The 144,179-nt window shown below is 40.1% G+C and overlaps 3 protein-coding genes across 12 annotated transcripts; all 3 read right to left on the bottom strand.

Moving 5' to 3' along the window:
- Positions 1-81,382: 81,382 nt before the first annotated feature.
- On the bottom strand, positions 81,383-92,372 carry c11h2orf42 (chromosome 11 C2orf42 homolog). Of its 4 annotated transcripts, none has more exons than XM_061733333.1 (9): positions 92,283-92,372; positions 90,899-92,020; positions 87,943-88,059; positions 87,703-87,813; positions 86,273-86,377; positions 85,387-85,494; positions 83,985-84,082; positions 82,144-82,300; positions 81,383-82,041 (listed from the first exon to the last, which is right to left on the bottom strand). In XM_061733333.1, exons 2-9 carry the CDS (start codon positions 91,971-91,973, stop codon positions 81,803-81,805), a joined length of 2,010 nt encoding a protein of 669 aa, XP_061589317.1. In that variant the 5' UTR covers positions 91,974-92,020; positions 92,283-92,372; the 3' UTR covers positions 81,383-81,802. The 4 variants fall into 4 exon arrangements, with proteins under 4 accessions (XP_061589317.1, XP_061589318.1, XP_061589319.1 ...); XM_061733334.1 differs by having other exon boundaries at positions 90,899-92,052; positions 92,283-92,358; XM_061733335.1 differs by lacking the exon at positions 87,703-87,813.
- A 1,899-nt stretch (positions 92,373-94,271) lies between these two features.
- LOC133455083 (cytotoxic granule associated RNA binding protein TIA1-like) lies at positions 94,272-117,620 on the bottom strand. 6 transcript variants are annotated; one of them, XM_061733922.1, is made up of 13 exons: positions 117,453-117,475; positions 107,681-107,777; positions 107,504-107,578; positions 107,314-107,412; positions 102,744-102,798; positions 102,078-102,165; positions 100,638-100,713; positions 100,426-100,531; positions 99,058-99,156; positions 98,901-98,985; positions 98,634-98,775; positions 98,396-98,544; positions 94,272-96,308 (listed from the first exon to the last, which is right to left on the bottom strand). In XM_061733922.1, exons 3-13 carry the CDS (start codon positions 107,549-107,551, stop codon positions 96,170-96,172), a joined length of 1,086 nt encoding a protein of 361 aa, XP_061589906.1. In that variant the 5' UTR covers positions 107,552-107,578; positions 107,681-107,777; positions 117,453-117,475; the 3' UTR covers positions 94,272-96,169. The 6 variants fall into 6 exon arrangements, with proteins under 6 accessions (XP_061589906.1, XP_061589904.1, XP_061589905.1 ...); XM_061733920.1 differs by lacking the exon at positions 107,504-107,578 and having other exon boundaries at positions 117,453-117,620; XM_061733921.1 differs by lacking the exon at positions 107,504-107,578 and having other exon boundaries at positions 98,396-98,541; positions 117,453-117,620.
- Positions 117,621-137,143: 19,523 nt separating this feature from the next.
- Positions 137,144-143,778, bottom strand: dtwd2 (DTW domain containing 2). Of its 2 annotated transcripts, XM_061733919.1 has the most exons (7): positions 143,670-143,778; positions 143,350-143,581; positions 143,084-143,174; positions 139,711-139,805; positions 139,380-139,578; positions 138,331-138,459; positions 137,144-137,766 (listed from the first exon to the last, which is right to left on the bottom strand). In XM_061733919.1, exons 2-7 carry the CDS (start codon positions 143,499-143,501, stop codon positions 137,587-137,589), a joined length of 846 nt encoding a protein of 281 aa, XP_061589903.1. In that variant the 5' UTR covers positions 143,502-143,581; positions 143,670-143,778; the 3' UTR covers positions 137,144-137,586. The 2 variants fall into 2 exon arrangements, with proteins under 2 accessions (XP_061589903.1, XP_061589902.1); XM_061733918.1 differs by having other exon boundaries at positions 143,350-143,769.
- Positions 143,779-144,179: the final 401 nt, after the last annotated feature.

Raw genomic sequence — 144,179 nt, 5'->3', positions numbered from 1 at the left:
TATGTTGTACTATTATACAAATTTATTGAAACACATGGCTCTTCAGTAGAGATTTCATATGGATCCAGACCGTTAATAATCATTATTTTCTCCATATACCGCTCCCTGGCTTCCTTGTTTAAGGTATCCCGGTAAATTCCAGTTCCTTTCCAGCAGTTTAACATCTTTTTTTTTGCGTTCCGTCTGTTCACTTGGTGAAACAGAAAAGCGTCCCGTGTTCTCTCATCAAAACAAATGCACGTGACGGGACAGGATCTTTCCGGCAGTACGCGCTGGGCTCATGGGAAACGTAGTGTTCTTTCTGGTAAAACACTACCGCTTTTGTCCAAAAGATGCCGCCAAACTCAGAAAAGCTGAAAGTTACGTTGTGCTGCTTTAAGTTCTGGTGTGTGCAAGGGGCCTTGAAGTGAAATTACGAATCACTTTGCCAATCCCAAGATTCGTCTTCCTCTGTCTGTTATTGCTCCGCGGTGAAGTTAAGGTTATGGTAGAAGACAGGGTAAGGCATGACATGACGCGCAATGCCAGCCAATCAGACACAGAGTAGACCAGGTCTTGGCATGGTCATCTTAGAAGGGTTCACCCAACTCGTCCACATGTGTTTTATCATCTTGGAGATGCCATTTTACCAGCTTCCTTTGGGTATTCTCTGGGTAGTGCTCATGAAGTATGGGATTCTGGGTCTGTTGCTACAGGACATTCAGTCGCCATGCAGATGGAGCAAGAGTTTGGTCTGTATTGCTATAGATAGATGCAGCAAAGCGTGAAGGAGTGGATGCTGCCTGGTTTTTAGTCAGTAAATGGCAGAAAGCCTTCTCCACATTGGGGTTGAGGTGAAGTTCTGGTAACTTGAGGTTTTTCATGAAGATGGAGTAGGACATCAACAGGCTGAACCAAGTGGCATCTTGTGGAGGTGAAAAAGTTGACCCAAAAGACGAGGCTCTTATTCTAGTGGTCGATCTATGTTCCTCACCTGTGGTCATGAACTGTGGGTCGTTAACTAGATCAGCTCTTGTTCTCATGTTAAGTTAAAGGATGAAATGGATGGCAGAAGCTAGAGAAACTATTTAGAGGCCATAAAACCAAAACAATGAGCTGAAGGATGCTAAAACAATATTAATATTAATGATAACAATAAAGGCCTCCAGGTTTGGTGCTCATTTAATCAGCGGTTACAGTGGTTTAATGTCTGCCCTTTGAATATTAGTCTAAATAATGTCTGGTGAGTAGTGTGCTGGATTTTAACACCATTAAAACTGTCTGCTGAATGGAAGTAATGGCTTTGTTTATTATATTTATGAAAATGTATGCATTTAGCAGTAACTGCATTGGAGATCATGTCTGCGGCAGCTGTTCTCTGTCTGTGACTCCGAGAAACAGACGTTTACATCACTTTTGTAAAATTTGTATCTTTCTGACGATGTTGGAGCTTCTGGTGCATATTTAGAGGTAAATATGCATTACATCATCTGTTTATTATATTTCAGCCCTCTTTATGATTCTTGATGTCACAATAAAACTGTATTTCTTGAATTTGCAGACTTTTATTTTATACAAACTTATTTCCATCACATGTTTCAAACCAGAGTGCACCCAAAAAACAACAATCCATCTTTCATCCTCTCCGACGCATCCGCTCACCCCCCTTTTCTTCCTCCCCCACCTCCTTCATCTTCACTCTCACCCTCATTCCTCTCTTACTGTATCTCCCCCAGCCACCACAGTCCCCTCTATAAATCCCGGGACAGCAGTGCTTTAATGGATAATTAATTGATGCCGCTGCAGCACTGTAATAAGACAATAAATTACGACACAGGCTGGGCTGCTGTGTCAGTGTGTGTTGCTAATGGCCCTTCAGAGTTGGGGCAGGAGGCTAATAAATTAGACAGGTATTAACTGCTGTGTGCTAAGTAGCCCTCCACCATGAGAGGAGAGGAGGGAGGAGAGAGAAATAGGGAGAGGGGGAACGAAGGAGGATGGAAGAAAGGGGTGTTATGATCACGTTGGGGTTTAAAAAGAGTAGTTGTCTATTTTGTAGAAACACGAGAAGAAGCATCAAAGCAGGTGCAGAACTCTATGAAATACACATGAATGTGATTTATTTAGCTTTTATGGTGTTTTGTATTTTTCTTATGAAGAGAACAAGGGTGGTTTACTCTGTTTCTTATTTCCTAAATGGAGGGGCGCATTCAAATATTTAAAAAAAACACAAAATCAAACAATTAAAATCAAAGATTCAACAATTTTTTCTTTATTGTGTGGAATCTCATCATATGACCCATATAAAAGCCGTAAACCTGTGCTCTGCACCTCCCTGGCAACTTATGCTTATTGTGAGTTATTTAGATCTTTCCTTGTCCCCCAAAGCCTCCACGATTTTCATCATTTTTTAACTCATCTTTCCACGGGTTGTCCATGTTGCTTTGGAAGCCGACGGGAACACGCCCAGCATATGTCAATCCAAGTTAGCTTTGCCTAGCATTTCCTTCAGCAAATACTTGTAAATAACTCCAGAGCTGTTGCCAAACGTTTACAGCAGAATATAGAGCACAACATTTACTGTCACGTTTGGCCGAGGCTGGGTACAAATGGCTGGTCACTTCACTAAGAGTGCTAACACAGATGTACAGTTGAGGAACTGATAACAGCTAGCCATTGGCTGAGCCGACTGTTATATCAGTCATATTACAAAAAATGTTTCGCTTTATATAAATTCTCTTGGTGTGGTACAACAACATTCACCCCCTCAGAGTTGTTATGGGTGTGACAAAAACCAAAGTGAGACCAAAGTGGTTCTTTGAACCAGGCTGGTTTATTTTTAATGTTTATTTCTGCTCTCCAACATTTTAACATGGGATTCAATAGACCCTTTTTGTGTTTGTAAACAATGATGACATAAACTGTATGTGTGCGCATTTAGTCAACAGAAGTTTGGCGGAGATAAACAGCTTGTCAAACTATGCAAGGGGATTATCAACTAAAGATCGCAAACGTTACCATAACAAGTTTACTTTTGGCAGAAGTTGTCCAACTTCTAGATCTCTGTTCTAGTAATGAGTGAGTTGAAGACGTTACCAAGTTTAAATATATATAGTGGCCAGATATATATACGTACCTATTTAACCGAGAAACCGAGCGTCTACAGCAGAGAGAAATTACGAGCCTGGATCTCACTGGATGCTTATAAACACGTTCTTTGTGGTCATGTACATAAACACAGATGACACACAACCAGGACTACTAGAGTCCAATGACGCCTCGACTGCAAAAATAAAACACAAAAGCATTTGTTTAGCCTAGCAAGCCACCAGCCAAATCTAATGCCAGCTTATCAGACCGTAGCTGCATTTGATTATTAGTCTGAATGTACATCATACAGACAATCTCTAATGTAAACAAGACAAAAATCAAAGAGTTTTTTATGATGTCCTCATTCCAGTCCATAGGTTTCATCGCCTGCAGCCACAGACGCCGCCAGTTGCTATGAAATGGTTGTGATCCTGTCGGAATCCTCTAAAACTTTAGTCCGCTGGTAGAATAGCGATCCGTACAACCGTATATGCAACAACCAGACATGTTGATACTGGGAACAGTTTGTTAAATTCCTGCTAACCAGTTACTATCTGGTCTTTCAGTGACAACTGCTGGAGAACAACAACACTTCTGTTGCCAAGATGCGCACGCAACATTATAAGACGTAGACTGAAAAAAGGTCAATGGAGACTGACTCACTTTTGGAGCCAGTTTCTAGCGGTCAGTTGAGGAACTGCAACAAATCTCAGTTCTTCATGAGCCTCAGTGTAGCATGAGGGCTACTAAGCACCAAGCATCTGACTTCCAGGTTCGGTCTGCTGCTTTTTCAGTGTATTTACTGTACAGTCTATGGTACGGAGTGGAGCACTACTCTAGACCAGCTTAGGGAGCACCGTTCCTAAAAACATAACCGTAACTTCCTCCACTCTCTATTCAGTCTGTGGCCAGGTAATCTCGGAAAGACAAGATTTATCTTGCTAAACTGTCAATAACACCAAAGTGCCAAAACGTGCGATTTCGTCTCAATCATTAGTTAATATGAGAAATGCTGTGCTAAAACACGCAGCTTCTAGTAACTGATGTAAGGTACATGAACCCCAACTGAGTTGTAGGCTTGTTCATTTCAACCATTCAACTATTTCTGGTTTAAATAGGGTTGGGTGAAGTCGGTCCAATATGTGTGCTGCAAAACTACTCTTAAGAGAGAGTATCTATCCCCCCCAGGGAATAAAGTACCTCCCTACCTTCAGGTTATTTAATGCACTGAGAAAACAAACATCTAGGATATGTTTTCTACATTTGAAAATGGACAAAGGTCTTTGCAAAAAGCATCTTGGCATTTTTTATTTAAAGATTTCTTTTACTTTCTTTTCTGCAAACATAAGGAAAAATTCCACTTTCAGATACAAATTTAATTGATAATTCAACAGGAGAATCTAATTGTGTGTTTGGACAATGGGCAGCTTTACTATTTTATGCTTATAATATGGAACCTATAGTCATCACATTTAGACACACTGGAACCTCGTATGTGTTTCAGCATCAAGTCTTAAGGATTGTGTCACTTCCCAAAGAGGAAAATCACAGCTTAGTAAACAAGGACAACATCTCCCGCTTGGAAATGTGGAATTTCAGCAGATAGTCTCTAATCCCATTTTAATGGTTGTCTGATTAAGGGGAGAAAAGGATTAGGATGTAAGCGTGCAATTGTGGTGAGATGCATACACACACATCCTCAAATATGAAGCACCATGAACTGCATGTGCCCAATAGTAGAAAAAAATAATAATAATAGATGCGAAACAAAGCCAAAAAGAAGAAAAAAAGTGCAGAGATTAGAAGTAAGCCAAGGAGAAGAAAAATGTCGCCTCACTCACGTCGTTCCAATTAAAAATGCTGCAAATCTCTCATCTCCCACTGTTAGGCCTAACGAGCATGGCGTAGTGGCAGTTATGTAGATAAAAACTCTTTCTGATTGATTCCAATGGCCCATTGAAATTTGTTTCACTCCACCTTATTGATCGCACCCTGCTGGTTGAAAACTGCTAATTAATAATGATAATAAAAGTGACACAGTTCATTAAAATCAAGCACACAAGGCTGAACTCTTCTGTTCCTCAGCGCTCTCCTTTTATCTGGCCTTTCCTCACATAAGCCTCCAGGTTCTTCTTTTCCATGTACAAGCTTTAACTTATTTAAAAAAAAAATCCACTTTTATCTTTTACTTCTGGTTCCGCTTTCCAGCTGACATCTGAAATGTCACATGCAATGGTATTAGTGGTGCGCTTGCTGTTATACTTGTTACCGTCTTTGTTAATTGAGTCTGATGCTGGCAGATAAGTGTCCTCCCCCACACACTCCCTCGTCCATAATGATAATGTGTTTGCTGTTTTCTGCCCACAGTCATTATTTTGATTGACATGCTCATCCTTTTATCTATTTACATGTTTGGGTTTCTTCACAACTGGCATTGCCTACATGCTAACTTGAAGTACTTGTTTTTTGTACTTGATGTGCAACATGTTTACAAGCTTTTTTTGTGCAAAATTGTGGCATTTTTCTGTCTTGGAAACATTTCATTGAAGTTGGGAAACCAACACATTAGGTTGTTTTTTTTTTTTTTTTTTTAAACAGACACAATCATCTCGGGTTGTACTAAACCCAAGTCACAGGTTCACAACGTCGTGGAAAGAATTTCAAGTTGCAGGAAAGCAGCGAAAGCGTTTCCATCTAGTCGTGTCAGCGTTTTTATCGAGGGATGGTGTGGTCTAGCTGGCATCATCGAGCAGGGATCTTCATCTGTCACTGGAGCGGTGTGCAGTATGAAGTAGCAGACTTGAGAATCAGTACCTCCATAATCTGTCCGAAAAAGGGTTGTGAGAAGCGGTGCTTGAAGTGGACGAGTTTTTGGTGAAGACAAGAACAGAGTCTTTGTTCGCAGGTCAATCTATGTTACTATTCTCACCTATAGTCATAAATGGACCCCTGGTAAGTCCCGCCCACCTTAGTTACTGTCGCCAACTCAGTCAGCGTTAAAACAGCCTCCAGAGAGGTTTTAGACAAATATTGGACACAAAAGGACCATATTTTCTTTGACAAGCATTCAGATGGGATGTGTCATGGAGAGGTATGTACAAAATCTAAACTTAGATACGGTTGCTCAGACGGTTAAATTGGAGGCGAGAGTTTGCACATCACAGTGCAGATCTGACCCAGATCTGAAGTTATGAATAGGGATGGGAATTGATACGAATTTTCCGATTCCGATTCCATTTTCGATTCTGCTTAACGATTCGATTCTTTATCGATTCTGTTATCGATTCTCATTTGGAAAAAAGGAGAACAAACAATTTTAGTATCAAATTTGTTTTATATCTTTCAACAAAAAAATATAAGTGAGGTCTTAAGACGCCCCCAGCCTTGGGCTCCTCGATGGTGCCAGGGGGAAATTAACTAAATACAACAAATTATTTTGTGGCAATTACACAAGAATGTCCAGTAACATGTTCAACAGCACAAACTTAGTCACTGCTGGTGACATTCATCTATTCTGGCCTGATACTCTTCCCTGCCTTGATGAAAGGAGCATCTAGCGGTAGATGCTCTTTAACTTCTCCATAGATGAGCTGACGAGCTGCAGCTGTGTCAGGAGCTCCGCTGTCCGCCGGAGAGCCCGGCACGTCCTCGTGTCCGAGAGCGCAGCTCTTCTAAAGCATGAATTATGGTTCTGCGTTAAATCGACGCAGAGCCTACGGCGTAGGGTACGCGGGGACACCCGCCGTACGGTGTGTGTCGCCCTACGCCGTAGGCTCTGCGTTGGTGTAACGCGGAACCATAAATCAGCCTTACCACACGCCGGCTGACTCCGCGCTCCCAGCGCACCAGCCGGCCGAGTCTTAACAGTTTTTCCCCCCTTTGTTGAAATGTCCACATTGCAAGTATTGTCGCCCTGTTGTCATCCTTTTTGGTAAAATGTAACCAAACTTTCGAGCGTTTATGCCGCTTTGTCCCCATGTTTTCCTGCTGGGCGCAAATGCGCACGTTGCACAACGTGCTTGGTGACGTCATTCGCGCCCACTGGAATCGATAAGGAAATCGTTTGCGAAAAAGGCAAACGATTCCAAGCAATTGAAACACTGGGAACCGGTTCACAACAAGAACCGGTTCTCGATTCCCATCCCTAGTTATGAAAAGATGATACTGCTAGCAACCAGACAACACCAGATCTGAAGTTATAACTTCTTTGCATCTGTAACTATCCTCACAACTGATCTATCAGTAAGATAGGAGGTATCTTACCGATAGGTCAGTTGTGAGCAGTGATTGAAATAAAGAGACTGTGAATACAAGTGCCTCAAATTAGGGTTGTTTGATTCTATTTTAGAGACAAGGTGAGGAGTTAAGTTATTAGGGAAAGACTAACAATGAGCGTCGCCAGCTGATGGGGTTCAGGCACCTGGTGGGGACACGTCTCCTGGATGCCTCCCCGGGGAGGCGTTTGGGGCACGGCCAACTGAGGGGAAGCCCCTGAGGCTGACCCTGAAGAGAGCACATCTCTCTGCTGGCCTGGGAACACCTTGATGTCCTCCCGGAGGATCTGGGGGAGGGAGCCAGGGAGAGGGAGGTCTGGGCCTCTGTTTAGGCTGGTGTCCCTACACCTTGAACCTGTTTCAGGTTTAGGCACACCAGGTGGACATATTAAAGTGGCGTACCGGTGTGTGTATGTAGCTATTCACCAAAACAGAAAATTACTTAGTAACTTTTATGACGTTATTGAACGTAAGGTCAGAAGCATCTTGGCTGAGTAAACTTTGTTCTCAGCCCCAAGAATAAGTTAATGATGTTTTGGAAAAACCAAGAACCAAACCGCTACCCTTACTTCCTCCCTCAGCCGACTTTACTGATCTACATACATTTACTGTATAATCTCCCCAATATTGAAGGTTTTCTTTTGATCACTGGTATCTACTCTGCATCAAGTTCCCCCCTGATTGGTACAGAACACTGCAAAATGGATAACATCCGACTGATGTGAAGGTGGATGAGGCCGTCTGAGGTGAGGTGGCAGCGCCAGTGAAGCACGGCGACGGTGGATGGTGACAAAGCTGTCTGACTGTGGCATAAGCAGCCCAGTTACTGCCCTGCTCTGCAGAGAAGTGGAGCGCTTAATATATTATCGCTGTTCACAACTGACACCTCCAAAGACGGACGACCCGGTGCAGAGCTTTTGCAGCCTGGGACCTGAAACATTCCACCATATTTTTCGCTGGCTGTCAGGTTGTCTAATAACACGGGGCAGAACTGAGGGACGGTGCAGGAGCTGAGGGTGGATGAAGTATCTAGCACTGATGTAATATGGCTTATAAATCTAATTTAATTACCCTGTGTGGGGACGGGCTGAAGAAGCCATGACTGGATTTATTGTGTCTTAACTTGGCATCTTAACGACTTTGTGCTTTTAATATCATTACACTGTAATTTATTCCTTTCTGTGCGTGCGTACTCACACTGTATGAGCCCAGCATCCCAACACCCACAGTGCAGTCATAATCTTTTTAAGCAGGCAGCTTTACAGATCATAGGACACCTGAGCAGTGACAGCTATTGATCCATAAACTCCCACTTTGACTCTCCCCGTGCCGTCCTTATTGCATGTCATCAAGGTGATACAGTTGATGGCGGCTTCATTTGGGACCTACACTTAGGTTTCAGTGTAAAGTGAGGTCTAAATGCAGTGGGAGACCATATCTGTTGATTTTTCATCCTTTTTGACAAGCTATCAATCCAAACAAGGTTCCCATGCAACCTTTTTCTCCTGAAACAGATAAGAACTGAGGCTATTATCAAGGTCATTTAAACATTGGTTTTGCAGTGCTCAAAGATGGGGCTGCTCAGTGCTTCATGTTTCAGCAAAATGTAAGTGTTCTAACTCAAATTATTTAAATAGTAATCTGCCACTTACGCCTACATTCTTGCAGTTGTAATCAGTTTTGTAAAATAACCCAAAGCATTATGGGTTGCCATAAATGGGGGAAAATGAGTGAGACATTGTGACTTGTTAAACCTGTGTTCTATGACAATAAAACAGAGATCTTCTCTATTTTCTCATCCGAGTTAACGTCATTCAGGAGCACCTTTGGTCACATGTGAAAACACAAAGGCTTTGATTCATGGATCCATTAACCGTCCTGTCGTAGCTCCTAGTTCTTTTCATTTGAATCTGAAATGTCTTCATGATTTAATGCAACATCCTCTATAAATCAACTTGTCGTTGGGGGGGTTAGTGCCCCAGGGAACCCAGGAGCTACATCGTCGGTATCCGCTAACGTTTGGATGAGATACTGGACAAAGTGTGACCTAAAAGCCCTTATGATGAAATTTAGTTTAGTTTAGTTTATTTCGGTCATGACATCACAAAAAAAGAATAAAAATAAGACAAACATCAAAATAGCTTTACAATAACAAAATTAAGAATAAAATAAAAATGACAACAAGGAAACGAATACACTGTTCAAAGAAAACATTACAAAAAAGTTTCCAATATACAAATAACATCTAGACCAAAAAAGGTGTAGGCTGAAGCAAAGCTTATTCATTGCCTACCCTCAAAAAGATTATTTAAAGTAATGAAATAAAAGCAAGAAGTAAGAGATAAGACTGCCAGTAAAACAAAATTCCTCAAGAAATAAGAAAGAAAAAAAAAGGTGCAGTCTACATGTTTCCTTCATCCTTAAATAATCAAATCAAATCACCAATTAAATGAATACCCAAATCAACATAGTAAGCATCACCGTTCATTAATTTGATATAGAGAAATCATCCTTCTTTTCAATGTTTTTTTTTAAATAAGGTAAAGGTTCTACATGATTTCAAATCCCTCTCCAACTTATTCCATACATCCACCGCTGCCACTGTAGCATCTCAGTTTGGTGTTGGTTCTGATTTTTGATTTCCTGTATATGCTCTCCCCTCTGAGGTTGTAATGGCTTTGTCTTAAATTAAACATGTTTTGGATACAATCTGGCAGCATGTTATTGTTGATTTTTTTAAATTAAGTCTCAGTTTGCTTAAAGTGAGTCAAATGTATGATGTGGACTACAACGTGCGGCATTGTGGGTTAGCATAACTTACAATGCGCATATAGCCTGATTTCCGGGCGATATGTCAGTGGAGTGAGGATGAGGTAAAAGCTCTAACACAAGTACACACGATATCTCACAAACACAATGGAGTTTGCAAACTAGCTAGCACGGGAACAGCACGTGCATTGACCGATATATGAGCAAGTTTTCTTCTTCGTTGTTTGTCTTGTCATTTCCTTCAGGAATTCTTGGTCCACTGCCTGAGTTGTACTCGTTTGGTTGTTTTTATATGGTATTTTTCTCCCATCATTGGTTCTTTAAGGTTGTTTTGACACCAGGGGAAAGAGTGAGGGGTACAGATTAGAGTTATTGTTCCTCCACACCAAACGAGGCCATTTGAGGTAGTGTCTTGTGAGAGGTCAAGCATTTGCTCTTAAGTCCGATTTGGGAATGACTCAGTGTAAGTAAATTAAAGCTAAGAAGTTCCCAGTCACTGGAGAGTTCGGAAACAGGTAGGTCTGGGAATTTCCGCTCAAAGATGTTGCCTCCCCAACCCAGACCCAACAGTAGAAAATGGAGGGATGGGAATAGTCCACTGCGATGGACCAATGAGCTATACAGGGTGTCCCCCTGCCTTTATTCCCAAGAGAGCTGGGATTGACATCAGCCGATCCCCCTGACCCTGAACCAGATTAGCGGGTGTCAATGGATGGATGGACGGACAGACGGATGAGCAGTAAATCAATCTATGTTGTATGTTATCATGCCGTCGTTATTGACGTCATTTGACACAGGATTCTGACTATATCCAGAAACTCAATTTATTTTATTAAATGAAACAATGGGCTTGAAGTGACATGTTTTATCAGTACAGTCTTGTGCACGTGCAAGATCACAACTTCCACTGAGCTGAGACTTACTAAAAGGATGTTTCTGTTCTCATTTTTATGATTAATTGTGCTCAAGCTCACACGTAATCGGTATTTAGGCAGGAAGGAGAAAGCTTTTCAAACACAATGAAGTAAATATATACAACAATCACTAAAGATAGCACAGATCATTTCCTTATCTACAGAAATACAAATATTCATGAAAGAAATTTCCCTTACTATATTTCAATTTTCCACTGAACATTGTCATATCCTCTTTCTTTCCTCCACCAGCATTTTACCTCCTTGTTTCTTTCATTACGGCTCATTTTTATCTCATTTCGTCTGTCTCCTCCCTTCTCCTACTGTTCTCTCATCCTTATTCTCCCACTGGTCATCCCACGCCCTTCAGTTCAGCCTGTCAGCTTAGATAAAAACGACAAAAGGTGGAAAAATAGAAAGAATTAAGAACAGATAGGGAAGAAGAGAAGGGAGAATGAAGGCAGCCTGGCTCCTCTCTTGGACCCTCCACCTCCCACCACATTTGAGAGAATATTTTCCAGAGGCCCCGCTCCACATTAGCTTAACTTGCTATTCAGCTCTACCCCCGAATTAATGCAATCTCCTAAATGCCTGCTGTACAGCCCCCGCTGACAGTGACATATTTGTTTTGCAGCTTTCTGCCATCTGAAGTCTGCCACCGTACTCAGATTTGATTAATGCTTCTCCTCTTGATGCCTGTAATATGGCTGCAACGGCAATAACAAACAGTCAAAAAGTCTTTCCTGCCTGCTGCTGGTTGGCAAGGTGTTGGGAAAAGTAATGAACCAAGAGCTTAATTCGGCTGTTGAGGATGACATTTGACAACAAACAAATCAGTCAAAGAACATTTGTTGCACGTTTTACTTACTGATCTGCTGTTGTCAGACTGCACCTGAAGCAAAATAACTTCAACATCAAGCTCGTTTGCTCATTTGCTTGTTAACTTCAATCATTACAGTGTTTGGACCACTGCTGGAACTAATATATACAGTACAAGTGTTTAAGATCTTAGAAATGCGTTGGTTATTTTTCACCCATGATTACTTCATATGGATTTTGCACAACGCTCTACAAAGTTAATACGAAGTGATAGAATTGATGGACAACATCAGTACATCCATCAATCTCTGCTTCTCGGAGTTTGAGTTTCCGTGGGAATGGTTAAGGCTGAAATATGCTTCTGCGTCACACCAACGCAGAGCACACGCCGCAGCCTTGACGCCGTGCTGAACCCTTCTGACTTCTCCGTCTCTTCATTTGGTTGCGGTGCAGTACCCCCCGCGGCCACTAGTTAGCGATCTTTTTCTGAATGGTTTATCCGACTTTTTCCGGTCACAGTAAATCAAAGAAATAAGGACAACTATTGTGCAAAAAACAAAAACAAAAAAATCACACATAAACGAAGAAAAGAGCCCTGGAAGTTCACGACTGATTCAAACCGGAAACCGGAAATGCTTCGCTTTCAAACGAACCAATCACAGCCCTCTCGGTCTGCGTGTGGACGGCGTCTCCTCGACGCGTAGTTACAATTTTCAGGAGGTGCACGTCAGAGACGGCGCAGGTGACGGCGTGTCCTCTGCGTCGATCCAAACCACACGCCGTAGGCACGGCGTCATTTTGACGCAGAAGCATAACTGAGCCTTTAGAGCGTAGAGAAGCCCGGATCCGGATTCCTTTCCCCGGCCGACTCTTCCAGGCTAAAACTGACCAAGACAGAGTGACATAATCTCTCCAGCGTGTCCTGGGTCTCTTCCCAGTTGGACAAAAACCCCTCCCCAAGGAGGTGACCAGGAGGCGTCTGAAGCAGATGCCCGAACCACCACAACAAGCTCGTCTCGATGCAGATCAGCCAGTAGAGGCGGTTTGGGAATGTTAACTGTGAGCCAAATTGTGGGTAGTGAACACAAGCTGCCAAAATCAGCTTTTATTCAAAAGGCACCTGTGCCGACCCACACCAATAGGACAAGGGGCTCAAAGTAGAGTTATTGCATCTCTACATCAAAAGGATCCAGTCGACGAGTGATTAAGGGTCAAAACACCAAGGCCTACCCATCCCCCAAACCCGACTCATACGGCCCAGCATGCAGGTGCTCGGCCCCTAGGAAGGCAAACCCCAGTCAGATGTTCTGGCTGAAACCCACAGGTAAAGGCGCGGCCTGTTGAAAGAGCGGCTCCATCTGACCTGCACCCCACGGATCTGCGGTGATCTTTGGAAACACCTCTAACTTACTCACAATTTACCTCCCAGCTTGAGTGTGTAGGTGGAGCTGTGCCATCCTCAACCCTGCATGCTCCTCAGAATTAGCACATGCAAATTGTCACATAGTGAAATGTGTAATATCTATGTGGAAAATGATCTACGTAATTTGTTCTTTTTGCCGGCAAGTCTGGACTGACTGTTGTAATAAATGTATAAGTGGAGGTTGAATGAGAAAAAGAGGTAGAGTACTAGATATTGTTACGACTGGCTTTTATTCTTATTTTGCACTGTATCAAAGATGATTGACTACAGTCAGCCATGCAGCTAAACTACAAAGAGTCAGGATGATGGAGGACACCATGAGGCTCATCTCATCTCCTCTCCACTACATCTTCTCCACTCTTTTCTTGTCTTTTCCCCTCATCTCCTCTCTTCTTCCCTCATTTCCCTTCATCTCCACTCGTCTCCCCTCATCTCCTCTCCACTTTTCTCTACTTTCTCCTCTCCCCACTGAGAAGAGGAAAGCAGACCTCCAGTGGAGGATTGTAGATGGGAGTATAGCTACGAACAGATACAGAGCACACCTGGATTGTGGGGGAGGCCTGTTTATTTTGTTCAGGGATTGAGATGCTGACACATTTCTTCATCCAGTGTCCCTGTCTTGTTGGTGTTTTTAATCTTTTGCAGTGATGGTTTCACTTTTTTGATGTGGGGTTTTCCTTTTATCTGTTTATTTTTGGTCCAAAGTACAGTGTTAAAGAGAAGAATGCTGTCACGCTTATTAATTTCTTGTGTGGTTTAGCTGAACTTTCAATCTGGCTGACCAGGAAGAACCGGTTTTCAGGTTCTGGTAGTGTTGATTGATTGAGCAGTTTTGAAGGGTCTTCTGAAGTCCCGTCTTCGAATGGACTACTCTTATTACAAAATGGTGCGCAGCCCGGAGGCTTTTGAGGATAGATGGTCTGTCTGAATGGTCTTGTGCTGTGTTGGGGGGGAGAACGACAACCTTTTACTTCAGTTTTGAGGGTTTTATTTTGAAGGGTTGATGACGTGATTTGTGTTGTGATTCTGTGAATTGGTCAATAAAGGGTTTGTTACAACCTGTCCTCTCTCCTCCACTCGTCTCCCCTCCACTCCTCTCATCTCCACTTCTCTCCATCCATCCATCCATCCATCCATCGTCCGCCGCTTATCCGTTCCCGGGTCGCGGGGGCAGCAGTCTCAACAGAGATGCCCAGACTTCCTTCAACTCAAACACTTCCTCCAGCTCTTCCGGGGGGAGTCTGAGGCGTTCCCAGGCCAGCCAAGAGACATAGTCTCTCCAGCGTGTCCTGGGTCTTCCCCGGTGTCTCCTCCCGGTGGGACATGCCTGGAACACCTCCCTAGGGAGGCGTCCAGGAGGATCTGATACAGATGCCCAAGCCACCTCAGCTGACTCCTCTCAATGTGAAGGAGCAGCGGCTCGACTCCGAGCTCCTCCCGGGTGACCGAACTCCTCACCCTATCTCTAGCCACCCTGCGGAGCAAACTCATTTCGGCCGCTTGTATCCGCGATCTTGTCCTTTCGGTCACTACCCAAAGTTCATGACCATAGGTGAGGGTAGGTGCGTAGATTGACCGGTAAATCGAGAGCCTTGCCTTTCGACTCAGCTCCTTCTTCACCACGACGGTCCGGTACATCGGCCGCATAACTGCGGACGCTGCACCGATCCGTCTGTCAATCTCCCACTCCTCTCCTTCTCAGTTAATCCTGAGACAAATAATGACGAGATGGAAATTGTGGGATTTGCACAGGTGCCTTTTATTTTCATTTTCTCCTGTTTATTCTAGTTCAGGGAGGTGTTTGACTGTATTTTATTCTATTTTGAATAGCTAAGTTTCATTAATTCAGGCAGATCTGTTCCGTTTGTTATTTTGCCATCCTGAAGTTTCAACTCCAGTTTCTGTCTGCGCTACTGACAAAAATAAAAACCTGTACTTTGTAAACTGTAAACATGCCTGTTTGGTTGCTCGAAACTTGGAGAACTTGGGGGTCATTTACATGTTATGTCTCAGTTGCTTAGACGACAGAAAGCAGGATGAGAGGCTGGAAAATGCAACCCCACCAGTTTTCTAGTTTTAAGCCTCTACCAGAGGTTTTATTTAACCTTTATTTTACCAGGAAAATCCCTTGAGACTGAATCTCTTTTACGAGGGAGACCTGGCCAAGAGGCTTAACTGGTGCAACAACAATAAAATCAATTTAACAACAACAACAACAACAAACAGTGCAAACAACATTACAATACCTTACATTAAAAATAGCAGGTGCACAGTTCAAATACTGTTGAAGGCCATGGAAGAGAGATAATCAAGCAAAGCACTTAAAAACAAAAAAAGAAAGGAAAAACAAAAGCTGACAGTAAAATGACATCCAGACTCAAAATATTGAAATTTTCTTCATTTCAAAGCTTTTAATACCATTTGTATGTCATTTCCACATAATCATCAATGGTGGATTCGATAAAACATACGCCTATCATGTGTGTATTGAGCTGAAGAGCAAAGATGGATCACATGAAACTGAATTTATGAGGCTCCCGTGTTTCTCAAGACCCTCAGGTCCTATTGAGATTTATGTGTTGTTGTTTTTTTTTAGTGTTCTTTGTTTTAGTCTCTTAACAGGCTGTTATCTCATTCTGGGAATACAAATATATCTTAGTTTTAAAGATTTTCCAACTTCTTATCTCTGATGGCATCATGAAAACAGCACGATGCACCCGTGATGCTGTCCTCTACCGTTGGCAGCAGGGTTGGGGTTACATGATTTACGTATTCGATTTACCACTTGTAAAAACAGAAATCCACTGGCACACCTATTGTGTTTTCTCGATTACTAAGACATATTTCTTGAAAGCTGCTATTGTTTTCCCTAAAGTGTGAACACAAAACCCAATTTTCAAGCTACATTCACAAAACCTCAGTCAATCAAAATTAAATACACTACTGAGCAATCACTAAACACTACATAAAAAATAGAAAACACAATGCTCAAGACATGAAGCTCGAGAAATACATGTATATAGTTTACTGTAGGCTAAACGCATGTTGCAAAACAAAAAACCTGTGCATTTAGCACTTGTACAAAAAGACCAAAAACTGAAACCTTGTCCATTTACATGTAGCTTTCCTTCTTTCTTTCTTTCTTTCTTTCTTTCTTTCTTTCTTTCTTTCTTTCTTTCTTTCTTTCTTTCTTTCTTTCTTTCTTTCTTTCTTTCTTTCTTTCGACGAAAGGAGGGCCCAAAAAGTCACCAAATTTTGCACGCAAGTCAGGCCTGGCAAAAAATTTGATATTTAATGGTTTGCATTAATGGGCGTGGCAAAATGGCTCAACAGCGCCCCCTAGAAAACTTTCTGCCTCAAGCCCCACGATACGGTTTGACGTACATGCACGAAAATCGGTACACGCCTGTATCATGACACAACTTAAAGAAAAGTCTCTTGGCGCCATGGCCGAAACCCAACAGGAAGTCGTCCATTTTGAATTAATTGTGTAATTTTGGCGACATTTATGCCATTCCTTCAGCAGTTAATGCGGCCTGAACCGTAACGTGCAACCAGGTGTGTTATACATCAAAATGTTCGTCTCCATCCTGCGACGACGCGCATTACTTTTCACTTTCAAAAGCGTTACCGTGGGGACCCTAGACGCCAAGAAGCGTGCATTCATCTGATTGGTCCATATTTGATAGTTCCCCAAAAGTCACCAAATTTTGCACGCAAGCCAGGCCTGGCGATAAATTGGATATTTCATGGTTTGCATTAATGTGCGTGGCCTAATGCCATAACTTTTGAATGGTTTGAGTATTGAGTCCTTGACCTTCATTGGCCTGAATTAGGCCCGCCTCTTCTTCTGATTAGTTGATATTTGATAGTTCCTATTTTCTGCCATAACTTTTGAATGATTTGACTTAAAGGAGCTTGAGGCTCCTTTTAAGAAATGAGACTCTCTAGCGCCACCCTTCACCACGACGGCCGTTGGGGGTACTGCAGCCAACAGTGAAGCCGGCACGGGAGAACGGGGAGAACGCACATGCAGCGTCATGTGACGTCACATCCGCAGCCCAGCGCGGGAAATTCGGGACCGAATTGCAGCACATTTTGCAGCACACAGCCTGTTCAAGGCAAAGGAGAGATACACTAAAGGGCTCATTCTTTTGGGTTTGGAACACTTCATCTGACATTATTACTAGAAAACTTAAAATGTATACGGATTTTTTTCATAAATCTTGCCACAATCCGGCCTCAAGCTCCTTTAAAGAGTCGTGGGTGGTGTCATCGGACTTAGTTTTGAGTCCTTGATCATAATTGGTGCAAATTGCACGCGCGAGGGCCCGTTCATCACTGCTTGCAGCTTTAATTACATGTTCTGTTTTCAAAATCTTCAGATTATGGTGGATCTACTGATTGGTTCGGTTCGGTTTTACCCTTTGTCCGGCCTCCCTCATGCTAATACTGTGGACAAGAACATGGTCAATCACAGTAGTTCTGATTTCATCACATATCACGAACTCTTCCTCTCAGATTTCTATCCATTGTAGGGCCTCACAAACCTCTGAACTTGCCTATATGTTCCCTCACATCTTTTGCCACAAGTGCAATCAATTTTCAGTTGTTGTGTTCAAGTGGTGACAAATGTGCTTTAATTGCGTTTGAATTTTGTTACCTGTGCTCACCATTATGCAGCACGGGTGCATCACAATGAAAATGTGTTGGCAAGTTGTGTCCTGACAGTTGAAAAGTGCTTATGCTTTTACCAAAACAGTGATTGATTCAGTCAGTGGGTTCAAGCAACTGAGCATTTGGGTTTGGTGTTTTAGCAACTGAGAAAAACTGTAAAAGAAAATATCATGATAAAAAGGTTTCCTACCATTAAATCAACTAAATGGTGCACCTTCTTTTTACGGCTTTACTCTCCCTGTTTCACGTTTACTCCTAAACTATGATTTAATTCTGGTTACATCACTTTTTTTGTAAAAATTTCCACTTTGAGGTCTTTGTGCTATTTTCACATCAATGGGGTCATATGGGTTCAGGAGCTCGGATTTCTTCGAGATGTCAGTTGGACAGTTGGAAAAAGCAGAAGAGTAATTTCAGAGAGCCAACTGATCTGAAGCAGCGGTTAGCTCTGTCTCTGTCAGCTGAAAGAATTTATTTTTTATGATTTTGTTTCAGCTGTTCACTGTTAATCTTTGCTTCATTTATTTAATTTGACAGTCTGGTCTGATGTGTTGTTTTGTCAGAAGCCAAACCTTGGACAAATCTACGTCTACTTGAAAAATATAATGGGATAAAATTGTCGCCTGGACAGCTGGATTCGGGAGATTACAGGTTTGCTTTGTTTCGAGAACATATGAAAACCGTGCCGTGATCTGCTCGTTTATGTGTAAGTCTAATAACTCATTGTTGTGTGTTATTAGATTGAGTTCAGTTTGTCCAGTTGGACAGAAAATAAGCTCTGCTTCTGCAATGCTTCTGCAACGACAGCGAGTTGATATCGAAGCTAAAGGCTGATACAAATCAAATACTTACTGTTCTGTCCTCAATGCGTCTGTTGCATGTATTGACAGGCAGCTAAACACTCGACTCCAAGCAAGACTCTGGGTTTTTCTCTTTCCACAGGTTTATTGCAGAAGCAAAGTGTGAAACTACAAAGAAAAATACATAACATAATTATGAATATAAAGTTGCCACTTAAGCATGAACATATGATGGCAAAATACAGACAAATGTATGAATACATACCGACGATGCAACTCAAACAAGCTGTAAGCTTTAGTCGCCAACACTCACTGGAACCTGACATGTGCTCTAGTTGTTACAGACTCTACTTCCTGGATAAAGTTTTCAACATTTGACAAAACATTTAGCTGCAATCTCAACATTAGCCAGTAGGAGGCAGTACTGCGACTTTTTAATGTATCATTCAAGGAAAACATAATCTTTTTAACTGAAACTGTAAATTATATGAACTAAACTGAACACTTACAGTAATAATCACTTGAAAGAATCACTTTTCACCTAAGCAGGATATGGATTTTGGGTTTGCGCTGACCTCTTTCTACCTTGATGTCTTTGAACTCTGTCATGGCAAGAACAAGCAGAAAAGGTGAATATTATACTATTTTTCCTCCCTCTTGGTTGTGAAGGAAGCCTTAAGTGTCTGGTATGAAACTCTGGCACTTATATAAAGAATCATTCATTTTGTCATAATCCAGTATTATTAATTCTTGAAAAAGTTTTAAGAAAATATTGAACCAGCACTTAATGTCTCCTGTAATATCCTTGTAACAGGAATCATTTAAAGCTTTTAAAGCCGACAAGGAGTCCAATTACATTAACTGTTCTTAAAAGGCGCTGCCCTTAATAATAACTGAAAAATCAGAGTGAACATCCCCCCAGTGAAAACAACGAAGTTCAACCACTCCCCGACTTGCCCCGCTGCCGTGCTCAGCGTGTGGCTAGCTCTCAAAACACACCATTTATGTCGGCGCAGAGGTCAGGGCTGGGCGAACAGAAACTGGCACTCCTCACCATCACTGGGCGGAGGAGGAAAAGCCAGAGGTTTCTGACTGACAGAACCCACACAGAGACGGGGGATCAGTCGGACCCGCCAGCCGCGGCCGCAGAGAGATGGAGGGGAAGAGCGACGACCGCCAGCAGAGAATTACGGGACTGTGAGCGGAAAATCCAAAAAGGTTACGTGCATTCCTGCACGACAGAAATAGAGCTGCCAAAACAGTGGAGGAAAAAGTCCATTACTTTAGTGAAAACACAATTGAAACTGTAAAAACAAGCCCTTCGCGAGCCAAAATAAGTTAAAAAGAAAACAGAAGTATTAGTGGAAGAATATGACCTTAGTTATGTCAAGTTAAAGAAAACCACTGTTTTTTTTTCATGAATAAAAATACAGTTCTGAGTATGAAATCATCTCTTAAATTGATGGATCTTAAAAAATTTAAAATTAGCACGTTGTCAGTATTTCGAATACGACCATATCACCTTAAATCCTTCTATGCATGTTCACGCGAGAATTAGATTGACAAAGGTGGACCAAAGCATAACGACAAAGATCACAGCTGGACATCTCTGTTCATTAAATACTAGACCTATTCCCTGCTAATGTGAAAAGGGACAGATTAGGCCTTCTTTCAGTCCCCTCTCCCGTCCTCTCGCCCCCAACGGTCGGAGGCAGCTGGCCAATCCTCCTGAGTCTGGTTCTGTCAGAGGTGCTTGCTTAGGATGGGGAATGTATGAAATAAAAGTCTATTGCAATCTATTGGTTTTCTGAACTAGTCAACTTTTGTTTTTGTTGTTTTTTTAAATTGGCTTGTATAAATTGAACTAATTTAAAAAGTATACTCCAAAAAATAGCTTATACTGTCTGCTTGTAAAACGACCACAGACACTCTTCCTCTTGGAGACGAGCACTGCCTGGAGAACATGACCGTGCAGGGATACTCCGCTCTCAATGACGCTGACAGAAAGAAAAAAAAGACTTTTCCCCAGAAGGAAGTGTTCAGCAGCAGTTTTGTTTTCTTTTTTTTAAGCCTTTGGTCTGATATTAAATTTCAATTCTTAATGATAATAATAATGCTGTAAATTCGTCAGGAAATGGGAGAAAGGATGATTTGGCCCCTTTAACCCTTCAAAGCTTGACGTATGAAATAATACAAAGAAAATCTTTTTTTTATTATTTGAAGTGCAAGTAATGGATTGAAATTAGTTTTAATTTCTAAATAATATTTTTATGTCATTATAAAGACTGGAGTAGGTTTTTATTTTGCATTTGTTTTGTAAAACCAAATGATGCTTCCGTCCCTAACCAACACCGACATATGAAGTAGCTTTAAAAGTGCAGGAGGGCCATGAAATGGAAATAATTAAAATATAAGTACCTCTAAAGTGTATAATGTACAGACTTGCACAGAGAGAAAGACAAGTAGATGGCCAGAAAGACAAAAAAGGGAACGTGGCCTGGCCAAAATAAGCTGTATGGGATGTGTTTTCTGTGGATGGGGATTTTTTTTGGCATGTGTGAGGCCATGAATGTGGTCTACTATGTGTGTGAATGCGTGTGTGTATGCTGCCAAGTGATTTATGGGCCCTGTCTTCCTTTGCCAGCAGTTTGTCTCTTCTAGCATGGAGGATGAATGGCCCACTGTCAGCCCTGCCTCAACCTCCTCTGCTCCCTCTCAAATTACCTTTCTTCTTCTACGTCCTCCCCTTCTCGTTACATCTGCACTATCTTATCTCCCCACATGCTCTTCCTCTGCGTGCACCTTGTCATCCTCACTTCCTTCCACCCCGTCCCGTCCTCTCCCGTGCTCACTTAGTTGATTTGATCCTCCTCTCCTTCGTTCGGTGACCCTGCATCTCCTCAGCTCCCTCCTCATCTGTCACGGCAAACAGCTGCCTCCTCCTCTGTGGATCTGGCATGTGATTTGACCAAATACTGACCTCTAAGCTGATCTCTGATTTCAGGGATTTGTTCGAGTCTGTATCTCCTTTTCGCATCCAATTCGATGCTTCAGAGGACAGATGTCGAGTTTCCTTTAAGCTGGCTGAGCTGAGAACAAAGTGACACCTATATATATTGATGAAACAACTAACACAGACACACAACTTCCTGAGGAGGATAAGTAATTATGAGATTTTTGTATTTGCGATGAGCCAAAACCAATTAATTGGCAGTTTGGCCCTTCGTAATACACAGAACAAGAAAGAACAAGGTGAGAAACGGTAGCTAAATTAAGAAGAGAAAGAAGATAATCTAAAATTTATAATAATACATTTTTATAATTTCTAAAAATATATAAAAGACATCATTTATGAAAATTATAATTTATAAATCAGATATCTGATGAAAAACGTATTTTCTGGTCCCAGAATCAAAGCATTGCTTTAATTGATTAGATGACAGTTTGCACCACATACAGTATATATTTTCATTGTACTGTGCAGCCCTAATGAGTACCAGAGGTTTTATTTTTTTTTAAAGATTCAGCAATCGGCTGAAGCTAGAAATGAAGCTAAGGTGGCATGCATTCTATTGAGTGTCCAGGAGGGGGCAACTTGCTGTTTTGAAGGGGCAACATCTGGCACACCAACGCGAGGGTGGCAAAACATCTAGTTCCTCGAATAACCACTAGCGGCTTTCTCAGAGAGCGAGTCAATTTCCGTTGACCTCTCCATTAAAATGTCCAACTGTACAGCAGAAATTAACATATTTAGAGCCTCGTTAAAAGACTAACTAAAAAAATAAAAATAACATTTTGGTTGCCATAGCTGGATCCATGGCAACTGTACATAATCAGGTAGGACACAAATTAAATAGCCCAAAACGGTATGAGTATTTTGAATATTGACAGGTTGTAATGCGTCCTCAATCTTGGATGCCTTCCTGTGGAGACTGTTTTAGGCATGTCCAACCAAGGGGATGCCCTGGGACAGAGCACGGACTCGCTGGAGGGTTTATATCTCTTCCCGGGATACAACTCAGTATTCCCTCAAACGGGAAAAGGAAAGTCTGAGAATTCTGGGTTAGGGTGTTGCCCATGCAACCCAAACTCTGTAGATGATGGACGGACGGACGGACGGACAGACGGACGGACGGACGGACGGACGGACAGTTAGCACTTTAGATAGTACCAAACATTTTCAGTAGACTAGACGTGTGAACTATGAATGAATAGCTAATAGAGCATAATGGCTTCTATTCTTAAGATAACATGGTTTTATTGTACCAGAAGACCCCTGTGACCAGGTCTGCTTAAGTGTGGGATGGTTTGGGGTCAAAGATGGCCGAAGCTGCCTTTTACCGTGGTGATGAAGGCCACCAACTGACTACGGTCTACAGCTGTTGTTTCAGTAGCAGCATCAGAAACCAGGATAGATGGGCAAGTTCGAGGAATCAGAAAGAATGCAACATCATGTTCGTTATCAACGCAGGTTAGCATGAGCTGACCTAAAAATAAAGAATATCAATGCTTGTTCATTCTGCTCATCTGCCCTGGATTGTCAGAGGTTGGGAAGACAAAAATGGGCTTCAAATGACAGATGACACCTACAGATGACATCTTGAAGGGTTTTCCAGTTCTTTTTATACAGTCCATGGTTCTCATGGGAATGTCAAAGTACTTAAAATGTATATTTCCTTTATTCTATTGGAAATAACTGAGTGATAATATTAAAGAAAGTGCAGATGAGGGTGAAATGATACCCAATGAGGTAACAGATAGTCATTCATCATGTTGTGTACCTTAAACAACATGAAGTCACTGCACATCATCAGCACCATAGCAGCTGTATGCCAAAGAATAATGTCTCCCAGTGTCATTAATTGTGCTGTCATTATCATAATTTAACATCCTGCTCTGCCCTCTCCATCTTTATCTCCGCATTCACAGTGCAGTCATTAATCAGACTGAGAGAAGAAGGAGGGAGGAAGGCGGCCAGGCAGACAAATTAAATCAAAAGATGACCTCTCTATCAATCCCATTTTCAACACATTAGAAAGGAAGCACTTTTTCTTCCACTCGTCTTCCTCCCTTTAGCGCTTCAGCCTTCCAGTGCTAATGGTAGATATACAGTGACATGGTAACGATGCCGCCACGGCTGCAGAGCACAGGCAGTATTGATCAGCAGCTGATTTATTGCAGGTTACGGCTGATTATTGGGCCATTAATCAGTCTGGGATTACCCTATCAATAAAAGTGCTTACGTTTGTTTGTAAAGTGCTTGCCAGGGCATAGAAGAGGGCAGTGTGTGACTAAGCTTCAGAACCATGGCACAAAAATGAGCTGTTTCAAGAGAGATAACCTTCACAGTATTCTCCCTGGACTCTCCTACTGGCCGCAGTAGTCCTGGTTTCAAATTAATTATGTAAAGTGGCACGTGAACTTTAAAAAGGAAGATGTAAAAATTATATTTTAACAAGATAAATGGGTATTTAAGCATCACATATATTCCAAAACTTCTTCTATAATGCCTGTCCTCCTCTGCAAGTTGGCAGTTGCTGTTTTATTAAAAACAGACTTTGGCTGCTTAAGAATTGATATCAATTAAAATGTCTGCAGCTCTTTTTCTTCATCCTCCATTATCGTGGCGGCGATCACATGATACAGGACTAGGGGTGGGCAAAAATATCGATATGGAAATATATCGCAATACTTTTCCAGCCGATTCAATATCGATATTCAAAATTTTTCCCATTATATCACCCAGTGCTCCTACCTAAGTGACAGTCCTGGGCATTGCCACTCTCTACCAACCCTGGGAGGGCCCTGCACTGAGCTCAGGTTTTATTTCACGTTTTATTTCATTTTATAATTTATTTTTTTTATAACACAATTGCCTGTCCTTAAAAAATAAAAATTAATGGACAGAAGTTTATTTATTTATGGATTTATATCTATACTGACTGATCACTGTGCCTGTCCTTGGTTTTAGTTCCATCTTTCTTGTGTTTATTATCATTTGCCACATATTTAAAGCAACCTCATACTAAATTTAATGTTAATTTCATATGATGTAAATAATATGAAAAACATATACAAATATGTTGTAACTTTAGCTTGTATAGTTATAATAAAACATTGTTTTGACTCAGTTTGTCCCATGAATTGTCACTATAATCTGATGAACGTGCAACTCGGATTTTAAGATCCATCACTATTATCTGATGTACATATATACAACTTGGATTTTAAGATGTGTAATGCATTTTTAAATTTTTTGGTGAACTATGTAGAATATAATAATCGGGATATCGCATAATCGCGATATCGCAATGTGTATCGTATCGTGGCTCAAGTATCGTGATGCGTATCGTATCGTGAGGTCCTTCCCAATACCCACCCCTATACAGGACAGGTGAACACTTGCGATCCGGGCGAGTAGCGAATCGCTGCAACTCCATCATCGCCTCCAAAGGTTCATGCTTTAGCCCACACTGCAACAACCGCATTTACAAGCTGAAATGAGGTTTGCAAGTCAAAATTTTACCATTTTTTAATTCATCAGAGTAGTTTCAATGCCAGCTGCAACCACAATAAATGTTTGCATTTGAAAATGAAAGCTTATTATTGTGGACACATAAAAGAAAAGCAGCAACTATTTGACAGCGTTATTGATTTAGTGAATTTTAGCCTCGTCAGCTTTGATGCAAAGAATTAGTCTGGTTTCTTTGGATTTCCAGGTGGGATTACCTTCAGATGCTGAAGAAATCTCTGGGAAATCTCTCAACACCATCGGATAGCTAAACAGCTAATCAGTGTTGTGACATCGGCAGACGGGCAACCCGACTAGTATTAACCACAGAGATCAAAAGATTCAAAAGCAAGTATAAATGACTGCTATTGATTTTCAATTCTGCAGCCATTTTGCTTGTTTTAAATGGTGTCTCTTGGACGCTTCTGTATGAGACATTGCTTAAAGTCCACTCCCACCCTGAGCTGGTACTCTCTGTACTGGTTGAAATGGCTTTGAATGGGAGGGGTACCAGACCCAGCTCATGAGACAGAATTTTTGTGATGCGTATGGCTGGTCATGCTATTAAAATTCCCGCATTAAAGATTCCCGTAGAAACTACACTAATGTCACTGCTAAGCAGCTCTCAACCACTCAGAGTGGAGTCATCATAGGACGTGAAGGGGCAGTAAAAAGTGCATGTTCATAACTCGTTTAGCAGATGAATTTATCCAAAGCTACTTAGAAGTGAGGAACAACAATCAAGAAGAGTTTATGAAGAGCAACAAGGAAGATAATGAGAATAAACGAGCAGCCTGTATGACGTTGGTGATGCCAGCGAGCGCATGCTTCCCCAACCCCCAGCTACATCAGTCATCTTCTCACGTACATCTTTTTTGGTCCATGTGCTGAACATCTGTCCTTTCTTGGTAGAATTGTGGTAAGGCACGTGGATATGACAGAAATAATCGTAGTCAGAAAAATGAGTCGACTACCAAAATAATCACGAGGGCAACAAACTCTCCTCTTGTCAGATAAACAGAATATTAGATGATTTTTTTAAATCATGGACTCTGTGGCTCCTTGACAAAATATCAGAGGCAGCGACTGATTTACTGTTTTGTGCTGAGTTGAAAAGCCTTTGATGGTTTGGGGTGCATTAGTGCCGATGGAAGTGGAACTTGGACATCTGACAAACAGACCACGGTTTGTGAGACTGAATTGCGTGTCTGACCAAGTGGTCAGCAGCCCAGGAGTACCACAGGGGACTGTACTCTCACCACTCCTCTTCACGCTGTAGACCTCAGACCTCCTGTACAAGTCAAAGTCCTGTCATCTGCAGAAATACTCAGATGACTCTGCAGTTGTGGGGTGAGTCAGTGATGGACAAGAGACTGAATACAGAGACCTGGTGGACCGTTTTGTGGCATGGTGAGGGGAAAAAATACTCTCATCTTGAATGTGAAGAATATAAAGGAGACGGTTTTAAAAAAATAGTTTTTCCATGATGAGGAAAAGAGTGAAGGTGGTGGAGGAGTATAAATACTTCTGTGTTCACCTGGACAGACGACTGGACCGAAGCTGCTGTTTTTTTTTTTAAAAAAAGGACAAAGGACATTACATTGTTGTGGAAAGTTCAATTAATTCAAAAGTAGAAGTTGTAGCGGCCCGCTTGGATTGATCACACGAATGCAGAGAGCTTCGACTGGTGCAACTTTATTTTCTCTCCTCCTTCGGCCTTGCACCGTGAAAACTATATGTACATGGACAAAATTATATAAATCTCACAATACATATTATTTCCACGAATAATGAAGAGGAATTTTAACTTTACATAAAGAATATTTAGTAAACTCAAAAAAAAAATTCTTACATGAATTAAACCTTTTAAACCGTTAGGAATTTACTGTTTTTACTTAAATTAAAATAATGACAATTTTCCCGTTTGTTTGAAATAAAATTGGTCACTCGTTATTACAATGATTCGCCACAAGTCTCTCCATACCTTCTTCTGCTTTCCAAGGGCGCTACATTGAGACACTTCGTCTAGGTGCTGATCTGGCCCGCCTGCGGTCCAGACCTTTTACCAACTGAAAACATTTGGTGCATCATTGTTGACTCACATGTTCCTTGTAAAAATGATCATTAAGACCTTATCAATGCCTTTAATTTATAGTTACAATTAGGGGTGTAACAATATATCGTGCCATGAAATTTCGCGATACAAAAACGTCACGAAACGTGTCGTGGAGGTGACAAAGTATATCGCGATATTGGGTTATTAATATTAATCTATTGTGTTGACTAGTAACACGCATTCGACCGCGACCGCGGTCGCGACCGCGACCGCGGTCGCGACCGCGAGGACCAAAATCTTCCTCCGCTCAGAAGAAAGTAGTACCTTTTTGCGGTCCCGATCACGGGACTCTTGGGGGGTTTTGAGCTCTGAACTTTTAAGTCTGGTGTAGAGTTAAGCCTTACCTTATTAAATTAAACCTTTTTGGGGTGGTGAGTAGGAGAAACAGGGGACAACTTCTGCTGAGTTCCGGTGTACTTTAATGTCCCTCAACAGTGTAGGATTTTAGAACATCAACACAGCACCTAGTGCCGTACTGTGGCGTATCACTCCGCCCAATCTAAAACAGACTAATCACTACAGATAAACTGACTAGTGTCATTATAGTCCCTGATTTACATCAGAATATAAAGAATATATTTATAAAATAATCAACCCTGAATTACCAAAATAACCTTCTTAACAAAAATAAATCTCCTCTTACACTTATAAGGTGAGCATGAATCAATCTGTTTTATCATGTAAAATTGTATGTATTTATTTACTTTTATTTATTTATTTAATTTTAGTTGTTAAATTTCTGGAAAAGAAAAAAGTCAAATCATACATGAGAGAAACTATTCAGTTTGTAGCAAAATATTTTTACATGTATGAAACTGAAGATGCATATTGCAAACCTGACATTTACAGTTCAGTTTGTGGAAAATGGTTGGCCTGGCTTGCTCTTTAAACCTTAAACAGTTATAAAGCATTATAAACTGTAACAATAGGGCAAACACACAGCATTGTTTTGTATTTTGTGTCTTTCAAATAAAAGACCATTTTTTCCAGTCATATGTTCCTCATGCAAGGTTGTTAAAAAAATACTGCTATAATATCATATCGTATCGTTATCGTGACCTCAATATCGTGTATCGTATCGCATCGTGAGATTAGTGTATCGTTACACCCCTAGTTACAATTGACAAGCAATCAATAATAATACATTTTAAATCTTTAAGTTGCTGAAATCCCAGTTGCTGGATCATTTATCATATTAATTTAGAGAAAACTACCTCTTTCCGGCTTTCCCGTTTGTGGGATAATCATGTTCTTAATATTGATTTGGCAAAGGGTTTAGGTTAAATGCCTTTCCTGAAACAACCCTCCAATTTATCTGGGCTGGGGACGTCCACTATGAGTAGGTGGGAGGGTGAGGGCAATGAGGGGTTTTGGTGTGTGATGTGATGACGCTTGATCTACTGACATTCTAGTCAAAGGCTGAACAACACCATACCAGCCCTTTATAGAGGGAGAAAGCCTTCATGATTATTGGTAATTCAGAAATAAAATGTTTAAAAAGCTGTCGATAATTAGGTGTTTAAGTTAAGCCATCTTATGGCCAAAGGTGGCTTTCACAATGTAGTATGGATGAAGCCATGTTTAGTGACGCTTAGGCAGATTGATCAGAATTTTTCTGTTCGAAATCGGTGCGTATAATAAAAAATACAAACAAAAACATGTTCTAAGGCTGCCAAGTGATAAGGTGTGGCTATTTTACCTCATGAAGAAAACAGTAACTTTGCTCGAGTGTTGGTCATGCTGCACAAGCCTCAAACCGAACCCTCTATCATCATCAGCAAATACAAAAAAAAAGACAGTGCTGTGAATGTAATTCACAACCTTAATCTCCTTCCTTAAATTAGCAGCCGGATAAAAAGATACTGCTGCTGTCGGCCTGCCAACGGCTTTACAACGTGCCATAAAACAGGAGGGAGGGGGGCTGCTGTTGCTTAAATCCCACCAGAACCCACAACTGCTGCCTGGGACACACTTTTACAACAGCCAGCAAATTGAGAGTAGTGATTTTCCTATAAAAGCCTTCAAGAACAGGGGAGCCTGGAGCCTGGAGAGTTTAATGAGAAGGTTTGATGGCTACCCCTGTCAAACAGACTCAGTTCCCTGCCAAACACTGCGCTCTCGTTTTATTTGTGAGTGTGTTCGAGTAACTGATTAAACATCCCAGGACCTCTTGGATGTGCTGCCAGCGGCCCGCTCGCTGCCTCCAAGTGCCACGGTTGTAAAACCTGACTTGACAGCGGCCTCGTAAAGCAGACATAATGCCGTCGTAAACATGCCACGACACCTGTCATAAACATTAATGACTGTTTATGAATGACAATGATGAATCATGGCGCTCTGGCTTCACTCGGCTTGTTACGGCTGGAGAAACCCAAATGTTTGCTGGTGTCCCAACTTAGGTCGGACACTCAAAACTACTGACAAGTCAAAGGCAAGTTCAGAACGGAGTTGTTGGTTTGCAGTATTTTACAAAACACTCAATAATATCTCCTTGCACAAAATAAACCATCGACTGCGTTTAAAAAAAAAATCCTCACCTGGGTTGTCTGAGGAGTGCGCTTGAAGGGTTTTTGGATCCCCCAGCATTGTGCGCTTCAGTTCTTTTAACCTCCTGTTTTGCAGATAGCTTTACTTCCTGTTTTCAGTTTAAAGTCTAATTCTTTCTGTGATGAGTTGGATTTTCCTCTCATTTGTTCATGTTCACAATTGCAAAGGCAGGGGACCCATAGGTGCACCAAATAAAAGTCCTTTATGTTAATGGAAGCACTGCACAAGCAGGATTTTATTAACTAAAAAAAAAAACAATGTCTATGTGAGAAAGAGAACCAAGGTGACATTAAAGGAAATTAGAGGAACATGACAGACAGAGCAGCAGGAAGGAGGGGAAAAACAAGACAATATATACTGACAGGAGCTGACGAGACACAGGAGAATCAGGAGTCAATCAGGAGAGATGGGAAGGAGGGAAGTCATACTACAACTAAACATGCTGGGAAACTGACTTTCAAAATAAAACAGGAAGTAAGTCATACAAACAATGCCAAACCTAAAGAACCAAGGAAAACCTCAAGAAAACAAAATACATCCTGCTTTTGGTTTAAAACTTAAAGGAGCATGAGGCAGGATTGAGGCAGGATTTACGAAAAAAATGTGTATACGTTTTAAGTTTTCTAGTAATAATGTCAGATGAAGCGTTCCAAACCAAAACAAATTAGCCCTCTAGTGTATCTCTCCGTTGCCTTGAACAGGCTGTGTGCTGCAAAATGTGCTGCAATAGTGACCGGAATTTCCTGCGCTGCCCTGCGGATGTGACGTCACATGACGCTGCATGCACGTTCTCCCCGTTCTCCCGTGCCGGCTTCGCTGTTGGCTGCAGTACCCCCGACAGCCGTCGTGGTGAAGGGTGGCGCTAATGAGTCTCATTTCTTAAAAGGAGCCTCATGCTCCTTTAAGGACTTTATTACTCCTACTGACTCCCAATTTCCTGGGTTCAGGTCCTGCACACACCTCACCATCAGACACGGGCAGTTCCTTGATACGTGTATTTCTTTGTACTTGTGAAACATCATCATCTGCCACCGAATGGCTCCAGTTCTCAAGAACGCATCTAACAGAGAACTGAACAAAATACCTGGATGTGTTCCCCCTCCGCCCATATTATTAAGGATGCAAACTTTTGCGCACTTGAGATGGCAAAGTATCCCAGAATGCATTTTGCACCAACAAGCAAAAGTAATAGAAGAGGAAAAGGTGTACATTTAAAATGTTTCCTCTTTTAAAATGTCTTGATGCAAGAAAATAGTTATGATGACTTCATATTTGTTGTATTTTCAAATTTCCTTCCATGAAGTTTATTTATATACAGCTTACTTACGAAACATAAAATCCATCAAAAAAAGTATTGTCTGGAGTAATGGTTATACAAATGTATGAAAGAGCAAGACATGGTCTGTTCTCAGTCATTTTAATGTTTATGGTGTTTATTCCTATTACCAATTAAACCATAAATGTTTTTCAATATGTGTTAGCCTGTTAACTGAGCTGAGCTGTGACATCATCAAGTACACAAGAAAAAGAAAAACACGCATTATTTTGTTCTCCAAAGTACATTTTTCTGAGTCATACTTCTGAGTCATACAATTAACTTACCAAGAACGCAAGTCTGGACTTCAAACTTGGTGACTGAGAAACAGCCTTTTATTCAAAAGATCATGTCCCTAATTATAGATTAAATTAAATAATAAATCTCTGATGAAGCAGATAAATATTCCCCCCTCACAGACCAGTGATGTGTCCCTGCTCCAGCACATATGATTCAAATTAACGGATCACCATCCAGGTATATTGATGACTAATTAATTTAAAGATTGGATTTGTACATCACTCAGTACGTTTGCATGCACTTAAATGAAGGCCAATTGTTGCCTTAATCCAACCAATATCGACGTTTTAAAAGCCATGTATACACCTTAGCAGTGTAGTCGAACCAAACTGAAGCTCTTAAGATCGAGCAATTAGTGCCAGATAATGCGGTCTTAATTCGAGTTATTCCGGCATGTAAATAAAGTATATCTAATCTAATCAAATGTATATGCAACCCACACTAAACCGAGCTACTGACGGCCTCGGGACTCCCCCTTCCAGAAGTGACGACACCGTGAAAGCCAGAATATCAACACAGTAGGAGAAGAAGAAGATGAACAACTACGTGAAACTCCAACACAAAAGTGAAGTAAAATCTTATATTTTTTTATGTGTTCGAAATAAACAATTCAATCAATCAATCAATCAATCAATCAATCAATCAATCAATCAATCAAAGTGTGCGTGGCACCACCTACCATCGCAGAGTCAAACACACTTCACTCAATAATTGATTGTCGAGCATAGCATAGCTTTATTTATATGTGCATGTACCGCACTGAGTGTCATTGACCATAGTTATTCTAATGTGTAATGTGTTCTCATGTGTCGAAAACCTTTTGACCTACCTGATAAAATATACACAAATCGTCCATACTGTTCACGGATCATGGATGCGAAATCTAACTATGTAGAGCAAAACAGTTTTATTTAACAGGCTGAAAATATGTCAATAGCAACAGAAAATATGGACAATTTAACAGGGAACTCTCTTATGGAGCCGGCCCCTAGTGGTCACTCGAGGAACGGCACATCTCTAAGAGGAAAACCAGATGTTGCCCCCAGAACAACTGATTGTACCGAGCGTTCCATCCTCAACTTTTTCCTTCAATCACATGACCTGCTTGTGTGCGGGTCAAACATCTTTGTATCACTAAGTGGTAGTCAGCATGTGTGCAGCCGCTGGAAAGATGCTCTGCAAAATCACAGGCTTTGCGCTCAGCAGGGAGCTCAGGAACAGATAGATCTAATCCCATTTTCCCAGCAGGGGGTCCAGCATGCTCGTCTATGGTACTTAGAGATAAACATCACCGTGCACTCTGTGTGACCCGGCACACACCTGCAGAGGCATGCTACTCTTACACACACACATGCATGCAGGTGCAAAGAGAGCAAAGACGGCTTTATGTGCTTTAGCAAAGTATGATTTATGGAACATGGCGTGACAGTTTGTATTTAAGTCATGTCAGCAGATCCAATAAGGCTATGAGGAACAGATGTATGTGAGCTTTATATACTTTGTGTGCTGTGCTGTCAGACGTCCCTGAGGGGACAGCCTAAGACAAATGTGTTGGTAATTTACAAGTGCGCTTAAATACTCATTATTCTTTCCTTTGCAAGCTCTCTCAGGATCTGCTGCGCTCATTTATCACCGACGGCACGGCGGCATGCACAACACATAAAAGCAGAAAGAAAAATGAAGAACTGCTGCTCTGGGGTTGCATCAGACTGGAAGTTTAAAGGATAATTTCGATTTGTTGTGACTTTTGAGTTTCTTTGGTGATTGCAGCCATTATTGCCATTGATGCTAAAAGCCTAGATGTGTGAAAGTGTCAGTGGAGTCTTTTGATGGTGTAGAAAACAAAGGTAGAGAAAGAAAATCAAAAGTCAAAGCACCACAGAGGAGCGGACATAATCCAGAACTAACGGCAGCTTACTGGCAGTAATAAGTATATATATATATATATATATATATATATATATGTATATATATATATATATATATATATATATATATATATATATATATATATATATATATATATATATACATAAACATTAACAAGTAACAAGTAATGTAAATAATGAACTAAATGGGTGGAACTAACGAACAAATAAACTCACCACAAGATACCTATAGTATTTTAGTTCAGCTCATGTTTAACCTCTGATGCTAATTGAAGCTACTTTACATTAATTCTGATTGAATTTGTCCTCATTTCAGATGTCATTTCATCAGTGATTGAAACAGGTACTGACCCAGAGCTGAAATGAAATTGTAGGGGTCGTCACATCAGTTCATCATGCTTTGCATATTGGTTTGGCACACTTTTGAAGTTGGATGTCCTTCCTAAGACTATTCCTAAGAGTATAGTCTTCATTCATCCAGGTTTGGGACCTTTTTGAGAACACTAACTTGGGACCCCTTTTCGACTGGATCAAAGGGGACAGTTGCTGTTTTCCCAATATCATGCCAGGTCGGCCAGGGCTTAAATGTGTTAAACCTCCCTGGTCTTAATTTGCTCACAGAAAAATCCATGATGTTGCTAAGCATTGTGGTGGAAAGAGGTGGGATGACTATGGTGTGTGAATCACAAAAAGACTTGTAAAGGAAGCGAGGAGAGAATTTTATTGCAAACAATTGACTTTGTGGAATCAGCATCCTCGTGCCCCCCTAAACTAACGGCTAATGAAGTAGAAGCACGGGGCTTCAAACAAGATGTTTGCACTCATGAAGTCACAAATATAAAAACAAACCTTTAACACACTTTCTCAAACAAAACAAAATTAAATAGTTTGACTGACCCACAATGCAGCTGCATCAGGATCAGTGCTCCATTCATTGAGTGCACTAAAATAGTGTACAACTCAATGCACTAATAGCCAACAATGAATATATTTCAAGTGATAATCTGCAACTTAAACTGACAGAATCAAGCTCAAAAGTCCAAGAGCAATACCGAACCAGACCAGTTAAGAAGACTCTAGCATCACTAGGCATGTGACGGGCAGTGGTGGACAGTAACGGAGTAAATTTACTTGAGTACTGTACTTAAGTACATATCCAGAGGATTTGTACTTTACTTGAGTATTAGATTTCTTTGGTGCTTATTACTCTTACTTGAATACATTTCCAAGACAAATATTTTTACTTTTACTTGAGTAAATTTCTAAGAAGGCTGAAAAGTACTCGTTACTTTCAGGTCTGCTCTTTTTTCTTCTTCCCTAAAATCCTATTGGACACAAGCTGTTTTTGTCAAAGGAGGAGACCTATCACAGTGCACGCTCTCCACTGGATGTACGTAAAGCGGAAATACGTCAAGCCTCCTCAAAACGATACCGCCAAAGTAGCCTGCGTTTGTCAAGATGAGCCGCAACAAGTCTAGACAGAGCTGCAACAATGGCTACGCCTGCATCAGGAGAAGAAAGACAAAATCAAAAAGACAATAGGATGGTGCAGGTTCATTTGGTTTCAGTTCATGATTGTTAAAAAACTCTGCATCATCTGCTGTCCTCTGATGATCCCATTCATTTGATTTGTTTTTGGTGTTTCTGCAGGTTTTATATAACATTGTGGTTCTAAAAGCAGCACATCAGCGCAGCTGGTTTCAAAGAGTTAATTCTCAGAAACAAGAGTTAAAAGATCCTTAAATTAATTTAGAAAAAATATAGTAATTTACTGATGTGGAAAATAAGAAATTTACTCTTACTCTTACTTTTACTTAAAGTAAATTTAAAAGCATTTACTTTTGAATACTTAAGTACCTTTAAAAGCAAGTACTTTTCTACTCTTACTCGAGTAATATTTTGACTGAGCTACTTTTACTTGTAACGGAGTAAATTTTGACCAGTAGTATTTGTACTCTTACTCAAGTAAGTACTGGGGTCGAGTACTCTGTCCACCTCTGGTGACGGGGCTGGGGAAACCACCACGGTTGCACCTTATGGCCAGTACTACATCTTTTTTAATAACACACCGAAAACTGGCCATGTGCTTCAGACCAAAGACAAACAGGTTCATCCATTCTGTTATCCAAGAGTCAGGGTCTGTGATGGTCTGGGGTTGTATCAGAACCCTTGTGGCAACATTAACGCAGTACAGTGAGTTTAGAGTGAATCAAGGATGCTGGAAGTTATTGTTGTGGTTGTTTTATCTGTCCTGGGGAAAAGAAATGGACTATGAGTTGATCCACTGTTTGAGCCCTGACTAAACAAGAGCATCAAAAAAAGCCTTTCACTTCGTCCAACTATCTTTGATCTTAAAACCTTGAATGCCACACTCAGCACTCCTCTGCAAACATCCCCCATGGTATTCAGTGTTGCTGTAACTCTGCAGCAGCTAAAATGAAATGTCTGAGGGTGTAAAAATGTGGCAACACAAAGCACTTGCCGGTGCATCAATCATGTCGCGATGACGGAGGGGATGGTGCTGTTTATAGCAAGGTTACAGTAAATCACACGCTGACGGTTTAATCCTGGGGATTGTTTACAGGAAGAGAGGGAATTCAATTTCCTTGCAAGCCTGAGTAAAGGTATGAGAATCCTTTACAGAGGTGGGGATACACCGAGAGCGTGCAGAGACGCAGCGTGGAGGCGGGGGGTTGTTTTCTCTGGGGTCTCACACCTTTCATGCTGCTCAGAGAGATTACATTTCAAAAAAATGCCACAGACAAGACAGACAGGATAATCAATCACGTGAGTTCAAAACACACACACACACACACACACAGCCAGGCGCGTGCATGCCCCTCATGTCTGCTGGCTGTGTCTGTTTGCAGGAGTCATAAATCAATGGTGTGCTGTCAGAGCCTCGAACATGAGCTGGAGGTGGGAACGGAGCTACACTCTCTCCTCAGCTCTGTAAGAGTGGCAGAGCAAGTGACAGACGACAGATAATGCTAGATGATCTATTCGGTGTGTGTGTGTGCGTGCATGTGTGTGTGTCCGGTGTGTGTCTGTCTGTGTGTGTGTCTGTGTCTGTGTGTCCTTGTAGATGGCGGCTGTGGCCGACACCAACCTCATTAATGTAACACAGAAGCGCCGGATCGGAGGTGACCTCATTATTCTCCCCTCCGATCTTAACGGATAACAAAGTGTTGGCTAGATCGCCCCTGCCTTCCCTCTATACAAGTGGAGGCGTGTGCGTGTGTGTGTGTGCGTGTGTGTGTGTGTGTGTGTGTGTGTGTGTGTGTGTGTGTGTGTGTGTGTGTGTGTGTGTGTGTGTGTGTGTGTGTGTGTGTGTGTGTGTGTGTGTGTGTGGGCGTGTGCGTGTGTGTGTTTCGTGCTTTGTGAAGACGCATCCTTAATTCTTTTAAACATTGTGTTTTTCCTGATAAACTATCAGTTTTAACTTCATTTGAAGGAATACTTTATTACTTTTAAAAAGTATTTTCTTGCTCTCATGGTTTCTTGTCCCTGCAATCAGTAGAAAACACCCAAAGAGACTTTGGACCCCCCTCCCGGTCGTCTTTTGCGATAACTGCACGTAACCATTGCAGGGTCGACTGAGAGTTTTAATAAAAAAAATATGGCAGGAAAAATAAACAAGGAGATTGTGACCGCACAAGAAACCGAACAGAAGTAAGTAAGTTAAAATTGGCAGTGGAGGTAAACCAAGGAACTTCTTTCAGCTTTTCTCTTTTAGGGGTCTCCACAACGGATCGCTGTGTGCCACTTGTTGATTTGGCATATAACACATCCAGAGGTCATTGTCTAATGTCTATTTCATCCACAAATACAAAGTAAAGATCTATCACACAAAGAGGAAGACGTATGTGGACATGATCCACAAACAGAGCTTGGTCCCATACAGACAACGTCTTTTTCAGGGAAGGCCTTCCTTCTTTAAGCAACGCAATGCTCAACAGAATACTGCATCTATTACAAAAGCATGGCTTTGCAGTAAGGCAAGGCAAGGCAAGGCAAGTTTATTTATATAGCACAATTCAACACAAGGTAATTCAAAGTGCTTTACATTGACATTATAAGCGGCAAGACATAATTAGACAGTAAATAACAAATAAGATTGAATAAAATACCAGTAGAAGGGTTTAATATCCCTGCAGTCCAGATGTTTCATCAACTGAAAACATTTGCTGCAGCATAAAGCAAAATGTACGACCCAGAAGTGTTTAAATCCTAAATAACACAATAATAGGGGAAAATTATTCTCCCAATGTTCCAAATGCACTTGTCTCTTTTGTCAAAAGAAGAGGAGTTACTATGCCACGCATCGCCCTGCCCAAACGTTTTTCAAGATGTGTTGCTGCCTTAAAATTACCTTTTTTTTTTCTGAAGATGATACAGTACATTTCCTCACTTTGAGCATTTGATATGTTTATTTTGCAACTCTGGAATTCTCAACTCCAGCATTTTCAGTTGGAGACATGACAGTGATGTAAATGCTTGTGTAGTGAGAAAACAACAACAGTTTTTTTTAATAATTTGGCTGAACTCTGCTTTTAAGAGCACAGTCAAACAGCATTTTTTTTCAAATGCAGAACACTCAAGTGCAGAGCTGTCTGAGTAAGTACATGTTTGGGCTGTCAGGGCTGCGATGTGCACAGCTGAGAGCTGCTGAAAGGAGATCTGCTGTTGATGATGGTGATGATAGTGCGGCTTATTGGCCTGTAACTCTGCTGCCGGCTGTAATAGCAGCGCTGACAGATACAGACCACCCACTTTCTTCTGGCCAGAAGACATTCATCATACTCATAACTATTTTTTCCAACCCGACACGTCAACTCAAGGCAAGACAAATATATGCAGAACATACAAACTGCACACTACACGTTTGAAGCGGGGACTGTTATTGATTTGCAGGATGGACTGAATGATAAAAGTGCCTCGATTACAACTATCTGTTTCACATTGAGGAGTCGACCGCAGTGCAGCAGGCCAGAGCTGTGGGATAGAATGTGGGTAAAGGAAAAGCGTTGCCATCATGCTTATTCTTCATCTTTGCCTTTTCTCATATTTTCTTTTGTTTATTTACTCATAATTTAAGTGCAACTTATATAAAATTGAATTTCTTGTTTTTGGATGAAGTACACAGTTCGGCTCATGATCTTGCTCCCTAAATGAGCCACCATTTAAGGGCTCACATCGGTTTACAGGATGCATAGATGCTCAGCTGTAGCGCATTAAGCAGCATGCGCCTGCAAGTGTCAGATTAAATGGTCCTCAATACCACTACAGCGTTCTGTCTACCCACGACTCATAAGACGCTGAGCAAGTTGCACAATGCTGCCAGCAGAGTTCATTGTGCATGCTGCTGTCAATCAGATGATTTTGGGCGTCATGTCACCCTGTCCAGTTATGTGTAATTTTCAGCAAGGATTAAACTTGGACAGAACAAAACCATTAACCTTAAAATAGCACGCTCCTTCATACCTCGACACTATTAACATCGCAGATAGATGACTGTTGACAGTACCATTTCATAAATAATACCATAAAGCGACAGAATAATGTTACTCAGCGTTCTCAGTCTTCCATGTAATGGTAGTCCTGAGTGCTTAAACAGCTGGTGACCAGATTTCTTTGGTTCTTGAATTCAGAGAGTGCAAAAACAAAAACTAATCATCAATGTATAGGATGGAGTGATCCCTAGATCCACTATTATAATGGTCGTGGTAATTGGTAGTTCCAACTTGGCAAACATACTTTGGAGGACAGTTTGTTCTTTCTGGTATTGATCAACAGTGATGATGTGAAGTATGAATTGTTTTCCCGCTAGTGGGTGATCACAACTGCGAAAACGTGCAGAGGAAGTGTTTAAATAGGCTTTATTTTGATAAATATAAACCACCACAAGTTTCAAGATAGAAGAATTACACTTGTAGCCTGTACAATTTCCCTACATAGTCCACTATAAGAAGTTTTTTTTCAAAAGCCGGCTAGTTATTAGCGTTGTGCCATAATGTGGATGTTATCTTCAAAATCCACTATTCACTAATTCTCTAATCCTCCACCTTCTTCATGTCTGCTCTCTGTAACCTCACCATTACACTTGGGTCCCTCTCATTCAGTTGTACGAGTTCTATTGCTTCATGTTGTAGCTAAAATTTGTTCTTCCTATTTCCAGGGCATAGCTTCAATCCTAGATTTTCCTCCCCCTGATCCCTGCTCTCACTACAGATCACAGCGTCATCTGCAAACATTATAGTCCATAGAGATTATGGCCTAACATTCGTCCATCCTGTCCATCACCCTAGCAAACACAGAAGATCCTTGATGCAGTCCCACCCCCACCTTGAACCTCTCTGTCACACCTACACCACACCTCAAGGCTGTCTTACAGCTTGCATACATGTCCTGCACCACCAACATCCATCTCTGCTCCTGCAGACCTCCTCATCCAGTACCACAGCTCCTCTCTCCGGTGGAACAGCATACAACCGGATACGCAACAACCAGACATGTTGGTGCTGGGAACAGTTTGTTAAATACCTGCTAACCAGTTGTTACCTCGTCTTTTAGTCATAACTGCTGGAGAACAACAACATCTCTGTTGCCAAGATGCGCGTGCAACATTATATAACGTAGGCTGAAAAAGGGTCTACAGTGAAAGCCCCTTCAGTGACTACGGTAGTGACTACGGTAGTGACTACGGTAGTGACTACGGTAGTGACTACGGTAGTGACTACGGTAGTGACTACGGTAGTGACTACGGTAGTGACACGCTGGTGAGCCATAACAAAGAGACGAGGTGGGACACAGAAATAGGCAATAGGCAACATCGCTCATTTTTATCCTCATCTGATTCTGCTTCCATGAAATCATGGTTATAAACATTATTTTTCCTTTCTGCCAAAAGGAATGACCTAAATATTGGTTGAAGCACTAAGATAACTAATGTGCTAACAGCTTGCCATTAAAACCATAGACTGCAGTGCAGCTGTGACTGAAAGAAAACACAGTCCTAATCATGCATGAATTTGTGGCTTCTTGTAATTCCGTCAGGTTTAAACCAGACTAATTTTTTTGCAGCAAAGTTAGACATTTTAAATTGAGATGTAACTCCTTCTTGAAGCCAGACCCTGCTGGTTGTTGGAGGAACTGCAAGCGCTTCAACTTCCCTTTCATCAGACTAACGAGGCAGATGTGACCCTTTGACATCAACCAATGTTTGTTGACTAACCATTTTCACACTTTTTTCGTTCTTTTTTTCCAAACAATAACACCTCATACTGCTCGTAATGTTTGTTTGTCAGATTGTGAGCTAGTTTGTAATTTTTGTTTAGTTTGGGTTTATTGGAAATAAAAACTGAGAGATTTATCTGACAACTGAGAGCAGATGTGATTATTTGATGACTCAGAAGTCAAAAATATTTAAGTCTTCCTTCCATCTTTTGCCTCCATCCCAGATGTGAACGCAACATAAATCACAATCCAAAAGAAAGCTGCAGGAACAGCTGCAACTGCTCGGAGATACTTGGCTATGTTACTTTAATGTGATGGTTTTGCTTTTCATTTCTTTTGCTTACGGTAAATTAAATATGAAAGGTGTTGCAGCATGAGTTTCAGATTTTAGTAACAGGACACTCACACAGGACTTGAACTGTTCACAAGGCTAAAGGCTAGCTGTACCGAGCCACTGAAACTCTCTTTTAAGCTGATTTTGTCCCAAAATTATTTTCATTGTATTAGTAGATGTCAAAAAGTAAGATTCTGGACATGAATAAGTTTGAAACAGTATGATGCTGCAGTGCTGTGGGCCTTGCGGGGATGTACTTGTCAATGCTGGGCTTGATAAGAAGCTCGTTTTCCCACTGGAATATTTTCATGATCCATAACTCTGCTGTCTTCATGAGATATTCTGAGCCTCTGGGAGCCGTTGCTCTGGCAGTAATTCAATGCAATGTCTGTCTGAGCGTGATGCATTCACTGTGCCTTCCCTTTGACCAGGATGCTCCAGCTCTGCCGACTCTGAGCGCCCCGCTGCAGGAGCATGATGTGATGTCATAGCCTCGTAGCCACAGCGAGGTAAGGGCCGCTGAATAAGCTGATTCATGTGATCTGGAGAGATATTCCTGCCATGTCTGCTGCGCTCCGGCTCTCGTGTCTCTCATCCTACATCTCTCCTCATCCTCATGACAGTGATTAATGACCCTCAGCTGTCGTGTGCTAGCTCACCGACACCCCCATCTTTCCCTCTTTCTGCTATTTGCTCTCACAAGAAGAAAAAGGACGAAGCCAAAAAGAGGATTGATGACACATGTTCTTAGATGGTGAAACAAACGGGGAAAGGCATTATAATGGTCAGCAAGGGGAAAGAAGAGAATCAGGAACATATAAAAACCTGAGTGTTCATGCCTCCTAGTGCAGAGGAATGTTTCTGGGCTCCGTTCAGGCTCTGTGAGGATCAACAGGTCAGCGTGGGTACCGCGTCACTGATACCGTGCTGCACACAGTATCAGGAGTCAAGAACACGTCGCTGACGGACGAATGACCTGTCAATCACTCAGCAATCACAGCAACTGCTATTCCCACGCATACGTAGCGATAACGTTTACACAGCTCTGCAGAAATGAAATACCACTCCCTCCTGAGGCTTACTGTCAGGTCCACAAGTGTTTACACGGACCGGACAGAAATCCACGGTTGGATGGATGTGAAATAAATGAACCTTCACCTTTAATCTAAGAAGTTTCACTATTTACCATTTAGGAATTACAGCCTTTTTTAAGGGAAGTGCCTCTATTTTCAGGGGCTCAAATGTATTTGGACAAAGGGACATAACTGTAAAATATGACTAACTTTTATTACTTGAATGAAAGTCCTTTGCAGTCATTTTCTGACCGCATGGAGCCCATGAACATGATCAAAGTGGGAGTTTTAAAGGTGAAGACGCCTCCAGTTGCTGCTTGTTTGTGGACTTCTCTGCTTTCAGTTTTGTCTTCAGTGACTGAAAAGCTGCTCTGTGGGACGGCGATCAGGCAGCTGACTTGGTCATTGAGAAGTATTCAAAGTCTTTGCCTTTAAAAAGTGTTGAGCTTCATATACTACGTAATATGGGGCACAGTGTTTCCGCTAGAAAAAATTGGCACCGGACAATGTGACCGGCAGGGTTTCAATTTACCGGACAAATGTTTGAAATTCCGGTCACAAAGGCTATATGAATTTATTGAGGTTAAAAATAAATCATATGCAGTAGTACGATATCAATGCAAGTCATTTAATAGTATTTTTATTGAAAAACAGGGTATTTAAAATAAAATAAGTCCTGTCAATTGACTCGCGAGCGTAACTTCAAAAAATAAATAAATATTGCAGAAGCTTGTGCGTAACCTACGGCGTAAGGTACGCGGTGATGCGTACTCTACGCCGTAGGCTCTGCGTTGGTGCGACGCAGAACCATAAATCAACGCACACGTGGATGTCGGCGCCGCAGCTCCGCTTCCTCCCTGCTCCCGGCACCGAGGCTCGGCGTGTCCCTCCACCGGGGCTCGGCGTGTCCCTCCGCGGTACTCCCGGGGACTCTAGTCCTGCAGCACCAGTGAGTATTTTCACCGGACATTTAGTCCGGCAATTACCGGACAACGGAAACCCTGATGGGGCAGCATGGTGGCTCGGTTAGCACTGTTGCCTCACAGCAAGAAGGTTCCTGGGTCTTTCTCTACGGAGTTTGCATCTTCTCCCCATGCTTGCATGGGTCTTCTCTCGGTACTCTGGCTTCTTCCCACAGCCCCAAAAGGTGAACTGGTGATCAGAATGACCCTTATGAGTGAGTGTGAGTGAGTGTCTGGTCTACCCTTTGGCCTTGAGATGGACTGGCGACCTGTTCGGGGGGGCGCTCCCCTGCCTGGTGCACCCTGAGAGCTGGGATGGGCTGCAGCAAATCCCTGTGAGCCTAAACAGGAATAAGTAGGTGTAGATCAGGGGTCGGCAACCCGCGGCTCTAGAGCCGCATGTGGCTCTTTAGCGCCTCCCTAGTGGCTCCTGGAGCTTTTTCAAAAATGTTTAACCTTTTTTTTTCATTTTTTCCTTTTTTTTCTTTTTTTTTCCTTTTTTCTTTGTTTATTCTTTTTTCCTTTTTTTTCTTCCTTTTTCTTTTCCTTTTTAATTTCAACATTTCAACTTTTTTCTCGACATTTCAACATTTATCTCGAAATTTTGACTTTTTTCTCGAAATTTTGACTTTTTCCTCGACATTTTGACTTTTTTCTCGTCATTTCAACTTTTTTCTCGAAATTTTGACTTTTTTCTTGAAATTTAGATTTTTTTTCTCGACTTTTTTCTCGAGATTGTACTTCAACATTCATCTCGACATTTTGACTTTTTTCTCGAAATTTTGACTTTTTTCTTGAAATTTTGACTTTTTCTCGACATTTCGACTTTTTTCTCGAGATTGTACTTCAACATTCATCTCGACATTTTGACTTTTTTCTCAAAATTTTGACTTTTTTCTCAAAATGTTGTCTTTTTCCTCATCATTTCAACTTTTTTCTCGACATTTCGACTTTTTCCTCGACATTTCGACTTTTTTCGCGACATTTTGCCTTTCGCCATTTGCCTGCATTATAAGACTTATACGAGACTTTTCATTCATTCATTTTTTGCGGCTCCAGACATATTTGTTTTTTGTGTTTTTGGTCCAATATGGCTCTTTCAACATTTTGGGTTGCCGACCCCTGGTGTAGATGATGAAGGGCTGCCATGTGATATGCAGTTGGATATTGATAGGAACTAGTTGAGGTGATGCAGGCATCAGGATTGGATGCCTCTTGAGGGGTGACTGATGAACTACAGTAGAGTTAAAAACTATGAGACGGTTTCTCAGTAGATCCTAGACAACATCAAGTGATCTGGTTGACCTTTTTAAGTCAAACTGTTCATTTGTAGGTAAATGTAAGTTTTATTGGCTCTATTTAAATAACCTTGAACAAAAAAACCTGCTCAGTACTAGTCTATAAATGTGTAATCAAGGCTCCTAATTCAGCTATTGAGGTCATCATAAAAGAGGTACCGCAAGGGCTGGAGAACGTTTCCATGAGTGTTGTGTTTTTGAAACTAAACAAGAAAATGTATGATTAGAGATGCCTGTTTCAGATACTGTGCATGGGTTTAAAAGCACACAGTTGGGGCATTTTAATTGGACTCTCATATTTTTCTTGAATGCCTATGAATTGACTTGAATGCTCAGGCATTTCCTTTAGTGGAATTAAGAGTTTTTCATTTAAGAGTCACTCATTGTTTAGCAATATATGTATGTTATTTGGCACTCCCAAGGGTTAGGGTTAGTAGAGAAGCTGTAAAATAAAGCGGTGTGTCACGTGATCAGCCAACACTGATCTGTCAGATGCTAAAAGCTCAGAGTGACAGTCTTCATTCCCACCTTCAGCGTCCAACACTTCAACTTTTCAAACATAGAAACCTCCCTCAGCCTCTGTGTCACCTCCCGATTCTCTGTCACTCGGTTTCTTCATTCGTGCTGATGTGTCTCCCGCCGCCTGATCCCCAGGTGTCAGACACGAGCGTCCCTCCTCACTCACCGTCCTGACAGTCGACAGACAGCCGAGGGCAGCCGGCTGACACAGCTGATGCTTCACCGTGTTTATCTCCATCAATCTTCCTTTTTCCTTTATAAGAGCGAGGGTGCTCTCAGCTCACGCCAGCATGCCCTCCTCCAGGGGTAGTTAACATTTTAACATTTTAAATTTCATATACACACACACACACACGCGCATGATCATATACATACACGCATACACACACATAGACATACACACTGGCTTGTTCACCTGCATGCTGGCTCTGTAGTTTTTGGGGTTAGTTAGCGGTAGCGATAGCTTAGCTCAGACTGCAATCAGATCTCAAGATTTGGGTCGATTGCTGTTTGTGTTTTGGTCGGCTCCGTGCCCCCCACCCCACCCCCCAAACAAAAAAAAATATCACTGGGTTTGTATGTGTATATTTATGTATGTGTATGCATATGTATGCGTATATATATGTATATATATTAAATATAGTAATAATGCACATATATATGCCTTTGGTTCCTACCGTCATGGTATCAATCATTAATATGTGTGCAGACAAGGTAAAAAGGAAAAAAAAAAAAAAAAACATTCTAAGATGAATAACCTCTCACAAAAACATCATCGTAATGTGGTTAATGGCTTAATTTGAAAAAGGCACTTGTATAATCAAACAGATGAACACACAGAATATGTAAAAGTACAGAGGACATCCACTACCTTAAGGCCATATACACTCAGCATGGTGTTTTGCAGGGGCGTCAATCGGGTATGGCAAGGTATGGCAGCCGCCACACCTTTGCTTCAAGGGTTAAATGTAAATGTTTGTTTTTTTAAATACATTTATGGAATAACTACAAATGCAAATAAGAACAACATGATCGATTTCAGTAGTTATTATACACTGCAAAAATTCAAAATCTTAACAAGAATATTTGTCTTATTTCTAGTTAAAATTTCTAATTTTTAGTCTCTTTTTTTTTTAAATCTCATTACATTTAAGACAAGACTCAAAAACAACCATTTTCACCTGTTTCAAGTAGATTTTCACTTAAAATAAGTGGAAAAATCTGCCAATGGAACAAGATTGTTTTGCTTGTAATGAGAAGATAAATCTTGTCCCACTGGCAGATTTTTCTACTTATTTCAAGTGAAAATTGACTTGAAACAGGTGAAAATGGTCAAATAACAAGTTATTTTTCTGGTAATGACTCTTGTTTTAAGTGTAATGAGATTTTTTGACTAAAAATGAGACATTTTAACTAGAAATAAGACAAATATTCCTGGTAAGATTTTGAGTTTTTGCAGTGAGCGAGACTGCATTTGAAAAAGTTCCAATTTTCTTGACCACGCAGATAAGCTACATAGACTTCTGTGATGAGTATTTGCTGGACGTGTTGATTGATACTCTAGTTAAGTTCTGTGACTCGTAACCTTGCCATACCTTAGCTTCCACTGAATTGACGCCACTGGTGTTTTGACTTTGGATGTTTACCCATAATGCATCAACAAACTACCACTGAAATGTCTTCTCATTTGGTGCACAAGTGCACTGCTAATATACACATGTAGAAGTCCATGACATCCAACATCGCTTGCAACGCACAGAACAGTTGTTTGCTATGGACAGCGAGGCGACACATTCATCGCCTATGCAAAAGACCCTGAAGGGGCAGGGCGCCTTAGGCGAGTGTCAAAAAGTTGAGCATGGCTGCAAATGTCCAGCTCGAGGACGTTGTCCAGTCAAAGCTGGCATCGCTCGCTGCATCGTTACCTATTGGATGGTTCAGCATATTTCAAGGTTCAGCTCCGCTGCTCTAGTGGTTGTATCGGAGCGTTGATACTCGTAGACCACGGAGGAAAAGCTATCCGTGGCTGCCTAATGGTTTTATCCATTTATCACAGGTCACATATTTTCAATTCATCTATTACATCAAAATAACAAAGTGGAAACCAGGATGCAGCTGAAATGTTTAAAGTGCACGCATCGACACGTCAGAAAAGGGGCAGTAATGCGACTGCACGCAGAATTGCTTGTGTACGTCGGTAGGGTTGCCACCTTTCAGAAATAGAAATAAGGGACGCCCTGATTTCAGCAGCGCAGGAGCCAAAAGAAAAAAGCCCCCAAACTTCTAAACTGAATAAAAATGTGTTTATTTTTATATAAAATTTTTATATAAAAAAACAAAATGCTTTGATTTAAAGTTTAAAGTGCTTTAATAGCATTGAACTTGCATGACTGTACAGACAGCCAACCATACTAGCAACTGAAGTAGCCTCCTATGCTATGTATGTCCACATCAGCCCAAATGTATAATATAGCCTACAGGTGAAGAATATGGTGTAAAAGTTAATTTATTTCAATAATCCAACTAGAATATGGTGTAAAAGTTAATTTATTTCAATAATTCAACTAGACTATGGTGTAAAAGTTAATTTATTTCAATAATTAAACTAGAATATGGTGTAAAAGTTAATTTATTTCAATAATTCAACTAGACTATGGTGTAAAAGTTAATTTATTTCAATAATCCAACTAGAATATGGTGTAAAGGTTAATTTATTTCAATAATTCAACTAGAATATGGTGTAAAGGTTAATTTATTTCAATAATTCAACTAGAATATGGTGTAAAGGTTAATTTATTTCAATAATTCAACTAGAATATGGTGTAAAAGTTAACTTATTTCAATAATTCAACTAGACTATGGTGTAAAAGTTAATTTATTTCAATAATTCAACTAGAATATGGTGTAAAAGTTAATTTATTTCAATAATTCAACTAGACTATGGTGTAAAAGTTAATTTATTTCAATAATTCAACTAGAATATGGTGTAAAGGTTAATTTATTTCAATAATTCAACTAGAATATGGTGTAAAGGTTAATTTATTTCAATAATTCAACTAGAATATGGTGTAAAAGTTAATGAAAATACGGTACAAATCGTGTCCCGTATTAGTTCAATACGGGACGCAACATTTTTTTCTCAAATAAAGGACAATTCCGTATTTTACGGGACGGGTGGCAACCCTATACGTCGGCCACGCAGCATTAGAGGGACTTTGCTGCGTCACGTGATTTTGCAGTTCAATTTGCTCAACATTTCATATAGCGCATAAAGTTTTCTCCCAATGACTTGTTAACACTTTTGTTGCACTTCAACTTGAAACAGCAAAAAGAATTGCATCGGCCTACCACGAGTTGGCGGGGGATGGGCTGAAGGGATTACTCTTACTACTGGTTTTTCACATGCAGACGTGCGTTTTTTAAAGCATTTTGTCTTAATTGTGGTGAATCTGCCCCAACTCTGGACTCCCACTGTCGTAAATAAGAGGGGAGGTCGCCAGGAACAGGTTCCAGTCTGAGCACCTGCCTTTTGTCGTGCAACGCTAACAGACGAATCCTGAATAAATTACTGAAAGATAAGCCAGCTGAACCAGACGTGGGCTCTGACCTGGTGATCATGTCAGTTTAAAAAGCTCCCTGTCATCGTGAGGGAGTACTTTTCTGAAGGAAGGGGCCCAAAGGAGATTAACCCCAGTATGTCTGCAAAGATAGCATCACACTTTTTCAGCAGACGCACCAAAATAAGGGAAAACCCAACCCCTCGGCTGCCAGAACTGACCATAATGTCCTGCCTTATCTCAGAATCCTGTGTTTATTCCACCTCCTCGGCCCTTCGTGTTCCCTCAGCTGTTCAAACACACTGCCTCTATTTAAATTAGTCTGAGCATCCTTTTACTCGGGTCCGGTGGAGCGGTCCAGCCCCAAAAGAGCATCGGTTAAACCCCTCAGATAATTGAGCTTCTCTGTTGAGATCCGAGTCCTCTATTGGGTCTCTCCGGGGTCACGCCAGTTTACTTTGACTGTGTGCGAGGAGGGTGAAGCGAGCTCTAATTTGTGCCTCCTCCGTGCTGCCATTAGATTCAAGTTAAAGAGCTGAATGACGGTTTATCGTTTGTTCCCAGTAATGTGGAAAACAAAAGGTCATCTATCACTTGCTATTCTTCAGAGGGTATTTTTTTAACAAACATCAAACCATGACATTTTAAAGAATGTTAAAAAAAAACAACCACAGTATATTTAAAGGGGGGGGGAAAAATCATAATTTCTTCAACAAAACTGCAAAAAGCTCAAGAAATGTTAGCCGTCGTACAAAACAGAGCACTGCAACATTAATGCAGAGGTGTGAGGGGTAAAAACTGTGGCGAAGCATGCAGGAACGGCTAAGCGGAGTCAGCTGTCCACCGACACCGGCGAGGGCAACGAAGGCCAATTTATGGTTAGTTTGCTCATACATCCAGTGTAATTTAATTCATTGCCAAGAGCCTGTGAAAAAGTTTAATGGTGGTATAGAACAAAAAGAATTAGCGATACCAGAGGAAATTAGAGAGGCATTAAGATCTGGGACGGTCGAGCGCGGTGCTTAACGACTCCTCTGGCCTGAACAAATCAGTTTTACTAAGCAAGGCTGCTCTCAGCAGAATTATAGCCCCTGTTAGCCTCCCTTATTGCCTGCCCCCATTAACTGGGCCCTACCTGAGGAGGGATTGGTGGAATAACAACATCAATTCTGGCCAGACTAACAAGTCGATCTCTGGAAAAAGTTCTCCTCTGATAAAGTAATTCCCCTCGTGGTTATAGCTTTATTTCTGTCATATTTGCTGGAGAACTGCTTACAGCACGGCTCCGTGCATGGCCTCGGTCGGTTGGACCACCAGTTAGGCCCATAATTACATTTCTCATCAATGGCAAGATGGATTAACCCTCATGATGTGTACGTTCATGGTCCCCAGTTGCGGAAACCCTCCACAAGAAAAGACAGCTCCACCCCCACCATGCACCCAAGATGTTTCTGAAGTGCTCGGACTAGGGTTGCCACCTTTCAGAAATAGAAATAAGGGACGCCCTGATTTCAGCAGCGCAGGAGCCAAAAAAAAAAGCCCCAAAACTTCTAAACTGAATAAAAATGTGTTTTATTTTATATGAAAAAACAAAATGCTTTGATTTAAAGTTTAAAGTGCTTTAATAGCATTGAACTTTCATCATGACTGTAGAGACAGACAACCATACTAGCAACTGAAATAGCCTCCTATGCTATGTATGTCCACATCAGCCCAGATGTATAATATAGCCTACAGGTGAAGAATATGGTGTTAAAGTTAATTTATTTCAATAATTCAACTAGAATATGGTGTAAAAGTGAATTTATTTCAATAATTCAACTAGAATATGGTGTAAAAGTTAATTTATTTCAATAATTCAACTAGAATATGGTGTAAAAGTTAATTTATTTCAATAATTCAACTAGAATATGGTGTAAAAGTAAATTTATTTCAATAATTCAACTAGAATATGGTGTAAAAGTGAATTTATTTCAATAATTCAACTAGAATATGGTGTAAAAGTTAATTTATTTCAATAATTCAACTAGAATATGGTGTAAAAGTTAATTTATTTCAATAATTCAACTAGAATATGGTGTAAAAGTAAATTTATTTCAATATTTGAACTAGACTATGGTGTAAAAGTTAACTTATTTCAATAATTCAACTAGAATATGGTGTAAAAGTTAATTTATTTCAATAATTCAACTAGAATATGGTGTAAAAGTTAATTTATTTCAATAATTCAACTAGAATATGATGTAAAAGTTAATTTATTTCAATAATTCAAGTAGAATATGGTGTAAAAATACGGGACAAATCGCGTCCCATATTAGTTCAATACGGGACGCAACATTTTTTTCTCAAATAAAGGACAATTCCGTATTTTACGGGAAGGGTGGCATCCCTAGCTCGGACTCAGTCCATGAAGTGAAGATAATTGCAGTTCTTTGACTGACCACTAGGCTTCAAAAGTGAGCCAGTCACGCTGGCTTTGGGAGGCCCAAAGAGCGTTCAGGCCCTGAGTCATTGGCGCTGTCACGCTCCTCCCCAGCCTGTCATCTTGGTCCCTTGCTACTGGGGGCAGCCCAGTCCTGCCAGGATGCTTCCACGCTTCCCACCAGAGCACCACACCCTGTCTCTGTGGTGGTCCTGGACGCACCCAGGATGGATTGCTATAACGATGTGGTCAGAATGTGGTTTAGGTAATTGCGTCTCAGTGCATCTAAGACTGGACAAAAGACTGGACTGAAGCCATTTTTGGTGGCTCTGGCAGGTCCTGGTTAATCTGAGGATGAACAGATAGGTAGGGTTGCCACCTTTCAGAAATAGAAATAAGGGACGCCCTGATTTCAGCAGCGCAGGAGCCAAAAAAAAGCCCCTAAACTGAATAAAAATGTGTTTATTTTATATGAAAAAACAAAATGCTTTGATTTAAAGTTTAAAGTGCTTTAATAGCATTGAACTTGCATGACTGTACAGACAGACAACCATACTAGCAACTGAAATATCCTCCTATGCTATGTATGTCCACATCAGCCCAGATGTAGAATATAGCCTACAGGTGAAGAATATGGTGTAAAAGTTAATTTATTTCAATAATTCAACTAGAATATGGTGTAAAGGTTAATTTATTTCAATAATTCAACTAGAATATGGTGTAAAAGTTAATTTATTTCAATAATTCAACTAGAATATGGTGTAAAAGTTAATGAAAATACGGTACAAATCATGTCCCGTATTAGTTCAATACGGGACGCAACATTTTTTTCTCAAATAAAGGACAATTCCGTATTTTACGGGACGGGTGGCAACCCTATCCTGGACGCACCCAGGATGCATTGCTATAACGATGTGGTCAGAATGTGGTTTAGGTCATTGCGTCTCAGTGCATCTAAGACTGGACAAAAGACTGGACTGAAGCCAGTTTTGGTGGCTCTGGCAGGTCCTGGTTAATCTGAGGATGAACAGATAGGCGGATAGAGCACAGTAGCTGTTTGGAGCACATCCACCTCAACTGTTTAATCTTGGCTAAACTCATGCTAAGCTAAGATGCCAAACAGGGTTTCACTCATTCTGATCAAATCCATGTCCATGCATCATCATTTCTGACATCGCTCTGCTAAACAACCACAACCGGAGTCCCTGGAGCTCCATCAGAACTCGGTCCCAGCAGAGGTAGCCAGCCAAGCCACTTCTGTAGAAATGGATCAATACTTGGATAATAATGACAAAACGGGCCATGAACTCTCCTTTCTTTGCATGTACTGACAGTAGTTTCCTCAAATTTGTCACCGTTTTTACACACACGAAGTTGAATTTACTTGGTTTGAAGGTACGGATCCTACACACTCTTTCACTTATGAAAATGTAATTCTACTTAAGGTTTTAAAACAATATTTATCTTCACGTGGGTTGATTGAACCCTGTGCAGAATATGTCTTTAAAGTACTTTGAGATGCGCTCGGGCTTGGAAGCTGCTATATAAATAAAGTTGATTTTAGTTATGTTTAGATATTTTTTTATCATTCTCATTTTACTAATTGTACTTGTCTTTGTTTCTGTTTTCTTTTTCTTATTGCATTTTTACCTTTTCTGCTTTTAACACCTTACCTGCCTATATTGGACTACAGACGGAAACTAGCCTTGTGCTACAATCTGGCACATTTACATATGTATATATGTTCATCAATGTGCATTGTCCTGAGAAATAAATAAAGTAAAAAAAGTAACCTTTTTTTTTTTACTATAATAAATCAGCTTGAATTTGAGAAGTTGGGACAGGAGCATCAAAAGGCTGGAAAATTTGTGCAATGAAGGAAATAAATTATGAGAACTGGCTTCACGTCTGTGACACGATTGTGAATAAAAGGAGGCAGAGAAGAACTGAAGACGGGGAAGAGTCTGCCACTCTGAGAATCCAACAACTTAAGAGTAATGTTCCTTGGGGGAAAATTGCAAGAATTTGTGGATTTCATCAGCTACCATTAAAGGTTCAGAGAATCCTAGTAAATCTTTGTGCACAAGGGACAAAGCTGCGATCTTCCAGGCTTCAAACAAAACTGCCATAAAAAGAGATCATTCTGGAGAGGGATTCATCGCGTGACCTCGGGAACGCATCTGACACCGATCACGGCTGCATTTACAAATAAAAGACTCTGCCATGCTTGTAAAAACACTTATAAAAAAAGAAGATCCAAACACATTCTCGCCTTCTCTGGCCTGAACTGGTTTCAGACGGTTCAAGGTGAGGTTGAAACCTGTGCTGCTGCCTGATGAGTTACAACCTGAAATCCTGTCCTCCAGATGGAAGAGGAGAGAGACGATCTGGCTTTCAGAGGGATTAATTTATAAAAGAGAGCAGTTATGATGGTGTGGGAGGTAGTTCGGTACACCTGCGGGGTTAGCTCAAACCTCCGCCAGACGTTCGGCGTGCACCAGCACAACAAGTCTCCGGTTAAACTCACCAACCAACAACATGAGGCACAATATAAAACCAAATATATACCACAGCTGAAGCGCCAAATTCAAAAAATACCAGGAAAAAGTTACAAAATACATAAATAAATGAGTTCTTGTAACGATTGTTTTACAAGGTGGCTTCAAAAATTACGAGTTTACAAATTGTTTTAATATTACAACAAAAATTTGTCAGAAATGTGTCTCATTTGACATTTTTGAACAAATTGGAGCTTCGGTTAACAATAATATTTCATTTTTAATTCACTTTACATTTGAAACAAATGAGAATTATTTGGAATATTAATTGGATTATTCTGCTTTTATTTAGATTTTGTAGTATTTATTTTTCTCTTTTGGCAAATTTTCCTGAGACCACCGGTTTTTAAATCAAGTTATGGTCATTTTACAGTTGCAGCAAAAACTTCAATAAAGCTTTTTCCTCCACGTTTGACAATTAAGTAAACTTGTTTTAGGTCAGTAAAGACTCCAGAAATGTTCTTTTATTTGCAAAACAGTCAAAATCAAATCAAAAGAAACCAATAAAGACATCAAGGGGAGAAAAAAAAGTGGACTTTCACGAGTCTGGTTCATCTTTTTGTACAATGTCCAGATGTTTGAAGGTCCCGCGTTCATCTGTTCAAACAATAACAGGCGAGCAGGAACACCGTGGGAGAACAGCGTACCGTTCAGGAGGGAGCCGGCTTCTGCGCCCCAAAGATCGGAGGGGGTTTGGTGGGAAATGTGCAAATAATCCCTGTAAAGCAAATACTTTGTAAAGATTTGGTTTGAAACCTGGAAGAGTGTTAACATGAGACGATAGGCCACACAGCACCAGAAAGCCAGAGGTCCAAAACTACATGCTTCATGTTATGTGGCTGATTTTCTGCAGGAGGGACTGGTGCACTTTACAAAACATGAAGCGTCATGACTGAAACAGCATCTCCAGACATCGGCCAACAAGTTAAAGCTTGGATGGGTCTTCACAGTGGAATAGGACCCCCAAATATACTGTACCTCCACATTGGGTGCTAAGTGGCTGAAAGGACGAGTGGAGAGGCCATCACTAAACCCTACGACGGAGTATTAGGGCCAAACTAAGACAAAAAAAATGGGAAATTATGAGAATAAAGTCATAATATAATGAGAATAAAGTCTTAAAATTACGAGAATAAAGTCGTAATATTACGAGAATAAAGTCGTAATATTACGAGAATAAAGTCGTAAAATTACGAGAATAAAGTCGTAACATTACGAGAATAAAGTCGTAATGTTGCGAGAATAAAGTCGTAATATTATGAGAATATAATTTATGAGAACTCTAACAGGAAGAGCTTCTTCTCCCTGTGTTAAAATGAGGAATATTGAGCATCTTGTGAAGTTATATTTATATATTTATAATATATTACGACTTTATTCTCGTAATATTATGACTTTATTCTTGTAATTTTACGACTTTATTCTCGTAATATTATGACTTTATTCTCGTAATTTTACGACTTTATTCTCGTAATTTTACAACTTTATTCTCATTACATTATGACTTTATTCTCGTAATTTCCTTTTTTTGTTTTTTTGTTTGGCCCTAATACTCCGTCGTAAAACCCTGACCTCAGACCTCTAAAAAAATGCTGGGTGGCACTGAGGAGGCACATGTAAGCAGGCGGCCCACAAACTGGGCTGCCACCGGTTCCCCCAAGAGGAACGGACCACAATGCCAGAGAGACATTGTGAGAGGCTTGTGGATGACAAGATGTTTGAGCCAAGTCAAACAGGTCTCAAGGCAGTTTAACCAAATTCCAACAAAGTGGATGTAAACAACTGACTTTGAAGAAAGTTATAAGAAATCCTCTTAAATATTCAGGAATCCAAACTGACCCAAAAGTGAAAAGTTTTCCAAAAACAAGTGTCTTTTTCTTAAGTGTATGCGTAAACATCTAGGGCAGGGGTTGGCAACCCGCGGCTCTAGAGCCGCATGCGGCTCTTTAGCGCCTCCCTAGTGGCTCCTGGAGCTTTTTCAAAAATGTTTGACCTTTTTTTTCCTTTTTTTCTTTTTTTCCTTCATTTTTTTCCCTTTTTCCTTTCTTTTTTAATCTCAACATTTCAACTTTTTTCACAACATTTTGAATTTTTTTCTCAACATTTCGACTTTTTTCTCGACATTCCGACTTTTTTTCCTCGACATTTTGACTTTTTCTCAACATTTCGACTTTTTTCAGGAAATTTTGAATTTTTTCTTGACATTTTGACTTTTTTCTCAACATTTCGACTTTTTTCAGGAAATTTTGAATTTTTTCTTGACATTTTGACTTTTTTCTCAACATTGACATTTCAACTTTTTTTCTCGACATTTTGACTTTTTTTCTCGAAATTTCGACTTTTTTCTCATCATTTCAACTTTTTTCTCGACATTTCTACTTTTATCTCATCATTTCGACTTTTTTCTCGACATTTCAAATTTTTTCTCGAGATTGTACTTCAACATTAATCTCGACATTTTGACTTTTTTCTCGAATCTTTGACTTTTTTCTCGAAATTTTGACTTGTGCATAATTGAAAATAAAAATCTTCCCCCAGTTATAACTAATATAGATACATGCAGCATGTGTTTCCTTCATTCTAAATTATACAAGACTTTTCATTTTTTGCAGACATATTTGTTTTTTGTGTTTTTGGTCCAATATGGCTTTTTCAACATTTTGGGTTGCCGACCTCTGATCTAGGGGTAACTGGAATATTTAAGGAGTGCCGCTGTTTTGTTTTTTTTTGCTTATTTTGTTTCATGTTTCAGGTTTTCTTACATAAACCTGGGCTGCAGCGCCACGCGCCGCAGAAATACACTGCAGAAGAGAGAAAGGTGGATCGGGGGGGCGGGGGGGGGGGGGGGTGGAGGGGTGGAGGGGAAGGGCTCGTATTGATCATCCGCCAGATGTGATGGATAGTGCAATAAGTGGCAGCGGCCAGCGGAGGAGAGGAGAGAGTGATTTCTGCTTTTCAAAGTCCTGATGAATGAGAGCGTCAGACGGTGGCCGGCTTCCAGAGGCCAGCACATGATGGACTGCTGTGTCAGGCGGAGAGAAATTGAAGGAGAAAAGAGAGGTGAGAGGAAAGGAGGGAGGACAAGAGCTTTTTACAGAGGCTAGACTGAGGGAGGAAGAGGGTGATGGTGGAGGGGAGGGGGGGGGGTTAAAAGGCAGAACGTAAAGGGGAGATAGAGGGGGGTGAGGTTTTAAGATGAGGGTCAATAAAGCTCAGAAGGAAAGAGGAGGACTGTGAGACGGAGATAGAGAGAAAGATGAGAGCAGTAGGTGACAGCAGAGTGAGTTCATCTTTATTAATGGCCAAAGAGCAGAGAGGGAGTTATTAAAAAGGAAAAAGATGAATGAAAGAATGAGTGTGAACGAGGGGAGGGCTGTCGGAGGGAGATGTGATGTATGCTCCCTCCCTGCTTTCTGAAATCAAATAATAACACTGAGGAATGAGCCAGCTGGTGGACAGAGAGGAGGAGAGGAAGGAGGGAATGTTTCCAGGGAACAGCCAGAGAGGGGCAGCAGAGACACTCACCACTGTTTTTAAAAAGAAATCCCATCAATACTTTCACATATCAGCGTAATAAACCCTAAATCAAATTAATATTGGGCTTGGAACTGTTTTTAACGGTGTCTTTATTTAACCTGATCATTATTTCCACGTTTGAATAAACAGATTTGCATGAATAACGGACCATTTCTGTGTCTTACTTGCACGGCCTCAGTTTTACACACTAGCGAGCTGAAAAAGGATAATTAAACGTACGGAGAGAAGAGTTGACGCTGAAGTTGACTTCCTCGTGTTGGACAGATGAAACCAAAGTCAGACCAAAGCTTTTTCATCAACTAATTTCTTCTACATCTCCCACCAACACAGAAACCAGGCCCTAAATGTTATTCATTACTTACATTAGTACTATATATTCAATATAATAAGGTTGAGAACCTACATTTGGTTGTATGAAGCAGAGCCGCCTGGGAGATTTGCGAGGCCCTGTGCAAAATGGCGGGGGCGGTTTTTTTGAGTCAGATTGAGTGTCTATATGTGCAATTTTAACTCTCCAATTAGCAAAATACTGGATACCTTCCCCTGCCTCATCATCATTTCTTGCCTCAACGCGGGGCCCCACGGGTGCTTGAGACCCGGTCGGATCGGTGACTTTTGTAACAAATTTATCAAACGAGCCTTTCAGAGAGGCATTAAACTCTTCCATTTTCTTTAGTTTTTTTCTTTTTTCATCCCCTGATGGAAATTTCCTGAATCTGTCTCGTTCTCTCGACATTGTGTGACAGTTTGTTCCAACTCCACCGTCTGGATCAGAGCAGCTCGTGTCTGCGCTTGGTCTGATCAGTTTTATTGAACAACAGACATGCGCATCATTGCACATATATTTATTGATATGCACAGACTAGTACACATTTAGGTCTGTAATGGAACGTGTATGTTGATATTTATAAGGGAAAAAACGAAAAACAAAAACGGAAAAAAAAAAAGCGAGGCCTCTTGGGGCGCGAGGCCCCGTGCGGTTGCACAGTTCGCACACCCCTTGCGGCGGCCCTGGTATGAAGTCACTCCAACCCAACTTTGTCAGTTTGGACGCTTTGTTCTGATATAAAGACAACTGGACAACACCTTTAAGACGTCACCCAGAGGTTTCGGAAGTTTTCAGAGCCCTGCTTCTCTCCATCTTGGCACAACTGACTCCAAAAATGGGCAAATAGTTGGTACTAGCAAAGCTGACAGTCACCACCATAGACTGTATAAGAAGAACTGGACAGCTATTCTGCGAAGCCAACTGTTTTTTTTCTAGGAAAGGCCCTTCTTTCTCATACTGCGCGGTGCCATGTGATTCAGCTTAAGCTTTACTTGTGTTGAGCAAAATCATGACAGATGTGACCTCAAAGCACTTCAACGACACAGTTCAACTCATTCTAAATTATTCCAATTAAGACAAAGCCAATAAAATAAAAATTGTAATTACTGCTTCACGATGGAAACCAACAGATTGGTCAAAACTTATCTTCGATACAATCTCCCATCACAATCAAGCACCAGGTGACTGTGGAAAGGAAAAACTCCCCTTTGACAGGAAGAAACATCCGACAGAACCAGGTTCGGGAAAGGCGGCCGTCTCCTTCGCCCGGTTGGGGCTGACTAAACTTGTGCTTGCCAATCCTGATACGTACGACGGAGTATTAGGGCCAAACAAAAAAACAAAAAAAGGAAATTACGAGAATAAAGTCATAATGTAATGAGAATAAAGTCGTAAAATTATGAGAATAAAGTCATAAAATTACGAGAATAAAGTCATAATATTACGAGAATAAAGTCGTAAAATTACGAGAATAAAGTCATAATATTACGAGAATAAAGTCGTAAAATTACGAGAATAAAGTCATAATGTAATGAGAATAAAGTCGTAAAATTACGAGAATAAAGTCATAATATTACGAGAATAAAGTCGTAAAATTACGAGAATAAAGTCATAAAATTACGAGAATAAAGTCATAATATTACGAGAATAAAGTCGTAATATATTATAAATATATAAATATAACTTCACAAGATGCTCAATATTCCTCATTTTAACACAGGGAGAAGAAGCTCTTCCTGTTAGAGTTCTCATAAATTATATTCTCATAATATTACGACTTTATTCTCGCAACATTACGACTTTATTCTCGTAATGTTACGACTTTATTCTCGTAATTTTAGGACTTTATTCTCGTAATATTACGACTTTATTCTATTACGACTTTATTCTCGCAACATTACGAGTTTATTCTCGTAATTTTACGACTTTATTCTCATTATATTATGACTTTATTCTCGTAATTTCCCATTTTTTTTGTCTTAGTTTGGCCCTAATACTGACATTACACCCAAATATGACTTCACATTCATTCTAACCGGCTGTGACTCCAGCTTGACTGCTACATCAGGTGCAGCCCGGGGGTCAGTTCTTGATTCACATCCCCGAAAGTCAAGTTCACTGAAAGTGTGGAGTAGACCGCAGACTGCAAAGCTGCTGTCCATCAAAGAAAAAGAAAACAGCCTTAATTATACACAAATTTGTAACTTAGTATAGTTTTACCTGACTATGTAGGATTACATGAAAATGCTCCCTCCATGCAGCGATCAAGGGTGTGAGACCAAACATCATGTTCTCAATCAGGCTGTAAACATGTTCATTTCTGCTGTAAAGTTGGACTGACTCCCTTTTGGACCTTAGGAACTACATTTCTGCAGCGAAGGCTGTGATTGGTACTGCGTCATTTGGCTTTTCTGCCCTAGCCCATCTGTTACACTCGTTCAAAGAGCGTGGGGATCACGTCCTCGGACCACTTTGTGGCACTTCCACCTTAACGCAGAGCTTTGAATGGTAAACGACAGCGCCGAGCTGACGCAGAAGCATAAACCCAGCTTCATGTTCTAACTCTGCCCCAGCAGAAAGTCCCAACACACAGAACCATGCCAGGACAACTCGTCCCTCTCGGATTCAGCTCTCAGGAATGACGATCTATTGTTGCCTGGGAAATGTGCTGCAGCATTGTGGAGAGATCTGTTATCCACTAAAAATCTGCCCTGCTGTCAGAGACATATGACATCAGCAGGTAATCACACATCTGCAGAACACTGGAGCCCTCATGAAAAGATGAAGTCTTACTGTAACTAAACTCAATATTAGCACACCCAGCGCAGTAAGAGCAAAAATCCCTTTGTGAAACTTCTTTTCTTTTTTTAAATGACCTCACTCTTGTATAAAAAAATCAATAAAACACGACAGCTTGTCCTCACTTTGCCAAGTACCGACAGCCAGTCCTGAATCACCTCTAATGCAATATGACCCACGCTGGCAACCAAAAAGTGCTTAGTTTGGCAAGACAGGTTATACTGGCACTTCAGTCAAAGAAAGAGGGGGCCGTGCACGCAGCAGGAGATGATGGACGCACAGAATTAAGGATAAAAACACCAAAGTCCTTCCCTGAAGGTTCTCCTGACCCGGTGATGCCCGATGACTTCACCAAATGGACTAAAGACGAAACATAAACGCTTCGCGTTATATTTAACTGCTCTGCAGGAGGCCGGAGACATAAAATGTCACGCATGAAAAACACTTGTGGCTCTTTCTCCAACAGATGGAGTGCCGTATAATCAATAAAAAAAAAGTAGTACATATTTCCTAAATGACAAAAAAATCACAAAAAAAAACTGTCAGATTGTGACCTTTCCAACTGAAGAGCCTTTTTTAATTCTCAGAAAAATGAATTAAACTGAGCTGGAAATATTTAGGAGTGGCACATGCAAAATTGATGGCTCGAGTGGAGATAAATAAACCAATAAATATCAAAATGGTTCCAGGAAAAACTAATTCAATCACTGTAATCTTGTTCTTAAGGAGCACCGTCTTGGAATAAATGTTTCCCTTAAGTCTTTTTCCTCCGCTCCCGAGTAAATTCTGGCCTCCCTTTCTGCTGATCTGTGTGCATCAGTTTAAATCATGGCTATAGTCTTCAGGTTTTAAGTCCCTTGCGCTTTATAAATTGCTAAAATAATGGCAGAAGCATGGCAAAACTCTGAGTTTATCCAGTGCAATTTTCAAAGCAGCTAACGAGTTGAAAATCCTCTGTTTGACTCAGCCAGGGCTGGACTTTTCATGAGGAACTATAGAGAACTGCCCCACTGAAAGAGTTTAATAAGGGTTCATTACGGCAATTCCTCTATCCAGGAGTGCTGTTCAAATCTCTCAACTCGATACAACTGCAACATGAGAGTTTGCAAGCTGTGTGGCCGCAGTTCTCCTTTGTGGCGGTGCCGTTGTTCTCCGTGGAGACATCTTTACACAGCTGCAGAGCGCAAACACAACCTCATCAGAGCTTCAATTACAAGTCTGGCAGGGCACCATATCCAGTGCACAAAAGGCTCCCGCTTTGTGGAATAATTATCCTCTGTCACTATATTTTGTGTAAAATTTACGTGCTGGACAACAAGCAGTAGTAAACAAAGGTCTGCAGTCCCCGGGACAATGAGATGAAAGTCTTTTGCTTTATTAAGCCTAACAATTATGCTCCGCTGTAATGTGTATTTTTAGACAAACAATGGCTGAAATCTCTGTGTAATGGGAGAAGTACTGCTGGTGCTGATGACCAGTCTGATCTGAAAAGGATAAATTGCACTAGCGGTTGTTTTTAATCCACTCCCATTATGCAAATGTAGGGAGGTCTTGAGGAAGAGCAGGTGGTGCTTCTTGTCCAATTAGGCTTTAATTAAACTGTAAAAGAAGAGCAAATAATTACATGACTTTGTGGAAAGAGAAGCAAGAAAACGGGAAAGAAAAAAACTCCAATTGTTCCTTTTTGAAACTAAATGCAGATGTATGAGAATGTGCACTTTCCTGCATGGCCACTAGGGGCTGGCTCAAAAAGTGAGTCTGTTTCTGCTGCATAGCCACTCTCAGCTGCAGTCACAGCAGGAGGCATCCAATCCTCCACATCCAGACTGCAAATGAATCGCAAATCCACCGCTGGACCAGAGTCAATTCAATTCTGCCCATTCAATTTTATTTATATAGCATCTATTACAATACAACTTGTATCAAGGCACTTTCTGGAGACCGAAAACATGACCCCCGAGCAATTATTACATAAACAATGGCAGGTAAAAACTAAGCTTTAGGAAGGAAGAAACGTTGATCAGGACCTGGATCATAAGGGGGGACCCTCCTGCCGGAGGCCAGCTGGGCAGAGCAGGAAAAGAGAGAACAGAAGAACATAGAGAGGAGAAACACAGATATATGGGCAAAGGTACAAAAGATATACTAGTATTAATTATCCGTTACTTGGAGAACTAAGAGTTCATGTACATATGACTGGTAACAGGTTAGTTGGTGGTTTACAGAGACCACCAGTACTCAAGTTGAGGGGGGATGAGGGGGGATGGCATCCCCCCTGAAATAAAAACGGTCAAAATCATCCCCCCTGTAAAACTGCCATCCCCCATTTCCATCCCTTATGTCATTTCATCAATGAATGTGGTTTTACTGCTATTTCAACATTTAGAGTCATCACCAGAAAAATAACACCAGAAAAATAACTTTAATAACTGACCATTTTCACCTGTTTCAAGTAAATTTTCACTTGAAATAAGTAGGAAAATCTGCCAATGGGACAAGATTTATCTTCTCATTACAAGCAAAAAAAATCTTGTTCTACTGGCAGATTTTTCTACTTATTTCAAGTGAAAATCTACTTGAAACAGGTGAAAATTGTTGTTTTTTCCAGTCATGAGTCTTGTTTTAAGTGTAATAAGATTTTTTTTTACTAAAATGAGACATTTTAACTAGAAATAAGACAAACATTCTTGTTAAGATTTTGAGTTTTTGCAGTGATCCATTTTACTTATCCTGGGAAGGACAGAGTCATATTGATAAGTTCAGAAAACTGTTTTTTATTGTTGTGTTTTGATGTATTTGATGTAAGCCCAGTGGATATTTAAAGCTTACAGAAGGCTGCATTTAACTGCTGCTATGTCATTCCTGCAGTATTTCTGCAGGTGTTTTGGTCAGTGCTATTATTTGTAATATATTATATTATTTGTAATCAGCACAAATTATCTGTCCCCATATGATAAAATCCACCACCCCCCCTGGTTTTTTTTTACAACTCGAGTACTGGAGACCACCATATAAACAGATGTAGAGAGCAGACATTGAGGTGGTCAGAGGGGGAAACTGCAGGGCAGTTTACACTAACTATAGGCATTACTAAACAGAAAAGTAATATACGGTTTAAACGACAAATCCTGATCGAAAATAACACCAAGATTTGGCACAGTAGCACTGGAGGTCATCGCACACCATCTACTCCCTTCCTAAGATGCTTAGGACCAAAAACAATAACCTCTGTTTTATCAGAATTTAGAAGTAAAAAATGAGGCTTTAATGTCCTGATATTGTGTGGCTAAACACCGCTTCCTCCTGACAGGTATTGTGCTTGACTCTGGAGATGGTGTGATCCATAACGTGCCCATACAGGTATATGAGGGCTACGCTCTGCCCCACTCCATCATGCGTCTGGACCTGATTGACTACCTGATGAAGATCCTGACCAAGCGTGGCTACTCATTCGTCACAACAGGTCACAGGGTGTTATTTATTGCAGCTTTTAATACTAATGACTTCAAATATAAAAAAAACTTTATTCTAGTATTATTGGTTACATTTGGTGTTTGGTGACATACAGAGTAAATACTAAGAATTGCACTGGTAGAAATACTAATTGGACTTATAACTAACAATATTTAACAGTGGATTGTATTTGGTATTTTTAAGTATAACTGTCTATTTGTGAATTTAGCAATATTTTGTGTCAGATTAGAGTGAAGTAATGAGAACATGATCCAGGAAGTATAAACCAGCACATAATGACCTCAACTGTCAAAAAAGAAAGAAAAAAAGCATTCATTATTTTATAAAGGATGGGTTACCATGTGTTACCATAAGAGCATAAAATGTAGTTCTTTGCTCCCCACATCTACAATCCTCTGAGGGAGTCATTTTCACAAGCTATAAAGATAAAAGGACCGTCCATACTGTTTCACACTGTAATATACTGTATATATATTATACATAATCGTATATTTAAATTGTAAGAAGGGCTGGAATGGAGAACCAAATATACTTTAATCAAACAAAATAGTAAATACTGTTTATATGATGTAGCTTGTTTGAGATTGGACCACCAGGAATACAAAGAAAATAATGCACATTTTAGCAAATTAGAACTGAAAAATACAAGTTGAAGATTAATCTATATAATCAGAATATTGAATTTCAACCTGGGAACATAAAACAAAAACTTTACCTCCAAAAAATACACAAGGTGATAAAAGTTATATTCCTCCAGTGCAAACTGATAAAAACCATAATGCTTCAGCACAAAAAGAAAATAGTAGTAAAGACATCTTTTTTAGTCATCTGTTAAATCATAAGTAATGTTTATTAAGTGAAAGTTTGGACAATTTTGAATTTAGTAGGTGACGTGTGTTTTGAGCTGAGTAAGAGTCATTTAATTTTGAAAACTAAAGCATTTCAATTGTGGGACAAGATGCCATAACCATTCTGAACCTCATCTACTTGAAATCTATATAAGGCCTCATTTATGATATTAATATAGTTAATGGGAAAAGGGTAAAGCAAGTACAGCTGTAACTGAGTCAGTGATGTAACTTACCATTAGACAATGATATTGTTTTACTAATCAAAGTCGCAGTTAGCTACATGAACCAGTGCTCTGAAGTGAGACGGGTCTAGCTGGAGAGATGGAGCTCCAACTGTAGAATGGAAAAAAATAACTTTACAAAGCTCCTTCTGCGGATATGTCTACTCAACTGTATGTATATGTGGCTAACTGATGCTGTGTAACATTTACATGCATGAAGAAATATGTTAACGGTCACTTCAAGCTGCACAGAGTGATAAGACATGAAATGGCTTCTTGACAATTTTGATGATCTACTGCCTGATGTGAACGTGTTAAGAAGTCAAGAATTATAACAAGTATGACGCAAATATACTTCTCAGGATAAAATTGACAACAATAAAGACTCAAAAGCTACACGTGATGTCATACCTACATGAAGTTTAAATCCATCAGTCAAACATCAGATAATTACAATCAACACACCAATTTTGATCACCGAATCTGAGACATCAGAACGAGAGTCAGGCAGAAGGATGCATGGTGCATGCTGAAGGACCAGTTTAACAGCAGATTCCTCTGAAAAGCACCAAATGTGCCCTGAACATGGACTTGCAAAACCTGTAAAAGTAAAGGTTCAGCTGCAGGTTACGACCACAGCAGGAAAATGAAAATGCAATAGGATTTAAGGGGCCAAGTAAGCTTAAACTTTAAATGACAGTTTAGCTAGAGACGATTCAGTTGGCCCAGTATCTTCTGGGATTTTTTTCTCTTTTGTTTATGCATTGTGTGATAAATAGATAAACAAAAGTCTGAAATTTGAAGTGAGATGTATTTAAAGATCAAAACTCATTTTTACCATCTTCCTCTGGTCATTTCCTATGTAGTATCTCAGCTGGAAAAATTGTGCCATCTAGTGGTTTTAGAAAATATTACCCGTTTTCCTTCCTTCCTAAAATACCACTTTGTTGAAGGTGAGTGTTAAGTTTTTGAATTGTTAGTTTATCATTTTGGAGGTTGACTATCATTTTTGTGTCTGGTTTAGGCCTAACTGAATCATGGAGAGAGCTCCCTGACCACAGGCCTCCCCTATGATGTTGCCACACTCACCAAAAAGTTTTGCAGGGAACTTCCAGAGCCGTTGTTTCCCTCCGAGCTCCACAAAGCTCTGCTCAAAGCCCAAGCTCTGTCCACCCTGAAGGACACGATGGCTGCCTTCCAGCTGTTGTCCCGCCTGTTGCCTGCCAGTAATTCCTCCAGTCTGCATTACCTCTTTGACTTCCTTTGGAAAGTGTCTGAGGTATGACTAAATATGAATCATGTGAGGGCATCAAACAGTGGAAGGAGCAGTGTTCAGCAACACTAACACTTCAGTCTGTACCTACTTGGAAAGCAAAGAGCTCGTGCTCAGCTGTCCTTTTTCTGTAACGACGCTGGACCAGAACCGAGAGAACCCCATACAAACCTCACCACCAGCTAAGCTTAGTATTTCACAAAAGAGATCTATGATCTGCTGATGGACCTGCTGCTTAGAGGAGAGGAACTAAACAAGATCACCATTATCTGTGACTGGAAACTAGGCCGTCACTGGTGAGCCAATAAAGTCCTCCCACAAATTACATAGAGTGGATGTGTTTCCTCCTTTTCAGTTTTTACAAAAGTATAAAAATGCCTTTCAATGCATCCAAAACGCATTTCTTCCTCAAAGTAATATTTTTGACCACTTAGTCAGAAACAGTTGCTACGTAGTAATTTTCTTTTTTTAAATGTCTCATCTGTCATCTCAGATTTAAAAACCATTGATTAAAATGACCAAACGTCAACATTCCTGGATATTCTTCCTCTAAAAGGATTTCTTACATGTTGGCATGACACTACTTCTACTACTAGCCAAAGCGACTTACATCTGAGAGAACAAGCAAGAAATCACAGGGTACAGCATTTTTCTTTTACAGCATATTCACTGAAAGCATTCTGGGTCAGAAATGACGTGGAATCGCTGACCCTACCTGTATTGAAGCCCAGCTAGAGTCAGCCCCTGTACAATCTTATTTTTATATTATTTGTTTATTTGTTATATTTGGTTTATGTTTTCTGCATGAAAAAGTTATGTTAATGCACTACATACGTTTTTATGTTGCATTTTATGTTATGCTGCGGTACTGTGTTATGTTATTGTAGAGAACGTGACAGCATGTACTTTATTATTGTGTGTGTGTGCGTGCACGCGGGAAGAGCGTTAACGGTCCGTTTGGTTCCAACGGGAGCCCGCGGGAGCGCGCATCGGCGGTTGAGAGACCAAGAACAGCTGAGAGCAAGAACAGCTGAGAGGAGTCGACGTCGTGTCGAGCAGATAACTGTTGGTCATTAAGTTGTGACTTTCTATTGAGATAAGTAACGTTGCTTATCTCTAAAGAGGAGGATACCTCCTGAAGATTGTACTGTCTCATGTACAGTAGTTTGGTCGGAGTTTGCTGGCTAGTTAAGTTGGACTAGTCAGCCAGTTAGCTGCGTTAGCTCATGCTAATGCATCCTTCCTGCTCACGGCTGAAACTCCGACGTCGGACAATCTGAGAAAGTCCTCCTGTCCTGAGGACCGGACCACCTGCCTGCCGACTGCCTTCATCAGCCCGCCACGCCCCCTTCTCATCCCGCACGGACCGCGGACATCTCCCCCCTCCCCTTCGTCTGAACAGCAGCGGGGCTCGGACGCCCCTCCCCCTGCTCACCCCTCCCGTCTGTGTTCGGGACTCGCTGTCATCTCCATCTCACAGAGCTCCACCCCCGGGCAACATGTCGACATTAGAATAGGATTAAATAGGGTTAATTTGGCATTGTATATTTACATAAGGTTTAGATTAGATAAATCAATTTGTGTGTTGTTTCTGTTGCACTAATAATAAGAAATTATCTATTTGGAATTTGTATATATTTTGTGTGAGATTAAATTAGTGATTATTGTTTAACCCTTGCCCTCCCCATTCACTTTAGTTCCTTTAACTGGGTATCCACTAATATTTCTTAAGTCCATAGAGGACGCCAGGCAGCAGCAGCTATTTAGTTTAAGGTTTAAGTCCTTGTTTAAGTTAAGTTTAAGTAACTGACAATTTAAGTTAAGAGCAAGTAACTGAGTTATTGTTGATTTGTGGCCTCGTCGCTACACTACCTTTAATTGCAATTGCAGACAAAGGACAGGAGCCAGTTTTCTGTCAGTATTGTCTTCAGAGTCCACATGTATCACCTGCTGATGTCATCGCCAGCTAGGTTGCTGCTGGGCAGTAACACAACTCACCACTTGCGCTCATGGCCATTTCGGGGGATTCCAACCGCACCTCTCTTTCCGCTAGAATTTGTGTTGTTCCCAAATCATTTTAAAGGAGCTTGAGGCCGTATTGTGGCAAGATTTATGAAAAAAATCCGTATACATTTTAAGTTTTCTAGTAATATTGTCAGATGAAGCGTTCCAAACCAAAAAGAATGAGCCCTCTAGTGTATCTCTCCGTTGCCTTGAACAGGCTGTGTGCTGCAAAATGTGCTGCAATTCGGTCCCGAATTTTCCGCGCGTCACATGACGCTGCATGTGCGTTCTCCCCGTTCTCCCGTGCCGGCTTCACTGTTGGCTGCAGTACCCCCAACGGCCGTCGTGGTGAAGGGTGGCGCTAGAGAGTCTCATTTCTTAAAAGGAGCCTCAAGCTCCTTTAAATGTTACCATTTATTTAATTTTTATTTAAAATGTAACAAAAATCATTTCCCTTCATGGATAATAAAATATTCTTCAATTTAGTTAGGTCCATTATGAACGTGTGCATCACTCTTAGAGGTAATTCATCGTGCAGACGCACACATATTTGTACTAAATTCTTAAAGTAATAAATCAAATAGTTGTTGGATAAATGTGGTCACCTAACCAACGCTTGCATACCTGCAGAGAAACAGCCAAGCTCGGGCCAAAAAACTGCAAATCATTCTGAATGAATGCCAACACTCTTCTTTTTTTTTTTACAAATGATGCAACTTTGACTGACAAGTTTTTCATTAACTCTCCATTTTACTGTCCGTCTCGGTCAAAGATCCCTCCCCTCGGCCCTCCTGGCCTCTCCACTCTGAGGGTGAGGGATGTGACAGGAGGATGTTTATTTAATGAGAGCAGTCTGGAGGGGGTAATGAAATCTACCCTAACACCATTAACAACCAGGCTTATCATCTCCTGGGGCACACGTCAGCATGCTGCAGCCTTTTGTTCTCAGCCTCAAGGCTGCCACCAACCCAAAGGGCAGATTAAGGATCCTCCGAGTGCCGTTGAAACCTTTGCTCACAAATTAAAAACTGACCGCCAGTCTGTGCCGTTGTAGCACCCCTATCATTTTTCACTTTGCTCTTTCGAAAATGACATGGAGGGCATTAAGGAAGAGGGAAAGACGAATATCAGACAGCATCTGCAGTGTGTTTGAGTGTGGGAGGTGGCTGCTTCGTTACCTGACAACACGGGCACCATCAATCTCCCTTCATGTTACGGTAATTGATGCTGATGGATGGATGGACTACTCTTTGCCTCACACATGAGCACAGAGAGGCCACAAGCCAACGCATTTACAGAAAGTACGTGTATGCGCGGCGACACGAAAGGGAACAAATAAGACCTCTTTATCTTCACTTTCTCCCTGTTTCCTGTCCATGTCAGGGCGTAAGTGCCACCCTGGTGCCATTATTCTTCCCTTGAATCACACGATATTTCCTGAAAGGCTAATTTTCTGAGCATTACATTAGTGTGAAGCTGCTGATGGCCACACAAAAGCCATGTAAATGAGCTGTGGGAGAGGCCCATCAGTCATCATGCCAGATGCGCTTTCCCATTATTATTTATGGCCATAATTGGCTTGTGTTTCCTCAGGCGATGACTGTGCACTGATGGATCTGATGATGACTCTGCTCAGCCCAGCCATCAGGAAGGAACAGTCTGAAGGAAGGCAGAAAGAGAGAGGAAACTTTCCATATGAAGCGGGGGCAGGGTGGAGCTATGTATCATTAAAAAAACAACAACAAAAAAAAAAGAAAAAAGGCTGTGTTAAATGATCCCATGTACCAGCTGAGCTGCACAAAATGAAACCCACCAAAGATGGGTTTCAGTGATGAATGCATCACTTTGCTGATTCAAACTGTTTTTATGAGTTCAGTTGTACGGCCCAAATGTTGAACAAATGTAAATTCACACATATTTCCATCCGCAAGCCAATGATGCAAGTTTGGCACATTGAGATTGGAACAGTTAGTGGAGTAAATACTGTCAGTCGAGAGCTATTAATCATAAGGACAAGCGAGAAGGCTTATTTAAAAGTGCACCAGCTTCAGACTGCAGAGATACTGCTGGATGTGACTTGAGCAGAAATGGCCAAGAACAAAAAAAATGTCAAGGTGTATCAGTGTCGAAGGGGTGAAACTGTGGAACCGCCTGGATGAGGAACTAAAAAAAAGTAGCTCAATTTATAAATTTAAAAAAAATTATAAATCTAAAATAATGGATAAATATAGAACACAAATATAAATTCTCTTCATATTAAACTGTCTAAATTATGCAACTTTCCTCCTGCAGCTATCCTCAAATCGTGAGTGACCACATTTATTTTCTTCTCTTCTTTGTTTATTTTCTTGTTTTGTTCGTTCGTTTCGTTTTCTTCTTATTAGTATCTTTTGTTTCTGAAGTCTGCCTTTGTTGAAAAGGATAGGCAAAATAAGCCATGAGGCTTCAGCCTAAACCTTTTTGGTCAAAAAAAAAAAAAAAAAAAAAGGAAACTGTGTACATATATATATAATATATATATTTATACCTGTGTGTATACTGTACATATACAGTGTGTATATGCAAACATTTTAAAATGTAAATGACCAAAACAAAATAAACTAAACTAAACTAAAAGTATTAGGATGTTACTAGGATTTGATTGAATAATGCTTAATTTCATTATATTGTTGTAGTATAAATGGAGAATAAATAAAATAAGAAAATAGTGTTAAAAGGTAGAAAGCACAGTCCTGGGCTATACATGCCCCCTCTGGCCATCAGGGGTGCCATGGGATGAGGTGGGGAGGATCTGGGCGGAATAACGTGATCCTTCAACGCGCTACGTCTGTCCAGAGAAGCCCCACCCTGTCTGGTGAAAAGAAGCTGCTCACTCCTCAGGTTAAGGAGGAGACTTGAGGTCAGTGTAGGAGGGCCCTCCCGGGGTTGGTAGAGGGAGAGCAATGCCCAGGACTGACTTAGGTAGGAGCACTGGGTGATAAAAATGGGAAAAAATTAGGGATGAAAATTATTTAAACGTTTTTTGTTTTTTTTTAGGTAGAAAGCATAGCAGAGAAAGAGGTGTGGTTGAGATCTCCAGAAATCATAGGGAATGCTTTGAAGTGAAATTCACAAACAATTGCGTCTTTGAGTGCCCTGAAAAGCGCTATATAAATAAAATGTATTATTATTATTATTAATTGTTGAATATCCAAAGTGCAGAGATGCTGCTCCTTCCCATCAACAACAAGGATCACACCATCTATCATTAAAAGCGCTGCAATCCTTTCTGCTTTACTCTTACCGCTCTGCATGTCTGTTTGTGATCATTCGTAGTCGCTATCATCTGAAGTTACATGCCTACCCTACGATAACAGCTGGTGTTATGACATGTGGACGTGCCTGTGTTGCATGTAAAACCAGAGCAAAAAACACAGAGCAACTGACATTACTGAAGTCACATACCCAAACTGCGGGACAGGCATCATTGTTCTCTAATTACAACACCAAAATGCGAGGTCCAGGTTCCTTTCTGCAACGCTGAACTTTGTTTTGTTTACCTCCGTTATGTAGCTCAGGCACAGCAACAGAACAATCGCTCTTTCGTTTTTCCAGTTGAAAGTGATGACAAAGTAATGATAGTGGGAAATATGTGGAAGGAAATACGATGTTACCAAACGGGCCAATCCCATTTGTTGTGACGCGTAGTCACAGTTCATGAGAGGTGCATGTCAGGCTACGATGGATGATGTGGTCCGCAGCTACAGTGGATACACATTGCCACCTTGATGTAAAAGCATAAATCCCCATTACGCTTGAAGTAACTGTTGTAAAAGCTGAAGTTGGAACACAGCGGTGGCTGGAGGGCTGTGCATAAACCTGAAGCCTAATTTATCAAGTCGACAGTGTCATGACGCAAATCCCCGTCCACAAAGCCTGACGTGCACCTCCAAATTTTCTGACTACATGCCGCATCAACACGGACCGCAAGGAATGTGATTGGTTGATTTGTTTGCTGCGACGTCTCCAAAATACGACTGACGCTCAACATTTTTCAGCTCCGGTTCACATAATAAATGCTTTATTTGTTATTACTACGAGCTATGGCGCTACGGAGAGAGAGCGTACACTTTACAGAGCGATGCAAACAATAATGCAGAAGTGTAGACACCAGCAATGGCATGGTATGCGTAGCCTACGGGTGTAGCTGAAACACTTTGGCCAGAATCACACTGATGCACGGCTGAGAACTAAGTACTTTCAAGGAGCTTTTAGCAGCAGCAGCTGTGATTAACACAGAAACTGCTGCTGCTAGTGACAATAGTCAAATGGTCGCTGTCATTCTCCCTACCACGCCATCATCTGCTGTCCCATCTTCACCAAGATACGTCTCCGACTCATAATAAGTTATCCTTTGGGCGTTACATAACTTACACCACTGATGGAGGGCGAGATGAATATTTTGTTCTGGACAATTTTTGAATTCCCGTATTCGTTGCTTGTTTCCGTCAAAAAGAACTTGGTTTTATGTGTCCAGTTAGTCCTCTGGATCTCATCTAGAGTGTAATCGGCACATGATGTGAAGATGGGTCATTTGACCAGCTCACTGCTCAACATATTTATTTATTTTTTTAGATCCATGTTGCCCCAAACAAAAAGAGACAGGGTTGTGTTATGTGAGTAAGTCTGTACTTGTTTTAGACACCAAAATATTTTTTATGCTAATTATATAAAAAAATGATACAGATCCTGAATCTTTTCATTTAAATCAGGCTGCACCTAATAGCGTTCAACTGGATGAATTTATTATGAAATTAAAATGTCTTCAGTTAGCTCTAAGTGACAGATTCACAATGATCTTAAAGATGTTAAAATGAAATCGACATATTTAAATTATTTAAAATATTGATATTTTGAATTAATATTACCGCTTGGGCAGAATAAATGTCAAGTAGCGTGATTATTTCTGCTCCACCTCTATGCAGCGCGGAGGATGTGAATTCACAGTCTTCACGTTTTATAGACGCCTCAGGTGCCAGTTGAGTAAATGCACCAAGCTATATATCAACAGTTGTGTAAAATGTCCACTCAGACACCCCCAAACGCCTGTGGACACCATCGACTCACGCCACGTAGTCATCCATCATTCAGGGCTGGTTTAACCCCGTTAATACGGCCGCTGTGAAGTCAGAACCAGCAGATGTATGAAGATGCAGGACTGACCCCGGGTTTGGGTGGTTGATTCGAGGATTGACACACGGCCCTCAGAGGTCGATGACTTGTCGCTTTTGGATGGACGCTTGTGTCTCTGTTTGGTTAATGGTTTTCTGTCAGGGTGGGCTGAATGGAGGCGTTCCCTTGCTGTGGAAATGTTGCAGCAATACCGGAAGTGTCGACAAGTCCAGTCAGTCTGCCTCCACCTCTTCCAGTTGTCTGGTCTGTGTCCTTCTCCCTGCATGTGTTGGTGGAGATGCACAAAAAATCTCAGTTGTCAAAACGAGCCTGGGAAGCTTGGGGATTTTTTTTTTTCATTTGGGCTAGGAAAATAGTCTGGTTTTTCCACTGTGATGCATGCAAGTGTTAGTGAGCTGAGGATGCTGAAACGACGTGCTTCAGTGGACTTTTAGATTTGGAAACTAGCAATTATCTGAATCATGTTGAATTGATAGTGTTTTATTTTATCTGCTGTTTTATTTTTGGTTCATTAATTGGGGAGCATGGTGGCTGGATGGTTAGAATTTTTGCATCACAGCACGAAGGCTCTTGGTTCAGATCTCGGCAAGGGCCTCTCTGATTGGACTTTTCATTTTCTCCCTGTACTTGCATGGGTTTCCTCCAGCAGTTCAAAACCACACACGTCAGGTTAACTGAGGACACTAAAGTTTCTTAAGGGATGAGTGATTCTTTGTAAGGGTGTCCTGACCATTTGATTTTGTGTATCAGCCAATATCGAGTCGCAATCCGACACCGTGGCGATCCACAAAAAATAAAAAAGAAGAAATCCAAATTGCAAATTGGAAGCTGCTGTAGCGCTGCCTTTGCTGTCCAGCTTTTAAAAAATTGGCAATTGTCATTACTTATTTAACACACTCTCTTAGGCTTTGGCCGTCTCTACGACACATCTCTCAGCTGACAGAGGATGTCACTGTCACAGCGTGAACGCCATCTCTTCCAAGAGAAGATTGATGCGTCTTCCGTCTCCATGACTGACAGGTTGCACAGAGATCTGAATGCGGGGCTCTGAGTTGTCTGGCAGCCGGCGCTCCGTGTGCGGGCAGAGCCAGCGCTCACACGGATGTCCTGGGGGCCTGCGAGGGAAGACGAGGCCTTGGGCTTGCGCTGTTCTTGAGACGCCTACATCCCTGGAGATGTACAGTGTGCAGGCTGATATTCTGAGCGCTGCGTGTAATTTGGCGTTATGCTCTTGTGTTATTAACTTGTAATCTTAATTAATTAATGAAAATTTGGACACATTGTGGATGTGGATGCCCGATTATCCTTCCAGTGATATATCACACAGCAAGTGTGTAATCGCCATGTTGGGATGCCTAGAAGGGACGAAAACTGTCGGGCAATTTAGAATCATCAATTAACCTAGCATGCATGTTTTTGGACCGTGGGGAGAAGCCGGAGAGAACCCACGCCAGCACGGCGAGAACATGCAAACTCCACACAGAAAGACCCTGCTGGGCCTGGGAGTGGAACCGGGGACCTTCTTGCTGTGAGGCAACAGTGCTAACCACTAACCCACCGTTCTGCCCCTGGGAGGAAAACTGGACTGAGCCAAATTAAATTAGACTGAAACGCAGTTATACACCTAATTTTATTCTCGATTGCTCATTCCCAAAACACAGAGCAAAATGATTAACTGGTTCCACAGATGGGCTCTGACTCTTTTACTTTTGTTGGTTGATGGTGAAGGAGTAGTCTTTTGCTGCCATCTGCTGATGAATATTTGAGCTTGTTTCAACCATTTTAAACTAAGACTAAGGTTTCCTATCATGCAGTAGGCTTATCCATGACAAGAGCTGGTTGAATTATCTAAAAAAATATAAAAAGGAGCTTCAATTTTGCCTGTACAACCTTAGCATTGAAAGTACAGAGGTTAAGGTCTACACTAAGTCTGTCATCCTGCAGTGTTTAAGATGTTTCCCTGCTTCAACACAGCCAGATAGACATGGCTGTGTGAAACAGAGAAACATTTTTGAGGTATAAAAGTTAAGACTGTGTTTAAAGATCACCAGCTGTGTGTGTTCTACTATTTTGTCATGTTGTATTTGTATGATTATATATGTATTATATGTATATCATAGTTATATTATATTTATGATAGAGCTTACATCTTGTATTAAACAGGTTATTTTTGATGAAAATGATATATATTTATACAAATTAGTGTATAGTATAAAAAATAAATACAGACATATAATTTATGTTTAGTTGTGGAAAGGGGGTGGGATTAAATAAGTTTATACTCCTCTCCACTCCTTTTCAAACATGTAATTAGAAATATGTATTTCGATGTTGGGTTTTTTTTTCTTTATGTGGTGGAATGCCCACCTGGATTTGTTTTCTTATCTTTTTTCTTGTTTTTTATACATGTTCGAAATAAACAAAAACGAACGAATGACCATCTAAAACCTGCAGGACACTGGCCCTTGAGGACCGACTATATGCACCCCAGGCTATAGCTTTTGGACTCATTACTCAAAACAACCATCTATTCCTCATTACTCAGACTCAGATGCATGGGGGTCCCGAAGGAAAATTGACTATTCAACATGTTTTTGCAAAAATGAAACCATGACATGCAACTATAAAGGGAGGGTAAGTGATTCTGTGTACTTTCTAACCCACAGAACCTTTTGTTACATTCAGTTACCTTTTTCCCCTCACTATCACTACCCACTACCATCTGCCCATCCTGCAGTCCGACTGTAAAAAAAAAACAAAAACAAACTGGTCGTCATAAACAGCCCTGGGACCGTAAATTCAATTCAATTTCAATTAAATTATATTTATATAGCGTTACAACAGAAGTTGTCTCTTGGCACTTTCCAGAGTAAACAGGAAACTGATCAATTGGGGGGCAGCAGGCTCCTCTAAGTCATTATAAATGTTGCTCCAGCCAATCAGTAACAGGGTCTGTTATTCTGGCAGGGTGTGTTTTCTTTTAATATATCTTTTGTTGATACTCGATTGGCCTTTTTCGACTAGTACCTACTCTGCGCGCCTCTACCCGCCATGCCCCCGTCTTGCGCTTTTCCACTACGGGCCGAGACGGGTAAAGGCTGGCCAAGTAGATACTTTTTCTGTACCTGTTCTGCCGAGGTTCTAAGCGTGCTGAGTCGGCCCTGGATCTGACGTCACCACCCTCCACGCCACCAATTGGTCGGGGGGCGGGGCCGTCAGACATTTGAATCAGGAAGCGGGAGTCAGCGCGAGAGCGACTCACGGCTCGCTGTGATTTTATTATACAGAGCAAACGTCTGTTTGGTGATCCAACTCTTAGGTGCAGATGTTCATAAACCTGGTGGCTGACGAGAGAATTAAAAAGGGATGTAGACGGGCGATAAGGAACGACCAGATCCACCAGGCGTCCTGTTTTCTTCTCAGCCGCTCGCGGCTCCAGCTGATTTTCTGATCAGCGCCGACACAAACAAAGGGGTTGCGCAATCGAGTACGTCACAGCAGCTTCACCCCAACCCGCCCACTTCTCACCTGGCTGTGGAAAAACAAACGGGGACAAAGCGGGTGGAGGCGGTACGAGGCGTGAAGAGCCGTCCCGAGCCGGGGCGCGCTGAGTAGGTACTAGTGGAAAAGGGCCATAAGACATCACCCAGACATTGTTTACCCTACCTTTAATAATAATACTTTTTTTGTGGCGAAGGGGTTAATATCAGCTGAAACGTTTATGGTCTTTATTATGTTGTCCCACTAATTCAAAAATTAGCGAACATCTTCAACACTTTAGGTTAAGTCTAATAATCAAATGTGAAAAAAGTTAATTAATTTACAAGGAACTAATGCATAATAGAACAATTTAAACGCTTGTATTCTCAGATCATTAAGTCTTACTACTACTAATACTACTTCTGGAAAAGTTAAATAAATATTGGTGCCATTACATCTTTAGAGGAACAACGTAAAAGCTGTTGAGTAAAGTTGGACGATCATAAAGTTAAGTCATCTTCATTTTTAGGGGACCATGAACATCTGCACCTTCTTATTGATTCAAACAGCAGTCGGTAAAATGGCAAAAAGAGTAAAATAAATAAATAAAATCCAGCCAGTGTTTACCTGTTGTATGTCTTTTATTTTCCCAATGTTTGCATCTAAAAACACACAGGACAGTGAAGTTAATTCAATGTGTGTGGACAAGTGGATACTGTTTAGATTAAACATCTTCTTGAAACACTTTCATTGGATTTTTGACCTGTCTTGAGAGTAAAAACGTTTTTCTATGTTAAAACAAAACTTATTGTGTCATGGGCATAGGTATTAATCCTCAGATGCACAAAAGAAGCATTAAAATGTGAATTACTAATGATTAAAGTGTCAAAACATGCCATGAAAAGTCATTATCTACACACGTACAGAGCCTTCAAAAATAATTAACTCCTCCTTGGTGTTGTTCTCTCATTGTTTGCATCACAACCTGTGATTATATGAGTAAATTAAAAGTAAAAGTAAAATGTAGAAAAATAGTGAATTAAGGCCACTCTCTGTAGTAATACCACTTCTGACCACAAGGGGGCACAGATCTGCTGCGAACATAAACAAAAAACAAACATTACTGTGCTAGTGAGAAGTGACTGTGAGAAGTGACAAGTCCTGCGATATCACTTTATCCTGCTGGGGGCGCCGGAGGAACATTCTTGTACTGTGCCACCCCCGTGTGGTCAGACATGGTATTGATACATAGAGTGGCTTTATCATACTACATCCTCACCCCCCTTTATTTCTAACACTTGACTGGGATCTTGTGCTGAAAATGACCTTCAAAACTCCCGTGTGTAATCCGTCAATGACGTGCACCAATTTTGCCAAAATGAAGTATGTAGGATACAGTATTCAAACGACTGCACAACCTGCAGTAACTAGTGATGCACCGATTGTTCGGTAACCAAAATTGTTCGGCCGAAAATGGCAAAAAAAACACTTTCGGTGTTCGGTGGAATAAGTGGGGAAAAAAACCGAACAATTAATAACGGCGTTGTAAAATAAGGAAATAGACTGGCCGCACCGTCCCGTAACGTTGCGCACTACATAAATCGTTGGCCAACCAAAAACTAACCCCATAAGAATTTTACCTAACATTCACCAGGAGGTGGAACCAAAACAACATAATGCTGGGAAATTAAAACATTTTCATTTTTGTATGTTCAATAAATATTTTCTACTTTGTAATTTTGTAAAAAAAAAAAAATTCTTTGAAAAGCATGCCTAAATCAAATGTATTTGATTTATGCAATGGTGAAAAAATTGGAAAAATAAATGAAAAACTGCTGAAGAACCATGTTCGGTATTGTTCGGTATTCGGCCAAGTGTTTATTATTATTTTCGGTTTCGGTTTCGGCCACAAATTTTCATTTCGGTGCATCACTAGCAGTAACACAAAAGTACCCAGATGCTTTGCTGCTTCTAGAAAAAATTCCAACATACGAGCAACTGCTCTTCCTCACATACCGCATCCCATAATGCAATATGCCACTACAATGAAGCTAATCAGAGCGTTCACGTGATTGGCTTCGGTCGGTGGTTGCCGTTTCAAACTGCCTAATAAATAGAGTTGTCTCGGCTTCTGTTCGTACAGTTGATCCTAACTTTGTTCCTCAAGACAAACGTTTACCTGCTCAAAGACACTCCATTGAATCACCGTCAGTTTGTCAGCGAGGTCAACACAAGTCTGTCAATCAGTACGTTTACATGCACTAACAGAAAGTCGAATTGTTGCCTTAATCCGTCCGATATCGAAGTTTTAAAAGCCATGTAAACACTTTGCGGCAGGGTGTAGGATTGGCCGTGGTCTGCGGGGGAGTAGCGGTTTGGAACAGGTGCGTCTAATCAATCTCTCTTACCTGCCTGTGTACTTCAGTAGTGTGCGGGCCCTGGGGACGGGAGGGTGAAACGGAGCCGCCTGAGACCCGGACACGACGGCTGCCGTGTGCGTGTGTGCGTCTGGTGACCAATAAAGTCCACCACTTCTCTGCCAACCCACCTGTCCTCGTTCCTGTCCGGCTAGCCTAGTAGCACGAGTCGGCTACAGTACTGTAGATGCCTTAGTCGGACTGTCGTCGAACCAAACTGAATCTCTTGAGATTTTGCTTTTAGTGCCAGATAATGCAGTCCTAATCCGAGTTATTATTAATCCGAGCTACTAACTGCCCCTGGACATCTTACCAACAACATGATCAGGCTTTGTACATATGAAATTTACAGAGCTGCTGCATCGTTAGTGTACATACTTTTGCATGTTGTTGTCCTTCTTCGCACTTGTTTGCTAATTGTACCAGAAAAACGGCAAAGTGAAAGTGCATGTGGCGCCACCGGGCGCCGCGGAGTCGAACGCACCTCACTCAATAATCGATTATCTTCTCGTGCATGTATACTTGGATTTCTTTGAACCTCCAGTTTAATCCTTAGCCAGACTGTTGCCAATAGCTTGATTTAGATGTGCATGTAACCGCACTGAGTGACCCACTGAACTGAGTCCGGTGTATTAGAGAAGAGGAGAAGAGGAACATCCAAAACACGCAGGGCGGTGTTCCCGGAAGTGTCGGGGTTGGGAAACACTTAACAATCACTGGACCAGAATGCCGTAATTCCTCTATATTACAATGTACGCGTGGTAATTAGTATGTGGATTTAAAAACGTCCAGAATATACCGCAGGTAAGTCATGATTTTGCCAAAACTTAGTATAGTAGTATAGTCAGTACTCGAGTTGAGGGGGGATGAGGGGGGGTGGCATTCCCCCTAAAATAAAAACGGTCAAAATCATCCCCCCTGTAAAAACTGCCATCCCCCTTTCATTTCCTTATGTCATTTCATCAATGAATGTGGTTTTACTGCTATTTCAACATTTACAGTCATCACCAGAAAAATGTGACAATTTTCACCTGTTTCAGGTACATTTTCACTATGAAATAAGTGGGAAAATCTGCCAGTGGGACTTAGATTTATCTTCTTATTACAAGCAAAAAAATCTTGTTCCACTGGCAGATTTTTCTACTTATTTCAAGGGAAAATCTACTTGAAACAGGTGAAAATTGTTGTTTTTTCCAGTGATTAGTCTTGTTTTAAGTGTAATGAGATTTTTTTACTAAAATGAGACATTTTAACTAGAAATAAGACAAATATTCTTAAGATTTTGAGTTTTTTGCAGTGATCCATTTTACTTATCCTGTGAAGGACAGAGTCATATTGATAAGTTCAGAAAACTGTTTTTTATTGTTGTGTTTTGATGTATTTGATGTAGGTCCAGTGGATATTTAAAGCTTACAGAAGGCTGCATTTAACTGCTGCTATGTCATTCCTGCAGTATTTCTGCAGCTGTTTTGGTCACTGCTATTATTTGTAATATATTATATTATTTGTAATCAGCACAAATTATCTGTCCCCATATGATAAAATCCACCATCCCCCCTTATTTTTTTTTACAACTCGAGTACTGAGTATAGTATAGTATATAGTATGCAGCGTTTGAAAAATGCCTAGATGCTACTGACCGTTTCACCTTACATAATGTATCCCATAATGCAATGGCCATTACACTGGAAGGCAGCCACAGCCACTGTTGCTATGGTGACATATTACGTACCAGGGGCAGGATAAAGGCCCAACAGAGGTGGAACAACTTCATCTATGATAAGAATCATTAAGGATTCTTTTTTTTATATATTAAAAACTCAACATCCCATGAGGCATCGTCTAATTCATTTCTAGAAGACAGATAAAAATTTGGCATCTCTGCAAAATATTAGCGAGACTTTGCTGCCCTCCCCCGGTTTGGGATTGGACCAAACAGAGTCACATGACTCTACCGGCAGTGACGTGAATATTGGGGAGCACGTGAATACGCACAGTTGCATTGGAAGCAACAGGGGAAGAAATATGAAATAACCGACACAGGCAAGATTACGTCAGTTACAGGTTTTAAAATGTCGGTTGCGATTCATTTTTAATTAAAGGAGCTGTATGCCCTCAAGCCAGGATATTCCAGTTTAAAAAGAGGAGTTGCAGCCCTCAACTGATGTTTATGTTGTGTTATGTTTTTTGTTTTGGCCTGAAGCTCCACCCTCCACCTATGTCCCAATCACCAAGTCAGTATTGTTTCGGCATCCGGGTTGCCAGCTCGGCTCTAATTATGGCAGCCATGGCAGCCTACGTTCCTGCTGCATTCTGCAGCCTACCTGGCAACCTCTGGTCGGGGGGAGGAGGAGGAGGGTACACGCCGCTCAACAATATTTTGAAAGTGACTGCAGTACCAGTTTTGGACATTTCTTACAGACGGCTCCTTTAACTGCTGAATGCTGATGAACATTTTGCGCTGATCAGGTGAAAAGAAACCCTCAACACTCCAGTTTGATTCCAGGTTTAAGGCAACAAAACGTGAAAAATGTCAGGAAGGGTTTGTTCTTTTTTCAAAGCCCTGAAGGTGTTAGTTCTACGACTGATGTCCGTCAAATATCCCCCACGCTCATTGTCGGCAGTGCAGTGCTGGCATGCATCCTTATTTATGTCATTCCACGTGAAATTGTAATGAAATCGTCTCTGCGTGGACCCCATTTAATTAATTAATTAACATATGGCTTCCTTGAGTCTGGACGACTGACGCGTTTCCTGTTGATCAGGATTCTGGGACGTCACCATCTCCTTTAGTGCTCTGTGGCGTATCGGTCATTGAACTGGTTCTAGCAGATGTAAACAGAAACAAAGACACGGCGGGACTGTTACACAACTACCTGGACGATCTCGGGGGCCTTCGTGACCCTGGTTTGGGTGCAGTCCGACTTGCTGCGACCCCCTCTCTCCGCCACGCCGGTTTTCTCGGGGCTCTCCAGCTGGCCGCTCTGCTGGTGGCCAAACTCAAAGCTGATCCTGAGCTCTCCCATCTGGGAGCGCGGCAAGACATCGGGGATCCACTCCATCACGAACGGACTGGCCTCCTTCTGCTCTGTGGTTCCCGGTCCTGGCAGAGGACACGGCTTTAGGGCGACTGATTCTTTATGCTTTAACAGTTTTGAAGACAAACAAAAAACATTTATAAATAAACCGAAAACAATTCCCGCACCAACTTTAAGGAAGGTGCGAAGCTCCATGGGCCTTATCGCCTGTGGTCGTTCCATCCTGCTTCCCTCCAGTAACTCTGGCTCCGGCTCGGGGCAGTGGAAACGCGAGTACGAACCGTCGCCATTTTTCACAAAACTCTGCGTGACCTCCAGTGGCAGCTGGTGGACAGCAGACATGTGACAGAGATGAAAAGTACATTTGACACTCAGATTACTGATGTTCATGTTCTACTAGTTTACATTACAGAACAGTGTCTATATTCTTATGTCAACATATAAACATCTAAATGTCACCAACCTGATAAAGGGAAGATGCATTGCATTGTTGCTCCGTAACATGGTACTAGAGCAGGGATATTCAAATGGCGGCCCACGGGCCACATGCGGCCCGCCAGGAGCTTTTATGTGGCCCTTGGTCATATTTCAATTTTTTTTTTTTTTTTTTTATAATAGTGATGCACCGAATGTTCGGCCGAAAATAGCAAAAAAAAAACTTTCGGTGTTCGGTGGAATAAGTGGGGAAAAACATGACATGCCAGGAATGCGTTCACACAAGGTGCGATTTTTATTTGTAATGTGTGCAGAGACTGCATATCGCATTTAAGTTTAAGATGCTTGGTAGCCTTTTTTTAGTTGGTTAACGATGCATAGTGTTTGTACATGTTAATCTCTGTTGGAGATGTTTTTTACTTCGGATTTTTTGCCAGTATTGCACAGTGTTAATGTTTGTCACATTATTATTAACCTCCGTTGTATAGAGGACTTGTTTACATCATTAGGCTTCTAGGATTGGCCTGAATTTTTTTTCATTTGAATAAGTGAGGACTTTGCATTTCAGATGGAACTTCTAAGCCTCCTATAATTTCATGGGATTGTTTTGTTTTGCTGATATAATGCACAGATGTGTCATAAATAAAGGAGCTTATGGTTAATATTTTAGTTGCTTATTTATAACATCAAACTGGCTACTATGGACTAAAATGCTTGTGCTCAATGCTTAATATAATATTCAAATAAGGAAATATTGGTGGAAAGTGGTGCTTTGTCATTATGGCATGTTTTATTAAAAGTAGGTCAATATCAATTTCATTAAGTTTGCACAATGCATGGTTTCAAAATGAACTTGCATTCAAAATAATATTTCTTTATCTGAATATTATATTTAACATTCACAATTACTAAATCTGGAGACAATTAATACATAATTCATATGTAAACTAGATATATTCAAATGTATACAAATGTATTATATTTACATAAGTCTTCGTCTTTGAGTGCAAAATACATTTTGAAAACCCCCACATTTTCAAATTGTGCGGCCCTCTCCATACAGTCCTTTTGCAGATGTGGCCCCCGGCCAAATCTAGTTGAATACCCCTGTACTAGAGTATCAATTTAAACCTGCTGATGTCATGTGTGTCCATATCTATCTCAAGTGACTGCCTGCGTCTAAGATTTCTCTTCCTGCAGTGTATGCAAATAAAAAGACAAGAGGCACATTATGCGTTTCCAGCTTATTCAGACGTGGCTTTGTAACGTTTTTTGGAGTTATAAAGCGCCACAAGGCATAGCAGATGTCTTTCCTTCTTGGCTTTGTGTTTGTTTGTTGTTCAGTTGTTTCTTTTTACAGTTGATCACACTTGCTGATGATCATTTCATCAGGTACACAAACTGTCTCCTTAAAAAAAAACTGCTGATTCCTGTTTCTGACACTGTTTTCTACCATTTACAAACTGATAAGACTTTCTGAACATCCTCACTGAGAAGATCCATCTCAGGGTAGATACTAAAGTCTCCCCCCGTTGCCCAGAAGCACTGAGCCGTGTTGAAGGTGAACGTTTACCTCCGGAGTGTCAAAGACGCGCTTGACCTGCAGCAGGTTGGTGATGTGCCAGGTGTACTTGGAGAAGGAGCCCAGAGGAAGTCCGTCATTTTTCACAACTGTTGACATCCATACACAGTAAAAGAAATTCATATCTCAAGATATTTTATGAGGTTTTTTACAGCCAGATATACTCTAAGTCAAATACTTCAGTACCATTAAAAAACATGCACTTAAAAAGAATCAAATGTATAATATATTTTTTTGTATAGATGTCTTTATTGAGGGCATTAAAAGAAAAAGAAGTTACAACAAAAGTTACAAAGAGTTACAATAACAATATAATTATCAATATTTCCCCCCCTTTTTTTTTTACTTTTCATAACATTAATTAAACCAAAATAAATAAATAATAATAATAATAATTAAAAAAATTTAAAAAAAAAGTAAATAAAAATAAAAAACAACAGCACACCCTCTCCCCTTCCCTCCCTCATATGGTCAATAGATTACATCATTCAAAATCATTTAACATATGTTTATCAATACTAGAACAAAAATGAATAATAAATTAAATAATCAAGTCCTGTGTAAACACATTCATTAATATAGTCGATGTATAATATATTTTAACGTGAAATGTGAATTAAAAGTGTAAAGCATCTAAAGCAAATAGTGAATTAACTGAACAGATTTAAATAAAAATACATGTAAAACACAATTTCCAGGCACACCAGTGTAATGGCCCTTTTCCACTAGTACCTACTCAGCTCGCTTCTACTTGCCACGCCCCCGTCTTGACCTTTTCCACTACGGGCCGAGGCGGGTGGAGACGCGCCAAGCAGATACTTTTTCTGTATCTATCCTACCGAGGTTCTAAGCGGGCTGAGTCAGCCCTGGATCTGACGTCATCACTCTATACGCCACCGATTGGTCGGGGGGCCGTCTGCCGTCAGACGTTTGAATCAGGAAGCGGGAGTCAGCGCGAGAGCGACTCGCGGCGATTTTATTATACAGCGCAAACGTCTGTTTGGTGATCCAACTCTGAGGTGCAGATGTTCATAAACCTGGTGGCTGACGAGAGAATTAAAAAAGGGATGTACACGGGCGATAAGGAACGATCAGATCCACCAGGAGCTCTGTTTTATTCTCAGCCGCTCGCGGCTCCAGCTGATTTTTCTGATTTCCGACACAAACAAAGGGGTTGCGCAATCGAGTACGTCACAGCAGCTTCACCCCAACCCGCCCACTTCTCACCTGGGTGTGGAAAAACAAACGAGGACAAAGCGGGTGGAGGCGGGACGATGCGTGACGAGCCGTACCGAGGCGAGTCGGGCTGAGTACGGTAGGTACTAGTGGAAAAGCGCCATTAGAGCAATTACAGAAGTAATCGCTGCGTTTAAGATGATTAAATATCTCTCACCTGTCGTGAAGTTGGGCAGTCTCCTCTTCTTGGATCCCAGTGACAATCGCTGCTGCAGAGCATTGAAGAACTCCTGTGGGAGGTGGTAGACGAGAGGCTGAGGTTTTCCTGGTGGGGAAAAAACATCCAACTTCAATCTAAAGACAGAACGGACACACGACATCTTTTCTACCTCCTACAACACATCATCTCTGACTGACAGATGAAACTAAACACTTTAAGCTTAAACGTGGCACACAGGCTGCACTGTAGTGTATACAGTACATATGTTTCTGTCTCTTCTCTTAACTTTAGTATGTGTGCCCTTGCTGGAGTAACACCTACATTTGTGCTTGTGCCCATGATTTATTGTCAAGAAGTATTGTTACAACAAAGAATGAATCAACCAAATACAAATGTCCTTACTTTTTGTGCTAGGTTTATCCATCTACTCTTCTTCTGTAATCAAGTCTATCCATGTCCTTGTTTGAATTTTTCCAGTGTTCCTATCCTTATGAAGAGTTTTTAAACTATGAGAGATGGTAAAATAAATATTTCATTATTTGGATCTTTTAACCAGTTATTCGTTGATAAATTGAAGATGTGTGGCCCAACTATCCACTGAAGGTTTTATGTCGCCTTCTGGTGGTCAACTCAACCACTGCAAGCTCAAAACAGACAGATGTGAGTTGGTCCCAATTCGTATTTTTCTGCTGACCGGTCGCTCTTTGAGGACCGACCACAGATCCTTGATTGGATTAAGATCAGGCGAGTTTCCTGGCTTTCTCAGTATGTTTCACTGCTGGCATGATGCAACACTTATAGTGGTGTTCACCTTTTCTTCAGCCCACAATTGATTTTTCTTTGAAATATTGTACCAAGTTACTCTAAATTAGTTCTTTCTTACCATCAAACTGGAAGTGCATCGTCTGGTGGATCCGCTCCGTCACACTGGCCAGCCACTGATGGAAGCCCATCGTCACTGTGTGCTCATCCACAACCTGGGCATTCCCTAAATAAATAAAATATAAAGATTATAATGTCAATCTTTAACATCGACCCTCTAAATAAGCCTGTCAGGGTTCATTAAAAAGCATATGAGGGCCACTTTATTTTACAATACCACTTTAAGCCAAGTGGGGGCAGCAAAGTTCACATATCAGCCTTTGGAGGAAGATACAACAAAGTGCACCTAGTGGAATAAAGTGGTAGTACAAGATGTGCAGGACTCTTCACTCATCTGCGCAGTATTATGAGGGGCTCTTTTGTCCACACAGCAAATTAAAGGGAAAGTTCGTTTTTTTTACAACCTGGACCTTATTTCTGACATTTTTTATGGTCGTATACTCACCCAGGCAAGTTTGGTGTCATTTGGAGTCCTAAGATATTAGGGGTTTTTTTGCGAGCCGCTTCTCCATATAATGGTAGTGAATGGGGCACAGCGGGACACAGACGATGCAGCGTCTAAATAACACATGATTGCCGCGAAACTCGTTCATTTCTTTTATGAATCACTAGATCTGCTTCCAGGACCTGTTGTCTACATCCGGGGCTGTGTGTGTAACAAATAAATCAGTTTGTAAACAAGACCTCTGAACTCATGACGTCATCTCTGTGCGCGCGTCCCAGACACAGCTCCGTGTACAGCTGGAGTTCGCTACTGTTAGTTTACTGTTAGTTATTTGAAACATGTCTGAATATTTGTCAAATTCTGAGGTAGTAGACAACGACTTAGAATATGATGGACGTCCTTACCGTTTTGAGCCAGAGTATACGGCTGAAGAGCTCACTGAACGGAGGACAGAGTGCGCGCACAGAGATGACGTCATGAGTTCAGAGGTCTTGTTTACAAACTGATTTATTTGTTACACACACAGCCCCGGATGTAGACAGCAGGTCCTGGAAGCAGATCTAGTGATTCATAAAAGAAATGAAGAGTTTCGCGGCAATCATGTGTTATTTAGACGCTGCATCGTCTGTGTCCCACTGTGCCCCGTTCACTACCGTTATATGGAGAAGAGGCTCGCACAAAACCCCCTAATATCTTCCGAAGGACTCCAAATGACACCAAACTTGCCTGGGTGAGTATACGACCATAAAAAATGTCAGAAATAAGGTCCAGGTTGTAAAAAAACGAACTTTCCCTTTAATATGTGGGCAGATGTGGTGTCACTTTTTTTTTTACTAATGTTAAAAGATGCTGCAGTGCGTGATTTCAGCAGTGCATCATGATTAGTGCTGCAGGTTTAAATGGAGGAATCACGGAGATAAATGTCTAAAACGATGTTACGGTCTTAACAGAAGAATAAAAACGGTCTGTGGTGAGACGGGCGGCACCTGCAGCCTTCAGCCCACCAACACCACCCGCTTTCCTCTGACCGGCTTTCCTCACGCCGGAGGCCGACACTCCCTCCTTCCACGCCGCAGGGGGAGAGGCAACCGAGGGGGCTTCACAGAGGAAATTAAAGAACAACAAGATGGGAAAGATAAAAGACAGAAAGAAAAGGCAGGAAAATGGAAGATTCAGAGCAAAATCCTCTGCGCCAGATGTTTCAGGAGGCATCGTGGCGAACCCACCAGAGGCAGATTCCTCCAGACGGAGCTTTTTGGCTTTTTGATGGGAACCGATGGGTTCGGCCTGCTGCAGAGGTTTTTCACCGCAGTTTATCCTGATGGAAGGCGTCCGCTGCCCGTCTGAGAGGAAGAAAACAGGAAAAAAAGTAGAGGAATACGTCCAATATGTAGAAATATCTTTCACGTTAGGATTTCTATATTTCATTAGTTTTTTCTTTGTCAAAGCAAATTATACTTAATAACTTTATCATACTTTTTCCATTTTTATCATTTGTTAATCAGTCAAGCACCAAATTATGTCAATGTAATTTTAATATATATATTATTATATTATTATTTACCTCATGGTAGATAGTTATTTCATTCCCTGCTTAGTACAGTTATTCACTATCACAATTAATACAGCATAACTCATAACACTTACTTTTAATTTTACTTGCATTTTCATTTAAATTAAATCTTTTCACCAATTTTATTACATTTTGGATTTATTAGTGGCATTGCTTCAATACTAACATCATTATAATAGTAAAAAGGTTTTGCCGTTATTATTGTTATTATTATTAATATTATTATTATTAGTAGTAGTATTATTATTAGTATTATTATTATTATTGCATGCTTTTCATCCCTTAACTAATCGTGCACCATTTGCTGAAGAAAACGTGGTTGAAACACCAAAATAATGTGCACACTCCCATGATGCACGGTGAGATGTTTCCTGAACATGCGTTGCATAAATTTGGAGGAAACAAATTGGTGGGCTGTTCAGAACTAGAACTTAACTGGAACTTAACAGAGAGAGAAGATGTCATTTAAAAAGGCTTTTGATACAATAAATCACAAACTACTGATGAATTAACTTGAAAGATATGGCATAAGAGGTATATCACATAACTGGCTCTGCAACTATCCTGAAAATAGACAACAATATGTACAACTCAACAATGTCAACTCCGACTTGCTGAGGGTAACCTTCGGGGTGCCACAGGGATCTATCCTGGGCCCCAAACTCTTCATACTGTATATAAATGATATATGTAATGTGTCAAAGCTTATAAATTGTGTACTGATACCACATTGCTGTGCTCTGGAAATGATATGGAGGAGCTTCTGAATACAGTTCAACAAGAACTGAAAACCCTAAAGCGATGGTTTGATACCAACAAATTGTCATTAAATTTAAATAAAACAAAATGTATATTATTTGGATATCGTAAAACTAATAATCACATAAGAATTATGATAAATGATTTTGAAATAGAAAGAGTTTATGATCATACATTTTTGGGTGTTGTTATTGACCATAAACTGTGCTGGAAGCCACATGTTGATCATTTAAAGGCAAAGGTATCTAAATCAATCGGAATATTGCACAGAACCAAGGACATCCTCACTCATGACTCCCTGAATACGTTATATACTTGCTTCATTGTCCCATTCATCACTTATTGTGTGGAAATCTGGGGAAACACATACAAAACAATCACAGACCCGATTTTTATCCTACAAAAAAGAGCCATTAGAGTTATAAACAAAGCAGGTTATCGAGAACCAACTAATAGATTATTTATACATTCAAATGTGCTTAAATTCAGAGATTTAGTGACTCTTAAAACGATGTATGTTCAAAATCAACAATAAAACACTTCCTGACAGTATTCAGAAGCTCCTCCAAAGCAGAGTTAGCCAATATGATCTCAGGGGAACATTTATGTTAAGAACCAACGTTAAACAACGATGCATCTCAGTGACAGGAGTTAATCTGCGGAACAGCTTAATTACAGAAATGAAAATGTGTAGCAAGTTACAAAAGCACCTATAAATACAAAATGATTAATAAATATAAAACAAAGGGATAATACACATAGTCATGCACCTATGGACATGTGTATGTATGTATGTATATATGCGTATGTGTGTGTGTATGTATACATATATATACATTGTGTATACATCTATATATATATATATATATATATATATATATATATATATAATTTATATATATATAAATAAATAAATACTATTGTATTATTACTTATACAAATACTGTATGGAATGATATTTATTAATGACATTGTCATAAGCTTAGGCTTCAGTCTACACCTTTTGGTCCTTGGTTTTTAGCTAATATATATATATATATATACCAAAAATTATATATTTTGTTTGTATAACACACTTTGGGTTTGTGGGAACTGAAAGGACCAATAAACTAAACTAAACTAAAAAAAGAAAAATGTTTTCTTGCGCCAGCTCGAGTCACTATGGAAACCTCAACTGTCACTCATGACGTCTGATTAGCAGCATACTCCCACTTTGATAGACTCGTTTCCATCTTTAAGAACGTAAATAAACGGATGAGTGTAGTACATGTATGATCAATACGTATGGTTTTTGTTTGTTTGGTATTGTATATTAATCTTAAGTCTGGGACAATGGGGGGGAGTGGCAGCCTAGGGGTTACAGAAGTGGGCTGGGGTCTGGAGGACCACCAAGGTGAACCCCCTGGGCCGCTGAGCAAGGCCTGCTTGCTCCATTTTCCGTGAAAATGGCTAGCTACTGATGGGTTAAAAGCAGAGGACAAACTTCAGTGTGTATACCGACAAATAAAGTGGTGATTATTAGTAATAATATTATTATTATATATTATAATATTATTATTAGTAGTAATAATAATAATATTATTACTATATACTATGTATAATATACATTTATTATTTATTACACAGATTATTAGTAATAAGAATATTATATTATTATTAGTAATAATATTATTATTATATATTATATACTATGTATAATATACATTTATTATACAGATGACGAGAAAAGTTATATGTTGTGAAATTCACTGCAAATGTAATTCTCAAACCCTCAGCTGTGATGTAATGTTAACTTTTTTAAAGTTTTTATCTTTTAAAATAGTTTGAAGCAACAAGTTTGGTCACTCTACCGCTGTCAGCGTAGCCGATGAACGCAGCGAACTCTGCAGCAAGCTTCTCGTTACTCGCAAAGGCACAGACGCAGGCGTAGAAGTGAAGGCAGAGCTGCGGCATGCCCGAGCTGGAGGGAGGGTGAGAGCTGCCCAAACCTCCTCCGTCCACACCAGGTCTATTTCTCCTCGTGCTGACCTGGCAGGTACAGTGGAAGACGCTCTTCTCGCCCTTTGCAGATTCATGAGGTCCTGCTGTGCCGACAGTGAAATGTAACAAGCCCAGAGGATGGTGGGAATCTGCATGGCACTTCACCACCAGGGTGTCCTTGGAGACCCGCTGCACCAGGGGGCCGGGGGACTCCGTGGCCAGCCTCCACAGTTCCTCTCGGGCTTGAATGGAGGCCTGCAAGCCCTCCAGGACTGAACTTTTAAAAGTCAGCGGCGTCGCCTGCTTCTGACACTCTATGGCTTGCTTGATGTGGATGCAGAGGCTGTCGGAGGATTGTTTGCCTGCTGCCGACTCTGATTCCCGTTGATTTGACCTCTGACCCTGCCGGCAAGAAGGCAGAAAGCAGCGGCCGAGGTTGATACGGGTGAGCAGGGTGGCGCCATCCCCGGTTGCGATGGCGGTGTCTGTGGGAACCAGCTCAACAAAGCCCCACTGTGTAGCTGTGGCTCCTCTTCCTCTGTGACACACGGAAAACACCTGGGCTCCTCCACTGGACCCCACACCGAGGACCACTCCGCCCTCCTGCTCCTTTTCTCCTCTCTCCTCGCTGTCCGTTATCACCCTCACCACCTCCACCGCGCACTTCTTGCTGATTTTCCCTGTCGCCGAGGCGTTTCTGAGGGACACCCCGCACGCCTTGTTCTTGCAGCTGAGTCCACGGGTGCCGTTGTAGACGCCACACTGGGGACATCTTCGGATGCCCCTGAGGGTGGCCCTGCCCAGGTTGGAGAGAAAGGAAGGAGTTGTGGATGCTGACTTTTTGCAGTCCCGTTTTGCTGCTAGAGTGGCCTTCGTGGTTGGAGTCTGAGAGGATGCGGATGAGATGATGCTGGATGAGGATGACACCGTTACTCCATTGTCCATTTTTTGGGTTCCACCACAGACTTTAGCAGCTCAAAAGGGATTCAAACCTTGACAAAAGAATAAATAAAGCATATATGTTCTGAAAAATAAAGGAAAAGGTTTATACGTTTCAATATTTAAATAGACGTTTTCTTATATCATGATTAAACCTGAAATAAAAAATTGCACTGCTTCTTTAATCTCAACAGTTTTAATATTTATAATTGCTTCAATGAATCATTTGTGTGTTTAAATGCTACGATGTAAAAATACAGCCTACATTGAACATGACATTTCAATGTTTATATTTGAAACTAGTGTTCAAACTACCTGTAGTCCGCCTCTGTTTGGTCAAATCCAGCTGCACACAAGCCTCCAAAATCGTCTCGACCGTCGCCATTCCTCCTTACATCCACAACCGCATTGCGCCTGTAACGAGCCTCCACATTGGACCATGATGATCACGTGGGCACAAAAAGTCGGGAGGAGGCGACACCGGAGTGTGGCATCATGGGAGATGTAGTTGATTTGAACTAAACCGGCCAGGCAGTGTTGATACTTTTTTTTCAGGTTTTTCCTTTTCGATTTTATTTTTATTCAAATACACAGAACTCGAGTTGAGGGGGGATGAGGGGGGATGGCATCCCCCCCTGAAATAAAAACGGTCCAAATCATCCCCCCTGCAAAACTGCCATCCCCCCTTTCCATCCCTTATGTAATTTCATCAATGAATGTGGTTTTACTGCTATTTCAACATTTAGAGTCATCACCAGAAAAATAACTTATTTGACAATTTTCACCCGTTTCAAGTACATTTTCACTTGAAATAAGTAGGAAAATCTGCCAGTGGGACAAGATTTATCTTCTTATTACAAGCAAAAAAAAATCTTGTTCCACTGGCAGATTTTTCTACTTATTTCAAGTGAAAATCTACTTGAAACGGGTGAAAATTGTTGTTTTTTCCAGTGATGAGTCTTGTTTTCAGTGTAATGAGATTTCTTTTACTAAAATGAGACATTTTAACTAGAAATAAGACAAATATTCTTGTTAAGATTTTGAGTTTTTGCAGTGATCCATTTTACTTATCCTGTGAAGGACAGTCATATTCATAAGTTCAGAAAACTGTTTTTTATTGTTGTGTTTTGATGTATTTGATGTAAGCCCAGTGGATATTTAAAGCTTACAGAAGGCTGCATTTAACTGCTGCTATGTCATTCCTGCAGTATTTCTGCAGGTGTTTTGGTCACTGTTATTATTTGTAATATATTATTTTATTTGTAATCAGCACAAATTATCTGTCCCCATATGATAAAATCCACCATCCCCCCTGATGTTTTTTACAACTCGAGTACTGCAAATACACAACACTTTTCAGCAGCTGATTAAAAAAGCATTAAATAACAAAATGGGTTTATTTATTTAAACTGTCATGGCATCAAGCCTGTAATGGACTGGTTATAATAATAGTAGTAATAATAATAACCACTTTATTCGTCAGTATACATGGAAACACACAGAAATGTGTCCTCTGCATTTAACCCAACACTAGTTAGACTAGTAGGCTGCCTTTATTCTGGCACCCAGGGAGCAATTAGAGTTAAGGGCCTTGCTCAGGGGCCAAGGTGGTATATTTTGGTTGCCATCTTCAGGGCTTGAACCTGTCCAGACCAGAACTGGTCTCTGGTAGTGACCACTGCTGGCCCCAAAATTTTGAATCAGAAATTAACTTATTTCGACTGGTTCAAAAACAGCTTTGGCCCCCATTACTAGACCAAGTGCCCACTTTGGTTTTTTTTTTGTTTGCTTTTTACCAAATCGGCTAAAATTATATAATTTATATATACTTATATATACTTATGTGCGGATCCGCAGATAATTATTCTGTGCCGGTCAAACCCATCCCGGCGTGCATGGGTCCCAGCTGAACTCTGACGCTCCTCTCATCTCAAGACCTGTGTATGTCATTTCAGCAGTGACACTTGAACTGAGAACGTTAGGACAGAGTAATCATTTTAAGGTTATATTAACATTATGGGTAAGCATAAACTAAGTCAACTTAAGAATGTTACACTTAAGATCTTAGCACAAAAGGTCAACTAAATTAATAACTTTCTTTCCCACAATGAGGGGACTAATCTGCATTTAAACCATCTCTAGTTAAACTAGTAGCAGTGGTCTGCAATTTGTACTGCGCCCGGGGTGCAGTAAGGGTTAAGGGCCTTTCTCAGGTGCGCAAAGTGGTTGATCTCGGTAACAATCCTACATCTCACTTCATTTGATTGATGGTATTCAACAATGAGATATCAGTATAAATGAGAACTGTTTTAAACATCAGCGTTTTAATGGGACAAAGCAAAAACACAAACCATGATACTGACGCATGAAACAAGAACTCATCTGGCCAAAAACTGGCTGAAAACATTCATAGGCACCACCTACCCTCTTATGATTTTTGGTTAAATAAAAAGTGACTTAATAAGGCAACATAATTGATTCTCCAACTGTACTAAGATGACGGTGTCCACAGTGTAAAAATCTGATCTTTAAGAGTAGGTTTCTCAATCTACATATTAAAAAAAAAAAGAAAACAATGTCATCAAAACAGAATAACTTAAATGAAGTTCTGGTCAGTCTAAATGCTTTTGCATTACACAGCAATGCTGCTTGTCCTCCAAGCTGCTGGAAGAATTAAATGCTCTACTGCACACAGACCAGCACTGGACACAGTTGCTACTACCGGACAGCTGTTTGTCTGGAGTCCATTTCCACAGCTGGCAGCAAGCACGCTTCTTTTATGAACATGTCTTTATACAGATTTAGTACAATTTGACAGACCGTTTAGTTATTTACATAAGAAAGATTTCCAAATAAATTCACAAATAAAGTGGAATGAAAACAACCATAATCCCATAATTTCAAATTTTGTGGAAAAGATAACCTCAGGTATTTGTGCAATATTTGTCTGCCTTTGAGTGAGATAAGAGTGGCAGTAATCCCTGCAATTGTTTTATTTGAGATAGACTAATTTAAAAAATAAAAACAGCCACGTACTATTCTATAAAACATAGAAAGTTTTTGCGTGTCGCATGATTTGATGGTGTCACCTTGACTTTTCCTCAGTCTTGAAATGAATCACAAAAGGCAAAAGCTCTTTGTACAATGTCAACATTTAAGAGTTCCCAAAACAAAAATAAAAACACACAAATAGAACACTTTTCTCTGTCATTTGTAGCAAAAGAAAAGAGGAAAAAAAAAAAAGAAAAAAAAAAAAGGCATAGTCCTTTTTAATTCAGGAGAAAATGACCAGGACATTGTCTTGGTGAGTACAAGCATCAGTTCATGCACACACAGAAGCACACGCACACACACTTCTTATCCACAGATGGAACTTTCTGTCGCATCAGCCGAGTCTATGACTTGAAAGAGCGCGGAAATCTAGCCATTTTGTTGCACCCAATTCAATTTTATTTATATAGCATCTATTACAACAGAAGTTGTCTCTAGGCGCTTTCCAGAGACCCACTTCCCCTTTCAAACCTGCCAACACACTTTTCACAGAATGACTTGACGAGACCCTGAGAGCTCGCTCGGACTTGTGTCACCAAAGTAACTGATGGACAGAGCAACGGTGAGATCGACAGGCTCCAACAGTGAACGGGGGAAAAAAAAAAAAAAAAAAAAAGTCCTTGTCGATACGCGTCATGTGGCTGTGTTGCAATGTGGACTATTGAGTGCTTTCTGCGGCAAAGTTCGCTGCCTTTTCTGTTTGATTGTTAAAAAATGATGCCCTTGCTCTTTGGCTCTGAGGGGCTGGGGAAAAAAAAAAAAAAAAAAAAAAAGCTGCTGTTTTAAAATTTACAGGACATTTATTTTTTTTATTTCTTTTTTAACTAAAATGTATTTTCTAGAAATATCTTGACACATGGTATAATTTACATTTGGCCAGATAATACACCAAACAATAAATGGGCCCAGGAATGCAAGGTGCATTAGCAGTAGTAAAGTGTGAATATGTATTTATTTGTGTGAATCGTTATCTCTACACTTCCAGATTTGGGCAGTGGGTGAGGTTTTGAGCTGGTCAAGTTGATAAAATGGCGTACCAGCTTCACTAACAGTAATTTTGTGATGTGACAGACTGAGCACATCTGATGCACTCCTTCTCCAGCAGAGCATCATCCTTGTTGCTTTGGATGCTAAGAGAGGGGCTGCTGTGATCAGTGGGTGTGGTAGCCAGCGGTGCCCATGCCCGTCTGGTTAGTTAGCACTGTCCCGTTGACCCCCTGTCCAGGCTCCACGATGCTGCCGTTGCTGATGGCGCCCACTCCTGTCCATCCGGCTCCAGCATGTAATTGACTGAAAACAAACAAACAACAATTATGCGTCTGAATAATGAAGAAAGCGAAAATGTACAGTAACAGAGTAATTAAGCCTGTTAGAGACTATGTGGGTCTCAAGGAGCTAACCACTTCCATATTTTTTGGGACTGCCAAGTTATAAGACCTTTTTGGAAGGAGATACAGATGCATGTGGAAAATATATTTAATGTAACCATGCCATCGAATTGTGAAACGTTATTTTTGGGAGACATAATGTTTGAAACGTGGAATGGAAAAGAAAGACAAAAAACTGCTGACTGTATTGTTGGCAGCCAGTAAGAAATGTGTTACGAGGAAATGGTTAAAACTATTGACTATTGACGACTGGATTGGGATCATCTACGAGATCTATGTTATGGAGAAGATCTCTTCCTCCCTCAAGGTTGAGAAAGAAAACTTTTACAAGATCTGGTCCAAATGGACTGATTATGTGAAACCAATCACATCTGATTTCATGTGAACTATTTTTTTATGTGATGTAATGACTGTAAACATGGGTGCGCTCCCTGGTTTTTATTTTTTTTTTGTTTTATTTTTTATATATATATATTTTTTTTTTAATCTTTCTGTTAGTGTTTCCAATTACTGTTCATAAAAAATGCCTGGAGGACAGTAGGGACAGAATCATTTAAGTTTAAAGATTGAATGCCTAAATGTGTAAGATGGAATACTGCTGTTCTAAATAAAAAGAGAATTTCAAAAAAAAAAAAAACAGTAATTAAGAGTCGCTTTGGCCACTGTACCTTAATTACAAAACAACAATTCTGTACACCTGTATGATCTGTTGCATTTTGTTTTACAAAAATGTATGAAACTAAAGTTAAAGTCAAGCCTGATGCTTTCAGTTCATAACAGTGGAGCACCCCCTGTTGGATAACAGCCGTCACTGCAACCCTGACAGAAGAGGTGAGCGTCCCTGTTTCACAATCTTGATGTTAGATGACGTTTTTGAGATGACACAAAATTCTAAATATGCATTGTATAACACCATCCTCATGGACGCTATTAATCTGCTGACAACCTGCTCTGAATTTTTATTGACAGGAATTGACTTGGTTGGTTGACTTGGGAACACCGAGGTGTTACCCGGAGGAAGAAGAATGTTTTAGGCCTCTGCCTCTACCATCCAAACTCAGATAAGTAAAAGTTAATTAATGGATGGAAAGCCAGATTCTGGGCCCTTTTCCCAATTGGAAGGTGCAAATGAAGTGATTTTTGGATGCATCTACAGGTATGTGGCTGCATCTTTGTTTTAGCAGGACATTCCAATACAGCTCAAAGTCAAATGATGTTCCTACATCTCTGATTTAGTCTTACACCGTGTCCTAACTGCATGCGATGCGAGCGAGCGTCAAAAATCAATTCCATTGCTTTATTTTCTACTGGCCACAGCACGCCGTTTTGAGCTGAACATTTGTCGGACGCCCTGCTTCTATTTTCTTCCTGTCGCTTGCGTTGAAAGCTGGTTGAAAGCGCTGTAGGAAACGGTCATAGATTAGGAACGGCTGATCCAGTTAGTTGAAATGAGAAGTTATCTCTATGATACCTCCTCATTTCACTACAAGAACCTCAATAAAGTGGCAGCTGGCTGGAGGGACAACGCCATGGAGCTGGAAGTTTCAGTGTATTTACAAGCATGCATCCATGCGATGTGAAAAAGGCATTGTGTGACATATGTTTGCACGCACGTTATTCTTAGTTGCCGCTATGTGGCTGAAGGTAGACATGAGACGAAATGCATGCAGTTAGGACACGGTGTTACTCTTTAACTGTCGTCCAGTGCACAGCTGATAGGTACGTGACTTAACAGAACTGCATATTAACGCTTTCAGTGTGGACAGAGAGCGTCCGATGTCACACAGTGCGACGCGATAGTCGGACGCTCGCATGCAGTTAGGACACGGTGTTAGGCCTGTAGCGATACGTTGATGACGTTCGCTTCAAAATATCGTTTTTTATCATTATTCTATTACATCATTATTATTAAAGAAATAAGAAAAAGCACACTTGTACGTTTGAGGAGAAAACAAAAGTATTTAGTTACATTTTCTTCCTTCCACTCACTTGTAGCCCTGTTGTTCCCAGGACTGTCCGTATACCCCGTAACTTGGCACCTGCCACCCGTTGGGAACATATTGACCGATCTGCTGCGTGTTGCCGTACCACTGGCCCCACTGACTGTAGGGCTGCGCTGCGAAGCCCAACGTGTTCTGCTGAAAAACAGAACAAGGTTTTAGAGGGCAGGATGTCACACAAAGGTGAAGTTAAGACCCCCTGTCAGATTGGTGATGAGTCGACGTACCTGTGCCATCTGTACCTGCTGAATGGGGCCTTGGACAACGTCTGTCGTTTCTTTGCCCCAGTAACATTTCACAACATACCCGTCTATGGAAGTACCGTTGACAGAAACTATGGCATGAGCTGCTGCCTCATGAGAATTGAATCTGTGAGGTTAAAAAAAAAAAAAAAGAGAAAGCTAATTGTATAAAAACTGCATGCACGTGGCAGTTCTTCTGAGTCGGATACAATCGCAGTTTTCAAAGCAGCTGTATCAGAAAAGTCTGTTTACCTCACAAACGAGTAGCCCTTCTCCGGGAAAACACGGATTTCCATTATTTGGCCGAAAGGTGAGAAGGTCTGTCTCATAAGTTGCTCTGTGTGCAAAAAAAAATAAAAAATTAGCCGACAGTTTCAAAACCAGAGTCTGATGTTAAGCTAAGCCTCACCTGTGAGCCCTGATGTGACTCCTCCGCAGTAGACGGTACAGTTGCTGAGGCTGGACTGATTCACCACCTCATCGAAAGATAGCTGCTTGGTGCTGGTTGCTAGGAGACCAAAGAGAAACCAGTGCCTTTACAAAAATATGTTACTTATATCTTAATTTCCTTTAATTCCCATCAGGCCGACTCTTAAAAACAGAATGAGGAACTTGATTGGGAAGACTTTTCGTGGACATTTAAGCAGTTGTCCTTCTTAAATTTTGTTTTGTGTTTTCTTTTATCAATTTGGTCCTCTCATCCTTCCTGTTAAATAGTTTATGATCACAGTGTGATATTCTGTTATTATGGAATCTTGACAAACAAACAGTTATAATAATATTATTAATAATAACTAGAAAATTTCAGGAAATTTTGAGAGGAGCATTCCCTACTGGCCATTCGTCCCCTCTCGCTGCTTTGGTTTGGGGCTGTAGTGGTTGTGTTTAAGGTTGTTTTGGTTGTGTCGAAAGGTGGTTCCTGCCATGTTTGGAGTTATTAATAATGGCCAAAAAACCAAACCAAGGCCTGGATGCATGTTGCGGTTCGGGCCACATTTACGGATGATTTATTCATATTCTCCCCCATAAAAATGCATAGGTTTTGTTGCCATGGTAACAAGCCCCATAGGATAGAATGGGACAATTTGGCTTCAATATCTCAAAAGTTGTAAACAACAGCCTAAGGAAACCTCAGTATGTTGTATTCCACATCGTCCAGTCTTTTAACGTTAGATCGATGTCTCTGCAATATCGTGTTGCCGAGCAACAAGCGTCCAAATTTCCGTTAACTTTAAAACTAACAGTCTGTCTCCATTTCCAGCAGTGGCCCCACAAAAATAGTTTATGGTTTATTTTCCAGAGCTGAAACGCAGACCTGCCCTAACCTTGGTGGGGGTCTTCAGCGCTAGTCCCTAAGCCCGGCTGGGTGGCTTTGACTCAGTGTTGAGTGGATATGCTTTGAGCAGAAAATGTCATTGTTCAGGCATCTCTATGTCCCCTTTGAGCAAAAGTCGCCTCTACTCAGCACAAGCCACAAACAGAATTGCAGCAACCCTCTCAGCTCCTTCTGTTCTGATCTCATCGTTCTTGTTTATTGTTATTCATCTTTACTTTCACCTTCTTGCAACTTTGTAAAAGTGGTCCATTACTGCCGCAAAGTGTTATGGAGTGATAGCTGGGCAAGTTCGTGGATCCTACTGGACCAAGAGCCACCATGACCCAGATACAATTCCAGTTTCACATTAAACCAGTGTTAAAGGAAACACACCTAATGTTACTGGAAGAAAGAGAGCTGCTGCACGAGTGTAATCAAATCAATCAATCTGTGTTAACTCACATTCATTTGTGGTTTTGGGAGCAGGCTTCCTCGTGGCCCAGTTGGTCCTGATCTGCCTTCCCCCCAACCACTGACCTCCCATCTGCTGAATGGCGTTCTCTGCATCCTGGAAGCACAAAATCATTCGTCAATTATAATGCAGACATCATGTAAATTCTGTCATAAATCACAAATGTTTTGTCTATTATATTGGACCTTAATGACACACTTACCCATTTGTTGAAAAAAGAGACAAATCCATAACCTTTAGATTTACCCGTGGCCATGTCTTTCACCACTCGACAATCCCTGTGAAGAAAAATCCAGTACGATTTTCTCAAGTATAGCATGGGCTGGAAAATTTAGGAGTAATGTGATACTTAAGGGCTTGTGACACAAAATTCTCAACGGAAATGTTTATTTACATATTAAAATATGTAATATATATATATGACTGCTGCAAAACTCTTGAGTCATTTCTTCATTTACAAGTCTATGCTATGAATAAATTAGATATAGATTTGAAATTATGTAGAACTTTAACTTTATTTAAAAAAACATTGAAAAGAAGGATGATTTCCTTATATTAAATTAATGAGTGGCTTGATGTTGATTTGGGTATTTATTTAATTGGTGATTTGCTTTGATTTTTTAAGGATGAAGGTAACATATAGACTGCACCTTATTTTAAAAATCTTTTTTATTTTTTGAGGAATGTTTGTTATCCCCACAGAGGCAATTTGTTTTACTGGCAGTCTTTCTCTTACTTTTTGCTTTTATTTTATTAATTTAATTAATCTTTTTGAGGGTAGGCAAATAATAAGCTTTGCTTCAGCCTATCCCTTTTTCGGTCTAGATGTTATTTGTTTATTTGTATACTGGAAAAAAAAATTGTGTTATGTTTTCTTTGAACAGTTGAACGTTTTCTTGTTGTCAGTTTTATTCTTGGTTTTTATTTTTATTTTTTTTGTGTCATGACCGAAAATAAACTAAACTAAATGCTGGTCCAAAACGTTAAACCGTCCTTCCAAAGTGGTGGGGAATAAAGAGATTCAGCATTTATAGGGGAAAATAGGAAAAAGCAGAGCGACTACATGGATGATGAAGCCACAGACTAATCAGACCCAGATAGACTCAATAATAGGGAAATTAATGTTAATTACATCTCTCAACAACATTTATGGAATTTTCACCTCCACCTTGGTAACAAAAAAAAAAAAACAAAAAAAAAAAAAATCAGTACCAAGTAAGTTCTATATTGTCTCCAGTAAAGAACTGAAATCAATGTTAAAAAATAAGTGAAAAAATACATTTCATGTTATTCAAAGAAACTTTGTTTGACCGGTTAATTGACGCAGGAGGGTTGCAGACCCCTGAAATGGGTGGAGTTTGTGACTGTGGCGCTGTGCACCATCTGAGGGTGACACAGCTTTATGTAAATAAAGTCTAGGTTATTATTCTGTCTTCTATGTTTTGTCATTTGTGTTTTAGCAACTTCAGTAACATTAATGAAATTACTTTTGTTGTTTTTAGAGGGAAATTCTCAGTACCTTTAATTCATTGAAGCAAAGATTTGTTCTTTTTTCTTTTTGAAGTCATTATGATCTCTGGGTTCAATGTTAAACAGAGGGATGGTTGTAGGGAAACTTTGTGGCGTATGAAAATATACTTACGATATTTTCCCAAAAGGAGCGAACGCTGCCTTTATGTCATCAGTGGTGATTTCAGGACTTAAATCTCCAACAAAAACATGGAAATGACCTGAAATAAGAAATATATATATGAATAAACTACAGTTTACAACAAAAAATAAATAAAATCTGAATACAGATTCATTTGGTATTTTTTTTTTTTTTTTACACTTTAGAAGACCTAGTTTTCGCAGATGCACTGCAGCACTGCAGACTTTTGCAGTCTTTAGGGCGGCCAGGTTCACAAGATTAAGTCCATAAAACATTCAAATGAACCCATGCGGAGGCCAGCAGGTAGTGCTCATCAGAATTTACATTTAGTGTGAGCAAATACTGATTTAGCTTCTTGTTGTTTCCAGCGTCATCACCTACATGCAAGCATGGAGCTTCTACACGCAGTCTACAAAAACATAATTTCCACACGAGCCTTATTGCATCACATCTCCTGTGGCTTCTGCTACAACTACTAAAATATTTCCAGCTGTAAGAATGTATCTTACCATAAATGATAACCTGCAGGGAATTTGTAAAATAGCTACAGTGGACTAATCTGAACCTACTGTAATTTTTGGGAAATTATTTGGTGTTAATTTATGAAAAAAAAAAGGCTGCGGTAATTATGAGCTTCTTATTACAAGCAGAACTTACTACTTGTGTCTTTCTTCTGGCTCGTTGGCGTTGTGGCCCAGTTGACCTTCACCTCCTGTAAGAGAAACAGATGCAGACACCGAGGAAGAGGTGAGATGCAACATATGTTTTTAGATGCAATGAAGATTCTTTCTCTCTGATTAGAGGGTTTCTCACACACCAGCTTTACTTAAGTCATATTTTGTCATTGAGAACCTTTTGTTAATAAGATAATTTTGCAAGCCATATTTGAGTTCTTAAATCACCAACAAAAAGTGATTAATCTAATTTTACATACCTCTGCATTAATTAACACACAATAAAATACAGTGCAACATAAAAGGGATATCAAGACTCCATCAGGAACATTTTATGCTCAGTCTAGTAATAATTTTGGAGCAAAAGTGTAGGAAGTAAGGTCCAAATAACAAGGGACTTACAAACAAGTGATTTTTACGAACTTGCTATACTCTTCAAATGGTCCTTCAATACCTGTTGAGGATAAAATATTTTCAACTGAATGTATTTTTCTTGAAGTTGCTCTTATGTGGATTTTCTTAAGTGGACATAACTTTGCAAAAGAACACACAGCAGTCAAGATGTAGGGGTATAGAAGAGCAATTAAAGTAGATCAAAGAATGTTACATGATAACACAGCAGGGCCACATTAAATTAAGTCATACACAGATGGAAACTCACTCAAGGAAAATCGTCATTAAAACAAACAGCATGGAGGAGCATGAGGAGACAAACGACAGAAACAGCACTGCATTTGTGTAATATTCAACGACTCATCTCTCATTACTTATTCCGAATTTTTTTTTTTTATAACAAAGCACATTTAAAGCTTATATGCATCACTATTAAAAAGGAAACCACATCCACAACAATCATTAAAAGTTGGGTAGGAGGTGTTGGAAAAACCATTAGGAATCAGCAAGATTTAACACAAAAAAATACAATTAAAATGTACAACCCCCTTCCTTCAGACCGGCCTCCGAAGCCACACCTCCAAAGCACACGAAACTCAATGCCTGATCCCTGAACAAAAAGAGAGTTTGACAGACAATCCAACGATCCAACGACTTTGCTTGGGTCCTTGAATGATTGGTGGTTTTAAGCGTCCTGTTGGTTAATTACTTAACAATTTGGATTATCATTTTTCTTTCTATATAAAAACATTTAATGAGATATTTACCAATCGGTTTGTACAGGGAATTATAGGTTATACCAAAAAGTGCTTCAGAAGAAAATCTACCCAATGTTTAAAGTGACTTATGTAGCAGTACCGATTCCGACCACATGGTGGCATCACATCACATGAAAGTTTGTGTGTCAGCCCCAATAGACTCTTTTTGTGTTTGTAAACAATGATGGCGTAAACTGTATGCGTGCGCATTTAGGCAACAGAAGTATGGTGGAGATAAACAGCTTGTCAAGCTATGAAAGGGGATTATCAACTAAAGATCACGAACGTAACTTTAAAAAGTTGACTTATGACAAAAGGTGTCCGACTTCTAGATCTGTGTTCTAGTAATGAGTGGATTGAAGACGTTAGCAAGTGCCCACATATAGTGTGGCCAGATAGATATACACCTATTTAAAACTTAGAAACTGAGCCTCTACACCAAGGAGAAATTACGAGCCTGGATGTCACTGGATGCTTGTGAACACGTTCACTGTGGTCACGTACAGAACGTCAAATAACATGACAGACTCAGAGAGTTTTGTGTTTTGAGATCAGAGATTCTGTAATGCTGTATATGTATCCATACAGACAGATTGCAACCAAAATTATTATTTCCCGTTTACAACATACAGGGGGAGGACCATTATGGCGCTTTTACACTAGTACCTACTCAATACGACTCGACTCGACGCACCTCGGTTTTGCGCTTCTCCACTAGGGGTCTGACCGCATCGAGTAGATACTTTTTCTGTAACTACTCTGCCGAGGTTCTAAGTGGCTGAATCGGGCTGTATCTGACGTCATCACACTACAGGCCACCGATTGGTCAGGGGGTTGGAGTCAGACATCTGAATCAGGATGTTACATCAGCGAAAGAGCGACTCTGACGGCGACTTTTTGTTCATTTTATTCGACAGGCAATGGCAGCGCAAAAGTCTGTTTGGTGATCCAACTCTGAGGTGAAGATGTTCATAAACCTGGTGGCTGAGGAGAAAATTAAAAAAAGGGATGTAGACGGGGGGGCTAAGGAAAGACAAGATCTCATTTTTTAACTTGATATCGAACACAAGCCACAGACCCAGCAGCACATCTATCATCTCCTCCATCTTCTACATCTTTAGTGTTGTTGTCTTCTTCGTTTAGATCACACAATCAAATACGTCACAGCAGCTTCGCTCCAACCCGCCTACTTCTCCAGATGCTGAATTGTTATGGAAAAGAAACTTGGCCGAGTTGAGTCGAGCTGAGTTGAGTAGAGCCGAGTAGGTACTAGTGTAAAAGCGCCATTAGACACACACTTGTTCGGTCTCGTGCATCGTTCCACACAGCTTGGGGGAATACCCCGTGTTCCACAACAAAACCTCAGTTATTTGTTGTAAACTTCTGCCAGCCTGGAGCCCCTAAAATGGTATTTGGGCCAGCCCCGTTAGACAATAGCTCTTTGATTACTTTCGTTTGTACTCCCTGAATATTGTTGCAAGAAACCCAAGTTTTGACTGCTTAAATATTAATATTTAGGCCAAATACCCTAACAAATTATATCTGTTTAATTTGGTTTTAAAAAAAAAATAAAATTTTAATTGTCATTTAAACATGTTACAATAAAAACAAAGAAAACATGAATCAATTCCAAACAAAACTAAATACTTTCATTACTAAGAATCTAGTTGTGATGTTCTAGGAGTGTTTGAAACACCAGTGGCAAGACAAGTTTATTTGTATAGCACAATTCAACACAAGGTAATTCAAAGTGCTTTACATCAACATTAAAAGCTGCAAGACAATTAAACAGTAAATAACAAATAAAATGATAAGAAAAGAGGTAAAATAATAAAAACAAGTTATTAAAAAAATAAGGGCAGTAGAGTACAGCAGGTAAGTATTTAATTTAAGAGTACTCTTCAGTAAACAGTAATGTTTTTAGCCCTGATTTAAAGGAGCTGACAGTTGGAGCAGACCTCAGGTCTACAGGAAGTTTGTTCCACCGGTGAGGAGCAGAATAACTGAACGCTGCCTCACCTTGCTTGGTTCTGGTTCTTGGGACACACAACAAACCAGATCCAGATGAACCTCAGGGGTCTGGGAGCTTCATAGGAACTAACAGATCAACCATTCAGTGCTTTGTAGACCAGCAGTAAGATTTTAAACTCTATCCTTTGACTCACTGGAAGCCAGTGTAGCGATTTCATGACCAGTGTAATATGGTCCAGTTTTCTGGTGTTTGTAAGGACTCTGGCAGCGTTCTGGATCAGCTGTAGCTGCCTGATAGATTTCTTGTTAAGGCCTATAAAGATGCCGTTGCAATTATCCAACCTACTGAAAATGAATGCAAGAATACGTTTTCCGTGTCTTGTTTGGACAGAAACCCCTTAATTCTAGCAATGTCTTTTAGGTGGTAGTAGGCAGATTTAGTGATAAACTTTAGATGGCTGTTCAAGTTGAGGTCGAGTCAATAATTACACCAATATTTCTGGCTGCCAATGACATGGAGCCAAGGTGAGCGCTGATATTTTCCCTTTCATTTTTAGGGCCAAAAATGATCACCTCTGTCTTTTCTGCATTTAGCTGGAGAACATTCTGGCACATCCACTCATTGATTTGATGAATACAGTTACTCAATGAGAGTAGGGAACTGTAGTCATGTGGTGACACTGAAATATAGAGTTGTGTGTCATCGGCATACATATGGTAGGAAATGTTGTGATGTTCCACAATCTGAGCTAGGGGTAACAGATGTTGAATAGAAGCGGTCCGAGAACGGACCCTTGAGGAACCCCACATGTGATCTTGGTTCTCTCAGACTCATGTTTTCCAATTGACACAAAAAATGCCCTATCTTGCAAGTAAGATTTGAACCATTGAAGCACAGTGCCGGTAAGTCTCACCCACTTTTCCAATCTGAGTAGCATGTTATGATCAACTATGTCAAATGCAGCACTGAGATCCAGTAATACCAGAACAAAGCCGGATTTGGATGCATCATTATTCAGATAAATATCATTTAAGACTTTGATGAGTACAGTCTCAGTGCTGTGATGTGGCCAAAATCCAGACTGAAATGTGTTAAAAAGATTGTTTTGCATCATAAAAGCATGAATGCAAACAATAAGTCCTGAGGGTGACACAGCTTTACGTATATAAAGTCTAGGTTATTATTCTGTCCTCTTTGTTTTGTCATTTGTGTTTTAGCAACTTCAGCAGCACCATTACTGAAATTACTTTTGTCGTTTTTTTAGACAGACTGAGCAGAAGAGTGATATAGGTGAGGGAATAAAACAAGTAGAGCAGCAACAGGGAAGTAAGATTAAGTTTAACAAGACAAGTTTGTCCTCTTGTTTCATATCAAACCCTGACCACCCAGCCTTGCCCCTGGCGACTCACCCATGAGATATGATAGCTTACCTTACCCAGTATTTTCCGACCATTCATGGCTGCAATTGTGGCAGTGGCATGTCTATGCTCATAAAACTCCACGAAGCAGTAGGGATCATGACCTGCTGTCTGAAGTGAACAAGAAACACACATTAAGGCTGCACATGATACATTATATCTTACCGATGAAAATATCAAGACTTAAATAAGCATGCCATACTACTACTGCACATAGGGAATGAAAGAATGAACGATCATCATCTATCATGCAGGCACCTACGTCACTTCACAAAGACTGAAAACAAAGCATATATGCATGAATTTGAAATTCACAAGGAAGAGGTAGAATGCAGCCATATGAAATGGAGAAAAAAGAAACGAAGATTACCAAACTCACATCTACTATCATTTTACAGCTTTTGCAGGGTCCAATCTGTCCAAACAGCTCCAAGATGAGAGCTTCTGTCACATCCCTGGACAGATTCCCCACATACCTGGAAACATAATCACAAACAGAAAGAATAAGGTCCAGTTACCGGTGTGATGTGATGCTGGTGGTGAACACATCCTGCCTGGGCACTGTAGCATGAAGCTTACTTTGAAAGTTTGGGGAACGCCTATTTTGCATTTTTGCTAGGACAAAATACCATTATAAAAAAAAGGAAGCACAGCGTGGTCTTGATGACCTCACTCTGATGGAAAATTGATGGAAAAATCAAAGTATTCAGGTTTCCACTTTCTACATGTTTTGAAGTCTGAGTGGTGTTGTCCAGCTTTGTGAATTTGGAGGAGAAAAAAAATATTCAGCTGTCATTGTACTGCAAATACGTGACAGCTGACGTGATGGTCAGGCTGATTGCTGCTGAATTCAGATTACACGACTCAGTGCGTCTACCACAGAAAACAGTGTGCGGGCATTATTACGGTTTCTATTTTTAATCTCTGAAAAATATGCCTTGCATTCTTCAGTTTCTGGTTATAGTTGCCAAGAATGTCTTTATAAATGTTGTAATATAACTGGAGTTTGTTTAACTCGTTTGTTGCTTAACTCATCAAAAAACCCTGCATCATATTTGGGGAGTCTGTAGATGGTCACTGATTACATTTTTAAAAAGTTATCTAGTTGCTGCAACCCGATTACTAAATGTCCGACATAGGTCTGAAGTACATCGGGTTCAGGTGTTTACATGCAGTTTAAAAGTCCGAACGATGTCTTATACGATCAGATACCCGATTGAACTGCTGCATGTAAACGTACTGAGTGAAGTCTTGCTTTACTACCGCCGATTGTTGCTTCACAACAGACAGGAGATTTTTTTCAGTACAAGGGGCCATGAAATAACCAACAAAACAGACGTTTTGTCATACTGCCTCTATTATAGTCCAGCTTTCTTTAGTCAAATTCGGGTTGTGCTTTGGCATGACATCACTGCTATGCGACAAACAAACAACTAATCTACAGGTGAACAAGCATTTGCAATGTCTTGTAGAGTTGCATATTCTGTAGACAACAAGACCACGCCGTTGCACGGAGAATGAAAGCAACATACAACAACTATGCTCTTTGAATGAAACAGACCGGATACAGTGGGATTTTTATTTATACCGATTCATCTTACTTGCTTGGACGTAAGCGTGCACACACTTTAACGTGGCGTTGCACCGGCAGCGTAGCATAATATTAAAATAACCAATAAATTACCATCACTGTAAGCTTGGAAATCTTTCGGTGTCAGCACCATGGCATTACACCACTGCGGTACACAGAAATACGGTGTACCGTTTCACCCCTAGTCACTATATACAGTCTTATCATGAATCAGTCACCTGACTATTCTTTAATACCACATTCTATCAGAAACACACATGGGATATTAGTTGTAACCATGCATAAAACATGAGTCTGTCATTCGTAAATGTCCGAGGGAGGAAACATGCTGCAAGCTGTTTGTGCTATTATTTATTCAAAAACGCAAAGAAATAAAGGAAGGACAACAAACACGTATAAAAGGAATGGATGAGCAAAGTGGGCAGCAGACATTTCTGAGATAAAACGTGAGAAAATGAATAGTTAAATAAAAAAAGTTAGCTGCTCTTGTGGTATGTATAATACGAAACATTTGGCATCTTGTTTTGCTTTCCCATTCAATGTTTTCTTCAAGGTGACCAGAGACACCCCGATCCTACCATATAGTTCTCATACCTACACTTTGCATTATTAGCCAAAATCAAGTACTAGTGACGAAGAGACTGGAGCATCGGGCTTGACCTGTGGTTAACTCTACTAACTCTGAAAAAACAAAAAATACTATACATATACAGTTCATTATCTTTTACAATTAAAATACATAGGGTAAGAAATGTACTCTATCATTGTGATTTAGATGTAGACCAGATCATTTTATAGCAAATTAATGCATAAAACCAGTTCATTAAATCAGCCTAATGGATCTGTCCCATTATCCAACACCCATTCATCTATACAGAAAATCTCTGACCAGATATCCATTGGAACTATCAGCACATCCTAAAGTAAAGATACACCGACCTAGGGCTGGGCGATATGGACCAAAAGTCATATCTCGATATTTTCTAGCTGAATGGCGATACTCGATATATATCTCGATATTTTTTTCTGTGCCTTAATTGGGGTTTCCCCCAAAGCATTATAGCATAGCATCTCTGTTAGCATCTCTGTTAGCTTCTTTTTTTTCTGAGGCAAACCCTTAAAAAAACAGTCAGTTTTAATACAAAGCCTCGTGCCAAATGTCACACAGGTTCCTTTATTAACAGAGGTCTGCACAATATCAAAATGTATAAAACAAATGAAATAAAAATAAACTGCCTGCATATATAGAATAAAAATGCTTCTTGAATAAAATAAAACAAATATCCCTTTCCTGCATAACAATTAAATTAAAATACACTGTGCAATTAATACAATGTAGACAGTAACAGGCAGACTTTTCCACTGAGGTTGACAGTTGTGCAAATAACAAAAAATTTGTGCAAATCTCAAATAAAACATCCAAGTCAATTTGTCACAAAATAAGCTATCAAAAAATCATTAAAAAAAAAAAAAAAAAAAATCTTTTTTTTTTTTTTTAAATCGATATAAACGATATTGTCTCGTACCATATAGTGTTTGAAAATATATCGATATATATTAAAATCTCGATATATCGCCCAGCCCTACCTCACTCTGATGGAAAATTGATGGAAAAATCAAAGTATTCAGGTTTCCACTTTCTACATGTTTTGAAGTCTGAGTGGTGTTGTCCAGCTTTGTGAATGTGGAGGTGAAAAAAAATATTCAGCTGTCATTGTACTGCAAATACGTGACAGCTGACGTGATGGTCAGGCTGATTGCTGCTGAATTCAGATTACACGACTCAGTGCGTCTACCACAGAAAACAGGGTGCGGGCATTATTACGGTTTCTATTTATAATCTCTGAAAAATATGCCTTGCATTCTTCAGTTTCTGGTTATAGTTGCAAAGAATGTCTTTATAAATGTTATAATATACCTGGAGTTTGTTTAACTCGTTTGTTGCTTAACTCATCAAAAAACCCTGCATCATATTTGGGGAGTCTGTAGATGGTCACTGATTAAATTTTAAAAAGTTATCTAGTTGCTGCAACCCGATTACTAAATGTCCGACATAGGTCTGAAGTACATCGGGTTCAGGTGTTTACATGCAGTTTAAAAGTCCGAACGATGTCTTATACGATCAGATACCCGATTGAACTGCTGCATGTAAACGTACTGAGTGAAGTCTTGCTTTACTACCGCCGATTGTTGCTTCACAACAGACAGGAGATTTTTTCAGTACAAGGGGCCATGAAATAACCAACAAAACGGACTTTTTGTCATACTGCCTCTATTATAGTCCAGCTTTCTTTAGTCAAATTCGGGTTGTGCTTTGGCAAGACATCACTGCTATGCGACAAACAAACAACTAATCTACAGGTGAACAAGCATTTGCAATGTCTTGTAAGCTTGGAAATCTTTCGGTGTCACCACGATGGCCTTACACCACTGCGGTACACAGAAATACGGTGTACCGTTTAACCCCTAGCCAATACAGTCTTATCATGAATCAGTCACCTGACTATTCTTTAATACCACATTTTATCAGAAAAACACACATGGGATATTAGTTGTAACCATGCATAAAACATGAGTCTGTCATTCGTAAATGTCCGAGGGAGGAAGCATGCTGCAAGCTGTTTGTGCTATTATTTATTCAAAACGCAGAGAAATAAAGGAAGGACAACAAACGCGTATAAAAGGAATGGATGAGCAAGGTGGGCAGCAGACATTTCTGAGATAAAACGTGAGAAAATGAATAGTTAAATAAAAAAAAGTTGCCGCTCTGGTGGTATGTATAATACGAAACATTTGGCATCTTGTCTTGCTTTCCCATTCAATGTTTTCTTCAAGGTGACCAGAGACACCCCGATCCTACCATTTAGTTCTCATACCTACACTTTGCATTATTAGCCAAAATCCAGTACTAGTGACGAACAGACTGGAGCATCGGGCTTGACCTGTGGTTAACTCTACTAACTCTGAAAAAACAAAAAAATACTATACATATACAGTTCATTAACTTTTACAATTAAAATACATAGGGTAAGAAATGTACTCTCCATCATTGTGATTTAGATGTAGACCAGATCATTTTATGGCAAATTAATGCATAAAACCAGTTACCGTATTTCCTGGACTATAAGCCGCACCTGTATATAAACCGCATCCATTTTATTTAAAAAAAAAGATATTTAGCCGCAGATATTTATGTTGTTAGATTAGATATTTACTACATGTACAGAAGGATTTTGAACTGTAAATGATGTACATGTTTGTACCTAAATAGATCCTTTCCTAACAGTGTCTTTTAACACGGCAGCAACTTTACTGATTAAAACGGGACAGAACCAAGAGAAAATAACCAGTATTTATTTATCTGTTTGAAATCTGCTTCTACCTACTTCTATCTGCTAAAGAAGAAGTAGCGTATTCTTCTTTGCATTTATTTTGTCTTAGTTTTTTTTTTATAATTCCGGTTAGCACTCCCCCTAGCGGTGGAAGAAAAATCCACAGAATAGCCGCACCTTTGTATAAGCCGCATGGTTCAAAACCTATGAAAAAAGTAGCGGCTTATAGTCCAGAAAATACGGTAATTAAATCAGCCTCATGGATCTGTCCCATTATCCAACACCCATTCATCTATACAGAAAATCTCTGACCAGATATCCATTGGTAATATCAGCACATCCTAAAGTAAAGATACACCGATCGATCGGCAACCGATCAGTATCGGCCAACAATGCCCTTATTGGTTTTGATCGGAGTTCTCAAAATAATAGTTCAAAGCGGGCTGATCCGATGACGTTTACAACAACAAACCACCGCCCGCGCGTGGATTCAACTTCCCACATCTCAGACCGAGCTGTCCTAAGGGGCGTGGCAGTATCTAAAAAGCATCAACACTGAAAATGGCGTTGCAGGTATGGGAGTTTTACAATGTCCGAAAAGGACAACACATTTGCAGATTGCAAGCCGTGTGCAAAGGAGATGCCCCGAGGAGGAATGTCACAAAAGAATTTCAACAAGATGACGGTGATAAGACATTTGAAAGTTTCTCACGTCAAGGAGTATATAAAGAACAGGAGCCAAAGCACAGAAACAGATTGGACATTGAACATGAACTTAGAGTTTCTTTGTCTACTATAACTCCAGACTTTGAGACTCTTGTCAGGAGCAAAAAACACGCCGAGTTCTCCCATTAATTCCTCCAAACTCAGGTCTATGAAGTGAGCGGTACACCTAAGGTGGAAATCAGTGCTGCTTAATTTTCTTCGAAGCACATTTTTTTTTTTTTTTTTAGTATTTACGTATTGATAAGCTAATCAGAAGAAAATTCATTTTGTGCACGAGTCATTTTGAATTGCACTTTTGGTTTAATTTATTTTGAGTTTGTGGATAAAAACTGCTGAGGAAACTGATTTTTTTCCTCATAGTGCGGTGTTCATTCAGGTTCAGTGTGTTAAAAATGATTGTTACTGAAATGTTATGATTGTTATGACAGCCTTATGATAAATACTTGAATAAGTAAATAGATAATTTTAATAGGAAATTGTTAGAGGTTCAGTGAGCGGTTATTCAGCTAAAACTATATAGTTTGATTTATTTTTGAAACTACTGCTCAGTGGTTCCACTGTTTTATTTCATGTTTGTGCATAAAAGCACTGTCGAGTCTTAAAAATGGCTGTTACTGAAATGTTCTGATTGTTATGCCAGCCTTATGATTACTGCTTAAATAAGTGACTAGATAGTTTTTATAGGAAATTGTTATATATCCAGGAAGTGGGTACTTAGCAAATGTTAAACAAGTTATTTTTTTAAACTACTGCTCAGTGATTGCACTTTTTTATTTCATGTTTGTGCATGTTGAGTCTGTTGAAAAAAGCTGAAGTTACTGAAGTGAAGTGTTTTAGATTTAATTAAAATGCAGCTAATTGAGCATCAAAGGGAATATTTCCTTCTATATTATCACCACTTATCATTTTGCTTCACCAATAAACTTATTTTTTTGTATTGGCATACTGTGATATTCTATTCAACTATCTCCGATTCATACTGCACAATCTTTTCATTCAATAAATTTGAGAAGTCGGAAGTTTTCCTTGATTTGGGTCACGGCTTGTCATTAAGGGTGATGGTGGTTCCTGAAGCCAGACCAGTTGAGAACCACTGCTATAAACGACACCAACAACAGCAAGAAACATAAAGAACCACATCATAAGGTAATGGATTCATACGTCTTTACCATCAGCCGTTTGTTGTTGTAGAAGGCCTAGGGTATAAAGCCGTCGTTAGCTGCTCGCATCCTGGTATGTGCTGCCGAGTCGTTAATATTTCACTGATGAATGCCCGTCTGAGTTATACCAAACTATACAGTCACATCCACACTAACCCTTACGCAGGACGACAGTCGTGTCATTCGGCTTCCCGAGGGACAATTTTATTTTAAGATTGAATTCCTTTTTCCACAGGAAAACTAAGGTTTAGTTTACAACTTGTATCAACTCTAAGAGAGTGACATGTCTACTGCTGTCTGTGTTGGTGCAAGTGTTGTGTTGTACACGTAATTACTGCCACAAGAAAGCTTAAGCTAGTAAGCTACACGAGTCCAAGTCGTCCCTAAGAGTCTGTAGAGTTTAGAAATATTGCACATTGCCTGGGCCTGCAATAAAACAGTGGTCAATTCATGATACTTGCTCATTTCCTCAGTTTTATATCTAATAATACAATGTCAGTGCACATGAGACAACAATATTGAAGAATTTATGGATTTCACACTGTGATCAGCAATATTGGGATAAGCAGATAATTTTTTTGGTGATCGGCCCTCAAAATCCTGATCGGTGCATCTCTATCATAAAGTTGACCAATCGTCTCCCTCACTGGAAGTAGCATAAACAGGGATGCTGCTGACAATCCTAATAGTTGGTCATTTTAATATCCTTTAGCTGCTATGCAATTGAGGCTGATGAGTCAATGAACAACTCTGAAGAGTCTTTGACTTGCTTACACAACAATCTGACTGCCAACTGATTTGCTACGGACCCCATTGGTGATATCAGTGAGGCTAAAATCATGTAGTCTGAAAATAGTTTTTAGTATTTTACCCCTTGAGAAAAGTCCAGCTTTTTGGAAAGACAATGAAATCATACATGGGGTTGAAACTGAATCAAACCACCCAGGTGTTTTGTGGACCAAGTGGGAAGAAATGTAATTGTTGTGGGAAGCAACAAGGGACAAGAGTGACACACCCGCTATCAAGTTCAGAGTTATTGTTTATGCTACTGGAACAGCAAGTCTTAGCCCAGATATATCCAGACATCTGCTGGATACAACAGGGCAGCGTTTTCTCGTTCTAACATTCAAAAAGTTCATTAAATTGAAAGGATTATTTTGTAATTAACCGCTTTTCGTTTAAAAATTAAGAATTGCCAGCTTTCTGAATCTGAAACTAAATTGTTTAATAGGTGGATATTTTACAGCTCATAATTTACATACAACCTGATTAATTTGGAAATAAGAGGTGATCTGCATTTAAATGTCCACAGTGTTAATTGTAGCCTGAAGTAGCATGTTTTTACTGTGCAAAGAGCTATTCTGGTATTCAAATGTCTGAAAGCAATGAAATCTCGATTTGTAAGACTGGCAACTTTTTCTAACTCTACGGAACCCTCTACTCCTTTGTTCAGAAAACTCAAACTTCTTTCAGTATATGATAGGGCTGCACGATTCTGGTTTAGAATTTTTGCTTAGAATTGAGATCACGATTCTCTCACGATTTTTTTCCAATATAAAATTTATTGCACTTATTACTTTAACTTTGCAACAGCTGAACAAAAATATAATAACAATAAACATCTCTTGTCTTCTTTACACAAACCTTTGAATAATTTAAACAATAATAACAATTTTGAACAATATTTGTTCCTCCCTGAGTTGAACACCCTTTCAAAAAGGGGACTTGTAACAGATCCTGTAGTTCTGAGGCAACAAATTATTCCTCTGGCTGCTTTTTGCTGTAACAGCTGACATTGAACATAAAAACAATAAACATCTCTCTTGTCTTTAAATAATTTTAACAATAACAATTTTAACAATATTTATGTGCAATATGTGTCAGGTGATGAGAAAGGTAGATGTTTCTCCAAATGTAATCCACAATCATTAACAAAATATAACAAACATGACAACATGATAGTTGACCATGACAGGACTACAACAACCTAGAACATAGGCCTAGTCCTTTTTTTATGCAGCCATCTTTAAATTTTTTTTTTTTTTTTTTTTTTTTTTTTAAATCGTCGTCATTTGGAAATGAGATCGCGTTCAAGCATGAATCGAGATCGCGATTTTTTAACGATTAATCGTGCAGCCCTAGTATATGACATAAATATTCATCAGATATGTGTGTTTTTATACAAACATGTTTTTGCCTTTTTCTTTACCACTATCGTTTAGTCATTTTTTCATTTATAATTCTCAAATACATTCATATAATACTAGACAGGTTAATCCTTTTCATCTTCCTTTTTATAAAACTAAACACGGCCAGTTTTCCCTCAGATATCACGGTGTACAGATATGGAACTCCAAATCTCACATTATCAAAAGCTCTGCTTCTCTAGAGATTTTTAAAAGAAATTTATCATCATTTAATTCACATTTAAAAAATGTCAAGTTTTCTTTGTTTTTTTTGTGTGTTGATGATCTGTAACTATGTAGTCAAACCTTCTTTGTTTTTGTTTATAGTCTTCGTCTTGTTGTTTTTGTTTTTTGATTTTTTGTAATTACTGTTTTACTTCCTAAATTGAGGGGAGGTCCGCTGCATAAGCCTGTTGGCTTTTTGACCTCTCCTGTCACATTTGTTTTACTATTTTGATTGCAAGTGTTAATTTTATTGTGTGCAAACTAATAAAATAAAAAATAAAATAAAATAAAATCTCAAAGCAGCTTGCGTCTGTTATTGCAGAACTGAATGACAACCCAAACATCAGTGATAAAACACCAGCTGGTGACCTTGCTTTGCAGAACTGCAGGCTTTCAATGGAATTTTGAAGAAAAAAAAATAATTAAATCAATTCAATGAGTGTTCATAAGCAAACTAGCATTAAATGCAGTTAATGGAGTAATAAAATACTATACTAAATGAATAAGTTGCAGGCCCGTGCAGAGACGACGATAACACGGTTGTTTCATCTTCATAGCCCCCAGCAGAACTTCAGTGCGGTGGACTCCATCCTCTGATACATGTAGTACACCTCCACAGTCAAACAATACCTCAAATGTGAATATTTCTGCTGTTAAGCGGCGAAGTGTGAACCGACGCGTTCATGTCAGATGTTTCTGGACACTGCTAAGTTGCTACCTGGTGAACGCAGAAGCAAATATCGCCTTTACCAGGCGGCTAATCGTTGTGATTATCAGTGTGATGACAGCAGGGGTCGTCTGCGACAGAAGCCCGGGGTAAACCACTTGATCGTGTGGTTAAATCTCCAGGAAGAGACGTGTTTTGCAGCCGTGGCTGGAAGTTACGTGACGAACACAAACGCTCAGCTAACGTCTTCGCGGTCACACTTACAGCGTTTTCGGCTGCTCCTCGTCCATTGTGTCTCGGGCTAGGCACGGAAACGGGTCGCAAACTTTAAAATATATCCTCGGGCGGTCGTCAAAGACGTTTTTAAGCACGAGTGCGAGGTACTCTGCGCCGCTTTTATCCTCTCTCCCGACCGAACAATGGGGCCGCCCACAAAGATGGCGGAGCGACCGGGGGCCGCGCATGCGCAATGGTTAACCCCAAAGGGGACTTCTAGGAAAATGTCAAGCTGGGAAAAAAAACCACTTCAAATATTACACTTTTTCAGAATCAGAATCAGAAATAGGTTTATTGCCAAGTAGTTTTTTTTTTTTTTTTGGCTTCCACAGTTTATTTCAACCAAAAATCAAAAGATTCCTTACATTTGAAAGCATTAAAGTTGGTTTACAAGTGAAGGACAAAAAAATAGACTTTGGAATTAATAATTTATTTATATTGGCTACATTTTTTATTCATAAATATCGCTTTTTGAAAATTAATCCAATCATTATTGCGTATCGAAACGAAATAATTCAGTACAAAAAATATTTAATATCTTGCATGATTCAAAAAGCCCAGCATCTTTAGAAGTATCTTTGTACCCTAATTCCTGACTGTCAGTCAGTCAGTGACTGATCACTTGCGTTTATTTTATTTTTATTTTTGTTTTTATTTTTTTATTAATTAATTGATTTATTTATTTTTTGTTTGTTTTGCCAAGTAGTTTAACACACACAAGGAATTTGTTGTGGTGATTGGTGCAATACAAAAGTCAAGTCAAGTCAAATTTATTTATAAAGCACATTTCACATTATGAGCATGGACTCAATGTGCTCAAAAATACATAAACAAACAAACAAACAAACAAAATTACAAGTTTGCAATAACAGAAATAGATAACGAGTACGACAAGAGAAAAAAACAATAATAACAACCATAATTCCATTTTAACAAAAGTGCGATCACCCAGCCAACCATGAGTTTAGTTAAACGCCTGTGCAAAAAGTCTGCTTTTGAAAGTGGGCACTGTTGGAGCAGACCTTAGACCCTAGACCGTAGTGACTGAAAGCACCATGAGCAGATCTAGTGTGGATTGTACGGGTTAAGCGATTCTTAGTTGATGATCTAAGGCAGTGGTTCCCAACCTTTTTTCCTTGGAGCCCCCCCTACTGTGTGATTAATGTCCTGTCTCATGTTGTGTCCTTTTGTACTGTCCTGTGTAATTGTAATTTGTATTATGTGTTTTGTTTTAATGTAAAGCGTCTTTGAGTGCCCAGAAAAGCGCTATATAAATAAAATGTATTATTATTATTATTATTACTTGTGTCTAAGACCAGCCAGGCCCCCCGACCCGTACGTACTAGCACCAAAATAGTCTTTAATTGAAAAAGTTAACATGAATTATGTTTTTTTGATACATTTCTCTTTGGTTTACCCTGTATACATATGACTTTGTTTTTCTCCATTGTCACCAATGTATAAAATACGCACAAAAGGACATAAAAGGACATCAAAATATTTCTGAAAAATGTCTCTTTTAATATGAGACCAACATTTTTTTAAGTTTTTCCTTTAACAACCTGTCGGAGTAGATTAAATGTTGAGTAATGATATAATAATAAGTAATGAAATCATTTCCTGTGTCTGTCACCAGTGTATAAAAAACACACAAAATATTCAAGACATTCATAAATTATTCCTAACAATGTCTTATGAATGACTAATTCGCAAATATATATATTTTTTTTATAACTGCATAATTTCAAAGCAGACAAGAGATCTCTGGCGACCCCCCAGGGGGGGCCCGGACCCCAGGTTGGGAGACACTGATCTAAGGGATCTGTCCGGTATGTATACAGTCAGCATGTCAACTATGTAGGAGGGAGCTAAGCCATTCATAGATTTAAAGACAATAAGAAGTACTTTAACATCTACTTGTTGTTTAACAGGGAGCCAGTGCAGAGAGGACAAAACAGGAGAGATGTGTTCATACCTCCTGGTTTTTGTTAGAATTCTGGCTGCAGCATTTTGAATAATCTGGAGTTTATGTAACACTTGCTTTGTTAGTCCTGCAAAAAGTGCATTGCAATAATCGAATCTACTGGAGATAAACGCATGAACCAGCTTTTCAGAGTCTGATTGTGACAGAAAGCATCTTACTTTAGATATATTTCTAAGATGATAGAAGGCAGTCCTGGAGACATTAGCTATGTGTTTCTGGAAGTTAAGATCAGCATCTTAAATAACACCCAAGTTTTTGACAAGCTCACAAGGTTTTACTGACAGAGGAGTTAATAGAGGGAGAATATGTTGCCTCAGAGCACTTGGACCAATTAAAAGAATCTCTGTTTTTTCTTCATTTAGCTGTAAAAAGTTTGTTGCCATCCAATACTTGATATCTGTAATGCATTGAATGAGGTCATTGACTGGGCTCAAATGATTGGCAGTAACAGATACATATAATTGTGTCATCAGCATAAGAATGATATGGAATATTATGATGCCGAATGATGGACCCAAGTGGTAACATATACAAATTGAAAAGTAGGGGACCTAGAATTAACCCTTGTGGGACTCCATATTGAATGCTGACATTATCAGATTCATAGCTGCCAACCGAAACAGAGAAAGATGTACCACTTAGATATGAAGAGAACCTGTTAAGAACTGAGCCTCTGAGGCCCAAACACTGTTCAAGGTGATGAAGTAGAATGACATGGTCCACAGTATCAAAAGCTGCACTAAGGTCGAGAAGTAACAGAATAGAGACTTTGTGGTTGTCTGTGTTAATTCTCAGATCATTGATAACTCTGACGAGGGCAGTTTCTGTACTTGGTTTTTTTCTAAAACCAGACTGGTAGGCATCAAACAGGCTATTATATGACAGATACCTGTGTAATTGCTGGTAGACAACCTTCTCCAGAATTTTCCCCAGGAATGGAAGGTTTGAAATGGGCCTGTAGTTCTAAAGAACAAATAATATTAAAAGAAAAAATGTGCAACATGTTGGTTCTAAAGTGCCGGAGTAATGAGTCTGTAGAAAAAAAAAACATGAGGTGACCTGGGATGTGCATTAATGTGACGCATAAGGCCAGAAGTGGGGTCTTTACGTTAATGTAAATGGGTTGGAGGGATAGTCTGTGGTAGACGGGGGAGAGGGAGGTCCGGGGCCTTGTGGACAAGACCAGCTGCAGTTGGGACGAAACTGTTTTTATGGCGTGAGGTTTTGGTCCTGATGGACTGCAGACTCCTGCCAGAGGGAAGGGTCTGAAACAGTTTGTGTCCGGGGTAATTTTAAAAATAAATACTTTTATAGCGATAGGATTAATGTAAAAACCACTGACAAAATAAAGGTGGGAATGTTGCACATGGTAATGTTTCTTTTTTTTACCTTTGGAAAAACTCCCTCTATCTTGGCTTATTCCTATTCAGGGTCACAGATACCTGCTTGAGTCTATTGCAGCTATTGTGGCATACAAAGCCATCGCCAATCTTCTTCTACTTTTTTTGGCTTTTCACTTCAGGGGTCACCACGGCGAAGAATCAGTTGCCTCCATCTGAGCCTGTCTTCTGCATCCTCTTCTCTTACCCCAACTACCTTCATGTCCTCTTTCGTTACATCTATAAACCTCCTCTTTGGTCTTCCTCTGGGCCTCCTGCCTGGCAGTTCATAACTCAACATCCTTCTACCAATATATTCACTACTCAGCATCCTTCTACCAATATATTCACAAAGCCATCGGCAATATACCCACATTATTATTATTTATACGTTTTAATATTACTTGCATTAATTATAGCTCATGAGTGTGTTGAAAATTGTCTGTGTGTTGTCTGATAGGAAAAGGTTTGTGTATTGTCTAAGCAGAGTACACTGTTCCCTACACTAGGGACAATGGAAGTCTCGCGGGAATACATTGTGAAAACGAGAACACACACTTGAGCAGGAAGATGTGTGTGGTGTAATGATCTGTAATACTTATTTCTTGGTATTTGCAAGGAAGAAGGGAGAGTTATAATTGATGAGTGAATGTGTAATGTGTGAGTTTATGGTTAGATTTTATGTCGTATTGTTGTTAAAGCGTAAACCTAACGGTCCAGAAATAGGCTGTCAACTGGTAATATTCGTTGCCTAGCAACTGCGAGCAAGCGTAAGGCGGGAGAGAGATTGCTTGCGTATAAATACATAAATAAGTTAAGATAGATACATAATTGGTATTAAATGTATAATAAATTGTTTCGATGTTGTGCAGATCTTCATCATTTTTCTGTTATGGAAATACATTGTGACAGTGAGCACGAGAACTCGCACCTGAGTATGAATCTGTGTGTGGCGTAACGATAAGTTATACTTATTTCTTACTCTTTGCAAAACAAAAATAAAACACTTTTTCAAATTAAATTTGTAGTGGAGGACAACTTTGCTTTGTACCACGCTCCACTGTGTTTGGGCAAAAGGCAGAGGTACACCCCGGACAGGTTACACACCTGTCCTATGGGCATTTCTGGATCACCAGCTACATTGGTAAAATTGAAATGAGCTGAAGCACATCACCAAGATGCTGAATTGGAGTACGTGGATATATAATAGTACGTTTGGTACCTAACAGCACATTTCAATTAGGCCAATATTTCAGTTTCCAGGTAAATATTGGATCGTTATGGTGTTGCCACTTGTCCATTACTTCTGATGGTTTAACTGTGATGGAAAATACAGCCTTGGCCACTTGATTAATACACAACTGCAGAAAAATATTGCCTTGACCAAGCTAAATTTACAGACTGGTAGTCTGCTAAATAAGATTAACACTGACCTTATAGATGGTTTTGTCTACTCCAATCGTGAGAATTAATCAACTTTTGTGCCTTAAAATGATCATGCTTCCTTGGTCATTCTGCATCGAGACACCTCATCTATGTTTTGAATCTTTTTCATGCAACTGTTTAATTAAATCTACTGAAATCTGGATCATTTCAAGTCTTATTCTTAGTAACTTAGACAATCAGTTTCAGTCCAGTTATTCACCCAGTTGGAAAGCATGTATTAAAGAGCATTTAATGGGTTTTTCAATAACATTTCTAAAAACCTTGAAAAATTGCACTATGAACTAACACAATACATACTGTGGTATATAATCCCAGATGAAAGTTTTTTTTTTTTTTTTTTTAATTTATATATAAATTAAAAATAAAATCTTTTTATATAATAAATGAATTCCATGAGCTCTGCAGGGACAAACAAGACCATTGCAAACATGCATTTGTTTACTTAATGCAATAGGTGGCTCATATCCATACTGAGAATAGTAACTTTGTTTGCTATTTTATGCAAACGCTGTACAAATCTGAAAGTCTCTGTGGACGAACCACTCATGTGTTTGCCAGGGTTGCATTTTATTTGAAGGACAATGAAAAAACAAACCTACATTATTTATAAAACCATTTCTGATGTCAGACTTAAGCTAAATGATGACTTATGTGTTTGTCCGCATGGTTCATGAAAGAGATCACTGAAAATGAGTCTTTTAATCTTGACATAGAAAAATGCACCATTTGCTTTTAAAAAAAAACTGTTTACATTTTTCAAAACAAAATTACAGTTCATACTTCAAAAAAAGGAAAATGAATCTTTAAAGCCTTAAAATAAAATGTATAATCTACGTGTATTCCACTGAGAGCTTAGTTACAGGACAAAAACCAATCAGCAGTGGTAAAAACACTGGAGGAGTCTCTGTATGTGTCTGACCTTGTGTACACAAGGGTTCCTGGAGACGCAATAAGTGAAGAGTGAAGTTTGAATGGATTGAGGAGGTTTTATTTTTGAAGGACAGAGGGGAAGAAAAGGTCTGGGTTGATCTAACTAACAGATGAAGTCGTAGATCAGCCTCTCACCCTGCCTTAAAGAACAAGTGGGAACTCACATTTATAAGGAAAAAATGAAGTAAAACTGCACCAAAAGTCAGATTTCCAACTCTGTAACTAAAGTCAGGTTTTTCAACACCAGCTTTCTCATTTTACAATCTTGCTTTATCATTTTTGATGCAATAAACACAAAGGAGAAAAAGCATCATGGTATTTCTATGTCAAAATACGGTCGGATGTTCAAAAAGTGACTTGAACGTGAAAAGTTGCGGTCCTTCAAGCACACATCAAGGCTGGCGTACGCACTTTTCTGAGGTTTTGTCCGTTGACGACACTCACTGGTGATGCAGTGAAGTCCAGAATATGAAACGTGACGTCAGCAATAAGTTCACAACCATGTGAAGAACATGACAGTCCCCACATCACCTGATAAGTTACACACGAGTGGAACTGCAACAATCTCACAATCAACCACATGAACATATAAAAGGTAGGATCACAACGATGTTTTCATTTCTCACGTAGTGAGCAGATGTAATTATAATCGCCCATGAAGGTATCAAAACAGCTTTTGTTCTTTAGACTCTACACTCCACCACATTAATTTCTAAATAAAATAAGTCACAAGTCTATATCAATACAGAAAAACTGTTAGATATTGCTCTTTAAACTGTGAATCTTAGCTGTCATGTTTCAAATTACCACAGTGTATCCACCATGAGGTGGGTTTGATGCACTGAGACTATAAACTGGACACAAACGCCAACATAACTGAAGCCAACCAGGAAGTATATGTATACTGATTTAAATATAGCCATGACTGAAAGTAAATGCTTATGTTAGCATCAGGGGAATGTGTTTCTGTGCTGACGTTAAAATACAAAAGAAAGCAGCAGTTATATTGCTGTGATGGACCACGTTGCCACTTCACCTCTTGGATCTGATCATTCTGCTCGAGGACCGACAGAGCGACGGCAGCACACTCCAGCGTGGACAAACAGATGTTGGAAGGCTGGGTGCGGATCACATACTGACTGGACAGATTCCTGTTGAGCTGCACCTGGTAAATCAAAGCAGACGTGATCGATAGTGAAATCTCACTCTGTTGACGTAGATTGAAGTTGCAACCCTAACTGAGATCAAATCCTGGCGCGTTCCAAGAGTCACGTCAGATATTTATCTGCCATATGTGCCTAAATAACCTTTACTGTATATAGCTGCTCTTCTTGCATACGGATGCCAACAGAACACTTTCTATTGTTTTTGTAAACATGGGATGACTCTTGTTCTAAAGGAACTGAGTGCAAGCGATTTCAAATTATTTTCGAGTCATTGCCGCACCCATCTCTTCATACGTTTGTCTTTCCTGAGGTTGTCATTTTATTAATTGATTTAAAACATTACTGCATTGACCCACCATAGGAGGGTTTTCTCCTTTTGAATGCATCTGAAAATGTTGGGTCGTCTTATCTAGACTTTTGAACACCTGGGTTGTTACATCCACAACAGCTGGTGGTGCAGCAACCTGAATCTGCCCGTCTCAATAACAACATTAAACAAAACTACATATATATGTATATGTATATATATATATATATATATATATATATATATATATATATATATATATATATATATATATATATATATATATATATATATATATATATATATATATATATATATATATATGGCTTACGGCTGTATTAACTTAACAGAAACACATTTCTCCAACATATATATAAATTAAAATATATATATAATATATATATATATATATATATAATTAATATATATATATATATATATATATATATATATATATATATATATATATATATATATGTGTGTGTACACATTTCCTTTTTTTTCAAAAAGGTATAGGCTGAAGCCTCATGGCTTATTTTGCCTATCTTTTTCAACAAAAGGCAGACTACAGAAAAGGAAAAAAGATACTAATAAGAAGAAAACGAAACTGAACCATCTGAAAGATGATCATTAAGTAGCTCAAGAGTAGGCGAGTGGGGAAGTTAATGAAGTTTTGATGCTGAATTTGAGATGGTGGTGATAAACGCTGCAGAGTTATTTAACAACTGCCAAGAACAAAAATAAAAAGGGATGGCTTTGACTCGGTGTTGACTTTGTAAAAGTGGTCCATTACAGCTGCCAAGTGTTATGGAGTGATAGCTAGCCAAGTTCGTGGATCCTACTGGGCCAAGAGCCACCATGACCCAGATACAATTCCAGTTCCACATTAAACCAGTGTTAAAGGAAACACACCTAATGTTACTGGAAGACAGAGAGCTACTGCAGGAGTGTAATCAATCAAGGGAAAAATATGAAGTGTGAGAGAAGGAACGAGTTTCCAAAATATTTTTTGTAAATAACAGTTTCTCATTAATCTGAAATCTTTCTCCCACAGGGATCGGTGTTTGGCCCTCTTCTCTTTTCTCTATACACCACTTGTGAAATCATCAGCTCTCATGGGTTTTCCCACCACTGCTATGCTGATGACACCCAGCTCTTCCTTTCCTCCCCACCTGGCAACACTGGCGTCTCAATGTGAATATCAGCCTGTCTTTCTGATATCTCTGCATGGATGAAGGACTGTCACCTTCAGCTAAATCTGTCCAAGACTGAGCTTATTGTCTGTCCGGCCAGTCATTCCTCACCTCCTCAGATAAGCAGCTGGACTCCATCACACTTGTGCCCACATTTTCTGCTAGGAATCTTGGCGTCATGTTAGACAGACAGCCGACCTCTAAAGGGGACCTATTATGAAAAACACGTTTTTTCTTGCTTTAACATATATAAAGTTGTCTCCCCTCACCCTGCCAACACAGAGAAGGAAGAAAGCAACCAAATTCTGCAGGGTCTGTTCACCCCGCCCGGAGGATCCTTCCAGTGTCATGTGACTTTTACGAGCCGTTCAGAATCTGCGCCTGTCGTGACGTCACGACAGGCGCAGAGGTTTGGCCTCCGCTGCTGACACCACGCCCACAACTAACTCCGCCGGCCAGAGCGTCCGCCATTGTTCAGAAGCGGTGGCTGTTTCAACAACGAGACAGTACAAATGAGGTTTTTTTCGACATTTACCCTCATAAAAGGATCAGTACCAACAGCACGGACCCGGCAACTGCACACGAGTCAGCGGTAAGTGACATTATTTTTTTATGTTATTTATATTTGTTAAAGTTATTCTATGCAACTTCCTAGAGCTAGCAAGATTTGAAAGTGGCGCTTCCTCTAAGCCCCGCCCCCACCCACGAGCGCTCCGTCCAAAGCCACGCCCCCACAAACACGAACGCGCATACGATTATTAAACATTTTGGACAGCACATTTACAGCAAAACTACCCCATGTCTCATTCACCTGTAAGCGAGGCCGGTTTTAGGGGGGGGCAGGGGGGGGGGGCTGTGCCCACCCAAACGTGCATCCTGCCCACCATCTCCATCCCGGAGAGTGCGCTGCAGGCTCTAAAGCCACGGCTACGCCGTAGCCTACGGAGTACCCTACGGCGTAGCTGCAGCGCGCTGCCGTGCCGTGCACCGGCACTCTCCGCTCTCGCCGTGAGACGCCTACATCCCCACGGACCCCATACAGCTTCCGAGCCGGAGCTGCTGCGGCTTTCCACGGCTGCGGCTGTTCACGTGTCCCCGCGGGCTGCTGGTGCAGAGGCTGCTGCTGGGCAGAGAGTCCTGCTGCAGCAGCAGCAGCAGCAGCAGCAGCAGCAGCAGCGGACTAACGGCTCCCGCTCCCCGGTCACACACAGCGGGACCGACCCGCTCTAGAAATAACTACATAATATCTATATACTGGGGTCCGTGGCAGAAGGGAGGAAGGGGGTTACACTGGGACACTGTGAGCCCAGGAGGACCCGTGGGAAGTGGACACGTCGGGCTGGAAGCGAGTGCGCGCATGGGACAGGACGGGGGGGGCGTGGTTTAAAATGAAGACATCTGATTGGTTCTTTCCCTTCCTGGACCTGGACCAATCCGTATCATTCGGACCGAATGGGGGGGGCTTAGAGGTGCCTCTTTCAAAATTATTGCTAGTTCAGGGAGAATCAGGGAGAATGCCTTTAACAAGTATGATCTTTGCATGGGATATGTATTTATTTATTTCTACTCACCGGACCGGACCAGACCGGTGAGTAGCTCCGGTGCTCCGGTGTTCCCTAACGGAGTTTTAGGGAACACTGGAGCTCTATTAGTAATACATTTTTCTTCTGTTTATGGTTTCTTCCAATCAATGCACCTGAAGCTGTTCAACGACACCTTCAGAAGAAATGCACGGTCCTTCCTTGAGCCAGCAATAGTGCATACATGTTATTTATATACAACTTATGTTTTATTTTTTTAACAATAAAGTTGCCATTTGTGAAAATTCAGTGTTGTGATTTCTTTACAGTTAACATGATTCATTTGTCTTGTAACATAAGAAACGAAATGATGAGGAATAAGAGTAAAGACCTGTGGTGTACCTGTTTAGAATTCACTTAAATCTTCCTGTGTGAATTAGTGTGAAGACGAGGTGACCCGTTCCCTCTTCAGGTAACTAAAGGCTGATTTACGGTTCTGCGTTACACCAACGCAGAGCCTACGGCGTAGGGTACGCGTCGATTTAACGCAGAACCGTAAATCAGGCTTTAAGATCCGTTTACACCGTGTAACTGAATGCGAGCGTCCGACTATCGCGTCGAGCTGCGTGACATCGGACGCTCTCTGTCCACACTGAAACCGTTAAACTCACGGCCAGTTAGGACAGTCCAATACAAAATAAATAAAGCAATGGAATTGATTTTTTTCGCCGAAACTCGCTCGCTCGCCACGAGAGGCTTTGTGCCTCCCCTGCTACACGTCATTCAGGCAGCCAATCAGCGCAAAGCCTCATTATCACAGCCTCCCCTCCCCCAGAATCCCAAAAAATAGAGACATGGCACAGAGGCTGAATTTCTGATTTATGTAGAAAAAAATAAGCTTTTGATTGTTTTTAAGACATTCAAGGCCTGTTTAAAATATACATTAAATGCCATAATAGGTCTCCTTTAAGGGGCGGATATACTTGCTGTTTGAGCCTCCGTAAGCGTTCACAACCAACTGCAACATAGTACGCGAGGAGAGCGTGTCGTGTCATATCTGCGGTTACCGGTTGGGGGCAGTGTGCAGAGCCAGAGTTAGAAAGTAATAAAATATTTGGTAGTAGTTTAATAAACCAGCTGGTGGAATAGAGATAAATAAACAAGACAGCAACTCTGGATGAAGAGGAGATCACTGCACTGCGTTTCTTGTGATCTCGTTTGTCAGGTGTTCAACCAGAGCCGTCGGGAGACTAGAGAGCTTGTTCATCCTGCAGATGCAGCAACGGATGATGAGAAACACCTGCAAGATTTCTGTATTTCCTCCATTTCGTTTGACGACTTGTTACATGGGATTGTCCCGCTGATTCAGCTGATGGGGACGAGCTGCAGCAGCCAGGTGGAGCATGCACGCGCATGTCGTCAGGACATTAATTTACAATATCTGGAGTAAAGTCGGTGTCGGTCGAGCGATGACTGAAGAACCTCCGTATCCAGCTCAGACGACTGATCGGTGGACAAAACCCCCCACCAGCACCATCACCGGTGCATGTTCTGACGAGCACGGACATAATGAGCACGACTCTATTGGCACCCAGGTCTGTTTTGATCTGCCGCCACTGTTTTGACTCGCATGTTTGTCTCTGTGCAGATCATAAATGTGAGGATAAAAGCTGCTCAGCCTCTCTTCAAAACAGTCTGCAAGTTTCCGACCTCCACGTCAGGTCACTTGTGGTCAGCTGGTATCTGACCTGGACCAGCGCCACTCGCGGGCAGAGCGGGAACTGCAGGTCGCATTCTGATCAGCAAGTATATTCGCCCCCTTAAGGACCATGTTGCCTCAGTTTCCCGGTCTTGCCGATTCGCTCTTTACAACATCAGGAAACCCAGACCCTACCTGACAGAACATACGACACAGCTCTTGGTTCAGGCTCTGGTCATGTCAAACATTGACTACTGTAATTCCTTGTTGGTTGGCCTCCCTGTGTTCTCAGTTAAACCTCTACAGATGATCCAGAATGCAGCAGCACATCTGGTTTTCAATCAACCCAAGAGAGCTCATATATCACTCTGCTGCTAATCTCTCTGCACCGGCTAACAGTTGCAGCACGCATCAAGTTCAAATCACTGCTTTCTACGGACCCCATTGGTGATCTCAGTGAGGCAAAAATCATGTAGTCTGAAAATAGTTTTTAGTATTTTACCCCTTGAGAAAAGTCCAGCTTTTTGGACAGACAATGAAATGTAATTGTTGTGGAAAGCAACAAGTGACAAGAGTGTCTGACACACCAGACATCAAGTTCAGAGTTATTGTTTATGCTACTGGAACAGCAAGTCTTAGCCCAGATATATCCAACGTTTCTGGTTCTAACATTGAAAAAGTTCATTCAAGTGAAAGGATTATTTTGTAACCAACTTGTCAATTAACCGCTTTTCATTTCAAAATTAAGAAAGGGAAATTGCCAGCTTTCTGAATCCGAAACTACATTATTTAATAGGTGGATATTTCACAGCTCATAATTTTTTTTTTTTTTTATTTATTTATTAACATACAGTGCAAACAACGACAAAAGACGACATCAGTTTGTGTGTGTGTGTGTGTGTGTGTGTGTGTGTGTGTGTGTGTGTGTGTGTGTGTGTGTGTGTGTGTAGATAAGGTGATGAAAGTAGATACATAAATTGACAATATTAATTCGAGAGTAAATAAGTTAAACAAATAAATAATTATCATATAGAGTGGTGTAGCATGATATAATATAGAATAATAATATAGTAATATCCTAATATAACTTAATTTTTATAAAATATTGTAACATATAACCAAATTATATCCCCATATAATACTATAGTTTAACATCCCATGAGATTTCATAACTTAATATAATAATAAACTATGAAACAATGCATCATGATAATGCCAAGAATAATTATTAGAGTTAGAATTGGTAATTTATATATTGCAATGAGGGGTGAGGTCAGACCGGGGGTAGGAGGCCCCACCAGACTCCAGTTGCCCGACCGGGAGCCCCAGCAAGAGGCAAGTAGGACGGCAGTGAAAGGAAAGCTCCCCTCTCTTTCTCATTTTAAGTATTTTTAAAATTTTATATATATATACATTATTTTATTTTTTTTTCCACAGCTCATAATTTACATACACCCTGTTTAATTTGGGAATAAGATGTAATCTGCATTTAAATGTCCACAATGTTAATTGTAGCCTGAAGTAGCAAGTTTTTACTGTGCAAAGAGCTATTCTGGTATTCAAATGTCTGAAAGCAATGAAATCTCAAAGCAGCTTGCGTCTGTTATTGCAGAACTGAATGACAACCCAAACATCAGTGATAAAACACCAGCTGGTGACCTTGTTTGCCGAACTGCCAAATATCGACTTTACCAGGCGGCTAATCGTTGTGATTATCAGTGTGATGACAGCAGGGGTCGTCTGCGACAGGAGCCCGGGGTAAAACCACTTGATCGTGTGGTTAAATCTCCAGGAAGAGACGTGTTTTGCAGCCGTGGCTGGAAGTTACGTGACGAACACGTGGTCACACTAACAGAGTTTTTTTTTCTCCCTTGTCATTCTTCCTCAGGCAAATGTTAAACCCTCTTGGGTCACAGGCAGTGGTCAGAATCACTCTTGGTTGTATTTTTACGCACAAGTGCGAGGCACTTTTTGCAGCTTTTACCTCCATCTTGAACAAAGGTGCTGCCCACAAGCATGGCGGAGCACGCATGCGCAATGGTTCACGCCAAAGGGGACTTCTAGGAAAACGCTGGAAAGCTGGAAAAAAAGTACTTCAAATATTACACTTGTAGCAGCCCTTGGAACCGAAAAAAGAGATGTCTCGAAAACGGGTGCAATAAAGTATATTTAGTATTTCAATGTTTTCTTATATTTTACTGTCCTTATTGTTCAGCTCTGTTTTTTAATATATATATATATATATATATATATATATATATATATATATATATATATATATATATATATATATATATATATATATATATATATATATATATATATATATATATATATCCTGTATTACTGTGTGTGATAAATGTAGCATTTGATACATGGAGTATTTGGTTTATTTTTGTTGTATTGCTGTTGTTGTCCCATTCTGTCCTATGTTATTGACACTTATTGACTCAGTGTATATGGTTGGAATTACTTGCACCTTGAATAGTGATGTCTGTATGTTACTGAGACCTTGAATTTCACTTTGGTTATCAATATAAATTACCCAATAAAGTAAGATGGAAAATAATAAAGTACCCATCTATACGGATACTTTATAGACACTACTATATATACTATAAGAGTGTATCAGTTAATTATACCTCTGTGTTGTTGTTGTTGCTTCAATTGTCAATATAATCTGATTTGCAGGATTCTAATTAAGTTTTGAGTTGACAGGTGGAGAGAATACAGTAGCGATACCTCCACCGATGCCTCGAAGCAACATCAAGCTCATACCACTACAGTCACTCTATTTTACATCTTTTTGATATTTTTATATTTTATATATTCTTTGTACATACAAGACATGCCTTATTTATCTGCTTTTATTTTATTCTATTATTCTATTCGGTACTTTCAACGTCTTTCTGCTTAGTTGTTCTTGCAATTGCCCCTCGGGGATAAATAAAGTTTTTTCTGAATCTGAATCTGAATCAACGGGGGTGTTGTGGTGAAGAAGTGGGCGGGGCCTTATTACGTCACTGGTGACGTTTGAAGCGCTTCACTGCTTCATTCAGACCGAGACAGCAGACTGCTTCGACTTGACAGGCTCCGCCTATTAACTCAAAACTTTATTTAAATCCTGCAAGCCAGACTTTATTAACCGTTGAAGCAACAACACCGGGACATATATTTAGCTGCTACAGTCATCTCACTCATGGTGCGCCAGCAACCACAGCATGACCTGTGAAAACTATCACGACTGGGAAACCAAACAACAATTAGAAAATGTTTAGAAAAAAAACGGCAAAACCACATATAAAACACGGTTAGTGAAGGAAACCTCCAAAGGAATATGATCAGAAATACATTTGTGAATCTTCCCCTGTGCATTTGTTACAATTGAGACTGTTCTAGCTCCATATAACATGATCATATTATCTTTAAAATAAAAACTATTATGCTCCCCCAGTTCTGTATTCACAACTCAGAAGTCAACTCAAGATACTGCTTTGCTCTGTCACTGTCTAACTTTTACCTTAATACGTTTTTCAAGAAAAAAAAGAGATATGATGGCTTGGCTTCATAGTGTGAGCCTCGAGTTTCAAAGCTGATACACTAATCAGAATTTTACGTAATTTTAAATACACATAAGTTAAACAAAGCTAAATAAATACATTTAAACTAAAACACCAAAGATTAATAATACTGTCAGTGGGATATTAGGTAGAAGTTATAGGCATTTCTGCAACAGTTTTGTGTTGTATTTGATTTGATTTGATTTGATTTGATTTGGTAAATTTGGTATTAGACGCTATATAAATAAAATTTAATTGAATTGAATTGAATATTTATATGGATTCAATTAAAAAAAAATAAGAAAAAAATGAATATTAGTAGTGTTAGATGGTTTAAACCTGCATGCTCATCAATGTGAGAAAGAAGATGATTAGAAATAAAGACAACTTCTCTCAATTACAGTTTTTCTTATTGGAGATTCAAAGCTAACTTACACACGGACCTTTCTGTTCGGAAGGCAACCTCCCAGAAAAGATCAGATCAAGAATGTGTATCATAGTTTTTTACTGACAAAAATGCAAATATTTAGATGGATGAACAATATAAAGGCTAAACTGATGGGGGGGAACCGCCATACATAGTGGATTCGGCCTTGTACTCAAATAATCACTCTTGGTTGTCTCCTCTTTGTCGCTGTTTTCTTGAGAACATCTCCCTGGATGAATGAAAACAAGACACTGTTCCCACTAGTCCTCCCCTTCCCCGCCTGTGGACCTGTATGAGAACTGTACCGAGCTGCTTGATAACATCAAGGACAATGGCTGAGAAGTAGATCTGAGGCATAGTTCACAGACTTATCACTCATACATACATGCACACACACATGGACATAATGATAAATACACCTCTCCCATTATTCAAGGCCTTTCCTGGCTCCCCCCGTATCACCCCCCCAACACAGTAAACTAGACTGAAACGCTGCACCAGGAGGCTGCGGCGATCATCCAGGTGACCTGTGGATGACCTGCCCTTCCTGATACAACCCTCCTAATTAATTCAGGCATGGGACTGCAGCCCCCTGGATCAATAATATGACAACAGGTTTCTAAGCAGAAATGTCTCACACTTTTGCCTCATTTTTCTTATTTTGTGTATATGTGCTAAATGTATGTGGTTTGTATGTGTTCCTGATGGCTGAACAACAAATCGTCCCCTCAGGGATAATAAAGGTACCTATGACAAGTTTGTGTCCTTTCCCATCTACTTTTGCTCAATGTGTCTCAATTGGGCCATTTAACATCTCTCTTTGGTTGTATTGTGTTTAAATTGTGTTGTTTTACATTCTTTTTGCAGATAATTTAGATTTTGTCGCTATAGCTGTTTAAAGTACAGTTGTAAATCACAATTTGATCATATTACATTGATTAGCTAGATGAAAAGTCTGTGACCCATGACCAAAACCCTCAGCCAGTATATTCCTTCCGAGAACATCACCTTTTCTAACTCAACTTCACTTTTCTGCTTTCACTTGGACGTTGACATTTTTTGATACTTTACATGATTCTCCTGTGATTTGAAAGTCCCTTGGATAAAAGTGCTAAACGAGTAACTGTAATCTGACCAGGCCTCTTTAATTGGTTCTTCATGATATAAAAAATAAAATGTTTTCTTTTTGTAGGGGGTGCATAATAGCTCGGGGAGTTCCTTTACATTTTTGTTGTACGCATGGAAATGTGTATAATGACAAAGTTCTATTCTTTATTCTGCCATCCTGGTCAATTTCAGTCGTTATTCACCTAGTTGGAAAGAACATATTAAAGAGCATTTAATGGGTTTTTCTACAACAATAACATTTCTAAAAATCTTGAAAAATTGCATTATAAACGGACACAATACATACTGTGGTATATAATCCCAGATGAAAGGCGTTTTTTATTTTTATTTTCCCAACAAATTCATTCCATGAGCTCTGCAGGAACAAACAAGACCATTGCAAACATGCATTTGTTTACTTAATGCAATAGGTGGCTCATATCCATACTGAGAATAGTAACTTTGTTTGCTATTTTATGCAAACGCTAAAAGTCTCTGTGGACGCACCACTCATGTGTTTGCCAGGGTTGCATTTTATTTGAAGGACAATGAAAAATCAAACCTACATTATTTATAAAACCATTTCTGATGTCAGACTTAAGCTAAATGATGACTTATGTGTTTGTTTGCATGGTTCATCAAAGAGATCACTGAAAAAGGGTCTTTTAATCTTGACATAGAAAACTGCACCATTTGCTTAAAAAAAAACTCTTTACATTTTTCAAAACAAAATTACAGTTCATACTTCAAAAACAAGGAAAATGAATCTTTAGAGCCTTAAAATAAAAGATATCTACGTGTATTCCACTGAGATCTTAGTTGCAGGACAAAAACCAATCAGCAGTGGTAAAAACACTGGAGGAGTCTCTGTATGTGTCTGACCTTCGCTTGTGTACACAAGGGTTCCTGGAGAAGCAATAAGGGAAGAGTGAAGTTTGAATGGATTGAGGAGGTTTTATTTTTGAAGGACAGAGGGGACGAAAATGTCTAGGTTGATCTAACTAACAGATGAAGTTGTAGATCAGCCTCTCACCCTGCCTTAAAGAACAAGTGGGAACTCACATTTATAAGGAAAAAATGAAGTAAAACTGCACCAAAAGTCAGATTTCCAACTCTGTAACTAAAGTCAGGTTTTTCAACACCAGCTTTCTCATCTTACAATCTTGCTTTATCATTTTTGATGCAATAAACACAGAGGAGAAAAAGCATCATGGTATTTCTATATCAAAATAAAATGATAGTATAGATAAAATAAATAATTTTCCCTTTTTTTTTCTTTACTGTGCCTCTCGGATACTGTTACATATGAGTTATTTTTATTTTATTTCTTAAAGACTTGCATCGGTGGCATTACAGATGTGACCAGCTGTAGCTGCAGAAAATCCACACCACAACCACTTTCTATTTTTGCTTGCTTTTATTCTTTAATTTAAGGTGAAATTATGTAAACAATTTTCAACAATAAAAGTCAGAAACTTCATTTGCTGTAGACGACAACGCTTCAAGTAAAACTTGGTCATTAATTTACAATTAATGACAAATATATAAATGACATGATGCTTAGATAGCACATAAATCATTTAAAAAAGACGACAAAGAAATGAAAAAGACTTCAGTTGTTTGCACACCAGGGGCCTCATGTACAAAGAGTGCGGCGCACAAAAAACATGCGTACGCCACTTTCTACGCTCACGGTCGTATGTTCAAAAAGTGACTTGAACGTGAAAAGTTGCAATCCTTCAAGCACATATCAAGGCTGACTTATGTACTTTTCTGAGGTTTTGTCCGTTGACGACACTCACTGGTGATGCAGTGAAGTCCAGAATATGAGGAAACGTGATGTCAACAATAAGTTCACGACCACGTGAAGAACATGACAGTCCCCACATCACCTGATAAGTTACACACGAGTGGAACTGCAACAATCTCACAATCAACCACATGAACATATGACGGTAGGATCACACCGATGGAACCGGTCAATCACAATGAGAGCTTTGGTTCTGTATTGGACACTGGGATCAGGATCAGGAGGCAGTGAGTCTTCCAGGAACACGTAGACCTGCTGGTCCAGGGTGAAGACCGGATCATCAGCTGGTTTAGATCCTTCTGGATCTGTCCTGAACTGGACCAGCTGCTCCGGTTCAGACCAACATGAACCTTTCAGCTGGAGCTGCTGACAGGTCGGACATCTCTCAGTCGCCATGACGACCGTATGGGACGACTTCTCAAAATAAAAGTCAGATTCTAAAGATATCACATAACTGTGTCTAAACAGAAAAACATTAAATAACTGGTTCTCTAAAGTTCATTTAAAATAAAACTATGTCAATGAAGAGTTGGTTTGTACGACCTGAAGTAGCAGTATATGAATAAAGTTTTAATTTAATGTTTAGGCAACTTTCAGAGTCTCATATCGAGTCGGCTGCAGGTGCTGCAGGACTCCAGAAAGTGTTTCTCTAGTGATGGAGGCCGGGACCAAGACCGGTCTCTCCTCCTACGTCTCCAACACTCCGAGTTACAGGGACTTTGTTCTTTATTTCTCACGTTTGCACTTGGATAATCACGTTGGAACAACTTGTCTTTATTTCTGCAACGGAGGAATCAGATCCTGATGCTTCAAAGATTAAATATAAATTCATGCTGTTTATTTTTATATTCATGAGCGAGGTGACAAGTAAGACTCAAAATACACGGGGGCTTAATCTGTAAATACGTCATGTGACAACTAACCGGAACGAGGAGTCATTGTAGGTCCCACCAACTTAAGTTATCGTCTTGATTCTTAAAAATTCAAACAAGAAAAAAAAAAAAGTGTAATGATGCACTAATGGAATATAAACTATTCACAAATTCGTACAAACATTATAAACCCACAACTCTCCTCAGAAAGCAACACGAAACAAGAAACGATACACATGATGCAATGAGGTCAACACAACTACAACACGCTATTGTCTGTTGTTTTTTTTTTACAGCTAAATCAGAGACAAAATGCCACCAAATAAATAATTTTTCAGGCCTCAACTTCTGACAACCAACCTTCCTTCATTTTTATTCACTCGCTTTTGTAAGTTCCTTGTTAGGATGAGCTGTTTTTTCATGGATATTTATCCTCATCATCATATTCAAATTGATCCGTTTTAGGGAGGAGTGTCCTGCTCCTGCGTCCACGTTCAATTTCACGTTGGTTGTCATGTTCAAATGAAGGGTGCGTGGATTTGGGCGTATGCCCAATTTTGAACATCTGAATTTTTTTTGCGTATCCAAGTATTCCATGCAAGGATTCATGATGAAATCCACACTCTTTGTACATGAGCCCCTGATCCCTGATGATCCAGTCCTGTCACCACACCCCGCTCTGTGAACACAGGTGGGCCGTGCCTTTTCTCTCGGTTTCTTCCTCATCTGGGGCAGATGTTGTGGTCAGTGATGAGTTTCTCCATCCTCTTTATCTTGCGTTTGTTCTTGGGCATGGGTTTGTCGTACATGCCGTTTTTCAGCAGATGCTCCTTGCTATGATGAATCTGTGCACCGTGCTCCAGCTGGAAGGAGCAGAGGGCTTTCAGAGGCCTCAAAAGAACCTGTCGGAGATGAAAAGCATGATAAATGTTTTCATTTTTGTCTCGATTCTCATGTAGTGAGCAGATGTAATTATAAGCGCATTTGATACATGAAGGTATCAAAACAGCTTTTGTTCTTTAGACTCTACACTCCAACACATTAATTTCTAAATAAAATAAGTCACAAATCTATCATCAATACAGAAAAACTGTTAGATATTGCTCTTTAAACTGTGAATCTTAGCTGTCATGTTTCAAATTACCACCGTGTATCCACCATGAGGTGGGTTTGATGCAATGAGACTATAAACTGGACACAAACGCCAACATAACTGAAGCCAACCAGGAAGTATATGTATACTGATTTAAATATAGCCATGATTGAAAATAAATGCTTATGTTAGCATCAGGGGAATGTGTTTCTATGCTGAAGGCCAGAATTAACTTTTTTCTGCTTTTCTAAAGTGGCCAAAGAAAAAAACAACAAAAAAAACTAAATACAATCACTGCAAGTAAAATGTTGACGTTAAAATACAAAAGAAAGCAGCAGTTATATTGCTGTGATGGACCACGTTGCCACTTCACCTCTTGGATCTGATCATTCTGCTCGAGGACCGACAGAGCGACGGCAGCACACTCCAGCGTGGACAAACAGATGTTGGAAGGCTGAGTGCGGATCACATACTGACTGGACAGATTCCTGTTGAGCTGCACCTGGTAAATCAAAGCAGACGTGATCGATAGTGAAATCTCACTCTGTTGACGTAGATTGAAGTTGCAACCCTAAATGAGATCAAATCCTGGCGCGTTCCAAGAGTCAGATATTCATCTGCCGTATGTGCCTAAATAACCTTTACTGTATATAGCTGCTCTTCTTGCATACGGATGCCAACAGAACACTTTCTATTGTTTTTGTAAACATGGGATGACTCTTGTTCTAAAGGAACTGACTGCAAACGATTTCAAATTATTTTCATATGTTTGTCTTTCCTGAGGTTGTCATTTTATTAAAACATTACTGCATTGACCCACCATAGGAGGCTTTTCTCCTTTTGAATACATCTGAAAATGTTGGGTCGTCTTATCTAGACTTTTGAACACCTGGGTTGTTACATCCACAACAGCTGGTGGTGCAGAAACCTGAATCTGCCCGTTTCAATAACAACATTAAACAAAACATCATAACAGTTCCAGCAGCTTTCAGAGACAGAAGAAGATGATCATTAAGTGGCTCAAGAGTAGGCGAGTGGGGAAGTTAATGAAGTTTTGATGCTGAATTTGAGATGGTGGTGATAAACGCTGCAGAGTTGTTTAACAACTGGTCACACAACGGCCAAAAAGACGACTTTAAAATCAAACAGACGCTCCCATGAGACTGAAGGTGTCACAAGTATGTCCTGCCCATCACTTGAGGCATTACTGAACGCTGCAGTCAACATTTAAGAGATTTTCTTTTTAAAAACACTCCTGATTTTTAGTCAGGTATTTACTGATTTTAACATTTTAAACGTGATCGGTCCTTGAAAGAGATGCATCAAAAGACACATCCTTCAGTTTTGTTCGAAGAACAGACTTCACACCCGTTTCAAAACAAACCTCCTCCTCCTGGAATGAGACAACACGGCTGTACGTACCTGTTTCGGCAGATGAAACAAGGTGTTCTTCAGGAACATATTTTTGGCCTGGCTCCAGGTGCCGTCTATGATGATCACGTTGTGTTTTACTGCCCCAACCTCTTGGTACTGCACCAACTCCTCCAGGTTCTGGGATTTGGGACCCGGGTACAGGATGAGGGTTCTGCTGTCTCGGCATACAGCAGCGAGCTCCGGGTCCCTGAGCGGATATTAACAAAGACAAGAACTAAACACAGTGTTTGGAGACATTTGGTCCAAAAAAAAAGAGAGAGATATCCTGGTAAAATAAAGTTTAAATAAAAATGTGGGTTATAAAGCACAACTTACTTACTTTTCCTCATTAAATCTCCTTCCCACTATGATGTTGCATTTCCCTTGGGGCAAACAAGCAGCAAGAAGAGGAACGGTACGAAGTACCCGACTCTCCTGAAAAGACAGGAGTTTAAAAAGTAATTAAGAAAATTGATCTTTCATTAAGACACATACAACAGGTTTCATGGGCTGGTTTCTGTTACTTTCTGGAAATGGGAAATAACATATAATTGCATTTTCAACAAATCAAACAAACAGCACAAGAGTTATTTTAAGGAGCTAAAAGACTGTTTCAGTCCAGGGTCTTCTGCAGTTCCCCTGAGGTCTAGTTCAGCGTTTCAGAGTAGATTAGGTAAATGAATCGGATCGCTCCTCCCTGACACGCCTCACAGCAGCATGATCTATTCATTTAAATTACAGTCATGTGTAAATGTTTTTTCTTTTATTGTTCTAAAAGAAAAGAAAAAAATTCCAGAACATAATTGTTTTAGGGGGCAATACTAAGTACCCCAATGATTCAGCAGCTTGTAGATCCACCTTTATGAGCACTTACTTAAAAAAAGTTATTTCCCCTGCGACTTTCAGTCTCTCGCATTGTGAAGAGGGAGCTTTGACCAATTGTTCTTTACAACATTGCTTCAATCCTTTGGACATTTAATTTATGCAAGGCTCTTTTAACTGCAGCAGCCCTCCACATTTCTGATCCTCGTGGGCTGCAGCCCTGCATGATTGATATCTTTCCCTGCTTCAACACTGACTTCAGGGAAATGGGACACTAAGAAACTCTTGGTGACAATCTCATGATGGTCCATTATGCCAAAAAAAATACATTTTTATTTCATATTCATTTTTTATATTAAGGACATATTAAGAGCCAATTAATGATAAATTCTTATTTGGTAAATATGTTATTAAAGTAAATATGTTAAATATGATTTTGATATTCTTGATTCACTTTTTCAGTATCAACTGTAGGATGATGAAATGTTCTTTTAACTATTTATCTATGGGTCTTGTCTAAAGTATAGTTTTTGGTACACTTCAGGTGTAATGCTCATGTGTTTTTGACTTTTTTTATAAGTAATGGATATCATTTGGACATCAAGTTGGTAGTAGATTTGTAATTTCTGACAATCGTTTGTGCTGGAAGTTCAATTGCTCCTCATTACACATCCTACTTGAAGCGTGAGTACAATGGGTCTTCACATCAAGGTTTAATTACATTTAAAGAAACAGGATATTTAGTTGAACCACCGAGAAGTTTTGAATGAGGCAAACGACCACAACAGACATTACTCCAGAAGGCTTGTGGTTTGAGCAAATGCCGTTTTGTGCATCTCAAGTAATGCCTCTGCCTTCCTTTTCTAAGGAAGAAGCTTCATCCTGCAATCAGAGTTATAACTATAGATCTAGCATTAAGTAGCCAACAGCAGATCTAAAGTTGTGCCCTTCCTCACAAGCACAAGGAAAGTGGACCGTATTACACCGGTCATGAAATCACTACACTGGCTTCCAGTGAGTCAAAGGATAGAGTTTAAAATCTTACTGCTGGTCTACAAAGCACTGAATGGTCTTGGACCAAAATACATGGTTGATCTGTTAGTTCCTATGAAGCTCCCAGACCCCTGAGGTTCATCTGGATCTGATTTGTTGTGGTTCCCAAGAACCAGAACCAAGCAAGGTGAGGCAGCGTTCAGTTATTCTGCTCCTCACCGGTGGAACAAACTTCCTGTAGACCTGAGGTCTGCTCCAACTGTCAGCTCCTTTAAATCAGGCCTAAAAACATTACTGTTTACTGAAGCGTACTCCTAAATTAAATACTGAACTACTGTACTCTACTGCCCTTAGTTTTTAACAAGTTGTGCTTTTTATTATTTTACCTCTTTTCTCATCATTTTATTTGTTTTTTACTGTTTAATTGTGTCTGGCCAGTGAGATTTCCGGTCTTTCTATTGACCCGAACCCACCCATGGCTATATTCGGCGTGAGACCAGACGGGGCTGCTTTTAGTAATAGTATGCATGATTTTATTGCATTTACGACTCTACTTGCGAGGCGACTAATTCTTCTTAAATGGAAGCACCAGTCCCCCCCCCACACATAGCAGATGGATTAAGGATGTTCTGTTATACATAAAATTAGAAAAGATCAAATTCACACTGAGAGGCTCCATGGTGAAGTTTCGCAAAATGTGGCTCCACTTCTTAGTTTATTATGATAGGCTACAAGTATTGAATTGGGATGAGTAATAATCTGACCCCCCCCTCTATCTGTTTATGTTCCCCTTTTAATTTGCAATTATTGTCACAGTCTTACACGTTTTTATTGTAGTGCTATTGTTGTTTTGTTTTTGTTTATTTGGCCGGGATATTTGTCATTGCCTTGATCCGTATGGACAGGACTGTTATGGAAACTGAAACCTGAAACTGAAATCTTATCAGTATTCTGGGATCTCTGCGCATCCAGGGCCCGCCTGTCCCAGCTCTATGGGGCCTCACTCCCCCATCTCAGAATGTCTTGGACTACCATACCTAGCCCTGTTCACATGTCAGGCTATAATCTGTGCCTCTAATGTCCTTGCTACTTTACTATCTATTACTACCAAATATTATTTTTTTTCCCCCTCTTCTCTCTGCACATCTATATATTAATTGTACAGCCATGCAATTGTGGGTGGGTTGGGGTTTTTAAAAAAATGGCATACTTGATAGGGTTGATTTCGATATCTGTGTTTTTATCACTTTATTATTGCCCAAAAAAAACTATAAAAAGAGATATCTATATATATATATATATATATATATATATATATATAAAAAATTGTGTCTTGCCGCTTTTAATGTTGATGTAAAGCATTTTGAATTACCTTGTGTTGATTTGTGCTATACAAATAAACTTGCCTTGCTTTGCCTTCCAAAATAAACTACTTAATGTAAATGTATTTAATCTTGTTCTGTATTTAATCCATATGTCTGCAATGCCTCACCTCTAACTAAACCTTAATACCAACCATATTTACATATCAGTAATATCTCAGTAGCATCTCTGCAGACCCCTCACACCCAGGACACAGTCTGGTTGAACTCCTCCCCTCTGGACGGTGCTACAGAGAACTGTAGCCAAAACCTCCAGACACAGAGACAGTTTCTTCCCCCAAGCTGTTGCTCTGATGAACTCAACACTCATAGAGTCTCAGAGTAATAAACCACTGTGCAATAATAATAATAATAATAACACAATCATATGCTGTAACAATGCACCTTTCAATAACCATGTCTACCTCATACTGCTGCAGAACCATAACCAACGCAGAGCCTACGCCAGAGATGGATCGATTTAAGGCAGAACCATAATTCAGTCTTTAAACTACCTGTAAGTTTGTGTTTTCTCACCTCTGCAGGATGCTGGACCACGTGCAGACACGTGGACACCTCCAGAGGTCGTGGTGGGAGAAAAGGACAGAGACACACCTTCTGAGGGCGACTGCATGGGAGGAAAGTTGAAGTGTGAAGTTGTGAGATCTCAGTTATTGCCAGCCCATAGCCCCCATCTCTCTCTCTGTTTCAGCTGGTCTTCAGCTCTCTGCAACGACCCGACTACAGCTATAAATATCAATGACTGGGCTAAGTAGCAATAGCTTCACTGTGGTTCAGCTCACCGGCACCGCAAACACGTCGGTCTTCTCTCCCCGACCTCCACCGGGAGAGCAGCCAGGTCCCCGAAAGCGTCCACTAACCCATCGTGTGTCGAAGTTTCAGCCGGGTTTTCTGCTGGTTTTACATCCGAGCACAAACTAGAAACATTGTCCATTGCTCAGGTAGCCACGAGTTGACTGGACGGGTGTTGTACTTCGCGTCCCCTCGGAAATAAAAGACTCCCTGTTCATTTAACTAAGGAGAGAACACCATAGATTTAGATTTATATAACTCACTTTAATATTTTCGTGAGCAAAAACGGGATATACAAGTTTAGCTTCACCCGGTAAGCTACTGTCCTGCAGAAAATGGTTGTGGGAGTCCGAATGCTCTCGCGTTTTTCTTCTCACTCGAAGAAGGAAACGGTGAAATTCCCACACAGCGCACGTCCTCAAATACAGCACCCACTAGTGGCTTGTTTTATAGCAATATTTTAACCATACCCGTCAAGTCTCCCGTTTTGGTCGGGAAACTACCGTATTTTACCCCTCTTTCCCGCCGTCCTCTCGTATTGGTATTTCTTCATAAATGTCCCGTTTTAAAATATAATAATTTTTAAACTGCAAACTGAATTGTTACTAGTCTCGCGAGAACTGCCACCTGCTCTAGCCTGGGTGACAGTTCTCGCGAGGTTAGTGTCGAGAACCGGAGGAAACTCGGAACAACAATCAGAGATGGATGGATGTAACTCCATGAACTCGAGAGAGAAGATATTTCTGACAAAGAAGAAGAAAACTTGGTGTAAATATTTCTAAAAATGGGGAACCGAATTTAATTTCCTAAAGATGAGCAG

This window comes from Cololabis saira, chromosome 11 (assembly GCF_033807715.1).
Source record: "Cololabis saira isolate AMF1-May2022 chromosome 11, fColSai1.1, whole genome shotgun sequence".
Classification (NCBI taxonomy): domain Eukaryota; kingdom Metazoa; phylum Chordata; class Actinopteri; order Beloniformes; family Belonidae; genus Cololabis; species Cololabis saira.
The sequence above is the reverse complement of the archived record's forward strand: the minus strand, read 5'-3'. Positions and strand labels throughout refer to the sequence as shown.

What these genes read in the sequence shown, in the direction of transcription:
- c11h2orf42 (XM_061733333.1), bottom strand. Translation starts at nt 91,973, where the DNA reads ATGGACAATGGAGTAACGGTGTCATCCTCATCCAGCATCATCTCATCC. An exon ending in TGGTGGGCTGAAGGCTGCAG is followed by an intron (nt 86,378 to 87,702) that starts GTGCCGCCCGTC and finishes TTATTTATTTAG; the next exon opens with GGAATGCCCAGGTTGTGGAT. An exon ending in ACTGCCCAACTTCACGACAG is followed by an intron (nt 84,083 to 85,386) that starts GTGAGAGATATT and finishes GGATGTCAACAG; the next exon opens with TTGTGAAAAATGACGGACTT.
- LOC133455083 (XM_061733920.1), bottom strand. Translation starts at nt 117,478, where the DNA reads ATGGACGAGGAGCAGCCGAAAACGCT. An exon ending in GCTCCTTTTGGGAAAATATC is followed by an intron (nt 100,714 to 102,077) that starts GTAAGTATATTT and finishes TTTTCTTCACAG; the next exon opens with GGATTGTCGAGTGGTGAAAG. An exon ending in TCCCAAAACCACAAATGAAT is followed by an intron (nt 99,157 to 100,425) that starts GTGAGTTAACAC and finishes TTGGTCTCCTAG; the next exon opens with CAACCAGCACCAAGCAGCTA.
- dtwd2 (XM_061733919.1), bottom strand. Translation starts at nt 143,501, where the DNA reads ATGGACAATGTTTCTAGTTTGTGCTCGGATGTAAAACCAGCAGAAAAC. An exon ending in AGGAGATTTAATGAGGAAAA is followed by an intron (nt 139,579 to 139,710) that starts GTAAGTAAGTTG and finishes ATATCCGCTCAG; the next exon opens with GGACCCGGAGCTCGCTGCTG. An exon ending in TGTTTCATCTGCCGAAACAG is followed by an intron (nt 138,460 to 139,379) that starts GTACGTACAGCC and finishes TTGATTTACCAG; the next exon opens with GTGCAGCTCAACAGGAATCT.